Source organism: Helicoverpa zea, chromosome 6, assembly GCF_022581195.2.
Source record: "Helicoverpa zea isolate HzStark_Cry1AcR chromosome 6, ilHelZeax1.1, whole genome shotgun sequence".
In the NCBI taxonomy this organism is placed as follows: Eukaryota; Metazoa; Arthropoda; class Insecta; order Lepidoptera; family Noctuidae; genus Helicoverpa; species Helicoverpa zea.
In genome coordinates, this window is record NC_061457.1 from 9179994 (window position 1) to 9316867 (window position 136874).

Below are 136874 nucleotides of genomic sequence, written 5' to 3' on the forward strand. Positions count from 1 at the left end.
GATTCACGTAAAACCTACGAATTCAATGCAGACAATGCTTATATAAAAAAATTCTACGTAACTTGGGGTATTACTTAGTTTTTGTTTCATCGAAATCGATTCACTCTATCAAAAGATATGATTAATTTTGTGAATTCAAGATGTAAATTATTACGACACGCAATCTGTTTGTCAAAACTGTACATTTGAATGTTGTACTTATATTAGTTGATCGGCCTATTATTAACCTTTACACAGAAAATCACACCTTCATAAGTAACTTCGGAAGAAAAAAAAAATTAAAATTGTGTTTAGCCAAGGTTAAAGTAGCTCCATCTGTGGTAATCTGTGTTAAATAAAATACATAAAATTTGTCAAAGGAGCGAGGTGGTAAATGACAATAAATTACCATACATTCTTTATAGAGGATTATTATTTCAACAGATGGAGTTGTGTATTTTCCGTAATTCACCATATTTTAACACGTAGTGTAATTTTTCGATAGACATTTCAATAGTGTTTGTCAGTTTGCCGTGCCACATCAAAATCCAATTATAATTATCACCTTGATGAAAGGAAAATAATAGTTCTCAGCCAAATATAAAACGGTGCCATCTAAATTATTTTTTGAATATTATGTCAAAAATGATGACTTTAGTATAACAATTAATTATCATTTAAAGTTACAGATGGAGTTTATATCAGGATGTTTTCATAAACATAGTTTAGCTTCTCTTCCACTATATAATGTGGTGGCCTTAAAACAAATTACTTTGAGTGAATAGTATTAAGTAGACCTTCATTATTTTTTTTGATGCAAAGTATGTAAACTTAATCCTAGAAGAAAGGAGGATCTGTCTCTCGCAAGTGCTGCTAAGCGTGAGGTAGGTAGGTAATGTAGGATTCTGTAGCTTTAAGAACAAGCCCAGATACAAAGTGCAGATAAGAAATGGGAGCTTTCTCGATTTAATACCATACACACGTAAAATGCTTTATGCGTCTGAAAACGTACAAATTGCGCGTCGCATACCAGACACATGCTTACTTTCAACTTCTGATCGCAAATGCACTGGTCACGATTACGAACAGTCTCAGTAAGACCCGAGCCAAGTCTAAAAAAACACCTTTTATATAAAACTACGTTTGATGTCATTCAATCACAAAGACAGAATTGTTTTCTGTTGCAAATCCTATCCACCTGTATCCTATCCTAATCCAGCATGCGTTGCAGGTGTGCATTGCACAAAAACCAATGGTATCCTATTCGAGAAGTCAAAAGAGTCGACCTGCCAACGTCAGCTTCTGCGCTAAGCAAGTGTTCTTAATAGTACCATCAGAATTACATTCATCGTTGAATGAGGTGAATAAATTTTCAGAAACCACAATAACAGTAGGAGCCAAAGCATATGATCGCTTCATAGAGCTCTGATTGGCCTCAGTTGACCAAGTCAGGTCTGATTTGTTCGTTCATCAGATCTTTGAAAGTTTTTCGGTGGACTTTTTTTACTTACTGTCGTCCTGTTTACGTGTGACACAAAATATGGTATATAAACGCAAGAGCGAAATTTTCCTGGTGTGCGGTAGTGACTCCCAGTATACAACACTTTTGTTTCTTTTGATTTGCTGGCTCCACCAAGAAATGACAAATTGAGAGCGTACATTTTGAAAATCTTGGCAAAACTGCAGGTTTCAAGTACGAACACATGAAGTGGACTCTCACAGATACGTACATTTTGCCTATTCGTGAACTAATGCAAACATTTCGGTGGAGTCCCGGCTTAGGCCTCCCCCACATTAGGCGTGCGCGATCCTCGGGCGTGTGAGTAGCGCGGGCGTCGCGAGCACGCTTCATGAACGTCGCGTTTTGCTGCCCTGCGGCATTTACCTACAGCGAGGTCGCGGCGCGCACGCGCCGCTCTCCTTGACGTTTAACTGCTAAGGCGTTTAGCGGGTGGCGGGGATAGCAGGCGAAGGGGTAAGAACGCAACTCGAGCGCCGCGTCGCTTGCACTCTTCACACATGCCGCAGGGCAGCAAAACGCGACGTTCATGCAGCGTGCTCGCGACGCCCGCGCTACTCACACGCCCGAGGATCGCGCACGCCTAATGTGGGGTCAGCCTTACCATAGTGAGTAAGTGCACAGAAAATCCCCGTCATACAAGTGTTTCTCCCCAGTAGTGAAACTATCCTACCCTATGCGCCTGCTGATGATGATGACTCATTTTATCATCCATCCGGCTATTCCCCAACTATGTTGGTGTTGGCTTCCAGTCACCGAATCTGTTTGAGTACCAATATTTTGCTTGGAGCGACTACCTATCTACCTATCTTCAATCCAGTCAACTACACAAGCCGATATCCATGGTAAGACTGACAGACTTTCTGGCTTCTGATTAGTCGCAGCAGCTGCAGAAAATGTACAAATGACAGCTTTGTCAGACTCAAAGCATATCATCATCATCATCAGCCTATCGCAGTCCACTGCTGGACATAGGCCTCTCTAAGTGCATGCCACTGAGATCAAAGCATATAGACATAGATTATAACTGTTTCCTGTGAAAATTACTTACGCACCATACGTAATAATTTTCCAAATTGGCTGACTAGATCCAGAGATATTCACAACGTCACAAACTTTACTTCTTTTGTTTAGATAAATGGTCACATCCACAACACAACCTTGATCAATGAATCTATGCGACTGCTAAGTGCTAATCCTAATTATACTGTCACGTGAAAGAATGCACCTACGGGATAAGTAGTATTTTGACTATTCTATATTGCCCACGCAGACGAAGTTGCGGGCAACAGCTAGTATATCAATAAAACTATAGACTTAATTAAACAGAACGAATGCTTGTGCCCCGTATAAGAATGGGGACCCGATGATTTAGTCCAGTTGTATAAATAATCACTATTTATTTATTCTAAAGTAGATTAGCTTCCTAATTACGTAATACGTGTAACTGAGCAAATATTACTTAAATATTGTGCATAAAAGAGCATCGGATTAGAAAGTCATAGATTTATTTCATTTAACAAGGAACTAAATTTAATGTGATTTCACATGTCTCAAATAGCGTATTTTTATGTTGTAGTCAGGGAAACAGTGTGCCCTAAGTGGCAAAGCTAGATTTGATATCGTTGACGTGATTCAAAACATGGCGAAAATAATCAAGAAACGTATATCTCTTAATAGCAGATGAAAAAAATATTTACAAATATTACTATACGAGAAATATTTAACTAAGTACAGCAACTGGTATTATTTTCAATTTCTCCATGTCCCAGTTTAGTCGAAGAAAGATTCACCAACAGGTTTATTGAGATGAGAAATGAAAGTTAAAAGGGTGTATAGGTACTAAAGGGAAATCGTATGTCCACATACGTAAACGTGAACTGGAAACGTTAACTAAAGGTTTTGGTTTTCGACACAAAAGACCGTATGCGAGAGAGAAATGACGTCATTTAAGCTCTTTCCATTCCAGTATTAAGATATCTGCGTCTGAGGATCACTTTCACACATAAACATACACTCAGGGAGTTTGAATATTATACCGCAGATTGACTGGACAGCATATATTTATAAATAAAACATCGTATATTATAACGCTTTACGCCCTTTGCCAATTTATGTGATATTGATTTCCGTTTAATTTACTGCTATTCGTTCTTCAGGTTTTTCAACGGTGTTTCATTTATAATATTCCTAGTGGCATAAAAACGCACCTTTTCATAAAAATACACAATAAATTAAGTGAATGTCTGCAAATGTACAATTTAGCTGGTCTCCTTGAAGTTCACTGTCAGACCTTGGCCAACCCGTCAGCAGTTTTGTTTAATAAAATGGAAAATTTATAAAAAAAACACTTACAACTATATCAAGAAACAAAGTTAAGGAAGTATTTCAGGTTTGTTCAGAAGATACAATCTTGCCTGTTAAATGAGTGTGAAATATAAAAATATCAACCGTAACTCGTAAACCAAAATAGCAAATGATCAGAAATATGTAGTATACATTCAAGATATAGGTACCAATGGGTACACACTTCATCGCTTCAGAGAAATCCCACTTAGATTGCTTAAATCCTCGTGGTTGGTTACCATTTTTTCATGCGATATGTTATGAGGATATAGACACGCATACGTCGGCAGTAGGTATATATGTAATTAATTGGCCAAAACATGTGCAGGTAATTATAATAATACCCATTTAAGTACACTTATTTCAACTCTCAACTAAATGTCTACCATCCCAATAAAACGCGATAAATTACAAAGATTAACAAAATAGCGGTGTTTTGTGGAGAGTGGTAACTTGTAGAATTATGTCTATTAGTTATTATGAAACATACTCAGTTAATAATAATCATAGTCTTGAGCAACATCTTAATATTTTGCCAGCGTAAAATAATTTAAAATCGCGTAAGATATTGGAAAAATGAATTATAAGCACTTTGAAGATAACCATAACGTGACGTAGGTACAGAAAACGTCGGTCCATACTTTGGTGTGTCATTGAAAATCCTGTAAAATTACCAAATACCGATAAATTAGAGCATTTTCTTAATCATTTCATGTTTCCATATTCGAAAGGTACATTATCGATACACTTGTGAGTAAATATAGCCAATTATTATCCCAAACTGTACCTAATTATGTATTAAAAATATTGTGAGTAAAGTCAAGTATTCTTTAAACTTCATCAAACAACGATTCTTCACAAAGTTTATCATTAGGATATGTCGAAACCGACGTTTACTTGCAAAATATCCGCTTCCAACAAGGTTTTACTAACTACAAAATTATACCATTTTTCAAAACGCTCATAATGATACATTAACCGAAAATTATTACCAAGGAAACATGGGTACCTGTGATTAGGTAACTTTTTAGTAACACACAAAACATTTTACCAACTCGGTATACCCGGTATACCCGGTATACCTCGGTATACCTATAATGTAGTTTTAAATAAAATATGTTTTAAATAACCACCTTGATTGGTAAATATAGACCTTAATTCACATGATTGAAATCTTTAATTAGATTCCATAGTAGAAATCGCGCTGGTAATAATTCGATCGCGGCGAGTAGGTTGGGCAACCCTGCAATGCGCAATGGCAGTCGTACCTACGATGGATAATGAGTACGTTTGTACGGTTATCGCTTTACTTCTAAACTTTGTATCGTTTACTTATGATAAAGGCATGAGTAAGCTTTTTTGTTTGTTTAATAATGTTTGCGTTTGTATTTGTACTATTGTATTGTTGTATCTGTACTTAAATGCGTGTTAGAATATTGCATTAAGTAGGTATTGTTTGGAAATGCAATTTTTGGGTTAGTACCCTTTCTTCTTTGAACTTTCACTAAAAGCATACGAAAAGTCACTCTGTCTCTTCATTACAATGAAAAATACGTAATTACTAATACTTTTTGAATAATGATTTGAACTTGCTATTTGACAATTTTGCACAGAAATGTTTAGGAAAAGTTTTTCAACCTTCCTGTTGGTAAATTCTTAACTACGAACGATAAAAAATAAATAAATTACAAGACTCTGTTTAAACCCATACTTAACTCACACGCACGTTCATACAATTATTACATAAACCTAACAAGGCTTATTTAATTCTCATTTCAGCCTAAAACCCACAGAATTACGTACAGCCTCGCAAGTGGCGTAATAACTGTTATTATTTATAATAATATGTGCGTCGGCACGTAATTTATATATATCCGGACATCTCAGTAATTATAGGTTTATGAGTAATTAGGTACTACATAGGTAATATTAGAAATAATTATCATTTATTTTGACTAAGTATTTAGTTTGCGCGTCGCGTTTGCTGAGGATGTTAGGAACTGAAACTGGAAGTCTTTGATCAATTGGTTTTTCACTAGACACCTACTATACGTACTTATTACCTCTGTTCTTATAGTATGTTATATATGGCATGCTATTGGTTTCAAGTTTTAAAAGAACTTATGCGACAACCCTGAATGGTTGTCTAATGAATAGAAATGCACTCATTATTATTTCTAAAAAGCCTGTCTTCTAATGGTTTAACTCATTTACTTGATAGACTTCTAGCGAAGACAATCTAACTTACCTTTTACTAAATGATTTACCTTTAAAAACACTTACTGTTACTAATAGTCTGAATCATCGTTGTCTAGTAGTTTTATAGATGACCTCCTTTAAATATACAAACAGCATATAAAGAATATATGGTTCGTTCATTGACCGCAGATAAACAGTTAGTTACCTACATTTGAATATAGCTTGCAAAATAGTTATTTACAATAACTATTACAGTAACAGCGTGAATTCTATTAAACACCTACATAGAACGGTTTATTATATCTTCGGTGTGCTAGCAAAAAAATAAATCATTAGGTTCTATTCAATCAATCGTTTGGTTTTTTAAATAGTATTGCTATCACTACACACCTCTAAGTGAGTTTTCATAATAACATAGGTAGGTACTTACAGATCAGATTTCGTCTTAATGGAGCATAATCGCATATAATTAATTGAATCAGGCATACCTTATTTCATTTTCAATTTTCGTACGAAATAAAATGTGTTTCTGTAAATAGTTTTAATTTTAAGGCAAACAAGGAACATATGCAAATCATATTGAAATTTTCCGCGCTCCATTGCTCCTAACTCTAAACCGCAACTAATTTCATTTAACACAGGTATGCGCATATAGCTTAAACTGCGCGCTAATACATCCCAAAATGATTGAAGGATTCAAAATAATTCTCTGCACAGCGAGTCACGTGTTTTTAGAGCTATCACGACCTAAAACAGGGTACTACACTTTTTCTCCACACCGATAAACGCCCTATTTACATCTATTTCGATCCATCCTCCTATTGCGATGTTATATTAATATATTTCCAGCCTAGTAGGTAGTTATCGTGCCCACGCTACGCCTGGCCCCGAGGGGGTCCAAATTGGCGATGTCCGCTCTTTCTAATCAAATTGGGCACATGTACTGAAAGACCACGATACTAAGGTCGTAGTTGAAAGTAATAAGCGTAGTGTGGAATGTAATACGCAAATAGCAATTGAGTACCTATTGTGTTTCGATAGATAGCGTGATTGAATCTAGATTAGAGGATATATTTTGTATTTATAGGTGTGTATGTTGTTATCGAATCTTTCAAAACATGCTGTTAAAAAATAAGGATGGAATGATGGAAGGAGGTCGACTATTCGACCGATTTTTTTGCAATGCTCACAAAACCTTACAAAGAGCGTCATAAAATGTGTTTATTAGTTACAAAGTTTAGAATTTCAATGCCACGTGTAACTTAGCAACGCAATAACACTTGATGCTTGCCTTCCATCACGATAGTGATACAAATTCCAACATTAAGAAACATGCACGGTTAGCATTCTCATAACTGCATGTGAACATGCGAATATTATACCAAGGGATTAAATAACAGAAAATATTAATGTAGGAAGCAAATACACTCAACATAACTATGTAAATAAATGTGTTGCGATAAAAAACTTAAAAATACCGAACCCGAGAATGCTGGTATTAAAATCGTTGCCATTTCGTTACAAACTCGCAAGTAGGTTAAACTACTAAAATGAACAAAAATACCCTATGTTGCACCGACTCGTCAAATAAGTTATGTATAACCGAATATATTTCGCTAAAAATCGAATAAGTAGTGAAAGAATCGATATAATAAACGTAAATAAACTATATCAACTCGATTTCTACCGCAGCATATTTGGCGTGACAGTATGCAGTGGTGGCACGTCAATCAGAGTCAAACGGTTTCACTTATGACGGATTTACAGTGACAAAGACATGTTAAAGAAAAAGTTAACATATCAAAGAAAGCAAAAATAAAGGAAAAATATGACTGCACTGATTAAGTAAGTAGAAAAGTTTTACATACATTTTTTTTTCATTGAATAAAAGTTAATTTTCTCAAGAAAAATAATATTTTCATTTTTATATTTGACTAATCAGCTGACATTGGTGTCGATATGAAACAGATGGCCGAAATGACGCAAGCGCATCGAGTTCACGCACCAATGAGAATTCGGGCCAGTCAGTGCATCCACCGAACGAACTTGCGGTTACTTCAACTTCAACAAATCTTTATTTTAATATTCTGTGATATTGATGATACGGAAAAAGGAATTTAGACTATAGCATACAATTGCGATGTTAGTATTAAAAATTAATTTGATATTCATACATATAAGAGCATATCTTAAAATAGCTAAAAACATACCTACAGCTTTATTTAAACACGCAAAACCAAAGGGAAGATATCTACTTTGTGACCCCATAACTACTTGTAGATTTATTTTTGTCCATCTTGCCGTATATAATTCTTCATCCTATAACCTTAGTAACCGACTTCAAAAAAGGAGGAGGACCTCAACTTATCAGAATTTCTTTTTCTCGACTGGAGACAATTGGGGTCGACCCAGCATGTCTTATTTCATACCTTCCTATCTCATTCATTTCCCAAGACACTCTTTGCAGCCATATCGTCTCTCTCAAATTTTTACGCAGTTCATATTTGTAAATAATAATGACGTAACATTAAACCAGTAACCCCGATAGCGGAATATTTGTTAATCTCGTATAATACATGTAAACATTTCACCATTATTTCATAAGCTGTGTTTGTTATTTTCATCTTCCGCCCGGTTCCTATAAACAAAATGGTTTTAAGACAGCGCTTGACCCATCTAATTTCATAAAGCAAGTAAATGACAAATCTATATTTTTATGTATCTGAGTTCTTTCTGGTATTTTTACCTGTTGTTTTTCACTTATATCGAAAGTCAAAATAAGAGCTTACTTGCAATGTAATAAAGTAATCTCTAAAATATCAGCAAATACATGTCGTATAACGTAAAATCGATTGCTCTTCGCAATATCGATACATTTTTTGTGCAATTGGCAGCTAATGTCGGTTCTTTGCACACATATTGAGCTAACGAGATCATAATCTACGTGTATATTATCATCACAACAGACCATTAAAATAAAGTGTGCATACTGTTTTATGATAAGAAAAACTGGAATATATCGACGGTTCGCGCATGCGCGTGAATGCACTTGCAATCGAGACGCGTGCGCAACGGCGCGTGCTACTACCATTTCTCTACTCCAATTCCTATTCGTTTACTTTACAAATAACGTTTCATTTTTTATGTGTATTAAAACACTCTTATTAAATTGTTCATGTAAAGAAATAGTATAAAATTTTATATAGCAAATTAGTGTAATAAACCATTCTATTTGATGAGACCACAACACAGAATTAACTTACTTACTAACCACAAGAACGGAGTAGGTATTAACCGTCCTTAATCAAATTATTTTCAATGCAATAACTAATTGTATTATCAAACCACAATTCTCCATTAATTAAAAAACGTTAATTGCATGTTAGTTCCACATTATTCCAAGGAAGATTATTTTTACACGTTTCAGGACGCAATAACTTCTACAGTGGGTACAAGTAACTTGTCTCGCAATTTTCCGAGTATCATTTCCCATATAAACATTATCATTTTCCATTTACCCACACAAAACAGCATATAGCAACACTGCATCAAATACAGCCATCAAGCAATTCCGCTTCCTGAAGTGTCTTCACACATATTGCCAACTATAGTTCGGCCATTCAGAGAATGCGTTCCTGACACGTCGCGATTGAACTGACGACGTAACTTTGCAATGGCGTTGCAGTTACGATAAAAATATTTTTGCTGGTTGTTTACCGTTTTAACAATTGAGGAGCATTAAAACAACATTATTATATCAATAATCAATGAATGTTATAATTTTGTGCCAAACTGAATGTCAAATAACTTGGTAAACAATATTTTTCTAAATCTATACTGCGCTATTACAAGGTTATGTCAGCGGTTTATATTTTGTAGTGCTGTGCTAAAAATAACAGGCAAGTATCGTAATCTGTTCTTATACAGTTATAATATAAAATAATACGTTTTGATTTTCTTTTTAAGAATTGGAAAATAATGGACTATAAGACTTAATTATAACTTTTATGAAAAATAAAAATAAAACTATGACCAAACCGCATTTTTATACTTAGATTAAAAATGGTAACCCCAAATGGCGTTATGGGCCGCCATTTTGTGACGCTAAAACAGTCGTCCGTTGTCGTTTCGTGCGCATAGACCACGTTTTTCAAGTGTTTTCGATCTGTTTTTATTTGATTACCCGGCTTTTGTTAGACCGAGATATCAGGATTGATTCTGTTATTGATAATAATATAATTATACATGTAGGCGAAGATGATGATGAAGACACCACCTCCTCCAGCAACTCGGAGTCTGATTAATATTCTGTTCGCACATTCAATTCAATGTACTTGTAACAAAGAATAAATAAAACAATTTTATTATATGAATATTACCTTTTTTTGGTTTCCACTTAAATAACTAAAATATAAAACAAATGATTCCGCCAATTTAAAACGAAAATAATCTTAAAATAATGCGGCGGTTCATTTTGAAGGAACGGTAACGAACTCAGTGTTATGTTGTGCCCATCACTAGTCGTGACTAACTGATAGGTGTCAGGAACGCATTCTCTGAACGGTCGAAGTATAACCACCTTAATAATACCTATTTAACGTTTTGCAATACACAGTAGTGTCCCAAGCAAAGTGACCATGTTATTCTGACAGCTAAATGAACAAGTTCCATCGGTGCGTACACCAGGATTTTCCTCGATCACTTTCACTGTGCGCGTGTGTGCGTACGCGCAGGTTGCAACAGAATCCGCTGTATCTCGGTTGATCGCCGATGGTTGTCATATCAAACGGCTGGGAATGGCTTGTAATATCCGTTTGCTATATGTAATCTTTGGTGTTTGTTGGGGAAAAGCTGTGTTATGAGTGTAAGTGTCCGTTGTGTAAGATGGGTAAAGTTGTATGGCATTTCAAAAGAAGAAATGGTCTAGAAAATATAGTTATAATATAAGCTTGAGGAAAGTAGATTCTAAGTAATAGGTAAAAAGTAGTTTCTAAGGAATTTTCCCCTTAGTTATACTTATAGAACATAACGATTATACATATTTTGCATAATTTGAAGATAGTAACGCTAAACGAAAAGTTAAGATCATAAAACAACATCAATGTTGAAAAATATGTACATAGATAACTCTAACTATCCTTGATCATCTAAAAAAGTTCCACAAGCGAACTATTCAACAGCAAATCGCTCTAACATTGCTCCTCCTTTTAAGTCGCCAATTTAAACGACCGTCTCCAAAAAGATTAGGTGGCAACTAGTGCATCGTTCTAGAAAACACCACGTTGCATGCCCGTGCGCAATGCGACCGTCTAGAAACTTCGATGCAGTTTGTCATTAGAGTGAGCACTGACTGAATGATTTAGTTCGTAACACCCGTCTTGGTCTGTGATATGGACGATGGTTTGGTTCCTTGTAGCGAAAATAAGTGTAAAAGTGAAGGGAAATTGTGGAAAAGAAAATTATAGTTTAGATTGGATAGTTTTAAAAAAGGTCAGAATGATGGTAATCATCCGTTATAGTGAAAACGTCACTTAATCAAGATTAATTGTAGGTATATGCACCAGAATTAAGAGTTCCGAGTACCGCAATTTTATTAAACCTACACAGTGAAACTCTTATTTTGCCTTTCAAGGAAGTACAAACTGTCAATTCAACATGGGGTATTTTAATAACCTTCCTTTAACGGTGATTTTTGATATTATTGGTTCAATAAGAGTTTTCCCCCCTGTTGCAGAAGTCGTCGACGTAACTCTTTCCACATTGCATAGAAAAGTCCCGGGTAATACCGTTAGCTCCATTCCAACAGTCAACTGCTGGATTAATGCTGAAGAAAACTAGGCCTCAAAAAGAAAGAAATTAACAATCGGCCTTGAACAAGCGCACTGACCAATACCTTCTCCAAATTATATAACATTTGACAGCAGGCCGATGTCGTCAACAGTACACAGTTGTTGTTTGTTTTGTCGCCAAGAATAATGTCGGTCACCTGTGATTATGACCTTGAGACTAGCACCGAACTGCACTAACAAACCACCAATTACTTTCATAACTCTTCATGCAATAAATGGCGCCCAAAATGGGACGAACATTTCTCCATAATGACCGTTGGTTGTACACTAATGAATCAGCCTCGATAGGCTATCGTTCGCGCCATTTTCGTAATCCTATTACATAAAGCCCGCGGTAGTGTGCTGACAAAATATGCTGACATAACGTCGTCCAATATGAACTTCATAATTACACAAAATATATTGAAGTGGAGAACAATCGCTTAATAAATCTTCCCAAAAAGTCTATATTTCGGCATAAATGTAAAGAGAATGGGTGAAAAAAGGTTTGAACAAGGTACAAGGATTTGTGTACAGTGCAATGACCTGCGGTCAATGGTCATTATAATAAACATTAGAGTAAGGTAAACTAGGGTCATAGTCGTAAACAGCAGGTAATTCTAGTATGATGAAATAAGAAACACTACAATATAGTAGCATTATGGCCACAATTTACAAAAAGAATTAAATAATTTTAGAAATATATTTTTTCTGTTTTTTGCCTAGATACACAAGGTTACGCAAATCATCCATACCCAAAAAAGTCCACAAGCCCAGTACGTAATTTTTACATAGAGAAAAATACTCTTCAAGAGCAATGGGTTTAAAAGATACCTACACCCTTTTAAGATTTGTGTGCAACGAAACTTGTAATCAATAAATTAAAGAAGCAAAATAAAAATAAAAGTCGTTTAATCAGTCGTTGACCTACAGATTTTGGCTCCGGAGCAACATTAAGCAAAAAAATTCTGAGAACTAAGGGTCTTGAGTACCGTTATTGAGCTTCGATTGCAAAGATGCATATCGAACAAAGCATAAAGAATTAACCAGGAAGTTTATTTTTAATTTTATTTCAACGATAATTTCGCTACTCGTCTTAACATTTACAATTTAACAGCAACATAACAAGACTTTTGCCCAGTTGTGGCACAACTTTTTTTACGTTTTTTTTTTCTATTACGCGAAACTTTTCAATGTAACTCGCCTAATGCCTCCAGGAAAACAATGTCTACTTATTTAAAGCACTTCCTAGAATTTATTCGTCTCTACGACCACTTTTATTCTTATCGTGTTTTCAGCTGTCCAAAGTGTATGCCACTAATTTAGATCGTAAAAGAACTGTAGTGCTAAATAACCTTGCTTTCTTGCCAGTCTAATGACTTAATTTAAATGTCCATCAGATTCTCTAACAAGCTAAGATAAAATATCTTGTCTGTTTTTTGCTCAGAGCTAGAAAAAATACTCAGTCTATTTTAAGGCGATTTTTAAAATATTCTTAGAATATATGAGACATCTTTGCTCGACCGAAGCAAGGATTAATCTCTAGTGTTACATATTATTTGTTGCACAGACTATCTAAAGTGAAGGCAAGAGCATCGCAATATCTTGTGCAATTCTTTATTAGATGTTACAATATTTCAAATAACTGCATCAATAAATAACTAATTTTGCAGTTGCCAAATACGAAGTTTATGACCTGCATGCATTTATAAGCAGCGGTTATAATAAGTATGCATTATTTTTACAGTTATATTTTAAGGAAAATATAAAATCCAATCCACGCGAATGAAACAGTATGTAGAAATCTGTCGCTAAAATACAGATTGACCTAACTTGTTCAATCTTTCGATTGGAACAAATTGGGTAGGTTTTAGTGGTTTTTGAGTATCAACATTGAATTTTCGAGGGAGTGGTTCCTATAGTATGACATTTCAACCAAGGATGAGGGCCCATCAAACAAATGGACTATGATATAGAGGTTGTATTATGACGTCTTTGCAGGTCGGACATATCCAAGAGTTCGTACGGTCACTCAGACTATTGTAATAGTAAGAGCACGTAGGATGATGTAACACAACAATGCGCGGTCACCGCCCGGAAGCTGGTCATAAGCAGATAACTAAATAATCGAGACTTCGATCATGATACCAGGATTCCTAGTGACCACAGACCTAGGAATCTAGTCTCTACCAAGAAAATTACTAAGCATAACTTGTATATTTTCATGTTATTTTTTATTAAATCTGCGGTCTAGACATGAATTGGAGCATCCGGCGAAATGTTGTGCAAATGTGATAAGTAAGATTTTTTTAGGAAGAAACAAATTTCACAATTTAATAAAAAGGATATCCTTCTAAATTACGCCATACTGCTGACTGTGCAGTGAGTTTATGAAAAGCCATAGACACTGCGCGTCCGAAAAAGAGCCTTACCTGCTCTCATCAATTCATACAACTTCTTGCAGAGACACTAACCTACATTTAAAAGCCTTTGGAACTATGTAGTTCCCACTTACCTACATAAAAATAAATAAAAGCATTCATATATTATTTTATATGTGGACAAAGCTAAGAAATTAAATATTAACGGGACAAGGTTACGCCCCGATTACCCGCCATGTTACTTGACCACTTGACTGTGCATAGTTTATATTTAAATATAAGAAACGTGAATGACCCACTTTTGTACGACTGTGTTTATAAATAAAGTGATTCACAAGCCAGATTTCATTTTAATGAGAATGACTAATGGTCACTATATAAATAATCCGGTAGGTACCGCAAATTCCTTTTCTTTCAACAAAAGTAGCAAGCAGCAAAAGCATTAAGAAAGGGTTAAGAATCCACCTAGTACAGAAAACAACTTTGCGTAATGATAAATAATCTCAAACCTACAAATAATCGTATGAGGTACCTACATAATTACAATTGAACAAAAACATACTATGACTTTCTATATACAATTTTCAACAATAGAGTACTTGTAATTTTTCACAACTAAGTAAAGAAAGGGAGACAATGCGTACAATCAGACAATAGCTTAAAAGATAACAAAGTAGAATCAACTGAAGTTTAATCTTTTGTTATCTTTTGACGTGGTGGAACCTCTAAGCTTCCATACTCTGTGGCACAAGTTTACGACCACGCCGACTCTACTCGGAATTAAGATAATAGTATAATAGAAGTCCAAAACGATGTGTTAAGGGCTGTGTACAATGTACATGTAAACTATTTGCTGAAGAGAAATAGAAAAAAACATAATTAGATTTTCGAACTGAAACGGTTTATAATTTTCAAGTTATATAAGCAATGGAAAAATGTCTCCTATATGGTACGTGTGTTTTTTTAATTAAAAAAATATTACACATATGTATAATTCCTATGCATGTAATAAAATATTAAATACACCATCAAAACTACCTATGCAGGTTTATGAGATCAAAGGTCTTATTTGTTATCGCATGTATTCGTGCATATAGTTACCTAATCTACTTTTATTGGCCTTATATGCAATAGCATAAAGTTAAAAAACTGTTATTTGTAAAGGTGACATTTTTATGAATTTCGAATGAAACAAATCTCTTTGGCTTTTAATTTATTTCGAACTAGCTTTCGCCCGCGGTTTCACCCACGGCCCGTAGCCGGATGGTGACAAAAACTCTCCTAAAACCTTCTCCCGGGTCTAAGTTACCTCCCCTCTAATTTTCAGCCAAATCGGTCAAGCCGTTTTCATGTTATGTCGTGACAACGGAAAGCGGGTTTCATTTTTATTTATACCACATGTAACGTAATTAACGCACACCCTCAAACACCCTAATTAGAATATTATGTTATAATCATAATGCATACACTGAATTTTTAATTTAACATGTATATGCATTGTTATTTACTAAATTAGTTATACCAATTCTTGGAGAACTTTTTGGTCATACTACTACGCACGCAAATATCGCGCCTCGCGCCGCTCGACTCGACACAACATAACGAAACTACGGAAATAGCCGACAAAACACGAAGTCTTATTACTTTGAGTTAAGGTCTATTTGAATTTGTTTTGACTGTACAGGGTTAATATGACAATAATTTCCGTAGTTTTAATTATTTTTGGGATAAAAAATTACCTATATTAAAAATGATATAAATCGATTCAGTAAACGATTCTGAACAAACTAATTTCAGGATGTGCGTTAATTAAGTTACATGTTGTATAAGTACCTAGATAGAGCTGTTTTTGTTAATTTTCTCAAACAATAAAATTTGAAAGTTGAATTTATCCTTGTTGGAACATTTTATATCATACCTATTCTTTATTGGGTTTATAAGGTTAAGGATAAACCACAATTACTTAAAATAAAAACCTTTTTTCTCGCCGTTTGAACACCCATCTTAAGACCCCACGTGGGTGTCGCGACCCTGTGCACAAAATATTAAATATGATTCAACGATTACAATAAACATTATGACAGTGTCAGTCAAGGCCAGATCCTAGTCTCCTGGCAATTCCACCAAGTAGGAAGGTCAAACTTCATTCAATTCGCAATAACCGTTGCCTAGTGCATTTGACGAATGCCGGGAGGAAGCATTACGTTGATAATCTGTGCCTACCTTGCATTTTTAATTAATTTATGAGTACTCTCATATGCGCAGTTTGTATCAGTTTTGGTCCTGATTTAGGCTGGTTGAAGCTAGAGGGATTTTATTAGCCATATAATGATGAGATGATAAAAATATCAATTTGGCTCTGCCCTGTGGTTATACTTGCGTCGGTATTTAAATTTTCACACTTTTTCATTCTAAAACTATTTGCTATTTTCATTTCTTGTAAATAAATGAACAGATCATTTAAATGTAAAGTGAAGTTTTGGTGAACTTCCTGAAGGTAACATCTTCATCCCACACACGCGTCTACAATGGTGTTTTAATTAAATATTTTGATTGGGAGAATATAAGAGCGGCAAAATTATTTGACGAAACTGCTTTACATTTAAAGGAACCGAAAAAATGATTTACGTTTAACCTCCTTTTAAAAAACGGCACTGCAATATTAGGACATACACAATAGCCGCAGACAGTATAATCCGTTAGTCTTAACAAGCTGTCATAAGTTTTATCGTAGTTCAATCTCCGAAGTTGCTGACACGGATAACCACACTTTTTTACCTGTTTTTGTCCTAGAAAAAATGTTCGTTCGAAGAACTCATGATGAAATGAAGCGATTACTTCGAGCCTATACTAGTTTACCTTGTTTGAGCGCAAGTACGTTACGACTCCACCGTGGATCAGTGGGCATTTAGAGCGATATGGGTCACATAGTCAGTAACGAGACTTCGACGTAATCGATTTCACGTAACCACATTTAATAGGAGTCAACAAGACACGATTCGACCATTTGTTTTTATTCGAACATTTAAGTAAGTAAAACTTAGATTCCATAACTTAACTCGTTGAAGCCACTTCAATTCATTTCCATTTTTATGACCCTTAAAGTGGATTTGAAGGGATTAATACTGTTTTTATTTAAATCACGGAGTATTAATCTCGTATCTCATTAGCATAGCATAATAATCCCATAAAAATAAGGGCTACACTTGAAAGCCCGTATGACAACACTAAAGGAAACAAGCCACAAAGGGTAAGTATCCAGTTTCCATTAAACGAGCTCTTGATCACGTTCCGCGTTTTCAAGCATATCTTTATTAGACTCGATTTCCCAACTCAATTCTATGATATCCCTTTGTCATAAAGTGGGATATGTCAATAGAAAGCATGTAAAGAACTTTTTGACCAAGTTTTCGACTCCCACAATCTTAGCCACTTTAGTAAATCGTCACAATACTAGGCCAGGTAAAGTCGTAATGCATTTCGAAAGATTGAAGGAGAATACGTAGAATTCCACCGACAATGATACGACAAAAAATAGTGTGACAAAGTTCATAGACTCCTCTCCCGTCTCATAAAGGATTAGGGCCCTCGCAGCGGGAAGCGGTAAGTGGAGGTGGTCCTTATCTGAGTCTGTTTCAACAGCGCAGTCGACGGCGTAGTGGGGTCCTCGCGCGCCACCACTTCGCGCTCCAACGCGACTCACGCAAGCCGCGCCCGCGCAACACGACCGCTACACACAAACGAGCCTTTTTCGATATTCAAATTTTAAAAATGTATTCGAATGAAGTGAGGTGAATCGATGAAAACTGTTCAGTGAATTGATAATAAGGTGAAAAAAAAAATATACAAGTGTTTTGGAACATATTTTAGTGAAGGATTTATTTTTGTTAAGGAGCAACCCTCTACAAATCCAAGGTAATTTTCGTTGTTTTATTATTTTAGTTGTTTATCCGTTCGTGTGTTGCGGCAACAGCAACGGTGTCGAGGCGACTTATTGCATATTGCAGTTTCGTTACGGCTACCTATTTACAACATACGTCGTCGGAATGTCCGGTTGTAGACAAACTTTCTCGCGGGTGTTTCGCGAACCGTTTTCATATCATAACAAACATTCCTATGGTAGCATATAGGACACTTTAAAACCACCCAATTAATACCGAGAGAGTGTTTTAAAGCTTATATAGTGATTAATGAGTAATAAAACAGTCTTGAAAAACGATTAATGAAAACCTTGCAAAATAAAATTAATCGAATGTATTAAGGATTATTGCAACTGCGTTTAATGAATTTCTTAGCCTTTACATATGCTTGATTATATTCAAAGAATTATGTCGATAAATTACTTAAATACGCTTAAATAATTGTCAATTTGTTACGTGTGCTGACACGCTTTCTTGAAAGTATAATAAGATTTTTACAACAAATAAGTTATATGGACTGTTGAACAAGTAAATTGAGTCCCTTTGTGTAGTGTCACCTACTCTAGGGTAAAGGCGGGATAGATGCCGCAGTGGGATAGATGCCCCATTTTTAAAAAACCTAACTTCCCATGCTCGCGATTAAGAAACAACCGTTTAACTAGAAGCCACAAGCACCCCGCACCTAAATTAGCCACGCGCCATCGAGGGATGAGGTCGCGTTTCGCTCGTGTGTGAATTCATCTCCGCGGCGAACTTACAGCGAGCGTAAAATTTTTAAAGGTGAGTATTTGCTGTTGTATAACTTTATAAGTAGATATTAATTCCATCAATTTTTTTATTACGTATGTATATTGTTTCATGAAGTATACATTTTGATGTAAATAGTTGCTCTATTGTATTTATTTATTTAAAAAAATACTAGGGTATCTAACCCTGTCAAAAAGGATAGTTGCCCTGATTTTTTACGGTATAGGTGCCCCTAGGGGCATCTATCCCTCCATACACCACGTGTACCCTGAATGTATTATAAGTGCTTTGAATATATATTTTTCATGTGTTTATGTATAGGTATTTACACTTTTTATTGATTACGAATGATTTACAGTTCAAACAGTGAAGATGAAGACAATTCACTTAAGAACAAAGTTAAGGAATAGAAAACTAAAGGTTTGCCGGTGAAGAAGACTAAAAGAGATGGGCAGGATGAGCCTAAAGATACAAATAAAAATAACTGCATATAATGCTTTGAAAACTATGAATAAACAAAGTCTAAATCCGACTGGATTCAATGTGTAATGTGTCAGTGCTCGTTACATGAAACCTCTATACTTTTCAGAAATTTTTGCTCGAGATGTAGAAAACTTAAAGCACTGTCCGGTTAAATATTATGATGCTAAGTATATTGTGTTATTTTAGTTTTTAAGAAAGAATGATTTTTATGATTTTGCATGTTGAAACTAAATAATTAATATTTTATAATAAGTGTTTCAAATATAAAATACATTATTTTTGTTGAAAAAATACTTTTAGAATATTATTGTGTTAATTTTAATTAATCTGATAATGAATATAAAAAGATTTTAAAAACTGCAAAATACTTTTCATTTCAAATAAATTAAAGTCAAAAAATATATAAATATTATTAATTTAATATACTTAAACAGTATGAAGGGCATCTATCCCGCACCGTAGGCATCTATCCTCGCTAGTATTTTCAAGGTGGGGCAACTATCCATAGGGGTAGGCATCTATCCCCAAAAATTGAGGTCTACAAAAAGCTAAAATCTGCAAAACGTGTAGTATATAGGTCCAAAAAGACAAATCACAAATAAACATAAAGGATTAAACTAGTTACATTCATAGGTGTTATTAATGTAGAACCAATATTTATTAAATTATAAGCATATTTCAAAAAGTGGGGCATCTATCCCGCCTTTACCCTACGCTTATTTCATAAGTAGGGTGCTTCTGTGCAATTTTATTTTCTCATAAGTGTTTATTCCATCTTTTATGTAAGTAACTAGTTCAATGTGGTATTTTTTAAATTTGTCCCTAATTTAGAATAATTCAATAAGTAGTCAAGTAAGTTTTATAAAAACCTAAATAATGAAAATCACTGCTACACGCTACAGAATTTTCATCCTTATATCTACATACCGGCCGCATACCTAGAGATTAGCATAGAAAGCTATAGAAAAAAAAAAACAATTAATTGTTCTCTTTTTTAATTTAATCACACAATGAAGGTGAGTAATGTGTGGGAGAAAAGAAACTATATTGGTTTCATAAATCATCTCATAATGACGTTCTATTACCGACATTTTCTCAGGTTTTCCATAATAGACGGCTAGGAAAAGTTTCACTGATTTTCTAACGCGCATCCTTATGAGACAGAAATATACCTCTAGATATTTCCACTATAAGTGAAGTGAGATTTCAATAACTTTTTACGTAAGTTATTCAAATCTTAGAGCTGTAGAAAAAATAATGTGCCTGTCTCCACGAGCGGCCATACTTGAAATGAAGCTAATGCACTCTGCCAAAAAACCAACTACATAATCTTATTTTTAATGCTATTTAAACAAGTGCAGAAAAAGTGCAGAATCTAGGATTTTAAAAAACTTTACTTACGCTCTACTGATTTCAGCAAAAACTTTGCAATAATGTTTTTGAAGATTTCTTTTTAAAATATTTTATTTTCTTTACATTTTTATTCCGACTTTTTAAACCGACTTCCCAAAAAAAGTTCGCATATATATTTTTTGAAACACTAAAAAAAAAAGTTTTCGCTAAATTCAACTTCATATAGAGCAACTTCTAGACTGTTTTTATTCCTTTAGAAGATTCCAGTCTATTTCAACATACCGACTACATGCATACCTACGTAATAGACACTTGATATGAAACCTGAGATCTCAATACGTGGTTCTATCCCATCAGTTAGATAATAAAGAAAGTAGGTGATATCAAGTCTGATCCGTGAGAACCAATGGTAACAAAAACAATTGAAGAAGGCACTGTTCCACATTTGAAAGTCTTGTTTTTTTTTTATTATAATATTCTTCATTTACATTTTACATCGAAAATATTATATTATTTATGATCACAGGGAATCTAAATAAACTTGTAAAGCATGCTGTGTGCTTCGTGATTGACTACGACACTTTTTACAACTTTTTAATGTATGTATCATGTTATAAAGTTTACATTATAATAAAGATTTATTTATATTAAAAAAAATACAATATAATTTGGTAACACTCATAACTAAATTGAAACTTTCTCTTAGCCTAAAATGTTAAGAACAGCTTTTAACCGAAGATATTTTAGTCAAGGCAAGGTCATGAAAACTATGACATAGTTAAAAACAATGCTAAATGACCGTAAACTGAGACTGTTAAGGACACTAAAAGCCGAGTTAATAGAATGACTCAAACTGAAAACTACGACATATTATTTTGTTAATTTTAGCAGTCCTCATTAATCGCTAATTTTCATCGCTAATTGCCGATTTGCGGATGCCCAAATTTTAATTACCAACTTTTAATTCACAATATTACAATTACTAAAGGCAATTATGCAAAGCATACAATAATTACGAGGCCTTAATGCTTGATAAGTTAGTGACATACTGCTTCTATTCCTAGAATTATATTAATTTCTTTAATTATTCAAAAAACCCCGTTGTATAATAATGAAAGTCGCTAATTTAACCTGAAGTACTCATTTATTAAAGAAGTATGACTTTATTTAAAAGTGTTTAGTTATTTTCATAAGTTGCAAGAAAGTCGATTAAATTAAGTAGCAATATTAATAACAATATCAATAAATAGGGGTCCATATCGAATCTAGAATTTACACGAGGGAAGTCCGTATCTTGAGCCATAAAAATAATCATCCCTTGGACATCTATTCTTATTTGACAGGTACCTGTTGAACAAAAGATTTTTTTGTAAAACATTTAAGGGTAAGATAGCACGTGTTTACCTGCAAAGTCAAAAAAGGCCACTATAAGGAGTATTTTTTTGCTAACCCATCGATGCCTTTTCCCTGTGCACAAAGGAGTCCAAAGTCCGAAAAGTTTTGACTTTGCGTTATAAACATTTGTAGCTCTTTGTGCGTATTTCACGTTGGAAAGATTTACATAAGAATAGTACAAAATATGGGTGACTGATTAGCAAGGCGTGCTAAAACTGAATATGCAGGGTGCCAAAAGCAAATACTTAAAAATATATATATGTCATAGCCACTAGACATAGTCACTTACCTACAGTCTCTTTCGAACGTTCCCGTTTCAATTATGAATTAATAGTGACGTCTGCTTGTCCATACTTGTCTATGGAATCCGTAGAATTTTGAACTCTATTTCATAGTGCAGTTATTTTGGTGGTAAAGCACCTTGAATTAAATAGTTTAACTTGGGTAATTTTTGTCCATTGTCTTTATTCCGGAATACATGTCATCATGACGTTAGCTGACGTCTATTTTTTATGGATCCTAAAATTGAATGGAAACTGCATGTTTCAGCCTCATTTTGTCTGGGATTTAGCACTATCAAACTGCGGTAAGACTACAAAATTTTGTATTTTAGTAAGAGTAAGATTCAGCCTCTACAGTATTTTGATACGAATGATGGTGGTTATTATATGTAATGTCGTAATACTTTTTCAAATATTTAATGTATTTCGTTAAAAAAAAAACATGTTTTTTGTTACATCCTTTTTCACGTTACTAATGGCTTAAAAGCTTAACAAAATGACATTTAATGACATTCGTGACTATTTCATTAGCAAGAGTCTATGTTCCGAAGCCTATAGCAATGTTTTTGTTCCACCTGACCGACTCATGGTAATTTTGGCTGGTGTTGATGAAGCATGAAATTCGGCATCTAAAACATCTTGTGTGACTTGTTGAAACGAATTGTGTACACCGTACACTCCTTTAGGTGAACAGAGAATACAGCCGTCACGTGGTTTCTTTAAACTTTACTCTGTTTGAAAAGAGACGGTGCAATACGGACAGAGTTTGATAGATCGTAACTTCTGATAAAGAGTTTCCTAGCGAAATCAAACCATCGAACCTACTACACATTTTTATCAGCGAAATATTATATATAACATATAACAACTAAACGCAACCAAATATGATGCAATTTTAAGTAAATTCACATAAAGCAAGGTCAGGGTCAACAGAACATAAATTTCTGTTTTCTTTAATCTTACTAAGGAAGCAGAATCATCACAAACATCTTTTAAATAGAAACTACAATCAAAACAAGATCAGAAATGCTAAACAATTGCTAGACACTGGAAAACAAAATGTCAACCGATACCGACCAGTTCTTAATTTTAATAGCTATAACGTAACAATACGAATACGTAGAGATACCATAAAGGTTTGTAATGTCCCATACAATTAATGGAACAATACATCAACATCGGTGCCCGGGTCACGTAGTCTTGCATAAATTCTGATTGGTTAGTTAAGAACACGCACACCTGTTTCGAAAACGTTAACTTCGCGAATCAAGGTTGGTGTTGTGAATTCAGAGAGATCGCCTCCGATTCTTACCGAATGTTTGGAGCATCTGTAGAGAGAATAAAAACTCCTTTTTAGGTAAAGACGGCTCCAATTTTTTTGCTCTGTCCAGTGTGTCCACTGTCCATCCCGCTTTTTTTTTAGCTGAGATTTTTTTGCCTAAAGAATAACCTACACAACTTTGTAAAGAAGCAAGTTTTATCTGCAGTTTGAAATTATAAGACAAGTGTGATTGTTCTTATACCATTTGAAACACCTACTTTGACAACTTAACAGCTGAATAATTTTACGGTTCTGCAAACTACAAAGTTGACGAAATGTAATCAAATAACTCTAAAACTCGATAGGGTTTACTTAGAGAAAAGAAGGTGCAACGGTGGCTCAGATTTTGATATTTGAGTATCATGTAATAGAATGAGCCTGTCAACCAGGAAGACATGGTGGTCGAACGTCTATAATTGCCATACTTACGAAAAGAATCAATTACTGAATATCTCGATTGCCTGTTAATTAATACCCAATACATATTTTATTTAATATTCTGATTAAAAAAATGATAAATCTTACATTAATTACTGCAAATGAAATAAAATTCACAGACGTGTATTTAAAATGCAGTTTACTTTGTCCATCGTTATGCAATTTCGTAAAAGTGAATGAACTTTGCAACGGCCTTTGCAGTGGGCGTCAAGTAACTTCGATCTTTGCATACCTACATGTAAAATAAGCTGCAAGTTTGTGTGCATAACAAGTAAAAGTATTATAACACAGCATTTAAATCTTTAAACCAATCAGATTGATTCTCTTTGACCTCGCATTTCTCTTTCGCTAAAATGATTGTAGCATAACATTTGTATAATATCTGTTAAATACTTAAGTTAACTCTTCTGTTACTTCATAAAAGCAAAATTTTGAATACTACGTAAGAATGACCTAGATTACAGTACCTATCATGTTGCCAGATATTAAAGGAAAAGATGACTTTCTTCCTTACAAACACTAAGGATAAGTAAGTTATAGATAGTTCAACTCAGATTTGCGCGCGGCCCTATGTGTGCGTCGGCTTGTAAATATACAACTTTCATTCGTGTGACAGTGACGTCGTCCGAGCATGACGTGTTCTTATCGCTTTTTGTTATGGGTACAGTCGTTTACGAAAATGTCTAGTTCTTCACGGAGAAAATGTTTAAGGAGTCAGGTAGCGTTTCAAAAAATGAAACAACATTCAAAGCTTTTTATTATTACATTTTACAGTTTTTCATTATTTTCTCATAAGTTTTTTCAAATTGACGTTGACAGTATCTAAGAAATAAATGAGGTGAAATATCTAAGATGAATTAAATACTCCTTACATATTTTCTAGATCTCGGGGTACGCGGACAATAAATAAAAGTGTGGACTAAGAATGTAAAAAGACGTATAATCTAGTATAATAAAGTAAACAAAATGTGTGGGGAATTTTAAAAAATAATATTGCTTCGCATAATGTCGACCAAAATAAGACGGAAATAATGAAACTCATAAATGAACGTTTAAGTCATATTGATGAAGGGATGTTGGGTAATACTTGTCGACATGTACAAAAGAAAAAAGAAAAATACTATAGACATTTTGACATGGAGTCAAAATTTATAATTTACCTCGGTGAGAGTAGCGAATCCGAAAATTCATCATTTGATTTTTCAAGTAGCGATTCAGAATCATTATAAATAAATAAACATTAAATTACGTAATAACTGTTTTTCTTTAAACAGCCGTAACCCCTAAATAACTGTATTTGTACCCGACTGTACCTCTTGTCACGCACACAAAGTCACTGTGTATGTACAAGGGTTACCCACACATAAGGCCGCGCGCAAGACTGAGTTGAACTTACTATAACCTTACGGATTTATGGTACAGTACAAACATTTTGCATACATAGTAAAATTTTCCTGTTATGAAATGTTTACTGCAATGTATGATTAAACTCGAATGAACTTTAAATTCATTGTCACCTCTACCTAAAATTTACATCCATAATTATAAATCTCTTACCTACATGATATTTGGCACATTATCCTTAATTGACCATTCTCTTCATACAAAACTTACATTTCTCTGCTACAACCTCGCAACAAATATCAAGTTATACAAATAAGCAATACCTGGCAGGTAACATTTTAAAAGACTAGTTTATTTGCAACATAGTGAACGTTCAAATTGCTTAATAAATAGCGAAATAAGATCACAATGTCCGTCTGCTCACAGTATTTATTTGATCGTTCGTGCGAAAAGACTGGCAGCCATTAAATAAGACGAATATTTTCTTCTAGATTTTTACTGCGTTTGAACTTCGAACTCCGAAATGAAAACTGGAAAAACCTCATTGGCTTAAAACCTTATTTCTGAACAGCCATTGTCTTTTTTTTCAAGATTTTACTGTCGGAGACGGTTTAGATTTTTTAGATATGGATATATTTGATCACTCCTATTTTTCATTACCTATCTTTAATGATGTTAGAAACGAGCCTAAGCTAGATGAATGGGATTATATGGGAAGGTTTTGTTAATACATAATGTCTAGTTTCCTTATTAAAATTTGCTGCAAAATTTCTAGTTCAAAGTATGTACCAGGCTGAGATATTCCTTAAAGTCTACCATAAAAATCAACCCTAGCCTAGTTTCGGGTTATTGTCTATCTGTTAATAATTTGCTTATTATGAATTTCAACGAATTTTCCTTTAACGGTATCTCCACAAACCTTAATTCTGGTTTTATTGAAAATCATACATGAAGTGAATGTTCTCAGAACCCTTTTATTTGCGAGTAACGGGCTTGTGATTCCGTTTTGTATCAATGTTAATTCAATCAGTACGGTATTTCGGGGAAAAAACTTTTTGCATCGCGAACTTTTTTCCATAACTGCATGACTTGTGTTTATTTCCCATTCATTGGTGGTTCATTATTAAATATATATTTTTCATTCATTTGCCTTGATATTGTGAATTGTTGAAATAGCTCAGCATTTATGTATTATTATTGATTAATTAATTTGACGTTGTAGAATAGGAAATTTTATTCGCCATCATGTCAGGAATAAGAATACAATTATAAAAATAAGAGAGAATGCATAAAAGAAATTATGCATTTAATATCACACGAATTTCAATTCGCACGCGTGCGCAAGGATCCTATTCTTTTCTTAAGATGGCAATCTTCAGTATGTTAAAACACCCTGAAATATCAAAGAATAACTCGCAACGCTTTGACTGAAATGTTTAAAAGGGTATGTTTCTAAACGGGTGGTATTTTATGAAGATTCGCGGGCAAAACCCAAGTAAAATATAACGTTAATACAAATACCTGTGAATACGTAGAGCTGTACGCTCTAATATATAATATATCTATAATAATGCGTACTGTTCCGTTTTGTTAACGTATAAGTGCCGTACTTGCTTCGTCAAAATACGTGTAACTCATACCGTTAGGTAATAACGCAGTAATTATGTAACACTATTGTTTTTGTTTTAAATCCGGATCTGCAGTCGCATCCCAGACTGCATTGTTTGATGTAGTTTTTATTTTAAGCATGTATTGTGTAAGATGTCTCGTTTTATAGGAATTCAAAAATTAAGGTTACATTGTGTGAGATGGCGGCGAAATATTTCCTGAATTTTAAGATACTTACATTATTTTTTTATACATTAGGTATTTATTTTAAAAGGAACCCATGTATTTGAGCTTCGTTGGAAGTAGGTAAAGTACTTTTTTACAATCTTTATTCATCACGTGTGTATACCTTGTTTAGTACCTACGCTTCTGCTTCAAATGTGTATTTCTTCCTTCCTCCTTATCCTTCTCCGTGTGATAGGAGGCCTGTGCCCAGCAGTGGGACGATAAAAAGGCTGTAACAGTAATAGTGTATTTCTTGAACTTATTTTGAAGACTTAAAACTCTGATCAATTTAGTACAAATGTACTTAAATATAACTTATAAAAAGAACACGATATGCGATACGATACATCTATGTATAGGTATAGAAGAGGAGACAAATATGCAGACATTAGATATTAAATATCGATAAAATTCATAAGACACGAGTTCAAGGTCAACCCTTACGTTTATGAATTTTAATGAGACATCAATTTATAAGAAGCTGATTTGCATTTAGGCTTAGTAAAAAAAATACACGAGTCTTTAGTAAGGTACTGTCAATGTAAAGTCCCCGAAAAAACTCGATAAAACTCGAAGTAATAAATTCTTACAAGGTTTACATTATGTTTTATGGAGATGACAGTTTTATATAAAGATTAATAAAATAATAAAACCTCCTTTTTTTATTAATGGCTCTTGTGAACAGAAGTGACACTTAGTCATTTTCGCTGACTTGAAAAATTTGCAATCATTTTATAATGACGCGGAAAGCTTAAGTACCTCCTGTCATATCCGTATAGCACCTGTGTTAATACATATACTGTATTACCTTTAATTCGTTGCCACTTATAAAAAAAAAACTGATAGGTACCTTCTATTAACATCTATAAAATAATTATACATATGGTGAGTTGTTGGATAGCACAGGCTCAAAATCATGAAATTCAAAAGTTCGTAAGTGCCTACTCGTATAGTCATTTACATGACTATGTACATGGAAACATAACATAGATCTATCGTATTTAAAGTAAATGATTTCATCTAATCAAAACAAATAATAATTAACTCCAATAGTAAATTTTAAAAAAGGTTTAAATGTAAATAATCAACATTCAGCAAGGCCATACAATAATCTGCACCGATGTACTTTGTAAACTGAAATAATTCCGGCCAATCGATTTGATCTCGAAAACGTGCCGATTTCGCCTCAACTCGATTGCTCGTATTTATTCGATAAATAAGGACGACTGGTGACATTACTGCGTAATCGATATTTATTGAAGGTAAACAGGACACTGCACTATGGTACCATGAAGTATGATACTATGGTTAACACTACCCATTGATATCCGCACCTACTTCCTTACTATGAATGCGAAAGTGAGTTTGTTAAAGCTCTAACGGCAAAACGGCTGGATTGATTGAAATGACATTTGTTGTGAAGATGGTTGGGGATTGTAGTGATGATTGTCTGCTTTTTACTAGTCGCTGGAAGTTGTGCCAAGATGCAAAGGTGATATCGAAGGAAGCTATATAGCTACAGTAAATACGGAAGCTCAAAACTGTAGGAAGCAATTAATGCGCCTTAAGTTTTCATATAAACTTGTAATTAATTGTCAACAGTCGTTGGTTAGTGCTCCCCGAAGGGCAACGCCTTTCGGTATTTTGACGTCATAATTATAAACAAAAAAGCTTCGTAAAAGTCTCGGAATAAAGTTCGATGCCTAGTTTCCATGACCTTTAGTTAAGACTATTTAATATAATGGAGTCACTTTCACTCTTTTCTATAATTATGTCTTAATGCCATTATTTGCAGAAGGTCGCTCTTTAAGAAATGTTAAAATTGTAATTCATATACATTACATAAACTACAAAGGAAACAACTGAAAGGACAAAATCAATCGTTTCTGGGAAAAAAATCATGAAAGTAATTTCACACATTCTACGTTCGAATTTTTGCATTCAAACGTATTCATTTATTTTGTTCATTTGTCGTTTTGGCATCTACAATAATAACCGCAAAAATACCCCATAGCTATGTACCATTGAGGTAAATATCATGGTACAATTTCACGCTTGCTTACTTTCCGATCGTAGTCGGATAAACATGCGATGTCGATCCGAAACAATGACAGATCTAGATAACCGATCAATGTAGGTTCGAACAATCAGTTTTTTTTCATAAAACACGCCATATTTTACATGCAATCAAAATAAAACTATGAATGTTTCGGCTACGCATATGTTATTGAGAGCAATTGCCATGGCGGATATGTTAGAACGGTTATTTTTACCGATATTGTCGATATCAGACGTAAACTCAAAAATAACATAAGTGTTTGAAGAAAATACATGCTTTTTGGAATATCATTATTGAAAATGATTTCCCAATCAGTCTTGGAAAACCTAAGAAAAAGGTCCGCGATTCAACCTTTACAAACTTTCAGAAATTAGTGTACCACTAACGATTTAGTTTTTTGAATCATTTGTTTTTATTCATTATATATAGATAATACGAATAAGTAGTTTTTTTTATTCAAAAGTATTTGTTTATCTATTAACTTAATACACAACAACATTATTGAAGGCTTTTCCGTTATCAAAAGTCCTTCATCGGTAACGTTAAATTATTCATCTTTTAGAATACTTTGTGGAATAATAATATAACCAGAATTAAGAATAAAGGTGTTGACTGACCTGTATCATTGTACATTGTGTAATATGTTACGTAGTAAACATTCGTAGAGCAAGTACTGCCGTCTACTTATAACATAGGGCATATGCAAGTCAGTGTTTACCTTTATATGGACTTCGACCAAAGGTCCTTGACTTTTACAAAATAAGAGCAGTTTTATTTAAGTTCTTTTTGTTGTTATTTATTTATGTTGTAGCATGAAAATTTTAGATACTCAGGTGTATTGAACAATTCTGAGATTTTATTAAAATTGGTGTACATTGTGTAATATGTTACGTAGTAAACATTCGTAGAGCAAGTACTGCCGTCTACTTATAACATAGGGCATATGCAAGTCAGTGTTTACCTTTATATGGACTTCGACCAAAGGTCCTTGACTTTTACAAAATAAGAGCAGTTTTATTTAAGTTCTTTTTGTTGTTATTTATTTATGTTGTAGCATGAAAATTTTAGATACTCAGGTGTATTGAACAATTCTGAGATTTTATTAAAATTGGTATACTTGCAGAATAAAGCTGTACATATAAAATCGTTGCCTATTCGTATCCTATTTAACGTTTCTTATAATAAGTGTAAATATTAGTTCCAATTAATATAAACGGCGAATGTTCGATTTATTAACAATCCATAAACTTCATGTAAAGTCAAGGTCTCTTAAGCTGTACTTAATAGCTTTATCAGATGGAATTTTAAAACAGTTAACGACTATACCCTACAAATCACATTCAATGATGAATTGGTAATACTCAAGTTAGCCTCCGAGGATAGTAATGTTCATTGAAACGACCCATAAGATGATTATCATTTAAATTCTTGTACTTAAGTGGTATAAATGATGGTTTACAGGTAAATATGATTACTTCAATGATTTATTCAAGTCACATATGAATATTTTCAATAGAACGGAAAATAAAAAAGAACGTTGCTGAGCAAAGGCCACTTCAAGAGAGGGTTTTATTATATTTATTTTCCTTTAGTTCAAACACTTTCTGAAAGACTACTTAAAAGTATTTAATATAGGCTTTGAAAAATAAACAAAGCATTCTGTCTTGAATATTCTTAAAATCTTTGTAGCTTCAATAAAAGAGTACCAGCCAAATTGCATAAAGATTGATGACCTGTGCCAAATTTATAGCCTCCTCTATAAATATTTATCAATATACTAGTAGGCAGAATGTACTCAAAACAATTTGGCATTCAAGTGATGCTTCTATCGTAAATTATGTAATCATTGGCGGCTTCAAATGCAAATAATCCTATATTATAATTATACTGTCTAGTCAGTAACTTAAGTTTCGTAAAAACCTAGTTAACTGTACCTGCTGCCTTGTGTATGTTCATACAACTGAAACAGATGAACTACGAAACGCTATGATTTCAGAATGTCGCTGTCGATGGACTTTTATATTGAGTCCGAACTTAATTGTTATAAGATACACGGTGTATGAGTACAGTCAATTTCAGGTCAGTGGTAGTTTTATAGAAAAACGTACTTATTACTATTGAGTTAAGGTGCATAACCATGACACCACTGATGTGCGGTCTACCGTACCTATAAAATTATTACTTCTTTTGTTTTTAATATCTCAATTAACACGTATGCAGTCGCGGTAGTTCACTAGTATTGTAACAAAGGTCGACGAGTGATCGGCGTAGCATATGATCGATTTCCTGAAAAATTACGCGAATTAATTTGGCGTGTAAATTGCTCAACATTATAGCTAAAGTATAGATGATTCAACTGATTTAGTGAGCAATTATTTCTAGTTTTTCTACATAGATCGAATGTGTGCTAGAACTGAAGCGAATATAATCGATTTGTTTCAAAAATCGTGCAGAATGATGATAGAATAATATTTAGATCATTTGGTACTTCCTAGGCTTCGCACCTGTTGTGATACAACATAGACATAACTTGAGTATTATTTAAAGTAACTACCAGTAACTTATGAGGGAAAACTCTAGATACAATATGCTGAAATCTTTATAGAAGGTACACCTGACTCCTTGACAGACTTTGATATTAAAGGTATATCATTATAAATATTTAAATTACTTATAAACATAACCAATTACAGAAATTGAACGTAAAATATTGAATACTAGGTAATTTATGATCAAAAGCCTGTATTGCATACATGAGATAAGATTAATTAAGAACTTGCTAGAAGTTGGTACTAAATAGCTTATGCCCTTTTCAGTAAAACCTGTCTTCTCAAGAGATCAAGTTATCTTGATCTCCCAAGTTTAAGTTACCACTTGATTGAACCGATTAACTTACAAATTCAGAAACTTGTTTATTTCTATTTCGCAAGCTTGGCAAACGGACATCTAGACGTGACTGTGTGTCAAGCCAAATTCAAGTAAAGATTAGATTATCACATTACAAAGTTTCCAAGAAAAAAAAAGTATGAAATTGGGGTCAGTTACATTAAAATATGTACCTGACAATATTAATGTCATGATGCTACTCAATTTTATATTTATTGAAAATAAAATTTGTAATATCTTATTGCTTCATTAATAATTTCAGTTTCACGCTTAAGCAATTAAAAAAAGATTTTCTGCCAACTTAAAATTAGTAAAAAATCACAAAACTCGTAATTGATTCTGACCCCTTAAAAATGCTGCAGGATTATTCGAAAGAGCATCCGCGGCCTAGCAGGAACATGGTGGGTTTTAGAAAGTAAGAATCTGACACTCCCTTACGGTGCACCCACAGCAAGACTTTGATGATTTTCCACCGCAAAAAGCTCAAATAACAGAACGTGAAACTTTAAGTAATTCTCATTTTAATCACAATTTACTATGTCGGAGAAATAATACATTGTGGTTACCGTGTTTAAAGTGAGCGATTAGCGACCAAGCGGTGTTCAGTTACATCACAATATTGCAGTGTCGGCGACGGTGTCGACCGCGCTTGCGACACCGCTTATTAACCCTCCCGCCGACAATATCTTCCTGGACTACACTAATACAGGGCCGAATCTGGGGCCCTAAGATTATAGGGTCTTGAAAAATTCTATAATCGAAGTGCGATGTGCTCTGTATGCTTTAAGGATTAGGAAAGTAATCGAGACTTAGATGCAAGTACTTAGTTGAAAATTCGAAAAAGTTTTGTGGTATCATTGCCGATAGATTGTTTTATTTAGAAAACGAGAAAATCCAATAATCACACATTATGTATTTGGGGAGCATAAAAGGCTGGATAATGCCTACAATGTAATTTATTTTACCTGAAGTCGTTATTGCCAATTGGGCACCAGACACCTGACAGCGTAGCCAAGACAAATTTCTCACCGCAAGTGACATCGTTGTGTTAATTAGTCACAGAGATATGAACGCTTTTGTAAGACAAAAATACCAGTAAAGTATAACAGAGGAGCGGCTAGCTGTCTCATTGTTTTTGTGTAAACTGTTTGGTAAAATGTCTTGACAAATTTAATGGTACTTTTGAAATATGAAGTTGCAATTTTGAGCATAGTTTTTAAGTCTTGGGGGAAAATGGTTAACATTTCAGGTCAAGATCAACTTTGAGTATTAAATATGCAATTTTGAAAGGCATTTTGTACAGTTCTGTTAATATTCTCAAAATATGGCACTTGTTATGAAGAAAATGAACGGAAATAGAACGTAGTTTGGCGTAGTGGTAAGTAACAAGCGGAAACGCTCGGTGGATCGAATGTGCTGTAACCAGAGTTATCGCAACGCTGCTGTTGCAATCGACGGCACACATAACCGATGGCCGTAAGCTTCACATTCTGCAATGAAAGGCATCTGCCAGATTACACATAAATTATTTATAAATAATACAGCAGCCGATGAAATAGACTGGTATGCAAAAAGGCGATGACTTTCAAAAGATTTTTTTGCGCAACGAAATATACGTTTTAGTAAGACGCACTCCGAGATAACGACGGAACTGCAAATGGTTCAAATCATTATAGTTATTTTATTAACAACAATTGGAACTCGAGTGTGGTATTATTATGGAGACTAGAAAATGCCGCGACAAAACAAAGAAAGGTACAAATAACATACATAACTGAGGTTATCTTACATAACGTATTACGAACAATGGACACAAATTCTCTAAAGTTCGGGTCACCACGTCTTCTTGGAAATCGCGTGCGCCGGTCGTAGGTCAGACAGGACGACTTTCATTGTGGGCGTAGAAATTACAATTTACATGGACAAAGGCTAATAATTGTTAATTGTGTAAACGGTGGACCAAATTATGAATTAAGGAACGTTTGAATACGAACGTAGTTGGTGCATTCACACTACACGCATGACTTAGTCGAAACCCGACGTCTTTGTCCGGTATTTCAATTGAACACGTGCCATTCTAGAACTTTGCTACTTTCATAAAAACATTGATAACATCCAATAAATACTTTCATAACGTGATTAGTTTGTGTGAAGTACATAATAATTTAGACATATTGTACATACATCGAGGATAGAAAGCGACTGCATGCATGCGATGAAGCGCGCGTCGACACGCGACGGCGCGAGCGCATCGCTCTATCGCATCGCGATTAAGAATAATTGCAGCGAAACAAACAAAGCACAATCATCGTATGTCAGATGTAAACTAACGAACATCGCTAGAGACAATAGAGTTTCTAAAGCAACATCGTTATTGACACAAATAATGAGATCTCGTTTGGACATTGTAAACACCTTAAAAATATTAGTCAATATCAATTAAAATGTGAAAGCACGATACTGTTCAATTATTTGCGTTAATTAGAGCTGCTTTTATGAAAGTTAACAGAAAGTAACCACGATTATTAATCCGGTTACCCATTCAAGTACCCTGTAAGTAGGCGCCTATTCAAGATCATTCAAACCAGACGTACTGGATACTGCAACCACTTGGAGAACATGACGTTCATTTTGAATATGAGGAGGAAAGACGTTAAAATTTTGTAAAGGAAATTCGAATAAAAAATAATGACTTCCATATTTAGAAAAGGACATGGCAACGTGGCTAGCGGAGCATAACAATAGTCTACAATTAGTGTTACGGAAGCGTTTGGTGGATGAGGAAAGCCCATCACTGCGGAGCCTCGAGGCAACCTCGTGTGCTCCATTTGCCTCGAGTCAGACACGACCCAGCCTTCGAGGCGGCCTCGTTCCATTGACTGTGCCGTCATTAGAAAATTTAGGTGTCGATGTCGCTGTAAAAGGCACGAAAGTAAATAGTTCAACAAAACGCCGCATGCTAAAAAAGATAATTGCAAAGCGCTCTCGTTGTATAAAAACTGATCAGTTTTAATGAATTTGCTTCTACTAAATAACTTTGGTTTTGCGTTTGCGTAATATAATGAAGTACTCACGTTGAATAATTGGATCACTTTGTATCTATTAAAGCGTGAGATTAAGCAATAAAGAATCAATATTATTGGGTTTTTAGAGCTTTGAGGCTGTGACCTTCCACATAACTATCTCTGTCTAATGGTAGGTAACGACAGTGCAATACTTAACTGCCGCAGATTACCTGTTCAGTGCCCTTGCGCATGCAATATTGTAACTTCTGTCTAAATCCTTCATGATACAAGGCCGAAATTAAAACTTATGCTTGATATAGGATGTGCGTGAGTTGCGTGAAAATTACGGGTATGTTTTTCGTTTATTAACAGTTTTAGCAGTCGTAATTTTTTGACTGAATTGATATTTCTGAGACCACGTAGTGGTAATTAATGTTATTTATCAGTGCCATGTGAACATTATTATTGGAACCCTGACTCTTAATTCCCTCACGTAAAGGATGAACTTTGTAACATGTAAAGTATTATGTAAAATTATAATACATCTTTGCATGAAGAATGTATAAAATGTGGTTTCTTGCGTGTTCTGCGTGGCACCGTTGTGTGACAAGAATCATGTACTTAACAGATTACTTTAAGCAATAATTGAAAATTTAATAATTTTCACATTATGAAACATGCTGTCGAGGGGCGTAACGTGACCCAAAAACAAGACTTTTGATATGACATTATGTGTTCAATAAGTACCTTTTGTATGTAATTTGCTCGTTACCATTTTGAGAAATAACGTTTCATATTTTTAATCTACTTTAAGGTAAGGAATAATTTAGCGTCATAGGCTCTTTAAGATTTGTAAATATATCTTCAAATCCCGACGTGCCAGAGCCAGTCTTTTTTTTAACAACATCAAAAATCATCAAATGACTCCTCCCGCTGTGGGTTAGCAGCGGTAAGGGAGTGTCAGATACTTACTGACTAAAAACTGTCGTGTTCTGTGGTAGGCCTTTTATGTACCAGGGCCGCGGTAATCTTTCGAACAGCCTGCCAGAGCAAGTCTGTGTTCTAGAATTCTAAGAAATTATATGTGTTACCTTGGTGACAAAAAAAATTGTAGACCACTACAATTATCATTCGCAGTTAAACCAAAATTATGATTAAACCGTTAGTTACATCGCAACAGCAAGTTAGTTAATATTGCGTGCGTATAATACGCGTTAAGACAGCCCCGGCCGGTCGGTAGGAACGAGGTAACACCGCAGATGACACTATGACCCTAATCTTACATAATTTAGTTATTAAACCTGTTAGGCATATTATTTTATTACTTAGCTTCTTTGCTGGGCAATCAACTGTGTGGTGCTGAGATTTTTTACATTAACACAAACATTAACCGTCTTACCACAAAAACTTTTTAACGTCAGTTTAAGACTTGTCTAAAAAAATGTCAAATTATGACGTTGACATATGGTTCATTTTGCAGCCAAAATTTTATTAGACAAGCGTAAAACAGGGTTTAAAGTTTTTGTAGTAAGGCCCTATTTGTTTAATGTAAATACAAGAGAATAAATGTTAAAACTAAATTATAACATATTAAATAATGTAGTTAAAAATACAGATGCGAATTTATTAAAATTGCTCGTTTCAGGGGTTTGTTTTCAACTATGCGTCTCTAATCGAATTATTGAGTTTGAAAATGTTCTCTTCATGCAAAATTAAATCTACTAGGTATTTGCTTGACTCCGTAACAATAATTTATGTAAAAGATTACTATGTAGTACTAGCTGTTTACCGCGGTTTCACCCACGTTCCGAGTGAATTTCTTCTGTACCGGATGAAATATAGTCTATGTTACCCGGCAGTAGTCTACCTTCCTAAAAGTGAAAGAATAGTATCAGAGACTTTAAGGGTGGTATCAAATAAATATTTACTGTTTATTATATTCGTTAAAGTACGAGTATAGAGGTATGTATTATCCTGATGCTTATACGATACCTATAAATGGGTTATGAAACATATGTACTAAAAGTTAACATTGTTTATGTAGCTACTGGGTCTGTGTAATGATGTGTCAATATGTTTATTTACTCACGCTAAGATTTGTTTAACCTCAATACTCGAATCAATACCGTTTAGTAATTAACAATAGCATTAAATTATGCACCTACTAAGTGCTAAGTTCTTAATTGTTTGTTGGAAAAATTAACAACTCGTCGAAACATTTGTATTGGATTTTACGATAATGTACTAATATGTACTTGCAATTTTGTAATATATAGGTAGCTTTGTACCTTCATAAGTACGACTAATGGAATAAAAACTAAATGTACAATACTTACAGTGAAAAAAATATTCTTGAAAACAGTAGCCGTGCAGTGTAGTGTGCAGTGCAGTGCAAAAACTAAAATAAATTTCACTGTTTTTATAGTTTAAAATAGGTTAATTATTCTATGATTCTTATTTTATCCTACAACTCAAATGAAACTAGATTACGAATTGTAGGTATTCTATTATTAGCTATTATATTCTAAAAATATTTTATAGCATCAATAAGAATCCAAATATGTACCAATTTACAGTTTATCCTTGATATATGCAAATCGTTATGTCTAGCATTAAATGCTTATACATCCTTTAATTAGGTCAATAACCTCGACAACTTCTACTTTTTATTTACAAGGCCGTTCTCATTTTGCCTTAGTTTTTTGTTAAGTATAGGTAGAAGCTAGAGATAGATAAGATTATAGTACAAAATTATTGGAGCTAATATTAATGATATCTGCCATAATCCATAATGCCTGTGTTGTAAAATTTATTTTTCTTTCGGCCAAACATTTCGCATAACGTTTAATCGGTTAAACATAGTTTAGGTTGTAACTTTACGAAGAAATCTGTTGTAAAGGAAAAACCCGAGAATTTGTAAACTGAGCAAATGAAAATCGTATAACAAAACAAAAGTATGTTATCACACAGTATCGCAATAGAAAAACAAAAATAACTACATTTATGATTTTACAACTGTTTCGCAACTCCGTAAGAAATTCGTAATTGCGAAAGTGTCGCCACCAAGTTTTATAGTCTGCGATTATTTCAACCTGTGTCAAGGTTTAGTGATCTGACAATGACTTCTAACTCGTAATTAATCAAACTTTACGCTGAAAAAATGCTAAAATAATGCCTGAAATCATAAATCCATTTGGAGAGGGGTCAAGATTGCAGAAAATTGGAGACAATATTAAAAGGTCAAGAAGTCCTCACCGGCTATTAGGTTCAATGTCGAAAATGTAGACAAAGGCAGGACTTTATCATGATGTAAGCCTTATAATAATAAAATAATATATTCTACCTTGTATGTGGATAATAGGTGGTATATTTTTCATGTACGTGATCTAATTTTTCTCTCTACACGTGAAGTAATTTGTAGAAAGTCCACAGACTTGAGCGTCACCATGAATCTCGTGTTTCAGAAAGGTATCGAGAGTTTCTTTACATTATTGTTAATTGATTTGAAATGATTATTTAGGGAAAGCAATTCATTTTTACCATTTATTTTTCAGACATACAACTTAATTTTGCTAAACAGAGATTTGTAGGCGTCCAATGAAAACATCCTATTTTATGCCAAGTTCCAACCATAAAAATGGTGGAATAAAACTCATATCCAATTTGAGGAAAAAATAATTGAAATATTGTCAGTTATCTATCAGACAGTAGTGCGTTAAGAAATCAATTTCGACGGATTGAAAATCGTTTTGTAACAGCGCTAGCCGTCAAATTGGCGAATTGTGTAATCGTATCTATGCAGTCTAGAATAATATAGCGTCAAGTGTATTGAGCAGATCAGCAGACCTTAAAAATAAATAATAAAAGAATATCTCTCTATCTTTGACATATTACTATTATCACTCTTAAAATCCTTTTCCTAATCTTCTGTTTTGTAAAATTTGCACTTTATAATCACGGAAAACATACTGAAAACAACTGGCCCCAAATACTTAGAAAAAGAATCGAAACTAATTTAGAAGTAATTGCAAATAGAAACACTAAACATGCATGATAAAACATACATATTATTTTTCTAAGCTTAATAGATGTTTTGATGAAAAGATTTTGCTACCAAGCGCGTGAGCCACATTCGAAGCGCAAATTGCAATGTATTGTATATTCTGTACGTATGTCTTCCAATGTATTTGAATGTTGTACTAAACTACAATGTTTATAGAAGGATAAACAAACAGGACAATCAGTGTGCTGCCAATCAGTGGACACGTGACGTAAAATGCCGTTGACCGCACTTTCACAAACGACGGCAATCTACTTGTATTAGTGCTTGCAAATATGTTTTTACTTAATACTTAGTAATTATTAAAGAGGTGAAAAGTTTTCCGTGATTGCATGTGAGATGTAAGTATTTGTAATATGAAAGAAATTGACAACCTGTAGCTTTGACTGTACGAGTTAGAGTTTGTTGACATTTCAGCATACTTATGTATGAGTGAGTATAGATGACACGAAAAAGCGTGTTACAGACTTACAACAATAACAAGCAAACTGAATTATTTCAGATTCAATAAAATCTAAATAATACACATTAAAAAAGAAGATGCACAGTTTTACGTCATTCATCATCATCAGCCTATCGCTGTCCACTACTGGACGTAGCCAAGTGCACGCCACTGAGATCGATTTTCGGCTTCTCGCATCCAGCTCCTGTCAGCCGTCATTACCTTTTCCTCTATAAGTAAACTATCTTTAAAATGCCATTTCATCGCAGCTTGCACCCTTTCATAACACATCAGTCATTTCTAATTACGGTGCAGCATTCCTATTATGCAAACTGTCTCCATGGTAGGTAGGTATAGGTACCTAAAATATGATAATTTCTATTTCTAATAACTCATTAAAGTGAACTCATTAGTAAAGTATGCCGTGTTATACGTCAGTGAACCGAAGAAATGTTTTTACGAGATACTCGTGTTGCCGTTATATTATCAAAATATTTTCTCATATTGATTCAATATTTATACCTCATTTGGATAAAGTCTGAGAATATAAACTTGGAAGATTATATTCACATGGTAATTACTGTAAACCGTTTAATTGATTCTAGTTTTGTTTAGATACACTAGCTTCTGCCAGCGGTTTCACCCGCATCCCGTGGGAGCTTTTGCGCGAACCCGGATAGAAAAGTAGCCCATGACCTTCCTCAATAATAGGTTATCTAACACTGAAAAAACTTTTCAAATCGTCCTGAGATTAGCCCTTTCAAATAAACAAACTCGTCAGGTTTATAATATTGGTACCTATAGATTGAATGCTGTTCAAATCCTGCTTTTTTAACGGTAGTTGCTCCAGATTTGTAAAAATATCGTCGCTTATAATTCGACAATGTACTTGGTATACGTGAAGCATAGGATATTTATCTTTCAAAATTCAATAGCCAGACGAACGGACACAAATTAGACTAAACAATCGTTCTTAATGAAGACAGATCGACATACATTAAGCTTCATCTGTTCACTTTTATGTTACGACTATATTATTGCCTGTCCGTTTTATTAAGTTTTACGCTATATAAGTGAAAGGTAGGTCCGTACGCTCGGTCAAGGAGGTCCACACGATGTTCTACATACATACTTATCAGATTTATGCTTTTTAATCAGATACAGCGTAATTATCGTTTGGATTCATGTTTGAGGAAAATATTGAAGGAAAATGTATGATTAATTGTAGGTTTTTGCTAATTAATTTATTTAAGATTTTCTTGGATTATTTTGCGATTAACTGACATGATACATTCTAGCGTTGCTTTACGTAGAAGAATTGATATATTTTTATTCAATTGGTTTCAATCTTTTTAAGAACAGACGTTAGCTGAAAAACTAGTAGGCACTTTATTTATAGGATAGGATAACAATTTCAGGTCAAGTTCGTTATATAGAACCTTTAATGCAGTGGTTCTTAACCGGTGGTCCGCGGACCACTGGTGGTCCCTGGAGGCATTCCAAGTGGTCCGCGAAGCTTAGCTTTGACGACGTTGCTATACGTTATCTAACTTAATTTTTATCGACTTGTAATTGCGAGCGGGGGTTTTCGCATGGACGTACATGTATCGGGTGTGTCGTACCTAGTCCCCCCATTCATGAAAATGTATGTTTGGGCTACATTTTACGTAATTTTGGTTTTGAGTCTTAAAAAAGAATTAAAATTTCACGCTCGCTTCGCTCGCGTATTCAGAAACCGTATGCCCTTACCTTTGCATTTGTCAACAAACAAAAAGTTAAGTACGTTTGGGCTAAATTTTACGTAATATTTGGTTGAAGGCCGATAAAAATTTCGCGCTCGCTTCGCTCGCGTATTCAGAAACTATATACATATTTTGCCATTTGTCAACAAACAAAAAGTTAAGTACGTTTGGGCTAAATTTTACGTAATATTTGGTTTAAGTCCGATAAATTTTCGCGCTTGCTTCGCTCGCGTATTCAGAAACTATATGCCCTTATTTTTGCATTTGTCAACAAACAAAAAGTTAAGTACGTTTGGGCTACATTTTACGTAATATTTGGTTTAAGTCCGATAAATTTTGCGCGCTCGCTTCGCTCGCGTATTCAGAAACTATATGCCCTTATTTTTGCATTTGTCAACAAATAAAAAGTTAAGTACGTTTGGGCTACATTTTACGTAATATTTGGTTTAAGTCCAATAAAAATTTCGCGCTCGCTTCGCTCGCGCATTGGAAACTACATAGGCAAGTTTTTCTTTAATTGTATTTGCACACAACTGCCGACATGCGTTTAGCTTTGAGTAGAACTGACCCAAAAATTCAGATATTTTTTTGATACATAATAAAGAAATGAGTGCTACTTTAGGTAAACCGATGAGGTGGTCCCCGGCAAGACAAACTTTAGTAAAGTGGTCCCTCATGTCAAAAAGGTTAAGAACCACTGCTTTAATGAATTGAGAAGAATCTATTACTTCTTAGAGCCTAGCTATTATAAAAATCTAAACTAAGGTAAGGTCGACGGGTAAGGCCGTATCTAATTGCCTAACTACCTCAGTTTATACGATCTAGATTGAAAAGAAGATAAATATTTCAAGATATGTAAATGGGTATTAAGAACATTTATTGATTGACATCTGAAGTAAGATTATGAGAGCGAAAGTAAGTTTATTTAACTTTGTAATTCAGTTACATGTTTAACGAAGAAAAGACATGGCTGCTTGAAATGTTGAACTTATGAGACTATGCTAGACAGAGAAGTATGGAAAAACATGATGTGCCGTCATCAAAGAAAGATGCTAATTCGTGATCAAACTTCAACCAAGTTTGATCACGAATTAGTATTACATGATATATAGAGTAATAATAATGAACCCCTAATGAAAAAAAAGTCGTGGTGGCCTAGTGGGCAAAGAACCACCTCTCGAGTATGAGGGCGCGGGTTCGATTCCAGGTCAGGCAAGTACCAATGCAACTTTTCTAAGTTTGTATACATGTACTTTCTAAGTATATCTTAGACACCAATGACTGTGTTTCGGATGGCGCGTTAAACTGTAGGTCCCGGCTGTCATTGAACATCCTTGGCAGTCGTTACGGGTGGTCAGAAGCCAGTAAGTCTGACACCAGTCTAACCAAGGGGTATCGGGTTGCCCGGGTAACTGGGTTAAGGGGGTCAGATAGGGAGTCGCTCCTTGTAAAACACTGGTACTCAGCTACATTCGGTTAGACTGGAAACCGACCCCAACATAGTTTGGGAAAAAGGCTCGGAAGAAGAAGAAGAATAATGAACCCCTATTTTGTCAAACAAAAACAAAAAACTTTTATTATTAACTTAAGATAACCAACTCTACCTATATCTACTATGTTCTATGACAACTGGCTATGAATGGCCGAAGAAAAACCGCAATCATCAGTACCGCTGACTGCAAAATCACTGACCATAAAAGATCATCATTATAAGATACTTCTGATACTGTTTCCATCTCTAGCAAAAAACTTCTTGTACGTTGTTATTTGCCTAAATTGAATTTCTTTACTCAAACTGAGCGCAAATTTTACTCAGGATTTGCAATTGTAAATGTATCTTAACAAATCATGTGTATTTGCCTAGATTGCAATAGATAGAAAAAGAATCTCTATCTAACCATAGAGGAGTCAATAATTTCATGCGTGACCTTTCTGATAGTACCTACCTAGGTACTTGCACAGTTTGACTAGAAATTCTTCGATCATGTATCTCTAATCATTATGCAAAGCCAAATTAACCAAAGGAACGGCACAAAATCTGATGAGTGATATTCAAAAGTTAAATGATATTACAATTTAGCAACGATTACGTCTCAATGTCGCAACAATTCTGCTAAAGAAAGTCAGCGGCCGTGAGATGACCTCCGACAACGGATTAAACACAGTCTTTTGCTATGAATACCCATTTTTTTGTTTATTTTTTTCAATTAGGGTAACTGAAATAGAGGCAGAATTGTAACTGTTGACTTTTATTTCGGTACGTAATTAGAAATACCTAATAATAACTGTTCGTTTTGGTTCCTCTGTCAATGCTTGTAAGCTAGCATAGCTATCGACCACATTTTCATATAATTACTTATTGTACACGTGTATTGTCACCACACTTCTTATGGTGTAAGTATGGTGCTCACCATACTTCGTATGACCATATAATTTATTTTCAAAAATTACAAGAACTGTTTTCCTTCATGACTTGATTTGTGAAGTAAGTATGTGGTCTCACATGCTAAAACCAATTTAGACCATGGAACTTTACGGCTATTAGTTCAATGAGTCCGTAAATAAGTCTTACGGTATAAACGATCGGGTAACATAGCAAGTGCCTTTGTACCCGTTGTGTTGTAAACCACGCCGTAATGAACATCTGTGGTATGACCGCAAGTAATCACAGTTATTGCCGTCTTTAGGACTCGCCGTAAATCATTATACCTACTTACTCTTAAGAAGTACTGCTTAAGACCGTTAAGCTACGGTTAAAGGTCGTCGCTCATAAATGGAGGTGTTGCAAAATTTTTAGTACAATCTCGTTGGTTAAGTTGTATTTATCAAAAGCCTATTTAAGGTAAATATTCAAAAATATTTATCATACTTTCTAAACCAGGTCTATTTTGTTTTAAATCTTTCCATTGCTATGAAACTTTAACAGGGGCATTGATCTCCTGGTACGTCGAAGTTGATAATATAGTGGTAATGCTAACAATGTGCTTAATAAGTACTGTTTGCTGAATGTACCTAATTCCTGAAGATAATTCCAAAGATACCTAGGTACATAAGTGCGTTACCTCTACATATAAGAGAAATGCAAGATTACCGCGCAATATGAAACCGCGATGCGATGCGGTAACAGACAAGTTTCGGTTTGAGAGGGATTACGCACTTCTCCGAGTTTCACACACTTTACAAGTAAATGGTGTAAATGCTCTTTCGCATTATGTCATAAAGCAATTTTTGTTCCTAATTCAACCGTTCCATAAGAAATGTTTGTTCCGAGCAAAATTGTATATTTTTATTTAATTGGTACAGTGTGTACTTACCATCTCAAAGTTACTTTACGAACTAGCGAAGTCCGGTATTTCTTTATAACGCTGTATTTATCCTTACCAATTGTAGGTAAATAGGCCTATGTGAATAAGCTTGTAACTTAAAAGTTAAGTACAAAGTTTTCTGTGACAATAGCATTACCAAGTGAGTCATGTTATCATTAGTAAGTGAATATTAACTTAGAGGTACAATAAGCCCTCAGTGCGTATATTTAAAATAATTTAGTCATTTACAACAATAGTTGCAAAATACGACTCACAATTTAATTATTCATTAAACATTATAATAATGTCTTCATTAATTAGTACTTTTCGAGTCATCGTTGTTTCTATGTATTGAATGCGCATGTCATATCTACGCAATAGCTATACTAATTTCCATTTCATATGCCCAAAGTAAGAAAATATTGAAATTATAATAGTTGTCGTATGGTATCAAGGTATTATTCAGGGGCAGTCAGGGTAGGTAGGTACCTATACAAGCAAGTAATATTATGTATTTATAATTAACTTAAACAGAAGTTTCTAGCCGATAAATGTTTTGTAGAACTCGACTAATCTATTACAAGTTTGTAACCAATACTTATGAGAATGCAAATATGCAACAATTTTAAAATGAGGACAGATTAACGGCTAAGCACCCAACTAGTTACTTATATCGAGAAATATTAAAGAAACGAGTTGTAATTAGTGCAATTATTATGAATCGATTTAATATTTAAATATCGAGTAATTGGGTTTGAATATGTTAGTGCTCGACTGACTCAGTTTAAGTTAATAGATTAAACAGTTTAGTATACTTAAGTTAGTAAGAACTGCGTTACTTTCAGAAGCGTATTTTCTATACTCAACGATTCTCCTAAAAACACAGGTATGTATTTTACACCTCTAACGAGGAATCCTGCACAAAGTATTTGCTCAAAAAAATATTTTTTTTTTTTTTATGAAAAATAAACACCAAACTCGTATAATATTTGCACATGGCCTAAAACGCGTGCTTGACCGGAAAACAGCACTTAAGGTTTTATAGTCACGTGTTACTGGCCACTACGCCCATTCAAAGAAATACCTTCGAATTGTAAACAAAACCAGTATCGGTAAAACACTATTACTATACGATGAAAAACAATCCGATTTTCACTGTCTTCTCTACTCTAAAGTTAGTCTTAACACGGGAAAATTATTGGAAAAGACGGGTAGACAGACACAATATACCTATGCTTTTGTAACCTATGCGTAATCTTTCTTTATTCCTTTCTCCTTGTTGCAGATGGGTTGCAGGCTCACAATCGTGGACGATGTCCTCAACAAATCCTTCTACAAACTCGGTTTAGTCGTCGGCAGACAACCCGGGTACTTCATCATCATCCCCGTTCTCCTCTCACTGCTCATGATCACAGGATACCAAAGAATTCACTATGAAATGGACCCAGAGTACCTTTTTTCCCCCGTCAGTGGACAAGGCAAATATGAAAGGAGAATCGTCGAGGAAAATTTCAAAGTCAACTATTCACACAGATTTAACGTTGGAAGGATTACGCGGGCAGGTTGGTACAATGAAATACATAGATATGTCTTAAGATTAACTCTTTGTCCCGTAAACAACAAAAACTTTACGAAAAACCGGTCACATTAGTCATTTGAATTGACACTCTTTATTGAGGCGTTTTGGCAATTATTTGGCAAAACGTTGAACTCTGCAAAAAAAAACCTGGCATTGTATTCTTCGCACTCAAGGATCTACGCCTTGATTGAGATGGCCGTGTTACGAGAACTTCTAGAAAAGTACGCTAAGTATTGCTTAACGTCTTATTTTCAGGACGATTCGGCAGAGTAATAATCGTAGCGAAAGACAATAACACGAACATGCTGCGAACAGAAGTGTGGAAGGAACTGCGACAGCTGGATGAGCTGGTTCAGAACATGACGGTGACGCTACCGAGCGGAGAGACCTTCACTTATAAGGAAGAGTGCGCGCGCTGGGAAGGACAATGCTTCACCAACGACATTCTCAATTTGGACAAGATTATTGGCGAGGTAAGGACAAACTAATTTCAATGCACCATATCGAGTACCTACCTACACTAATATAGTTTGATGCTTAATTTCGTCGTATTAATCTCAAAACCAATAATCGATTTCAAAATCTAGTTCTTCATGCTTTCACGGGACAAGGCATTATCGTACCTGAGATCATAGCATAAAAAAACATGTACATTATTGTACACTACCTTCTGCCAGCGGTTTCACCCGCATCCCGTGGGAACTACTTCCCGTACCGGGATAAAAAGTGACCTATAGCCTTCCTCGATAAATGGGCTATCTAACATTAAAGAAAATTTGCAAATCGGACCAGTAGTTCCTGAGATTAGCGCGTTCAAACAAACAAACAAACAAACTCTTCAGCTTTATAATATTAGTATAGATGATTGAAAAACAAAATCTCAGTACACAACTACAAAAACGATTTACTAATAGCAGGTACATCTTTTTTACTGATAGACGCCTTTGTGTGGGATAACGATACGGAGCGTCTGGTACACAGCGAGCCTAAACTTACCTCTATAATACGAGCAACGCCGGTCTCATCATAAACAATCTTCTGCGTCATTGGGACTGTTAGTGGCGTCCCCCTACTAGAATTCTAGAAAGTTCTAAAGGCCATTATTGTATTTAAACGGGACATTGATTTAGATTTGTTGCTCATTTGTCCTTGTGTTAACCTGTGAACATCCTTTGTGCCTCACCCAAGTAAACAGATTTGATGTTCATTTTGATGTTTGCAATTGCCTTGCCTTGTAAGTTTTAATTTCTACTAACTTAGTTATTACTAATTACCCCTCCAGAATTACCTTTTGATCTCCTATACACCTTCCTATGTAGAATTTCAAATGCGTTCGTTGCCGCGGACAGCTATCTACCACGGTACCACACCAGTTAAACAAAACACCAGCAAATGTGTCAAGTAAAACTAAGACCGACAAGTGTCCTATTTACATACGAATATCAACAATATGCTTTCGATTTCTTTGGACTTTCTCTTCGAAAACAGGTGTGCGTGCCTTTGCTTCTCAGTACTCATTTTTCAATGAAGGATCGTTTTATGGATATCATTTATTATTACTGATATTTTCTATAAATCTTTTTAAAGTACAATACCTATCTACCTGCTTAATTGAAGCCAGTAAAAAAATGAAATACCTAAGATTATGGTCATTTTTAACTTTTCAAAAAACAAAAAAATATCAGTAAGTGGATAGGTACGATTTAATTATAAACGTTTTCTAATGGAATTTCAATTTACCTACCCATATCTGCAGATGGCAAAACGTATCCACAACTTTATTACAAGCAATCTGGAGTCCTGATTGAACTCACGTGGCTTATCAACAAACTATTTTTCAAATGGGATTAGGACACATAGAAAACTGTCACGATTTAAATTGCTCACAAGATTGCAAATGGAAACTAAAATAGAATTACGCCAACCATGACGTTGAAATAAGAGTTCTCACGAACGCGACAATTTTATTGAAATTCAAATCAACGGAATTGCTTTCGTGTTTCGAATAAGTAATATGGCATCTCAAAAATCTTTTTTGTTTAGAAACAGACATGGGAGTAGCAACAAATTCTTTCTATTTTAATCGCCGAACAATAGAACGCTATCAATGGCTAAGCATGATAATGACCTTGTCGCTATCAGGAAATTCGTGTCAATACCATGGGTTTTTGACACTTGATTTACATTCAATTCGTATAAGTTCTCACACTGACTCAAGGCGGTCGCGGTAAGTCACAGAACGTTCCATGAATCACTACAATTAAACCTTAAACTTGGCTATACAATAGCCTGTTAAACTTTAACAGTCTTGATCACATGCATTATGTGATTTAAACCACAGACCGCACGCTGAGCAGTAACTAATTCATTATTCAAAAGGGAATCGGTGTCATCTTGATAATGCGCACTCCTCCATAATATGACTCCTCGAATTTCTTTAACCGCATGCCATTTCCATAATACTTCGGTGCAATAAAAGGCACATTTTCGTTACTATACACCAACAAAAGTACTCTTCCAAAACGTTCACTGCCCTTGTCAGCTCTTTTATTGCAAAATCATGATTGTGGTAAGTAGGTAGGTACCTCATAAATAAAATTATGGTCAAATTCACACGCCATTGCAAAATACTTTTGGGCAAATATTCCAATTCACGATTGTTTTCGTCGTCTATGAAATTACAAGTTCATGTCATATATGAAGTACATAACTATGCACACGGTAATCCATTGGGTTTACATCATACCATCATGTCTTTCCTAAAACAGAACAATGACAAGTAGTACCATACGCAATGTTACGGTATAATTTTCAGTTACTGCAATATTAGGCAAATATAGCTACGCTCTACACACATACTTTTGTGGTAACCTTTCTATTGTTATTAAAATTACAATAAAACAGCACAACATAAAGTACATACAATTAGTTTGTAACAAGGCACAACAATGTGTCATCCGTCATTTATATTCTAAGCATCCTTCTTGAGAGATCTTGTACCCACAAGGATTCGTCATGTACCTTCCTCAGTAATGGAAATTCTTTGTATGTGTGATTACACTAATGTCACACCTCCACTAAACAAGCCTGCCCTTTGAGCCGCTTGAAGAACCTTTACCTTTGCATTGGGAAGTACTAAAGGCTTGGAGAGCCTCTCATGCCTTTGTAAACAATCATTCTACTTCCTAGCGCATTTCCGGCGTACTTTGAAGGTTAGCAAGGTATCGGTAGGAATTGCTTACCTGCTAGTTTACATTTAAGTACACTTTCCAAATGTTATAATAACATGAGCTTTGTGCATACAATTTTAATAATTCTATATCGAATCCTTACTTTATCCTCTAATCCGACAGGTGGAGCGAGGCGAACTAAACCTGACGTTCCCCATAATGTTCAACCCTGTGACATGGGAGGCCCACGCGTTCCCGGTGTTCTTCGGGGGCTCCAAGGTCGTGGACGATATCATAGTGTCTGTGCCAGCGGTTCAGCTCGTCTGGTTCGTGAGGACGGACACGAAAGCACAGCTAGACGGGAGGTAAGATATTTTTCCCCTCAATTTGTATAATTGTATCCAGATATTTACCCATTCCATGCACAGAGATAATTTTGATCGTATCTAGTAAAGTCTAGAACGACGGACCGAAAAAAATAATCGTGGATTTAATAAATCATTCAATCGTTTATCAGCATAGTAAACATAAGCCGTCTTACCACAAAAACTTTTTAACGTCAGTTTAAGACTTGTCTAAAAAAATGTCAAATTATGACGTTGACATAAGGTTCATTTTGGAGACACATTTTTTTTAGACAAGTGTAAAACAGTTGTTAAAGTTTTTGTAGTAAGGCCAAAGTAGTTTACAGTCAAGCAGATCGTGCGTAGATCAATATTATCTTACACGTAATGGAGGATATCCTTTAAAATAACTGTGCGTATGTACTCAAAATAGGCAAGCATGCAATACAAGGAAGAGATGATTGTAGCGGTCATTATGTTTTGAAGGAAACAATGAGCGTTTCTATAGTTTCTGATTAGTACTTATTACGTTTACTCTGCTTCATTTAGCTTTTAATGACTTGTTTTGAATTTCAATAGCATTGCACTTTGTGTAAATACACAACGCTGTAACTTAGATAATAGGACTTCGATCTTGACACGGTTTAAGAAATCGTTTCGAATACTAAACACTGCGTAATATTCGACAAGAATACGAATGGAAAGGCGAGTGGAGAGTTTCAGATTGTCGGTCAATATTTCGAAAGGTATTAATTTCCTGCTCAGTGTATTATGAAGAAATATGTTTATCGCACTATCCGGATAAAATAATATGTTACTTGACGCCGCTGGTTAACTACTACCTATAACAAATCTTCTCAATAAATTTCAGAGGTGCGGCATGGGAAGACGCATTTTTGGACACAGTAGGAATAGCAGAAGACACAGGCCGATTCAAGCACATCTCCGTCGCACGATTTGCCTCCCGAACCCTCGACCACGAACTTGAAAAGAACACGAGAACAGTCATACCATTCTTCAGTTCCACTTTTATTCTCATGGGGATATTCTCCATCGTGACTTGTATGATGGGCGACTGGGTTCGTTCCAAACCATGGCTGGGTTTGCTGGGCAACATATCGGCTGTGATGGCCACGGCAGCAGCGTTCGGATGCGCTATATATTTAGGCATTTCCTTCATTGGAATCAATTTAGCTGCACCCTTCTTAATGATTGGTAAGTTTTGCATTTGATTACTAAACCATTATTTTTATTGCTTGACTCTGACAATCTTCACAGCACACATTTCCAGTTCACCTAGATCAAATTCTTACAGAATGACCATCTACAAAATTACTCAGAAAGTTAACCCATTCGTTTTATTACAAACGTGCAATTTGTTGCTGTCACGTGTTTCCATTATGAATACACCTAGTCACCTACCTCTACATTGTGTCGCCCATTGAAAGACCACGTGTTTAGAAATGTTTGTAAGTTTTTATCCCTACGTTTCAGGTATTGGTATTGACGATACGTTCGTGATGTTGGCGGCGTGGAGGCGGGCGTCTCCCAAGCTCCCTGTGCCAGAGCGAATGGCCATCATGTTGTCTGAAGCAGCGGTGTCTATCACAATTACCTCGGTCACAGACATGCTCTCATTCTTCATCGGTATTTTCTCTCCATTCCCGTCGGTACAAATATTCTGCATGTACTCGGGTAAGTTCAAATCAATTTTAATTTTTATCCACTCCCTAAGAAAAAAGTGCTACCCCCTTACTCTTCATTCACTTCTATTCAAGCAGACTTCTAATTATTTCTTCTTGCTTTTATGTAAAAAAAATATCTCCATCGACATTCCAGGACTCGCCGTTTGCTTCACATTTGTATGGCATCTGACATTCTTCGCTGGATGTGTCGCCATATCAGGTTACCGTGAAAAACAAAATAGACATACGATAACATGGATGAAGGTTTTGCCAGAATCCAGGGCCAGGAAAGGTGAGCCTTATATCACAAATTCATACGCCGATAGTGTTTTCCACTTTGTTTGAGGAATAATTTTCCTTTTACCATGATGGCTCAATTGACAATTTTTTTTTTTCAGAAGAAAAATCATGGATGTACAGAATATTCTGCAGTGGAGGCATAGACGCAGCCGATCCTGATAACCCCATCGACAACAAGGAGCATTGCATCATGGCTTTCTTCAGAACCACCATGGCAGATTTGCTGAACAACGGCTACGTGAAAGCCCTAGTTATCGTGGTGTTTATAGCGTACCTGGCGGGAGCAGGGTACGGAGTGACCAATCTCAAGGAAGGGTTAGAAAGAAGGAAGTTATCCAAAGTGGATTCATACTCTGTTGAGTTCTTTGACCGTGAAGATCTGTATTACAGAGAATTCCCATATAGAATTCAGGTAATTGATTTTGGGTACTTGCACGATATTTGAGTAGATTTAGCTTTTATGAATACCAAATTCTGCTTAACCTTTTGAACGCCAATGTCGGCTATAGCCGACATGAGCAAGCGTGCCCTGTGCGCCAACGACGGCTATACTCGACAAAAAACAGGTCGCAGAAAAATACAAAATAAACCTATTAAATCATTACTTTTATGTATTTTTTAGTAGATATTTAATTAAGATTTTCGGGCTTGGCGTACAGGGCATAGGAATACCGATATGGCGTGGCGGTGAAAAGGTTAATATTGCAAACACTTCGAGATACTGATGTTAACCGCAACTGATGATAGAATTAAAAACATAGGTAATTCATTGAATGTTACGACTTATTTAAATGTTCTATTCAGTAATAAAGGAGCATACACTCATAAAACGTGTCGACCAATAAATAATGTAGGTACGTCTATTCAAATAATAACTAAATAGCTTAATTCTTTCTAGGTGGTTATAAGTGGAGAATACAATTATTCGGATCCAAAAGTTCAAGATGAAGTAGAAGCTTTGACCAAGAGCTTGGAGAACACTTCGTACATATCAAACTCGCTGTACACAGAGTCTTGGCTTCGAACCTTCGTCGACTACGTATCGAGAAATAACGACTACTTGAACGTGACTATCGATAATGAGGATGACTTCATTCAGAATCTTAAAGAAGTGAGTAGAAAACAAATAAATTCATTTGTAAAAGCCGTAAGTAACCGATATCTCAGAACTGATCTTCATTTTGTTTTTTTTTTACAGTTGTGGCTGTTCCCAGCAAACCCATTCTCTCTAGACGTGAAGTTTAACGATGAAGGAAATCGAATTGTAGCTTCAAGATTTCTAGTTCAAGCAGTCAACATCAGCGGAACAAACCATGAGAAAGAAATGGTTCGAGCACTAAGAGACGTTGTTGCTAAGTCTCCTCTGAATGCCTCTGTATTTCATCCTTATTTCGTCTTTTTCGATCAGGTGAGTTCAAAAACTTAACTTACGTAAGATTCAGACAGGTATATTGAAAAAATGATAACCAACATACTGTTATTTCTGTTTCAGTTCGAACTTGTGAGGCCGACTTCACTTCAGAATTTATGCTACGGTGCTCTTATGATGATGATCACGTCATTTGTATTCATCCCTAACATCCTGTGCTCTCTGTGGGTGGCTTTCAGTATAATATCCATTGAAATTGGAGTAGTAGGTTACATGGCCCTTTGGGATATCAATCTTGACTCAATATCCATGATTAACTTGATTATGTGTATCGGCTTCTCCGTTGATTTCACTGCGCATATCTGTTACGCGTACATGGCTTCCAAAGCAAAGTCCCCTGACGATAAAGTCAGCGAATGTCTCTACTCCCTCGGGTTGCCCATAGTTCAAGGATCGTTCAGTACTATTCTCGGTGTCATAGCTTTGCTCCTGGCTGACAGTTACATTTTCTCCGTGTTTTTCAAAATGGTTTTCATGGTCATATTCTTTGGAGCAATGCACGGCCTCTTCTTACTTCCAGTACTTTTGTCTCTGTTTGGTCCTGGTTCTTGCACCAGAAGGACCGACGATGTCAAAATGGCTAAATTAGAGAAATGTTTCCCCAATCCTTACTGTATGCCTCACCCACAGCTAGTTCTCAATGATCAAATATACAACGGTAAGAATTTGAACCCGAATGGTATTTACAAGATTTATGGCGATGACAAAGATCTAGGAATAGGCACGTCAGGCGAGGACACTAGCGAAAGTAGTTCCAACCAGTCGCAACGCCGGCAATTAGGCGACGATGAGAATGGCCGGAAAAAATATGACGACGGGTGGAAGCGATCTGCTTATTGCCAGAACTCTGCTAGCCAGTTTCAACCGTCCGGTGAATTAGATCTTTACGGTCACGATATGGATCGTAATTGGCAACGACAACGCTATGAAGACAATCGCCGGGTTTTCGACAATTACCGGAAACCTCCGGCAGCAGGGCGGACGCGCGATGACGAGTGGGTGTCGGCGCGGAAGACGAGCGACGGCGGGCCGCGGCGCGAGGGCACGTACCGCGTGACGCGCGCGCACTCGCACCACAACATCCACCGCTCGCGCGCTCCCCGCCGCTCCAACTCGCATCAGAACTTAGAACATTTAGACTACGTCGCAGAAATGCGTTTTCCCTGACAGTGACCACTTCTGTCTAAATAATATTTAAAATTAAATCGAGTGCTCAATTTATGGACCAAAGTATTATGCTACTTTCGTAAAAACGAAATCAGTAGTCTAATTTCCTAGAAAGTGAAGAATAATGAGTTGATAGATGAACACTTTTTCTTGAAGGTGTCAAGTGTTACATGGAGTGATACAAACTGTTTATCTTCAACATGTAGTTAGAACGATAAATGGAGCTTTGTATAAAAGCCTTATGCCAAAATCAAAATAAGTAGTCCTTTATCAGCTTTCTTACCGGTGTAGTTGTGGTGGTCGTGTGAAGATTTTTATATTTCCAGCTATTGTTTCCCATAAAACTTTACAAATGACATTTTATAAAACAACTGCATGTAAGATAGCCTGGGCTTTACGTTTTTGTCTCTATTTAATATAAATTTTGATATGTATAAAAATAAAAAGCTCAGTAGTACACCAAAGTACGATCGGTTCAATAACGCTATTGTTATGTAAGTAAGTTATTGATGCGGGAGGAAAAATATGTAATTATACTCTAGTAAATAACCCGTAATTTAATGAGTATTTCGAGATTTTGGTACAAGGCTGTATTATGAGTGGTTATGATTGTTTATCGCAAATTGCCTAGAATACTGTGTTAGCCGCCGTAAAGTAATACATATGTAATTGTTATACGTGATTGAACTGTAATATACTGTAGCATACAAAACGTCCCAAAAATCCTGATATTGCAATTAAGGCTGCTTTCTTTAATGTGAACTAATAAACAAATATCGTTTTCTCTACAATGAGGGAAAAAAAACATTTTGAGAAGGATTTGTAATCGATAACATCGTTTCTAAATACGTTTGTTATTCAAAAAAATTAAAAACGATACAGCCCACAAATGGGAAAGTAGCTTGAAATCTATGAAAATCTTAACAAAATAGGGACGTATATTTTAAAGAAGCAAGTGAAAAATGTGTATTGTTTTTACAAAATAATTTATTAAACATACTTAACTAGTTCCTACAACTTAACAATTGAAACTACTGATTCAGTCAGTGCACTTGCTTTCGGCAATCATACAAATTTTGGCTTCCATAGGGTCTGTAGTCTAAGACATCTATTTTTAGTGTGATAAAAAGGGAAGGGTGATATATAAGAGGTGTGTAAATAAGTGTCTAAGGTTTAGGCGCGATAGAAACTTTTCCTTCCATGACAAAATCTCACAATCAATTTAGGTACTCTGAACAACCAATATAAAATGCAAGTTAAGTCGTTAAATTGAAATAAGGACAAATTAGTCCAAAACCCCAAAGTTTTGTCAAAAAAGTTTCTATTGTGCCAACATCTGAAACATTTTAAGTCTTCATGTTATACAAATAAAGCTTTAACCATTACCTGTCTAGATATGGGTTGCTGTAAATATTAGTTGTGATATTGTTATCTCGATGCCATGTTCCATCCCTGTCTTACGTTTATGTTTACTGCTACTCTACAACTAATATTTAACTCTTTGTCATACAAATACAATTTATGTTCTGTCTGACAAGACGTGCTTGTCATTGCATTTTGTGGTAGGTATAACAGCAAGTGACTCTAGTGTTTGTTCCGTGTGTTATGTAAGAATATATTTTTGTGATCGCTAGCGGTCGCTCATCATGACTGAATAATGTAAATATTATCTGTTTTACATTAAATAAAAATTAGTTTTATTAACTCTTGTTTATTATTTACTTCTCTTTGAAATCAGATAGTTCTATCACAATAAGGTACCTATGTGGATTGACTACAACTAAGTTTAAACATAACACGCATTCAACGAAAACTTCTTGATTAAAGGCACAATACAAAGTACATACAAACATATCATCGCAATACTACGCTACTGGATGTACAATATAAAATAAACGTAAAAACATAATGACAAATATTAAATGTAATGTACTATCGTCGCCTGATATATAATCACGCATTTTAATGAGATAATATGATATGAAAAGTATGTGATCAGTCTGAAACAATAACATTGTAACCAAGTATGGACTGGGTGACTGCGTTTGCTCTACATTTTGACACAATAAGTCAAACGAACTACACAGCCACGTACTTAGGTATCTAACTGAGTCCATAACCGGGCAAAATACAAACAACTCTACGGTATTGTAAAGTAGCTTTAACGAGGCGAGCGCGTATCATACACAGACTTTAGGACTTCACTACAGAACAAAATCAAATCTTTGGGGTCAAACCTGTCACACATGTATTCTCGGATGAATGATAATTCTTTACTACTGCGATTATCATTTCCCTGGTCCTTATTCCACTGCTTCTCTAGTACTCTGTTTAAGAGAGTTTTAGCGTCAGAAGGTGTGACCTTCTTCATTAACACGTCAGTTATAGCACTGATAGGCAACCTTTCACTAATCTGCCGGATAGATGACTCTTCTAATTGTATGCCAACTTGATCCACGAAGTCTGGTCTCTGCAATAAATACATAACGTATTTATGAAACGTTAATAATTATAGCCTGGAAATAAAATTTGTTTTCTTTCTCAAAAATAAATTATGTTGACTTACCTCTGCTAAACCTAATTTAACAATATCAGCAGTAGATTTACTGCCAGATTCTTCGGTCTGCGCAACTGTATCCACAGTTGAAGTAGTCTCAGTCTGTACAAATGTAACAGCAGTCGGTGTTACCATGGTTTGCATTTCCATCTCGACGGAAGCATTCGTGACGGTTTGCATTTCACTATCAACACACTCAACGCCTTTAAGCTGGGGCTCCGGCATAGGCTCGTCAAATATAGCCTCATCAATCGTCACCATAATATCACAAGATGGTTTTTCCACCCTCTTTGAAGCGTAATCTGACAATACTTTCTTTGCCACTTTGACTTTAGGAGCTTTAATACACAACCTGTTTACTTCAAGTTCTGTCATCTTTGCCAAATCACCAACTGTTTCTACCTTACCAACTAATTCTTTAACAAGCAATGACTTCATTGCTGACGAAGATAATTCGCTGGCTATGTTGTCTATAGGATCCTTACATTCTACTAAGTCTGGGCATATGGGATCACTGTCATTTAATTCACTGGCTCTAATAATTTCAACAACAGGCGTCTCATCGAGAGAGAAGGCTTGAGTGTCATCTGGAGTGGGAACAGGACCAGTTTCTGAGAAACTTTCTATGGCTTTATTCAATACTGTGTCCAGTTTGAAAACATGGTCTAAACGTTTAGGAGACTTGATGGGCGTATGCTGTCGCAGTTGCCTTTCCAGACGTTTATGTGCAGAGTTTTGTGGAGATCGAACGCCGCCCGGTTCAATGTACTTATGAACTGATACTGTAGTAGACACTGGTGGGTCATGGAAGCTTACTCTTTTTCTCTGAAAAAAATATAACCGTGTTAGTAAGTAGAATTGTTACAAATCATTATTGATATTAAGTAAATAATAATACTCACTTTACTGGCTGGTGATATCGTAGCATCATCAGCAATCTCTACAAGCTTTCTCTTGAGTATGGGACCTGCTGGACTGCTATCGACTGCAGGCAGTGATCGCCTGAATTTTAGGAAATGTTCACTGTCTTCATTTTCAGTTGGCGGTTCAATATTTTCACTTACAGAATTGTATAAGATTCGTAAGTTTCTTCTAGCGGGTGTACTTGTAGTGCTAGTCTTTTTGATCTCTTCTGTTTCAAGTTTTTCTTGATTTATTATAGCTTGCACTTTATCAGGGACGCAGCATAGACCTAACATTTGCGCTGCTCGACCTACAGAGCGCACTTGAGGTCTGTTTTTCTTGAGAGATAGAGAAGAACTGGGGCTAGTATTGGTCACAGTAACTTCAACTCTCGGCGGAGAGAGATCCCTTTTATCAGGAGACACTTTGTCTTCTGTAAACACTTCAGGAGACCCACCTTTTTCATAAGGTTCGCCATTACTGTGCACAGGAGATGACAAAGTGATGACCACGAAATCACTACTAGTCTCAGGTGACGGTGACTTTGTACTTCTTTCGGGGCTCATATTCTTAATCGGTGATATCTCTAACGTATTATTTAAGAAATCTTGTTTTCGCTTAGCCTCATCTCCAATTGCTGAAGGTGATGAAGAGCCACTCTCTTTTTCCAACTCTGCACAGACTGACTCAGATAAGGTCAGTGTTCTATTATCAGAAGGATTTACTACATTCTCGTCTATTTGATCTTTAGTCAAAGATTCTTCTTTGTCTGTGTTATTGCAATGGTCATTGGTGATATTTATAACTGTCACATTAGATGTATCTTTCTGTACATTGTCCACCTCCATTAAGGAAGTAGGATCTGTTGGTTGGGTGTCGGCTTCAGCTAGTTCCTGAGTTTCAGGGCCCACTTCGGTTTCATCACTGCTGATCGTCACCGGCGTTGGAATATCATCGTTTATAATAATCACAGAGAGCGCTTTGTCATCAATTGGTTCTGTATCCATATTTTCTGTAAGATTAGCTTCAATTTTATCTTCTGCAACAGTTTTGTTCAGGGAAAACTCGATATCTTTACTGTCATCTTTATTCCCTTGATTGCCTTTGGTTGATTCTTGTACTCCAATAACTGCACAGTCTAAAATGCTCTGAGATTCAACTGTATATTTCTGTACATCCTGAAACAGATTCATTTTCTCTATTGTTACAACAGGAATCTTCTTTGACGACTTTTTCGTAGATTTCACTGATATCGTCGTTATTGTGGAATCTTGTGAACTTTCAATAACATCTTCGGAGTCTGGGAGTTCGTCTGAAAATGAAGTCTGATCTTTCATTTCAGCATCTTTGTCCTCACTATCTTCAACAGTTACTGAGGAGTTTGCGGAACTATCACTGTCTTTGGTTTTCTCTTTACTTTTCTTATCACTTTTGCCAGAACTAACTTCCGATTTTGACTTATTTAGCTTCTCAAACAAACTCTTTCGTCGTCCGCCAGTGGATTCAAGAGCTTTCCTGGTGAGCCTTGTCTGAGATTGCATTTTTAAAAATGGATGTCCTTCAACCATGTCTATTGCTAGTTCCTTCTCAATTCTCGATTTTCTAATGCTTTTCTTTTTGGTAGTTGACTTTTGCTCTTCATTCTCCGTAGTCTTCGTTACTTTTAGAGGTGTTGACAATTGTTTAGCATCTTTTGTGCTCGGACTTGTTTTCCTACTAGTGTTTTCATCGTTTTTCTCATTTACTAATTCATCATCTATTTGTTCTGACTGTTCATCTATGTTTTGAGAATTTTCACTATTCTCAACAATGCAAATTTGTTCCTGGACTACCCGAGGCTTTCTACCCCTTTTGGCAGGTTTTTTGTCTTTATTGTCATCACATGTGTTTGTTTTACTGACGCTAGAAACCTTATTTTCGATTACTACTCTTTCAACGTTCGTGGCTTTAGAAGTTGGCGTTTGATCATTTGCCGCTATATCCATACTATTATCTACGGTCAAGGTTGTAGTGTTTTTTCCTGTTTCTTCAACGTCAGTCGCTTTTTTGACAGTCTCTTTTCCTGCTTCTTTAACGTCAGTCGGTTTTTTGACAGATTCTTTTCCTGTTTCTTCAACGTCAGTCGCTTTTTTGACACTCTCTTTTCCTGCTTCTTTAACGTCAGTCGCTTTTTTAACAGTCTTTTTTCCTGCTTCTTCAACGTCAGTCGCTTTTTTGACAGTCTCTTTTCCTGATTCTTCAACGTCAGTCGATTCTTTGACAGTCTCTTTTCCTGCTTCTTCAACGTCAGTCGTTTTTCTGACAGTCTCGTCACTGACTTTAGACATTTCTTTCTGTGGGTTTTCATCAATTTGCACTACACCAGGAGAGGTTGACTTAGAAATAGTTTGAATTTCTGGCACTTGTAAAACATCAGGTTTCTTTCCATCTTTTTCAGACTCGGGTGGACTGAGTTCCTTGTCATTATTCTCAGTTCTATGAGATTTGTCTGTTGTAGACGTGGTAGAATTAAACTGCACTGATTGATCTTTCGATTTCAGGACTGGTAAAGACTGGCGACTTTTTTTCGAATTTAATAACAGCAACTCTTCAAACTTCTTTGGCTTTCTTTTCACTCGTGACGGTCTATCAGCCGATAACATTGGAGGTGCTGAATTAACAACACTTGCTGTTTCATCTCTTTTAGATTGTGTCGGAGACTTGGCAATGCATTCAGTTTTATTAAGTACCATAGGTGTATCTTTATTTCCTTTTTGGTCTCCCGACTTTTCTATTAGATTTCTTACATTGCGAAAGACGCGGTCTTTTAAAGCCATGCGCGGTGATTTAGTAGTTTTAGGAGTAACAGGTGGTTCAACTTTATTAACAATCTTATCTGAAGAGACTGTTACTTTAGCATCATCCCTCTTCATATTTTCAGAAAAGAAGTTTTCTAGTATTTTATTACTACACACATCATTAGAACTGGGTAAGTTTGTGAGAATATCGGTTGTAGTTTCATTATCTCCTGTTTTTGATTTACTTTCTGATTTACTGCTGTTGGATGTGTCTTGTGAGTCTGTCTTCCAGGAGACCAGTTTAAATTCATCTTGAGATTGAGATAGATCTTGATACAAGGCTGGAATGTCATCTCTTTTCCTTTGTAATTTCTCTTTTTGATTTTCAGTTAGTTTTCTTGGATTGAATTTCCAGTTTGATTTCACCACTTCATATATTTCACCGTTGTCGACAACCTTACTAACTATGCTTGGCTCTATTTTCTTGGCCTTCTTTGGAACTTCTTTTGTTTTAGGTGTTGTGAATTTATTTTTGTCCAAGCATGCAGTTTCGTTCTCAATAGCAGCTACTAATAATTTAATTTTTTTATAGCTTATGTGAGTTTCATCAATTTTCGATACTATTGTTTTCATGACAATAAGACTTGAGGCTTTAGTTAAAGGCTGATTTGATAGATATGAACATGAATCACATAAATCATCAGCTATAACTGGAATTATTCCGTCATATACAATACTGTCATTTTCAACTTGTAATAAATCAATTAAAAACTTCAACAAACTTTCAACAAGGGGCAGTATGAGGGAGGCCTGCAAAAATAATGTATTGTTAGCTTAAAACATACAGATTCAAAAAAGGAAAAATCTTTATGTATATATTTTTTGACATACCATGGTCTTCATCTTCTTGCAAGCATGAGTCATCACTTTCAATGTTTTCATCATAATGAGTAATATAAACCGAGCAGCAGTTTCATTCAAACTTGATTTGATAGATTTTATTGTAGAAAAAATTCTATCAATAAGCATAAAACATAGAGCTTCATAATTTTGGTAGTTATCAATGCGACTTGTCAAAGCATATAGTACTTCCAATTCCTTTTCAGATGCTTTACCTACACAAATATACATTTTATTATAATAAAATAAAAACAAAAATATTATTTTATAATGCTTTTTGGAGCAACATCATATTACTAAAGAATCATCAAACACCCATCAAAGTAACAAGCTGAACCCAAGTAGCCACTTTTTATAGAATATTGTACAACAGAATTAGGTAAATCTAATTAGCCTTCACATTAGACTTGCAAGTTAATAATTGCTTGTTGCTACAGAAACAAAACTATTGCATTTTATACAGAATGCTACATATTAAAAAAAAAAACTTAGGTACTTAATTACATTATCAGAAACAATTAACTAAATAATAATTTTAAAGTAATGCAATAATTTTATTTTCACTAAGGTATTTCTGTCTCACTGACTTTACAATGATCAATAGATTGAAGCTACAGTCACCAAGATTACAGTGAGCGGGTCTTGGGACGAGTCTGAGCTTAGTTAGCACTTAATGGGACTTTATGAATGCCTTTTCTAATCATCTGTTGCTCATACATTAATCAAAAATGTTATTTAAAAACAAGATGTGTTCTTACCAACTGCCAATTGCTGCTTTATTACAGCGATTGTGACACACAGTTTAAAATATATCGCAGGTTTATTATCTTCAGTGTCAGCAAAAATTAATTTTGATATTGCCTCTTCTAATACCTCATTCTGCTTGACTTTTGAATAAACTGCATCATACATTGTATACCATGTCATGGCCAGAGGTTTTAGCTGAAAATAAGCATTTTTGGTTGAATAATTTAAAGGTATTTATGTATTTGTAAGTCTTTATAAAATAAAATGTACTATGGTAACACATACTTGGGTAAATGAGTTAATCAATGGCAGTGGCCACAGCAACATATTGGACAAACTTTTTGCACTGAGCATGCTATGTGGCAACTCACTGACTGACTCTGCAAGAGCAGTCCATACAATGCAAGATATGTTGCTTGTAGTTAAGTTCTTCAGCAGGAAATGTATGGCAAATGTCGGTGAACCAAACCCTGAATCTAATATCACCTTCACCACTGGTCTCAGAGTTGTTACCATCTCTTTGAAATCACAACTGAAATTATCATAATTATAGTAATATATGACTGCAGATTATTACAAATATAATAATTTAAAATAGTAATTCAATTACCTTTGACGAGCAACATGCAATCTAGGATCTAATATACAAGTTATAACTTTGCATAGAGACTCATTTGAATCATTCCTGATCATTAAGAGTTGTTTCATTCTCATATCTTCATCAAATAAAGACAGTAACAACACATCGAACACTAAAACAGCCAGTTTACTGTTGTGTTCACTTTGCTAAAAAACAAATATTGATTAAAAAGACACCCTTGTAGAAAATTAAAAAAGAAAACATTTTGATGATCAATAATACCTTCACAAGATGTTCTAATATGGACAGCATTTCATTAAAAAGATCCTTTCTTATATTATTTTCAGGCAATTCACCAATAGTGAAAAGGTATGACTTCCACAAACATGTCATTTGTTGTTTATTTAAGCCATGATCAGTATTTGACATCATAATGGTTGAAGTTAGAGAGAAGATCCAATGATTCCAATTGTCCACTAGATTTTTTGTGTTGATCAATTTGCCTTTTAGTTTAGGTAAGTTTGTGCAACCATTACAACTGACATGGCCTACCATATCCACCATTGCTTGTATACATTGTTTTTTCAATGTCACAGTCATTTGTCCAGGTATTAAAACTGATTTATCTATGGCATTGTGTTTTCCAAAGCAGAAATGCAAAAATGAAACAAGAATAGTGTCAATAAACTTGTCTACTTTGCTCTGGAATTTCTGAATTAAATGCCACCAACATTTAAACTTAGCTAGAGCCGTAACTTCCGCTTTAGCATTGTTTGACTTGAGTGGTATTATGAGCAGTTTAATTCTTTTGTTTATGTTGCTTTCATTTGTTTCAGTGGAGAAACTGTCAATGAGTACATTCCAACACTCGAATGCTTTACATCTGTTGGCCACATCTACTTTGAATGCTGCCTCAACTACTGGCAGCATGGAATTTATGGGAGTTCCTACGCTCCCCTGTGGTTCAGTCACTTGATGCTTAAGTAGTCTTATAAAAACTATCCATAGTCTATGCCATAAAATACTTCCTTTTTGTAAAAGACCTTTCATCACACTTGGGTACCTAGAAATGGAATGTTTATGAAATGTGGTAGATGAATGCTGTTTTGTTTCAATAGTAACTTTTGGAAATTATTAAGCAGATAAAATAATTACCACTGTTGTAAACTCAATTTGAATAAAATTGGAGTATAATTCGGTAAATTAGTTAATGTTATACAAACAACTAAAACAATTATTTTGTTAATTTTGCAATATTTTGTACTTACTTTTGTCCATTACAAATACACTCCAGAACACTTTTCCACTGGGGATTGCCAGTGTAGTCTATAGTGATGAGTTCTTCAGTCAAATGTTCAAGTGTCTCTACAAGCAATTCATGATCTGTAGACACTGTAGTCAGATGAGTCATTATTGTAGGAATTACTTTTGAGAACCAAACAGATACTCCTTTATCAATAAATTGCCTTTTTTTCTCTGGTGGCAGGATTTTCATGTACTTGTGAAGAATCAAACATGCCTGCAATATGCATAGTAAATGACATTAAACCTGCTGGAAATGGTTGCCTGGTTGGTTGGAAATACATTAAAAAAATATATTACTTTACAATGTTTTACAATGCTGTTACAGTAAACTATAATCCAATACTTACCTTGTTTACACATAGGTTATGCACAAAATCTTAAAACATCCAACTCCTTAGTATGAAATGATGTGTAATGCTGTAGCAGTTAAACTATAACCCAATACTTTGTTTACACATACTTAGGTTATGCTTTGTCAGTAAGTTAGTACCTACTCATAACATGTTCTATAAGGGTGATCTGACATTACTATGTACCTAGGTTGAGTTAGCAACATTTCTCTTATTCTCATTTCAAATGTGTACTTATAAATGCTCATACAATTTAAGCTACTTGAGACAGCGTCAATAGTTTCAAAAACTCAAAATTACAAGCTGTAACTTTTTGAAATGTTATTTTACAAAAACAGCATACCTGCAATCTTAGTGCAGGAGGTATCCTCATATGGCAGTACAGGTTGAATATCACCATGTTCTCTTCATGATGCTCTGCTGCAGCAATGAGTGTGTCAGTAGGGTACGACAGATATGTCTCAAAGCACAACAGCTTCACGGCTTCCACTTTACTCATCAAAGCTGTTGTGTTTATCACAGACATCACTGCTAAAGCCGAAGGCAGCAAGTCTGGACGCTGTACATATTTACCCACCTGAAAATTGTTTACAAACATTACAATGACATTTCAATTGATGCACAAATGAACAAAAGTATATAAAGTAAGTAAATTACCAAGACTCTGGACAAAATAACAGATACTATGTTCATGATGGTAGTTATGTATCTCATGTCCTCTTTCAAGTCGTGTACACATACTGCCAGTAACCTCTCAGTTTCTTCCAAACCCAATTCATCTCCAGCATCAAGAGCACTTTGTATCAAGCCGTAATTCTTGCTTCTAGACAAATGGTTCTCTAAACTATAGTGTTCTAAACCTTCCAACGCCGATACTATGGCTGTATTCATGTTTTCTTCCGGCATTTCTGAAAAAGTATTAAAAATTGCTTGATAACACCTATATGAACGCAATTCAGTTGCAACAATCGAGCTAGAGTATATATTTGCAAAAGGATAAACTCGTTGACATCAAAGCTACTATACAATCGTACACAGCGTTCTAAAAAAAAGATACGGCAGGCGGCCGCAGATAAGTAGGAAACAAAACCACGCCAATGTTCACACAAATATATATAGTAAAATCGTAATATATGAAGTATAACAGTTTGTACTTTTAAAAACAAGTTTATCAACGTACTTGGTCGATTATATTTTACGTTAAACTAAGTTATCAGAATATTTCAAAATCGAAATAAAACCAACACATTTTGACATTTAACGCATTTCTGGCGCGAAGTACGACAGCAAAATTGTTGCTACTCTACAAATGGTAGAAATTCATTAAATGTGGTAATTTATTTTGTTGCCATGAGTAAATAAAAAAACTCGTAAAATTGTATGTGTAGTGTGTAGGTAACTACTTAACCCCTCTGCTCGACAAGATTTTGACATATGACTTTACCGTTGATTCGGCGGGATATTTTGAATCGCGACATGGAAGTCAAAAATTTGTACTAACTTTCAACACATGAATTCTAAGTCCGTAATGCCTGATCAGAAGTATTTTAACTATAACTTTAGAGCTCACTTATTTGACAACAACGTGCAAAGGTCAAATGGGGTCAGTTAATTCAGAAAAAGATAATAATTACGGTGTTTTTAAGTCTATCGAAAAGTTAGGCATTTCAAATTTGGTGAAAACTTACCAATAAGTAATCGCATCACTTTCTCAAACACAACACAAACGTCATATTTATAACATTTTCAATCCGTTGCAATACATTTCGTGCACTTATTTATGTTCAATAACTAAAAAATCAGCACATAAAATACACAATAAAAATGAACAATTTACAAGATCAGTCAAGTCACAGACAAGTAGAGTTTGGAATGGAGTATTTTTTTTTTTCAATCAGCGGTGTGCATTCGATACCTAAATCGGAAATTTATTATAAATAATCGAATACCAATTTTATATATACCTATTTTTTAATAGCAACTTATTTCAATTTTATTTATTAATTTTAAATTATAGGTTCAATTTGTTTTTGTTGTTAAGAAAAAAGATATTTAAGTTTTTAGCATTAAATTTTTATATGTATTATTTATTTTGGTGTTGCGTCATTCGTAATAATTTTTAACTTTAATTGAATTTTTATTACCTATTACGGAATTTTAATTTATTCTTATATTATTTCTCAACAATTCTAACATTTTTGTTTCGGCGGAGGGTATGCGGGTGTTCTGAAATATAATGCAATTTGTAACTACCAAAGGTATGTACTTATTTGATGATGAGAAACAATAATAATAATTGATTGATTTGCCCCGCAGGGCATCTGAGGCGGATGACGGGGAGTAGCGACCCCGCGGGGCTATATATCCGAGTGCTCCAGGGAGAGTATACTGTCCCCCATCTCCGGCTTGCCGGAGTGAAGCATGACGGGGGAGAGGTCTCCCGCCTCTTGGCTTGCCTTCACCGGCCGGTCAGAGTGGAGTCGCTAGAGTAGGGTTAGCAGCCCGCTCGGAGGGTAGGTGCTTCGTGGTAAGTGGCGAGTGGGCCGGTGATGCTGGACCCACAGGGAGCGCGTGATCTGCGTTTAAAGTCCGCCGAGGTATCCTCACCCTTCAGCCGCTCATGTACCTGTTGCCCTCTTGTTGCGATTTAGCGACTGATTCCCGGGGGCCCAGTAAGTGAGTTGGCGAGTCTCCACCTGCCATTTTTACGTGTATTTATTACATTGTTATCGGCAGGTGCCATAGTTCCCGTAGTTTCCCCATTCCTAGTCCACTAGCATCCCATCACAATAGCCCAAGTAGTTTTCATCCATAGTTAGCAATAGTTTAGCACAGAACCGGGCATTGTCCTTGGGTACATTTCTATAGTGTATACAGGGATAATCGTCGGTTTTGTGTCACCATTTCATTAAAGTTGTCTCAAAAGGGCTTCAGCGTGTTGGCTTCGGCCCCACGTTCGCCTTCCAAAAATCCGGGACTCTGTAGTCCCGTGGTCGGTTAAAGACATAATAATTGATTGATTTTAAAGTCACCAAATATTTTTAACCGAATCCCAAAAAGGAGGTGGTTCTCAATTTGGATGTTTGTTATTGGTCGAAAGGGTATATTCCCCATATTTGTTATTAGGTCCAGGATCTGATGATGGAAACCTTGAGAAATCGAGGGCAGCTCTCGAAAATTGTAAGCATAGATAAGGTTATAACTTGACACTCAGATGTATATCTGATAACACTATGAGACAGTAAAGGTTTGGAGCTGACCTGATGATGGAGACCAGAGAAGGTCGAGGGAACTCGACAACCGTACTTCTCTCGTCTCCATCTCCTTCACTGTTGCAGAGGCCTCGTAAATACGAATAATATAAGCACAAACACGAGAAAGTTTAAATATTCAGTTGTCGAGTTCCCTCGACCTTCACTGGTCTCCACCATCAGGTCAGCTCAAAGCCTTCACTGTTGAATAGTGCTACCAGGCAAACACCTGAGTGATAAGATTTCAACCTATGTATTTCTGCAACTTTCGAAAGTCGCCCTCGATTTCTCAAGGTTCCATCATCAGATCCTGACCTAATGATAATGGGACCACCTCGGAAGTACACGCTATCAAACAAAAAAAGAATCATCAAAATCGATAAATAAATGGCTGAGTAATCGCGTAACAAACATACAAAAAAAAACGGTCGAATTGAGAACCTCCGCTTTTTGGGAAGTCGGTTAAAAATAAGTCGGCGGCGGCCATCTTTCCATCTTGGACCAGCTTTCGATGAACAGCGAACTATTTGCCCCTTCAAACAATAAAATCATCATAAAATTTTGCGATAACTACACCTAACTACGGCTCTCGTCAAATAGCTTTGCCGCTCAGTTAAAAAGTTGGAAGTAACGAATCGCCATTAAGTTTGGCAGATCTACAGGAATCCTGCACATAAAACACCCGAAGAATAAGTCTTCATTTGCCGTCTTCAGAAACCCTAAAAACCGAAGATTTTTTTTATTCCGGCTACAACGTATTTTCTACCACTGATTTGCTAGCATTTTTTTCAAAATAAATTAAGTCATTTTACTTTTCCTAATTTATTTTCAGATTATGGTAAGTATACAAAAGTGCAATTTAGTAATATTATAATATCAAATAATATAAAATTATTAAATCGATTCTTTATTTTAACGAATCGGATCATTCGATGCAAAACTTCTATCACCGTCGCCATCTTGTCTATGCGTCTTCAAATTTAAAAAAACAACTAATGTAAACAAACATGGCGAGTTCGATCAGAATTCCCGGTAATTACGATTGGATTTTAAAAAGGTATATTTCTAACGGGATGCTAAATATGAAAAGTTTGAATGCGTAATAATAATTTAAATTTATTTAGTTATTTTATTTAGTACTCACAAATGTGGTTTGATTGGAAAGAAAATAAATATGAGCGTAAATAATTAGGAAAGTGTATGACTGATTCGCAGACCCCAATTGGGGTCTAAACCGAGCTTACGGTGACATTGATGTTCAGACCCCGATTGGGGTCCGCTACGGATTTGACGGTTAAATATGTTCTTTGATGATGAATGAAACGCTTACGCGTACGCTCTGCAGTCTTTGCTCATTTACAGCCCTATCTCATAGCCAGATGGATATGTAGGCAATTCGCCTCGAACAGAAGGAGTGACAGAAAGTGCAAGACCAACATTTACGTGCCCTTCAATGCACGGGTATTGGTAGGTACATATCAAACACCAACTTCCAGACCTCGAGCTGCTTTGTGAAACCCACAAAGCGATTTCGATCCGACCCGGGAATCGAACCCGGGAGCCCGCGAACAGCAATCGCGCTGTACGACTACAAGATATTAGTATCATCAGATAATTTATTTATTAATATGAACATGATTTAAAATAGGTAGGTAGTACAGTAGGCATCTATGTTCAATCATTGTTTGGATTACCCGCCCACTAAGATTTTAATGTCTCATAACTTTGCGTAATAGTCGTCATTCCCTGGTATTTATGCATTCAATGCTTTAACACCAATAAAATAACTACCTACCTACTTACATTATAATCATGGTACCTACCTAATCATTATTCGCTTTTAAGTACCTGGGATGGCTACTGAAAACAAGCATAGGAAGCAATGTTATATCACTACCTACACCCTGCTATCCCGTAATAATTGTTTTGGTAACTACCTATCAAAATAGACTACTATGTTAAATAGCTTTCAAAGTTTGCGTGTGAACCTCAGTTCGTTTACATTTCTAATATCTATTGCATCTTCTCTAGCACTCGTTGCGGTGTCTCGCACACGCCTCGCCATTTGAAGACAAGTGCCGCGGCGTGCGCCCGCGCATATGTGCCTCGTAACTCTCCCGCCGATTGCATCGTTCGTTTGTCGAATGTCCACGCGATTCGTGCTGAGCATAACAATCAGTTATTTCAAGCAAAGCATATAAATTACACACATAACCATATCTGGATGGAACGCGCGAACGTGTGGTGATAGTTATGTGTCCAAATGACTGGTGCTTCAGTGTGCAAAACATCCTAGAATCGTTGTGACGGCTCAAAATACAGTGCCAGTGATAACTTTGTTGTAAACAATGCCAGGACACGCGGGCAGCCCCTACTGGGCTGCTGTAGACTTTGACAGCGAAGGGGAAGAGGCGCAAACGCCTCCGAGTAATCACCGGGTGTATCTGGATCCCTGGGATAACGAGGCTTACGGGATGATGCAAGCGGAGACAGCGGAGTCCAGCCAAGGAGATAACTTCAATTCGTTTGCCGGCGAGCCAGTCAGTGCTAGTTTTTATTACGTCCCTACAAAAAACTATGATTCTGGAGAAGAGCCGCCGCTGCCGCCGCCTAGGTGGAAAAGATCTCCACCTGAAGAAATAATTGCGCCGGAGTACGCGATGTATGGACGAAAAGCATCACGAACTATTGTACCAGAGTTTCCTCCCGATGCTGCAATATACGGAGAGAGACCTATAAGTAAGCACTTACCTGTTTAATTATTATCAGCACCTAAATACATAAGTACTTAAGTGTCAAACGTTAAATAGCTGCTAAAATTAATGAATGCCGGATTGAAAATTACGAATTGAATTGATTTCTCAATAAAATTATGTAGTTTTTAAATCTCACTTTCGTTTAAATGAAGGTTCATTAAAATATTTCTTAATTTACAGTGAGTCTAATTATACTATTTCTGTTAATTAATTATTAATTAATGTAAATATAATTATTTTGTTCGTTAGCAGTCTAAAAAATGCAACATGCGTAAAAATGGGTAAAAAATTTTGAAGTTAAAACTTAACAATAAAATAAATTTTAAATTCGTTGCGCTATTAGATCCATAATCCTGTATTTGGTATCACCTAATATTTTATGCATCCGTTATATTCAAAGTTATTAAGGCGCGGATGACATCAATTTATTATTCCATATAAAATTAACAATCCATACAATGCAAAAGAATACGAACTACGTTATGTTCCTTCACTGTTACGGGGTTACCGTAACCTGCCTGAGCTTTTGGCCTGATTTTTGTTTTTTAATGAAGGTGGATTTTGATTCATAAGCTATCTATTAACGTGTGTGTTTATACACCACTTAAACACTTTCATACCAATTTGTTTTATCATTCATAAATTGTAGGTACCTAAACATTCATCTAATAACTATCTAAACTTATGTATGCTTTATTTTGGAACTCCTCAGAAGCAAATCAAGTCAAGACTCACATTATTATCGCTTGAAAAACTTATCGTGTTCTTACTTCTGTATCTTCACGCTTATTTTCATTTAGATCCATATCGCACTGCGTCTATAACCTTCAGATACCTACATAAATTACTGAAATATTTCAGCGATTCATTCTAAAATAATATTAAATCCGAAATCAGCTTTAGGAATGTAATCTTGGTAATTGCAGGTAGGTATTCATACATTCGTAGACTTAGTCATATTTTTTGCTTTTCAGGAGACCGAAGAAGGTCAATGTTCGTGGACGAGCCGACGTACGTCCCCCACCCGATGCTTTACGAGCCACTGTACGGTGGTGTGGTACCGCCAGGATACATGCCTCCGCCCCCCAGAACACGCATGTCCCTCTCACATCCTCCCGAGTATGTGATGGCAGGACTTGGATACCCCAATAGTAGGAGACACTCCAGGTAGGCATTTATTTTCTTTGACGAAAAATAAGGGACGAAAGTCGGACGATAGCTTTCTGTTACAGTGTCTAATGAATGAGCAGCATTTAAAGTATGGGCAGCACAAATCGTAAAAATCAGTAGGTAGACCTATAAAAAGCAAAACTACCTAGTCTGAGATAATAAAAAACATTAATGAATCTGCATGGAAATTATACCTTGCCACTAAACAAAACGAAATGGGGTGCATGTCTATTTATAACCTGCCGTCTTTGAAAGCACGTTCAAGGTGGCTGATTACTTCATTAATGCGTATGTAATTATTGCTCTCCGAACTCGAAAGTGCAGTAAAAAAGGTAAAAACGTGGATACGTAATCTATTCAATGAGAACTTTAATGTCTATTTACATAACCTTTAGCAAAAGCGAAGTTTCACGATACTGGCATTTACCAACGGTGAGCGAAAATATCAGATCAGGCTTGATGATTTAACCTTTGGTTTTTCGAAAAAGAACCTTTAGTTCAGCACTAGACCACAATAATACTGCATGTAGTGTAGATAGGTATGGTAGGTAGGTATAAGAAACAGCAGCCTATTTGTCGAAAAAAACACATCCTAATTCTAAAACTTAGGTGTCGTTTCCTCCATAACCTTATGGCAGTATTGATGACAGCAGAAAAATATGTATTTTTAAGTACCTAAGTATGTAATTACTCAAAAAAAATACAGGTCTAGCCGTCAAGAAAAATACTAATGCGTTGAGCATACTCAATAAACATGCGCTGCAGTCGTAGATCAGGGAGATAACGATGTGTAAAAATATTGTAAACAGCACAGTATCGAAGAGTAACGCTTTGTGGTCACGACATCGCGTCACTATAGACAACAACCACGGACTAAGCACGAAGATGTTTTCACACTAATGAGATAAATAATAGACATGCACGGGCCGGGTAACATCTGCGGATTTCTACACTTGTACTGCTCGTAATTACTATCTGCTATACAGCCAACGGCGCGGTGTGTGTAATCATAGTTAATGCTCACACTCTTGATAGTGAAACTGGCTAATAGGTGCTACTTGAGCACCCAGTTAGTCGAGATACTCGATACAACATATTAAGTGCTTAATAATCACCGCCTTTTAGCGGTCATTAGGTACGGAGGAATTTGATGAATCGATATGGCATTCGATTTTTAAATAGGATCCAACCATTACCTATCTATAGTAAAACAAAATGGCATAACGAATAAAACAGGAGAAGGTCTGAGTTGAATAATCGTGGTAAAGTTTTCCCACCACTATGTGTCGTGTATAATTAGGATGACCATAGTGCAATACATAAATGGGTAAAATAAAGTTGAGTCGTGTTTGCCACTTGCCATTTCAAACTGCATATCTGTGAATGGGAAGTTCGCGTTCCCAGCACTAAGGCGAGACTTTAGCTTCCACGGAAAGTTCAACGGCAAAAACGGCAATCGTTGGTAAAGGCAGTGTGAGGCGAGCGATTCTGTATTATAATAACAAGCATTGTACATCCGTCGTGTGAACGCGCACCAGTTTTTTGTTTCCTACAAATGAAAGTTGCACTTGTGAGAATGTAGCATGGCTCATGTATGTATGTAGGGAAACTTGTTCATAACATTGACCTTAGTAGTGGGCGTTCTTCGTAGTAATCACTCATGGTGTGTCCCTACACCCACAACATCAAGCATAACAATAAGGAGCCGGTAACCTTGCATGATTGCAGTCACAATTAACCACTTGATTATTAATTTTTGTTATAGTTGACACCTTGACAGTTAGGTACACACACTTGCATGTCGGGGGCAATGCTGTTGCTAATTATGTAAACGTCGCTCATATCGTACAAGGTTTCTTTTGTTTTTAAGAGTTAAGTTTGCTTACTTAGTTTTAATTTTGGCAGCCCGTGCAATTTTACTTTCCATTCCGGTATTTGCCAACAGTTATTTTGTATGCACTGGGCCACAAACTGATATTAATGACGATGTATGTATGCGCTAGGTGTGCGTTTCCTTATGCGTCCAACAATTAGATTCCAATAGCAATTACGAAATGACTTCTGATAGGTATCGACTACCGAATAAAGTTGTACAGACTGGATAAACCGGTGAAGGAATTCGTAAGACAACATAGTTTACCTTTTAAACAACAGGCATTAGAGCAATTATTCGGGTAGCACACCACTTTCTAGTCACGGATTACGTGAACACAAGCTTTGTGAGGTAAATTTAGCGGATAGGTAGAAAGTCAGTCATGCCACTCATGATGGGCGTATTCTTCATAATCGTCATAACGCGAAATAGTGCGAAGTGACGACTCTAGGAAATAGTCCGGTTATCTAATCCGCCTTGCAATCATAACACTCGTATTGACTTGACACTGATGAGAGATTGCGTGCGTGTGTAACATTTATGGTGATTTTAACATTAATCTGTCAGGCTCATGAATATTTGGTGATCTCTCTGTTACGCACGATTTTGTAATATCCACCTACCTACTTGCAATTAATTTTACGGTATAGTTGCCAAAACCAATCAATATCGAGGAATTTCATGAAGATAATTTATATGTTTATGTTAACAGAATGACCGATGCATACGAGCAGTTTGCGTACGAAAGCCTGTCTCCGGAATACGAAGATTGGGCGCGACCGTTCCCAAAAACTGCCCCGGACAACTTCCATCTGTCCAGATACGGACACCTCCAAATTGACTACTCCTGCAGTTGGAACTCCCTCGACAGGCTCATTCGTAGCCAGCACCGAGGATAAAGCAAGGAAACTGTAACAAACTTGACTGAAACCTGGGGACTGAATACAAAGTTACTTTTGCAACTATGCACGCGTTAATTTTGCGCATGCATGCCTTCTATGTGTGTAGATGCTTAATTATAGTTAATTGTGGTATTCAAAGCATGTTTATATGTTTCGGTAGCGGCAAGATCGTGCACATTTTTGTAATTCATAGTTACGATGAAACTCGTGTGCTGTGCTGTCAGACGCATGGAACGGATCGAAAGTTGGTTCCGGATTCTCTAAAAACTGAACGAACGCATCCCTGCGCAAGCATATGATAGTCTTGAACGCACATTTCCGGATGCAATTGTGTGGAAACCCGTTATGTGTAAGAGTATATCTGCAAATGTCTTCCGCACTTACTTAGAGGTAATCGTACTCATGTATTCGGCCCCTCCAAAGTTATTTCAATGGTCAATTTACCTAGTTATGGTTATAAACATTCATTCGTAATTTGCTATTATGCTTTAGGAATCTAACTTCCGCAATTTTCGCTCTGTTTATAATCAAGATCAATATTAATCTGTCTGTTTACTTAAGGTATTTTAAATATAGTGAGAGGCTTTTACGTAAGTGAAGTACAAGACGAATTGTTTAATTATTAAGGTGCTAAATATTACCTATCTATATTATTTTTTAATCAATTAAAGAAACTAAGTGCTAGCCAAAGAAAATACATTATTATGCTTAAGTAAAATGTTTATTTCATTAGGTACCTAAATAATAATTATGAGGCTGAAACCAAGAAACACCAATGTTGGTGTGCAACTATGTAAAGTAGGCTACATAAGTTTTCTGTGCTAAAGGTGTTATTAAGTTTTTTTTTTTTATATATAAAAAATGCATTGGAATGAATATAAATAATTGAGAAACTAAAACTATTTTCATTGCATATCACGGAACGAACTTTTTCCTATAAAATGGTTAAACGAGTAGGAAAGTCTTAAGAAAATGTTCTTCTCATTACATGCTTACCGGACTCATTATAATGGAGCTAATATCGCGCTTTCTTACGGCACGAGCTGTCGTTTATGTTGTATTGACAGCAATTTGTGTTTATTATCCTATGGTGTGGTTAACTTTCAACATTTTCATTAGATCGAGAGCCTAGACCAGATAAGCTTTGCTATACCTACTTACATCCATCTCTCTACACTTTCACTGTTAGACAGCATGGTATTATGCCTATTTGAACTGTATGTCTGTATTTGTATAACTTTCCCATTCGTTTTACCCAGATCTACCTGTTTTATAACATCTGTTGTAAATGCTTGCATACGTACGGTCTGCAACATAATAAGTACCTAATGCAGATCAATACTCCAGGTTTCTACTCATTTGCAGGAGATAATTATGTAGGTATTATACGGCTTAGGTTACTGCAACTGTATATCTTAGATATAATTGCATATTATCAGTTTCCCTAAATTACTGTAGTTTGTTTGTTAAAGTCAATGAAACTATTGAAACTACTATTATTATTAACCACAAATCGCATGACCAAACAGTTTAGATGGCACAAATATTTCGTGCACATTTGTAATTACAGGGCATAAATTATTTCCAACCAAATAATGTGGTTAATAAAGCAATTCACGCTTCAGGGGAAGTAGGTAGGATTTAAACGACGATATGTGGGTCATCTCGTGATGTAACTTATGAATATTTACCCAGTATGTAGTCATGTAGTTATTTTCATAATCGCATTCTTATTTGTTGTAACAGGTACTATCAGATAAAGCAACTAAATTAGAAAGAGCCACCGTAGCCAACATAATTGCTGTTTCGTTATGAATAGTTATTGTGGCGAGGCTATGTGTAATGAAATAATTTCTGGTCATTTTGCTCTTATATAATGGTTTGTTATTTAATGTCGGAAGGTTTATTAAAAATATCGGTCTAATTGTTTTGATAACTTAAGATCAATATCTGCTGCATCATGCCGCTGTCTTCGTAACTTCTTCTGACTTAATTCTTTAGCTGACAATGCAGATTGGATGCTGAATCACCAAGTTTTACTTAATATACGCTCAAGTATTGAATAAGTCTAGCGAAGGTAGGTAAGTAGGTAACTCAGGTCTTGTAGGTGACAATTCAACAGAAACAGAAGAATAAAAACAATTGGACAAAACGTGCAATTTATTACCAACAAATTATAACTTAAACAATTACACAAAAATTAAATTAAAACTCTTGGAAGTCTTTGTCGTTGTAGAGTTTCCTTTTCTTAGTAATATGAAAAAGACCTTTTTTCTCGGAACTTTTCGCTTTAGGAGCTCGGTCATTTTTGTTATCGTAGTAAATTACTTGCAAACTGTTTGCAGTCTTCTGTGCTTTATTTTGGGAAGTTGGCAAAGGATATTTATTTACGTCTTGTACTGGGTTTGTGTCGACATTATGACAATCTATATAAGGTTCCCTGTTAGCAGAATAGGGTCTCTCAACGTGATTTTCGTACTGAGATGGATAACTGCTTTGTAAGTATTGCTTGAACTGACTTTGTTTTAGTTTCTCTTCTAGTTCCTCCAATCGCTACAAAACGAATGAATTTATAACCATAAAATGTAGCCCAAACGTACCTACATAACTCTTTGTTGGTGGTGGCGCCTATGTATTAAAATTTTGGGACTTAAAGTAGTGCGGTAAATAAGAAAGTTCATATGGAAACTAGAAGTTACTTTCTTATTAATAAAATAACTTAAAAACGACGCTACCTTTTTGCTAGGGTAGACTGAAAAAAAATTGAAAAATAAAAACAACTGTAAAGTGAAGCAAGCTCGAAAATTTTTAAGTTTTGGATCACTAAAAGTCCTAAACGTATATAATGAAAAGCAACTGTTAAGTTAAGAAACCGCGAGCGAAGCGAGCGCGAAAATGTTTGAGTTTTGGGACATAAAAGTAGTGTTTGTTCGAGAATTTCTCAAATTTAACGCGGAATTAAACACAAATTCGCTTCGGCGCCCCTGAGCCCGCGGCGCCCGGGTTATTCGCACACGCTGCACCATAGGTTAAGACGGCCCTGATGCTATTTATACATTTGGATATAGTTCTTGTAAGTTGCGAACTTTGATGAAATTTAAAACCAAAATAGGAGGAACATTCTGATCAAGGATTGGTTGGGGGCGCCTGCGGCACCCCTTATATCCGGCGCCCTGGGCCGTCACCCAACCGCGCCCTACCGTAAAACCGCTACTAGCCGTAACATTAAATTAGTGAAAGGAAGCGTTTCATAATCTTATGTTATAGCTGTCATTAAGCACCTCTCCACAATGATGTCATGTTTAAGTGCAGTTTTAATGGCCAATGTCGGGACACAAATGCGTAATTATATTATATCGCTACGAGCTAAAACTATAGTTTATTACGCAGAGGTAAGTAGTAATAAATGTCTGTCAGTCTGTGTTACTTAAGTGTAGGGAACGCCGGAAGTGGATGTAGCCAGTTAAAGAAATTGTTGGCCTGTCTGTTTTTCTTGACAGCAAATCCAGCAAAGGCAGGATTACTTACACATTATGAAAACTAGTGCTGGCAGGTATACTAGAAAATCAAAATATCTTCCAACACAGAATACTGAATCATCTTACAACGTTAAAACCATAACACGATCTCGGCTTCTTTCCCACTGGTTCCTTTCAATTTAGAATATGAGGCCCATACCACGGTAACATATATTTAAACTGTGCCCCCAAAATCAAACTCCGTTCTTTGGGCTTCGTTAACTGAGAAATTGTACCTAGGTACAGTAAATTGAGATTGTTCTTTCATAAAGGCATCTTATTGAAAATGTATAGGAAGATAAATGAAGATAAAATTTTTCGATACAAATCCATAAGGTGAACATAACCCACCCGTCTATAAGCATCGATATTGAGGTCTGTGCGGGCAGTCTCTCTGGCGAGTTCCTCTTGTAGTTGGGTCGCACGCGCAGCCTCGCGTTGTACCTTCTCCTCATATTCTAGCACTACCACGTTGATCTGTTGTAGTTGGTGAAATAAAGAAAAACAAGATTTACTGACTTTTGTCCCATAATTCATATTGGTTAGGTATACCTACCTAAGTAGGTAAGTAGGTACCTATATGAAAGTTTTTTTTTTTAATAATTTATTTAATTCGTAATATGAAAGTTCACTATGTAGCTAATGTAGTTCTGACTGAAAAGGACAGGTAAAGATAAGCGCTGTCCTAAACCTCAACCTCATATTATGGGAATCGGATCTCGATCCTTCTTTCGATTATTATTTAGAATACCACAGACGACCCTCATACCTACTTAATTTTTTTAAACAAACCTTATCCCTATGCTCAGCTTCCATTTCCCGCATCTTAGCTCGAAGTTCCTCGATGACACACGTGAACTGTGCCACCTGAGCGTCACATTCCTGCTGCATCTGTTGAACTTCATACCAAATTCTTATTTATAAAGTAAGTATTTTTAATGGTAAGTACCTAAGTACAGAATATTCCTGAATGACCTGAATCCATCTATTCAGGTCATTCAGGAATATTCTGTATGGAAGATTTTAGGTAAACATATTACCTATGTGGGAGCGAGGTGGATATGGAGCAAGGGGGCTAACAAAGAATATAATCAAAAGTGTCAAAGGCGATATGGCTGCAAATAAAATTACGTACAAGGACAGAAGTATCAAACTATGGTGACGGAGATTTGCATAAAGATTTTTGAAAACTCCATCTAAATGGATGACCAGTAGGTAATGAACTAGTGGTTCTGATTCTAAGTCTATTCAAATGTTGGTTCTAGAAGAGGCACCGTAAATAAAGACTTACTTTCCCTTTTACTGTCTGTTTTTAACTCTTCAATCTGTGTCTCATAAGCACTCCTTAACTTCATTATAATTTCGTTTTGTTTTTGAAACGCATTTTCTTTGTCCTATAAAATGTGCCAAAATGTTACTATCATTAACTATTCTACCTACCATACACCTTGCTATCTCTATATTTAAAATAAAAATACATACAGATTTATTGAAAAGTATACAAAAAAATATATAAAAGCGGTAAGTGCCAACTTATTTCTACACTTTATAAACCAAAATGAAGTTAAGGAATTTTGAGATTTTACCTTTTCTATATCCGCAATGTTATTATCTTTCAAAGATATCTGCTCCTTTAATCTTTTTACGTCTCTTTTGAGATAAACCAGCTGTGACACGGTCTCCTGAAGGTTGCCTATCATCTCTCGTGATGTCAGTAGATGGTAACGATGGCACTTTTCCATTTCTCGAACTTCTTTCAATTCGAGCTCTAACTTCGAATTAGCTTCTCGTAATTTTTTGCATTCTTCATTTTCGTTAGCAAAGTCCTATTTTGTACATGGAGTGATTAATAAAAGTAGGAATGAATTATAATAGGTACATAGGTATTTAGCTATGTGTAAAAATATCTGAGGTAAACATATTTTTTTATGCTTACAATTTTACACCTTGACCAAATATTCAGGATATTTTGAAGACGACCGTCCAGAACAGTCTTCTGTTCATCTTCTTCTTGCTTCGTTTCCATTCCAATTAACTATTTTATCAATTCAATTCTAAATTTAATAGACATCTTTGTTAAATTTTTAAATCCCGCTTAATTGTCTTTTTTTATTCAAGCAAGTGATGTCATAGCAAAGGCATTAAGCTAATTGCACTTATTATTTTTCCAAATAAAAAAAACTGATGCATAAAAATACTACCTATTAATTTTGTTTAATTAATTTTCAATATCGACTGTCCGCACAATATTTATGTAATTTACCTGTTATTATATTATACTATTCGTTCCATATTAACTGGCTGATTAATGTAAAAAAATCCGCTCTACAGCCATAATCTTTTTTTAAAAAGAAAATCTTTTTACTTTTAAAATACTTTTTATGGCAGATAACCAGCCAGCCAGCCAAGTTGTCTACGCTAGCAGTATAATTTTATATTTGAAGTTTATTTCTTGAATGTAAATATTATTTAAATTATATCAATTTTTTCGTATTGCGTAATTAAAGTTTTTGGATTGTGGCATTTTTACTTTGGTGTTTTTAATCTACAATATTCCATGACATTAGCGACTGAAAGGAAATGTTAAATGTCAAACGATACGTCAAAGTCAAAAATTAAAATGTGTTTGGGCCTGAGATTGTGTCTATGTAGGTTATATTATGTTTAAAATTTGAGTTATTTCTGTGATTTATTGAAACAAAGGATTCGTCACACTGTGATAAAATAACATTATTTCAAATAAATTATTTTTAATACATAAAATCCACAACTTACGAGTAAAATGGCTGCAGCATACGGAATACATTTGGGAAACAGCTCGGCTTCTTTGGCTTCATATTCTAATGGAGCGCCGTTAATCATTGCTAATGATGCTGGAGATCGAGTGACGCCTGCTATTGTAGCGCTCAATGGCACAGAATGGGAGATTGGACTACCCGCCAAATCTGGACAGCCCTCAACCAAATCTATCATAAAACATAACAAGCGCCTCATGAACACCGACTTCAACGCGGATGACCTCACATACGTCGAGACCTCCTCATCGTGCCGCATCCAGAATGACGACAAAGTGGTATATGAGTTCGAAACAAGTGAAACTACACTCTATTCTAACCCTGACAACATTGCTACTAAAATATATGCAAAATTGTTTACCATTGCCAGTCATGCTATGAGCAATGAAGGTGACTTGAAGCTAGTACTGGCTGCACCACTGCATTGGTCCACTGCAAGTACAGAAAGGCTCACAAAGTGTGCTGAACTGGCTGGTTTTGATGTATTACAAGTTATCAGTGAGCCTGCAGCTGCACTCCTTGCCTACAACATTGAAGAGACTGCAGAGGATGTTAACGTATTAGTCTACAGGCTTGGAGGTTCCTCATGTGATGTTTCTGTGGTAAAGGTTTCAGGTGGATTCATGACTGTTGAGAAGAATATCTATCGATCAGACTTAGGTGGCCAGTGCTTGACTAAAGACTTGGCTGACTATATTGCACAGGAGTTTAGACAAAAATGGAAATTAGACCCTCAAGAAAGTAGACGGGCTATGGCAAAATTACTGATACATGCAGACAATTGTAAACATGTTCTCTCAACACTCAACTCAGCTCATGTATTTATTGAATCACTGTTAGATGGTGTTGACTGGAGCCAAAATGTGTCTCGTGCAAGATTTGAAAATGTGATTTCAGCAAAGATAAACAAATACATGGAGCCTGCACAGCAAGTCATTGAAAGCTTTGGTGGTCCAATTCATAAAATAGTTATCTGTGGTGGTAGTATGAAGATACCCAAGCTGCAATCAGCAATTGCAAACTTGCTACCTGAAGCTGAAGTACTTTCTGGAATCAGTCCAGATGAAGTAATCGCAGTGGGATGTGCCAGAGAAGCAGGATTGTTGTTGGATATTCCAGAATTCTCACTTAATGACTTGAACACAGAAGTTGAATTTTTGGGAAAAGATATTTATCTAAAGTATTTAGATCAAACAGTTCAACTTTTTAAGGAAGGAACTGCTCCTTATGCACAAAATATTCAGAGTATTGATGCAGGAGGCGATGTGACCGACATAAGTTTTACATTGCATGAAAATCCAGACAGTAAAGAGTTTGCGACTGAAACATTCAATGTTGAAAGTTTAAATAAACCACTCACTTTGAAAGCAACATTACAACAATCAAATGTATTGTTACAAGTAGAATAACATTTCTGTAACTTATGAAATTAAATATATTTGTCTAACAATTTCTTGTTGGTTTTATTTGTTTTTTTCCCCTGAGCTTAGTTTGGGATCTAGATGGACAACTAATATTTAAAAAATGGAGACAACTTCAGGTCTAGGTCCTGCACCCAGTTATTTTTTCAATATAGTGAAATTATATATTTTTTTTTGTGACTTGACCAGGTCTGTGTGACCTTCCTAACCACCAAAGCCAGATCTGCCTGATCTGGACTGTAGTGGTTTACAATTTAAGAGGTGGATAATCATTCTGAATTTTGAAGCCAGTGTCCGGAACTGAGTTTATTCAGAAAGCTATTCTGGCTTTATGATGAGGCCTCCCTTATTTTTGAAAACTGGTAAACGTAAACATTTGTGAACGGATCAATGTCATTGCCAAAACTGACATCTGTCAGGCGTCAAGGCACAACAATACACACATCAAAACAATTCTCATTTTTATTTATTTTAAAAAAATCCGAGTCAATAAAAAACATTACACAAAATTGAAAGTTCTATAAACCAAGATTACAAAATTTAAAAATAAATTATGAATGTATTTATCACAGCTTTTCTTTTAGCCTTAACATACAATACGATCGAAGTAGGATCTGTAATTGAAGAAGGTTCAAAAACAAGTTATATTAGAAATCATCTGGGTTCACGCACGCCTTACAGATTTAGGTCTAACAAGAATGATTCAAGAATAAAGTATCCAAGTAAGTATGAAACCAATAACAACCTACTACTTTCGAAGGCTACCTATGATCCTACTATCTGTATAAAACATTTCGAAATCAACTTTTTAGAAAATGGATGGTATACACATTTTTGGAATGTACCTTAATTTCTCGTTATGTCGCCTGTTTATGCTATTTCATTCTGCTAAATAATACTGTTTGATCGAAAAATACTTTGTCTGAACTTTAAGTGTTAAAGAAGATGCCTAAGTATGATTTCATGTATTTCAGATTGTAAAGATACAAAAATATGGATGGTGATTCGTCACGGCACGAGGTTACCAGGTCGCAAAGATATAACAGCAGCGTCAGCTCTTGTTGATTTAAAGTATGAAGTTCTGAGGCAACATGAAAGGGGTAAAGGTAAATCTGACCTTTGATTGTGCTATATTTTAGGTAATTAGACAATCAAAATCATCTTAAAGTTTAACAGCCTTCCTTATAAAAATCATCTAATCATCTTCTAAGCATCATTGTAACTAATTACTACTGAAAGCCTTAAGTAGTGATTAAATACTTGGGTTCATTCGTATGTGCTTAAGCAACGTTTATAAGTAAGATTTTTTCTTAAACAGCCCTTAAGTATTACTTATTATTTAATTCACATTTATAAGTAAGGCTGTAAATCTTTATAAAACTTTCAGGTCAATTAACAAATCAACAATTAAATGATTTACAAGACTGGGATTTTGATATCGATCCGGAAGAAGAGAGTCATTTAACATTAGAAGGCAAAGATGAAATGATATTGATGGCCGAGAGAATGCAGAAAAGATTTCCCAATGCTATCAAACAAAAATATAATAATAAAACATTTTTGGTAAGAAAGCTTTTAATTATGATCAAAATAATTTGTACCATGAATTTGATATTATTTAAGTACCTACTGAAGATTTTATACAATATACAATAAGAAGTAAGTAGAAGTAGAAGAAGTAAGTAGATTTTATACAATGTATATACATTGTATAAAATCTTCAGTAGGTACTTAAATGATATCAGATATAAATCTATAAAGAAGTTCAAAAAGTGATTAATGTGAGAAGTATTATTCCAAAGAGTATTTAAATGCTTAGTTCTTTTTTAAAATTTATTTCAGTTCCGCTATACAGCAACACAAAGGGCACAGCAGAGCGCTCGTCACTTCACAAATGGTTTGTTTGAACGAAGGGAGGCTAAAGACATAATATTCCAGCCAGCCACAAGAGTTGATCCAGTATTACGAGTAAATTACATTTCTAATTTAATTAAAATAAGAAATAAAACACAAAACTCAGTTTACTTAACTCTTAGCTTCTCTCTTCACTCAGTTGCAATTTTTCAGTTTTACAAACACTGTGACAGGTGGCAAAAGCAAGTTAAGAAAAATCCAGAGACTTACAAGGAGGCTAAGTTGTTTACTCATAGTCATGAAATGAACAAGACATTGGAGTTTGTGTCCAATAGACTGGGTCTTAATAGAGTACTGAACTGGGGTTTGTAAGAATATAAGTGTTGTGCTATCACTACAGCTTGCTTTGCTTTGCTACATTGTCACAGTTTCCATTCTTCACTGTATTGGTGTTTGTAATTTTTCTGTACACCCTCTAGTTGTGGCGTTGTCTGTTATAGTTATAAATAAATTGTTTAGCATTATGCCTATAATAGCTAAACATGACGCAAGTGGCTCCAAAAAACGTAATACCTGATTTATAGCACTGATAAGTTTTCCAAAATTAATGATGATTGTATTGGCTTGTGTAAACTTTTCGGTAATTATTGTAAGCGCTTATTGTGCCGACATGTGCATATTTGCATATTTTGAATTACCTACTTTCTCAATGACGCGCCCCAACCATGTTATGGTAATTATTTATCTGTTTAAAACACACTGCTTTACTTATACATACATAGATGTGTTATAAGTTTATACACCCTGCATTAATTATGTACGCTGTATTTCCATGCTTATTTAAATAGTGTACTATAAATGTCTATAGGTTCATTTATGAATTCCATAACAATTTGCAGAAACTGTGGAAACAATGTACAAGTTCTGTGGATATGAAACTTCGTGGGACAAACATCACATATCGCCATGGTGTTATGCATTTGATTCAGAGAGTATACAGGTAACTTCTTCTCTACATATTAAACTAACTCCGTAAGGCAAGAGGAGGTTATCTATCTATATCTGGCACTATTTGATGCTCGCGATAAAATTTAACTTGGTAATAAATAATAAAGCTTATACGTTCGATTAACATGTAGGGTACATTTTAACAGGTTATAAAGTTATATAACAGTTATAAAGTTACTACATAAAAAGTAATTTAAGATTAATTTTTCAGGTGCTTGAATATTACCACGACTTGAAAGCGTACTGGGTAGACGGCTATGGACACGAGTTATCATATCGCCAAGCTTGCATGGCCATTAAGAATATGTTTGAAAACTTCAGGTAAGAAATTATGTAACTGCTTATTTTGTTTTTCGAATTTAAAAGTTTTTAGAATAAGTATCAAAGTTGTTGTTACTCCTTTTAAGGATCATCATCTGCCACTAATTTTTCCCAACGAAGTTGGGGTAAGTTTCCAGTCTAACTGGATGCACCTGAGTACCAGTGTTTTAACAGCCTAGCTGACCTCAACCCAGTTACCCGAGAACTCAGTACCCCTTTACAATACTGGTTGTCAGACATTTCGGCTTCTGACTATCCGTCACGACCTGCCAAAGATCTTCGAATGACAGCTGGGATCCACCAATTGTACGTGCCTTCCAAAATACGCAGGAATCTGAAAGACTTCCAAACGACAACTTCTTTTAACGATATTAATCAAATATTACTTTTCAGCAAAGAGAATGGTTTACGTTCAATATTCCTGTTCACTCATTCGGGCACTATCCTTAAAATCCTGACTCATATGCAGTTGTATCAGCCGCCGGCGCCGCTTCGAGGAGACGCCATTGTTAAGGACAGGGAATGGAACTTATCCAAAATAGACTGTTTCGCTGCTAACTTGGCGTTTGTGCTGTTCAAGTGAGTGATATACATTTATTCTTTTAATAGTAATAAATTAAATATATGGGAAATATTTGAATGGTATTTTATGAGTTATAAACTAAACATAGGCAACAAAACTTTACTACTTGCCTACTGTGATGTCATCATCATCAGCCTATCGCAGTCCACTGCTGGACACAGTGCCTAAAGACAAAAGTCTTCAATCAGTGCGTCCTACCTGTCATGACTTACGGAGCCGAAACGTGGACACTGACGGTACGGCTGGTCCACAAGTTCAAAGTCGCTCAGCGGGCTATGGAAAGAGCTATGCTCGGCGTTTCTCTGAGGGATCGCATCAGAAATGAGGTAATCCGTCAGAGAACCAAGGTCGTCGATATAGCCTACCGAATCAGCAAGCTGAAGTGGCAGTGGGCTGGCCATATTAGCCGAAGAACTGATAACCGTTGGGGTAAACGAGTTCTAGAGTGGAGACCACGCCTCGGCAAACGTAGTGTAGGACGTCCTCAGGCACGGTGGAGTGATGACTTGCGCAAGACGGCTGGCAGGAGCTGGATGCGAGAAGCCGAAAATAGATCTCAGTGGCGTGCACTTGGAGAGGCCTACTGTGATGTATAGTTATTTAATTAGCGCGAATGGTAAAGTTACGACCAATACCTGATGAATTTTCAGTTTCTAGTCGTCGCGGCAACCCTAACACCAATTGCAAGAGTTATTTAAAGCCAATCTACCTTTAATTATGCATAAGTAATGAAAAACTGTATTTGGCCTTACAATTTCATTATCTATAATATAAAAATGAATCGCAAAATGTGTTGGTAAGCGCATAACTCAACAACGGCTGGACCAATTTGGCTAATTCTTTTTTTGTTGTGTTTGTTATTGTCAGGAGAAGGTTCTTATGAAAAAAAAATAGGGTAAAGTAGAGAAGTCAGTTGACGGGACCGAAGCCGCGGGCAAAAGCTAGTTTTTCATAAAAGTTTTGTGATCATTTCTAAATCATTTGATTGGTTAATTTTAAGTATGTAAGTTTGATTCTTGACTCATGTTCTGCTAGATTCGGCCCAACTACGAAATCTAAAGAGCAATGGTTACAAATAAAATCTCAACATCATTATACAGTGTGAGTAGTTAGTCCAGATTTTCAAGTGTTAAAACGAAATACAGATTAATTACCACTTCAACGCGCTAATGTTAGCAGAAAGTCATAATATAAATCTCGGCCGAACAAAATGGGACCAGAGTTTTATTGTTGAATGGTTTGTATCAATGTTGTGTACCAAATAAACTGTGGTTACGAAGAAATAGGTTAATATTTTGTTTTGATGGCTTTTGTAATTCAGAGAAACAGGCCGGTGATGTTGGTACTCATGTATTTGTTTCGTATTGGGTTTCTAAACCGCTTTTGCAAATCCAAACCCACCAGGCCCGCCGTAAGCGGGCGTGCAAGGCGTGCACCGCACGCGGGTGGCACGTCCTAGGGGGCGGCAAATCAGAGTGACTTATCACGTAATATTAAAAAAATACAATATCTTTTTACCAATTATTTGATTTCAATATTTCCGAACACAGCAATAGCCGCCCTCGCTTTGGTCGTCCCCTATAAATTTTGACGGGTTCACCCTTTGCATCCCCAAAAAAATTCGCGCTCGCTGCGCTCGCGCCTCCATGTCAGATATCGCAGTTAGTAGCGGTAGGGCGCGGTTGGGCGACGGCCCAGGGCGCCGGATATAAGGGGCACCGCAGGCGCCCCCACCAATCCTTGATCAGAATGTTACTCCTATTTTTGTTTTAAATTTCATCAAAGATTGCAACTTACAAGAACTGTATCCAAATGAATGGATAGCATCAGGGCCATCTTAACTTATGGTGCAGCGTATGCGAATAACCCGGGCGCCGCGGGCTCAGGGGCGCCGAAGCGAATTTGTGTTTAATTCCGCGTTAAATTTGAGAAATTCTCGAACAAACACTACTTTTATGTCCCAAAACTCAAAAATTTTCGCGCTCGCTCCGCTCGCGGTTTCCTTACTTTACGCTTCAATTTTTTATCACATATAGCTACTTTTAATGTCCCAATACTCAAAAAAAATCACGCTCCCTACGCTCGCGGCTTCTTCACTTCACAGTCGTTTTTTATTATATATGTTTAGGACTTTTAGTGATCCAAAACTCAAAAATTTTCGGGCTTGCTTCACTTTACAGTTGTTTTATTTTTCAACAATATTTTAGTCTACCCTAGCAAAAAGGTAGCGTCGTTTTTGAGTTCTTTTATTAATAAGAAAGTAACTTCTAGTTTCCATATGAACTTTCTTATTTACGGTACTACTTTAAGTCCCAAAAATATAATACATAGGCGCCAACACCAACAAAGAGTTATGTACGTTTGGGCAAAATTTTAAGTAATTTTTGTTTTGAGTTCTAAAATATAACAAAAAAATTCGCGCTCGCTTCGCTCGCGCAATCAGAGTGCTTAGTGCGAGTTTTCGTGAATTTTTTTACGGACTCACATGAGAGCGCGTATACTAAGATTTGTATGGAACAAAAACAGCTCCACCTAGTGTCAAAAATTGGAACCTGTTTTTGTTCCATACAAACAGTGTTGCCAACAGTTGTAGAAGCTTACCACCAGAGTCAACTTTTAAAACCACCAGAAAACCACTAACAAAAATTTATCCCACACTTAAAATCACCAAATTCACCACTAAAAAATATTGTTTATATTTTATTGTAACCTAAAACAATTTAATCATCCAAAGATGTAACTCGGCAACGATAGAAAATTAAAACAGACAAAGCATTACATCTGTTTAGCAATTCATCCGACCCGATCCGAATCCTTCACAAATTATAATCGGCGTAGTAGTTTCACAAATTGTTTAGTTACGCATTTGACCAATGAATGAGTACTTAATATAATTATATAGTAGTCGTTCACCTTTTTGTTTTGTAGATGCTTTTTTGACATTCCGTGAGACTTCAAATCTCCATAGTAACTCCTTAAAGTTGTACCACAAAACTTACATTTCGCTACTTGACCCGCAGTACTTTCAACATTTCGCCACTAAATAGGGGACTTAAACCACCAGTATTAGTGGAAAATCCACTAAGTTGGCAACACTGCATACAAATCTTAGTATACGCGCTCTCATGTGAGTCCGTAAAAAAATTCACGAAAACTCGCACTAAGCACTCAGAAGACATGTTCCGGTGTTTTTGCATTCACCAACCAGCAATAACTTATGTACGATTGGGCTACATTTTACGTAATTTTTGCTTCGACTTGTTAACTATAAAAAAAATATATTCGCGCTCGCTTCGCTCGCGCAATCGGTAACTACACACACCTCTGTTTTTCGTATGGGTTTGAATTGCAGTTGAAGGGCGCCGTAGAAATCTCGCCCAGGGCGCTGGTAGAGTTAAAACCGGCACTGATCGCAATTTAGCTTTGTTTAATTGTTGAGGCATTCTATTCCGAAAAATCATTTTTCGCGCACGTCCGTTATAGCTTTTTGTTCACTTTGGCTTTTTATGATATGTTTACTTCATGAAAACTCTAAGGAAAAAATCGCGCTCGCTTCGCTCGCGGCTTCATGTACATTAGCACTTCATTTCTGTGCATATCTTACTTTTTGACTTTGCTTTGTTAATTTACAGTGGTTTTTATTTGTTTTGTGTCCTTAGATTAAAAAAATTTCGCGCTCGCTTCGCTCGCGTTTCCTTACATATGACATGTGTCTCATGCGTCGACTTTTTAAACGGAAAACCCACCAAAAACCATTACATAATAACATATTTTACTGAAATTAAACATTGCTATAGATATTTAATTTCGTTAGTTTAAGTTACCCATAATCTGTTCTAAGCACTTTGATATACATTATGTTGGTACCTACCCATTAATCACAATCTTTCAATACATAGGGGCCACTTGGGTAATGATTGCACTGTATTGATGCCCTAAGCAATTGCTTAGTCTGCTTATGGGCTAACCCAGGACTTCTTAGGTTACTCTAAGACTTAGAGCATTTCAAGTAAATAAAAAGTTATGTGTAATATGTTATGTACCTATTGCAATATTTATGTATCCAAAAGGAAGTGCGTTTTTTGCAATCAGAGCGGTGCATGTACATATTTTTTTCTGTTGGACAAGTAAAATGGATATGAATGGGCGGGGGGGTCCGGTCCCCCTGGACCCCACCCCTTATATATTTTTTGACAAAACCCAGTATAATATGTAGTCGTAGGGCGGCATAATCGGTTTTGCACGCGGGCGAACAAACAGCTAGCGGCGGGCCTGAAACCCACGTGTTCTATGAAGCGATAGCTTTATGTTTTTTTTGACCAAATTTCGTTTTGAAACCCACGAGTTATGGGAAATCTGAAAGGTCAGTGTCGCCATGTTTTCCTTTAAGAAACATTTTTAAATTTATTTCTTTTGATGGAATTTTCATAAAAATAAAGTTTGTCACGTAGGCTGTTTATTGCGCACGTTTTATGGAACGCGCAGAAAACACGTATTTGCTAAATAAAAAATGTCCGGCAATTACTACTCCCGAAGCTTGTTTTCATGAACACGGTACAACGGGTTTTCCTTAGCTTTCGTCGTCAGTTCAGAATTTCAATTCTGGTTATATTATACCCTACTTATCACTTACTACTTACTTTTATCACGTTTTCGAGTAAGGCCCATTTACATTGACAACATAAACACCCATTTTTCTTAAAACAACTTTTTACTATAATAAAACTGACGTTTATGTTGTCGGTGGACTTGGGCCTCGTATAGTTAAGTTCAGAAAAAAAATCATACTAATCAAAGACCGGGAATTGGGGTAAAGATTCCAAGATTTTCTTAAATATATAGTTAGTTAGTTACAAGTCAATCTAATAAAAGCGTGTTAAAAATCATTGGAATTATGATACGTTTTTATCCTCAGATGCAAGGATGGAGACCACGTACTAACCCTACACCAAGAGAAGATCATCAAACTCCCGATGTGCGAACACGAACTATGTCCACTGAAACATTTGAAGGAATACTTCTACGAAACCATATACAATTGTGACTATAACGATATGTGTAAACTTGATAGAAATGTTACTGCTAAACATGAGAGCGATTAGTTGCTTATGAATAACCTATTTTTATGTGTAGGCAAGCTTCATAAAAAAGTGATACTAATTAGTCCATCTTTTATATGTAGGTACCTACATAAAATACTCACACATTTTTTTTTCTTAAATAAGTAAACGTACAGTAACGCCTTAAACGAGAGTAAAAAAATAAACTTACCGGTTTTTAAGTTTATTTTATTAGGTTGTCAAAGTAGAGGTTTTTCTTGTCTAAAAGTTGGATTAATGAGCATCACTTTTTTTTACAATATGTCAACAGGCTTCAAAAGCTTCATATGATTAATGGCTTTAATACTTAGAAGTTTATACCAGTTTTTACCATTTTGGTCAATTATTCCATTTGCCCTGCATATATGTATAACTCGTAGTTTTATATCTGTCATAGCTCTGCTATGCTTAAATCAGTCAGATCAACTGGTCTTTCTATGTTTTTTTAGTACCTAGATACTATCAACGGGCTGGGCCTGATTGTTATTTTATAGGCATACTACTAATCTGTGTATGTGTGCGTAACCAATTTTATTTATTTAAACTGTATGACATTCCATAAGACATGCGCGATGGAGATTTTTAAGTATTTACCGACTGATTCTACCAACATGAGATAAAGCAAATGTCTGAGTTTGTTTATTAATATAGCGGTAATCCTTAGAGTAAAGCTTTGGTTTCCTAGGAAAGCGGTGCCGTCATATAGCGGCCGTAATACAGCGGTGAAAGACGTCACCAGAACGTTGTCTATGTAAACAAAATGGGGCGGTTTCCTAGAGAGCGGTAACTGACACCGTAACTTCAAAAAGCGGTGCCGCCATTTGCATGACGGCCGTCTTGACGGTGTCAGATAGTTTGGTGAACGTTTTATTGAAAGCGGTGAAGCTTTTTTAATACGTATTTGTGTTTTTTTTTTTCGGAACAACGTCAAAAATTAGTTACAACTCTTAGAGCAGCGAGGACGACGAAATTTTAATAGATTTCGTTCGTAACCACGAAGCAATATATAATATAAAAAATAAAGATTATAGAAAAAGTCAACTAAAACAGAATTGGTGTCGTGAAATTTGAGAAATATTAAACAAAACAGGTTAGTAAGTATGATACAACTAACAAAAAGTTTATGACGGTGTGTTAAAACGGCCGTGGAACTTTCCGCATGTCATCACCGTAAAGACGATCGTCTATTTGCGTCCGTAATATGACGGCCGCTATATGACGGCACCGCTTTCCTAGGAAACCCAAGCTTAAGAAAGTTTTATGTGTTTAAAATTGTTTCGAAGGCTTTACAAGCTAGCGCACAAACAATTGCACGCGATGCTTAATTCTGCTACTAAATGTAGTAAGTATGTAGCATATGACTTAACATACTAACCTCAGTACATACTTTTAAGTATTTTATAACCAAGGTTATGAAATTATTATCCAGTTAATACGAGTAGGCTAATAAGTACCAGTGATATTTTATTAGGTACATGACATCGTTTTTTACTAATGAATGAGCAGTATTGCAGAAAGGCCCACCAGTTAAAAAAATCGCAAAAGGAAATTGTAGCGTCGAATCGCAGTTATGAAAAAAATCGTAAAACACGCACTTATGAACTTGTTATACGCGAATGAAAAGCTTGAAGTTGGTGTATTTTAATAGTTTTAGAATGTTTACACTGTTACATTGAAATGTACAAATAATATTGTTGAATTGATCATAATAAATGCTACACACGCTTTGAGTAAAATGTCGTGATTTATTCTCATGAAAGACTCCTTAGCTTAGAACCCTTACGTAATATAGGTAAATGTAATGTATAGTGTAACAAAAAAGTTCTCATTTACGACACAACCAAATTAAAAATCATATTGTGGCTGTACCTACCTATAATTGATGTGGTCGAGAGTTCTTGGCTATAAACAAACCTTAAGTTCCGCCGCTAGATGTCGCTATTGATATTGCCGAAGGTTCTATCACCTTGGCAAGAAGGTGAAATACACGTGAACCAGTGAATATGCCTAGAAGCTAGCATGTTACTGGGTTTAGTAAGTATGTGCCAATTCGAGATGTGGAATTTCTAACAGCTGATGCCTATCACGTCCCGACGGTATTACGCGTTCGTGTGATTTATGAAAGTCTTAAAATTGGTTTCCAACTATAAACTATTTAAAATTACGTCTTCATCAGAATGCGGCTTCAGCTCCTCTGCTAAAAAGTATTGAATACTCAAATGAAAGAACGAAACATTGAAATGACTTTCACTCTATTCTGCCACACATTAACGGATTTCGTTTTAAAATTAATCAGAATTAGCTGAATTCCACCTGATGACATGACAGGTGTGAAACTACAGAGCAGTAGAGTGGAAAACATTAAATGTTATGTAAAATTAATGAATATTGTTACTCATATAATTGAAGAAAAAAAATCCTATGAGTTTGCTCCTAGGTTTGACGCTTATTATTTAAGGCACTGGCCTTCTCGCTTAATCAAAATATTATAGATATTTAGATACTTTATATAAAATTTAAATAACTTCAATTAAAGTCAACGGGTGTAAGATTTCAGCTAAGTATCTATCAAGTAAGTATATCTACGTAGTGTTATAGCGTTGTTTATGTAAGTAGTACAAGAGACGGAGTGATAACGGCTCGGTAACTCGACGCCGAACTTCAATCAAACTTATGACGCTGTAGTTGAAAGCTTTTGATGGACTCCCTTATTCTCCAGTTTATTGCTTCGAATTTCACTCAATCTTGATCGCACCACGGATCATTGGTTTTGTGACAATTGGCTTATTAATAGACCTTGTAGACTGTAGTAAGTACCTACCTATCGCCTGCGGGGTTGGCTGGTTCGCCGAAAATAAATCATGATTTCGTTCAAATTGTAAATTGTATGCTGATTGAGTGCGGTTTGTGGGCGTTTGTTGTGATACCCTCGGCCCACTGCTACACTTTTGGTTAATGTCAGCCGAATATAGAACTTTGTCCTGGCTTCTTTGTATAGGGTGCATTGATGGACATTCGTATACCTACCTAAGACATTATTTACCTATGCGTCGAAACATACATATGTATGAATAGACATGAACGAAGTACTTAGTAAGTAGGTACATAGTCCAAAGATTTGAAAAGTTATACAGGTACCTATAATTAATTCCATATTTGTTGCCACCGCAAAATACGAATGTTTCAGTTTAAATAGAAAATGTTGGACCGACTATAAAGTTGCATTTTATACGTGACCCCATCTCTTCTCACGAGATCAGCACATCACACATCGTCTGAGCAGGCTGGTATGTTAACGGCCTTTTCGCCATCGCCATAAAGTACATCGTTGCTACAACAAGACACACAACATTGTTCACTGTACGGAGACGGGATTAAACGCGGAGGTTTTACAACCCACTTTGTATATATATCGTTTTCAAATTCTACATAAAACATAATGTCCGAACTTTTGTGAAAGCTTTATGACTCATTGCTGAGTAGCTTTAAAGCAAGCTATTATGGCACGAAATACTTCGTTCCTACGAAATATAATGTTCGCTCTCTAAGCAATATTAAATGTGGAAATGTTGCTGCTTTAGCGCCGGACAGCTGCTGTGGTGCCGCTAAAGTTTCAGTAAAGCAAAACAATTGTACACCCACAATTTACGTAGGTATCTAAGCTCCTATAATGCTTATGCTTTGTGCTCATTCGTGACTTTGTACTTAGTTAGCTAGCTAGTTATTTTGATGGTCTTTACCTAATGTTTGTGGTAGATATAAACTCATTATAGTTATTTTTCAGCCCGGGATCCTTTAGGTACTAATGTAGGGTAGGGTATGTTTCTTATATAGGTAATTACATAATAATGTACCTACTTACAATGTCTGAAACTTATGTTATAAATACTTTCTCAAACGTAGTTACATGCTTTACTTTCTCAAATGTGGGCTTGTTATTAGTTCTATCTATTGTTACAAATGAACCCGAAAAATAAAACAGGGGGTCTACTCTAATTCAACGAAACAAAACTTCGATATCGAACGAAATTCAAACGAAGTTTCGTTAATGACCCTACTCTATTTCATTTTCGGATGCGCATACGAAGTTCGGAACCATAGACAATTTTCGTGAACGAATGGAATCTATAATATTGTGTGGGGCTTTTATGATGTCGACTAAACTAAGTTACGGTTTTTACTTTAACTTGAAATTATTAAACTTTTCAGCTTTACTTATTCATGTAACATTATAAATGTGATTCATTACATATTTCTTGTAATATTCATGCAAACAATCTTAACTTTCCGGCAAAAAATATTTTTTCAACTACATTCGACTCGACACTATAAAAAACCCTTTGACAGTCATTGCTAACCAACTAATTTGAAGAGTACTATTTCATGCCAAAAATGGGTAATCACGTATGACAACCAAAAATAGCTGCTTATTACAATCTTATCAAAACATGTCAACTTACAATTCTTTGTTTGAATACTTTGATAAGTTTTCTGAAGTGTGTTTCTCAAGTGTCGTATTAAATAAATCATGTTTCCAAGTGCTTTTATACCAAGGTACGCGTTCCCTAAGGAAGTATTATGTCGTACTTTACTACAGTCCGACTTCTACGTAGGTACGTCTGCTGTATTTTGGTTCGCAACAAGTTTGTTTTGGATTTAAAAACTTCGTGAGTAGATATCATATTATACAAATGCAATATTTGGTTTCGCTCTAACGCCATTGCCTTTTCTAATACTAATCATTTATATTTTCAGTTTAAAATGGCTCCACATAAGGGGTTCGGCAACTCCTCAACAAATCGAAACCGTTCTCAATTTCCTGGACGAACATAGAGATTAAGCTAGTGGTAGATTGAATAGTTGAATCCAGCCAGGAAGATAACCTGAGAGTCCAGCTGTAATAGCTGCCTATGTACCACCACCATTGACGCAAGAATGTCTGACTTTCACACCTTGTAAGTATTTTACTGTGGTATATTGAGTAATGCTATTGTAAATAAATTGTACACAATATATTTACAAGCGAGCGAATAAAGATTAACTTTACTATTGAACAATGATTGCATCTTTTTTATTATGTTTGCATATGGTATTAAATGGGTCAAGTGGTGAGTTGAGAACTTTTTGTTGTTACTTAACCCATTCAAGTGTCTTAGCCATATTTTGTTTACACTGTTGTTCTGAGCTATTGACTGAAATTGGAATGTTGTTTTGCAGCCTCTCGACATACACACTCAACAAGGAGACGATCTGCCAGCACAGTGTAAGAAGCAGATTGTTTCAATATGAAGAGGAGGGTGCACAGAGAGAGACGGTGAAAAACGCAGAGCTTGCAGGCATCAGGGGCGAATTGGCAGGCATCAGTGCTACCCTGTTGCAGCTGCATAACACAATAAAGGAATATGTGGATAGGAATTAAGATTCTGTTAATGTATTGTTAGTCATTAATTGTGTTTAGTATTTCTTTGTTATTAATTTGTTATGTTTAAACAGGGTAATAGTAAATAAAACTTTAAGTAGGTATATAATTTATTCTTTTATTTAACTCTAAAAGAAAGAAATAACATCATGTCAAATTCTTAAAATCAATAAACATAGTTCTTCTGGAGCATGTTATGATGTGCTTGAGTAGAACTTTGTTCTACCTATTCCTTTCTAAAATTTGCACTAACAAAGCTCTGCAAAGTTGTATCTGCCTTCAAGAGAATCTTCAACAGCTTTATGTATAGGTATCATCATATGCCCCTTAGAGCATACCCAGAGTCACCTAAAATATACATGTATATGAAAATATGTGAATAACACTACTACACAATATAAACTTGTAAGTTTGGGGTACCGTTTTTGTCCCAACTTGTACAAATATATTCAAAATGCAATAAAGTCAAACATACCTAACAGATAAACTGTTTCATTCTGGAGACCTTCCAAGTGGCTTCTAATCTCTCCAAATATAAGCATCATGTGTGTTGCTCCACCAAATGACACATCCACATTTGTTATATAGTAATCACTGTCACATATCTGAAAAATAATAAAGGATAGGTGATCAGCATCATAATAAACAACAGTCAATGCCTCAATTAAATAATTGATGTTTAGTTCTTATACTTACAACGTGGGTGTTAAGAGAATGAAAATATTTTCGATTAAAATATTGTTCCTCATGCTCCAGAAGGTATAGCAATTGAAATATGCATTGTTTGGAGGTAATAAAGGCATGAATTCCTGGCACAACTCTTCGAAAAATTGCCGACTGAGTCTGTGATTTCCTACAAACTCTACGTCGGGAATTTCGCTAATATTTAATTGATTGCGCAAGCACTGCCGGTTCCTTCTTCGCTCTACACGATCTTCACGTAAAGCTGCTTTAATTAAAAGCATTTTTATAGCCTTTGCCAATAATTTTCACACAAAATTCACAAAACGAAAAGTAACACGAAAATCAAACGATAACTCTTTTGGTTTCGTTGAATTTGAGGTTAAAATTCCGAAGTTTCGTCTGTCAAACTCAAATATTCGTTCGTATCATTTCGAATTAGAGTAGGTTTATAGACAATAAACGTCAAACAATCTTCGTTCGTACGAAATTTCGGAACGAAATGGAACCGTGGTAAGAAGTTCGCGAAATTTCGTACGAAAGTTCGTTTTTCGGTGAATTAGAGTAGACCCCCAGTTTTGAGCCAGCCTACAAAAGTTCTGTTCACTTTATGGTACAGGCGTTTCACTCCAATCCACGCAGATTTCAGAGGCTTTTTAGTGTTCGAGAACATGAAATTGGTACGAACAAAACACTGGGCATTTTTTCGTGCGCAACACTCAGATGCAGGCATGAAGCCCAAACCTTTTCGGACATGCTTTGAGCTTTGTACCGGCGAAAATATTTTGTTTGTTTTTCAGCACGTAGCTACTGTCGAACGATACAATTTATTGCTATTTCCTTTACACATTCTACTAGTAATTAATTCTTTCTTCTTCGTAATGCTGATTCATCGCGTTAATGACGAAATTCTCCGTATTCATTGTGGAAACAGCTCGTGATACGTAACGGGTAATGGAGTGAAATGTGAGTGTGCATCTTGTACAGCGTATTGTGCAAATTGTACATTTTGTCATTGTTTCTCGAGTAAGATAAGTATCTTAAACTGTAATTTTAGGAATAAAACCATATTAAATTGTACGAATATTATGTAAGTGTACGACACAGGACAGACCGTCCTGGCGAAGATTGACCAGAAGGGTTGCCCCCAAATAAATGGGATAAAGGCCAGGCAGAAGAAGATTAAGTAAGTGTACGAATTGCGCTCTTCTTTCTTCTTTTTATGTACTCTCCCTATACATCCTTGCGGACTCCCCGTGTAGGTGGATATTGAGTAGGTATTATCAACTTTGTAATCCTTTGAAGCCATTTCATTTTGATGGCATGTTACTATAATAACAATACATAAGTACCTACATACGCTTTATTCGGGTCATGAACGCAAGTATTTAAATCTTTTCTGTTTCGTGACGCTACATGAACAATGCGCGTTATTTTATGGATCATTAAATTAACACTGTACAAAATTGAGTAATAACTTTGAATATTTCAAAGGACATATTTTTAGATCTTCGTACCTACTTACAACAACACAACTTTGTTTTGAAACAATAAATTGTGTGAATTTTGCAGAGTAGCAGTCGCTGAATAATCTTTTGTCGCAATTATCATTAAGCATTCAACATAAAACGGAATTTTACTTGGCTATTTTTTCATCTAAAGTTAGTATAAATTACATTGACAGATGCAAAAATTGATGCTTGTTGACTGTATAGTAAATTAGTAAACGCATATCGATAATCACGGTCGTCGACCAATTCGACTTACGAACACATGACGAGTATCCTACGACTTATCCTACATCTTACATGTTCGCCTGGAGAGCGGAAAAATCTACGCGAACCTCTCTAATCCGCTTATTAGAAGTAGTGTGGTAATCCGCAATCGGCTCAAGCCAATTTCACGATAAAATGAAAAAGATCCTTATCCTTATCTGTGATCTACTCAAGTCACTCATGTTCTTGGAATGTCATCAATTAGGCGTTAATTCGATTAGAAATGGAATATCAAATATCTAGCGCAAATTGTTTCAATTCAGACACTAATTAAACATGAATGTTATTATGCAAACGTTAATTAAGGTCTCGCAGGTGCCTCGTTTAGATGTAATGCATGCCGCTCCTATCTCTATGTTGCTAGATAGGTATCATTTAGATAAGTAGATACCTACCTTAGGAAGGCTACCTAAGTAGTTCCATCTTTGATATGTAATTAGTTGTAGTAGGGTCTAGTTTTTCATCTAGATATTTACACAATTTCCTGAAACAAAAGAAAAAGGTGTAGGTCTCAAACTAAGAATTGTTATACCGTTAACTTAACTAGGGCTTAAGTATTTTATTAGACAGCTACCTAGCTAGATATTGTAAAACCCATCTGAAGTAGGTACTTACATATCTATTTTTTTTTTAATATTCACTGAAACGGACACATATGACCCTGTAGTTGTATTGTTATAACCTACTTTCGTAGTGCATATTATAATAATTAATCCAGTTAGCTATGCAGATTTTCTAGGCCTATCCACTGGTAGAACCGCTCAGTCCACGATGTCACCGCCCGATGACTGTATTTGGTTCGTTAGCCATTTATCGGCTACAATTTGGATCCCGACTCGAGTGTTCACCGAAACAGGCTTAATTGCTTTACCACCATTTCCATTTTCATGCCTACCATGTTCCAGATAAGCTCCATTATCGCAATATGCATTAAACTAGACGGAACAGAAGCCAAATGCATATTGTTTTGGAAAAGAAAGTATGAGTTCCATCTGCTATGCAGAACAGAGAGGATTAGGCGATATTGCACGTTCTGTTTTTAAACAAACACGCACCGAAATGAAACTTCTGGGTAAAATACTGTTGGAATATCCGGAACGAAAGCGATTTGGGTGGACACTCGTTGCGATCCTAAAATGACTATGTAGTATGAATGGCGGTCGTTCGGTTCGAACAATAGTGTGTGCAGTTGGCACGCTCGCAGCGCAGTTATGGTGCCACGGCGTTGGCAGCGTCCCGCAGCGCCATGGGCACCGTGCCACAGTTCAACGGCACCGCACTAGCACAGTTACTTTGAACGAACGATCAGCAATTGATTAAAACTTCCGAGACAAGATTTATTACACATACTTACCTATTTTTGCTACTGAGATGTTATCTGAATTTAAAATTAACTAGTTAGTCATCGGTATACGTCTACTAGTTGTGTACTAGTTTGGATAGGTCATTTGTAATATGGAACATATCGCTATCTTTAACTGAAATAAATCAGGTTTCGACTCAGTTTCTTAGTCATCAGAAGTAAACAACTAAATTACAACATTGTATCAAAAAGCATTTTCCGATCTGTTCTGTTCTAACTTAGATTATGGCTTTAGCTTGAAGAATAGATATGGCACATAAACGACTGATAGTTATCAGGAAATATCAATGATAGATTTTTATAGGACGGACGGGGCGCGGTGTTAGAATTCGCAGACGGAATGCCAGACGTGCAGGGCCATAAAGTCTAGTTATAGATTGGGTTGCATTGTGCACGTCTGCGAGAACTCGTATCTGATATGACAGGTGGGATAACCTATGCAGTAACACGGATTAGTTGACTGTTATTTGCCAACAACAAATGCGTTTGATGACTGCCAACGAGGATGCAATCATTTTATACTGTTAGCGGTCCACAACCCCGTGATAAGTTGTATAATTGTAAGCTGATAATTAAATGTTACCATGATATGAAACTAAAATTATAGTTTACATTTTCTTTTCAATAAATTGAATTTTAAAAATTAAGCTTTTCCTATCATCGCGAACACAAAACTAATATTTGTGCTAAACGTTTTCTCTCCAATTAAATTACCACCCCGACTGGAAGCCGCGCTGGCTAGTAAGATGATGGCTATTATTCACAAAGGAAACCTCGTAACAATACCTTACAATTAGTTTTTAAATTATGTTATGCATTTCTGAAACTTATCTTTTCTTTGCGTGCAACTGACGCAAAGAAAATATCATGTAATATAGAAATTGGAACCGCACCAAGTTTTACATGGATGGAATGGATTTTGAATAGTTTTTGGCTAAAAGTTCTTACATTGTTTTTTGATAGCTGCCATTTATTACGGTAGTGATAAAATGTCTTGTATTTCCCATAAACTTAATAAATATTTGTTACAGAATAAATCTGTAAGGCGTGACTTGTATTCACTAATCGATGGGTATATACATATGTATACATATTCAGTAGTCTTAGCTATAAGTCAATTGTTAGAAATGTTTCCATTGTTTGGAAGCTCACGCTGCTTGCTGAAATGTAATCCATCAACTTAGTGGCTACCTCCTGGACACAATTGTTTCTGTATTTAGTAATTGTTATTTTCTTATAAGCAAATTTGTAAACGTGTTATTATTCTTTTGGTCCCTATAAATAATTATAACAAAAATCATTATCCATGATTCTGACTTAACAACAATTTTAACAACTTCCTATAGTTCGTTACTCCACTAAAACAGCCAGTTTCTTCATCAAAAGTTAAAGCCAAAGTAAAAGTCCAAGTAATGTCTTATGTAAAAGTAACGGTCAAATTCAATTTTTCTATTAGTTTTGCTGTCACTTTAGCCTTGAAAAAACGTATTTGACCGTTACTTTTACTTTAGACATTACTTTAACTTTAACTTTTGATGAAGAAACTGGCCGTAAGACCCAACCAGCTAAGTTTCTCAGAGTGGAGGTTCAGTTTATTTTGATTGAGGTGTGAGTGCAGTGAATTGGATATGTAGATACGGGTACTTCCACGTGCCTGCATTTTGTGTGACTCAACACTTTATGTCACCTTTATATACCTATCTAGTGAAGCGTAGTTTTAGAGGTTCTTGCACGAATGCTGATCTGCTTTTAGTTGAATGCTTTTTATTATATACTTGTGAGATCTTTATGTGCCTATATTTCTGCTGAGCTGAGTTCATGAATGGGTTCTTCAGAATCAGACAGCAGAGAGCACGTTAATACCTGAAGTTATTTTTTATGGAAAGAATGTCATTCATAACTTCCAGGATAGTAGTTCCTAGTTGTTTCCTAATACTATCGTTGTAGTTTAAATTTGAGCTAGTTTTAAACAGGATCGCTAGGTATATTAAAGCGTTGGAATCTCAGTCGGTGTAGACGAGTTAAGTTTTCATTGCCTGAACTCCTTTGAGTTAATTCCTGCCTTGCGATGACACCGATCTTAAATGAAATTCTACTGTAATGGGATCGGGGTGTAACGGGTTTATCATTTGATTTCAAAGGCGCTTTAAAACATCGTAAAACTAAAGAAATAAAACCAGAAACTGGAATGAATGCCATTGATAGAAACATGTTACGACTTTTTTGGATTTGATGTTTATTGTACGTAGGTACATCTGTACTATCTACATACATATATGTATAACTTTACTAATAGAAGTAATGAAGAGGATTTTTTTGTTTGAACCCTAAAGGCTTCGGATACTATTGAACCGATAAAAAAAAATCTCTCATTGTTGGAAAGCTACGCTATTCGCGAGTACCACAGGCTATATTTTATCCGGGCACAAAAGTAGTTTATCCCGAATGCGGGTGAAACCAATGGAATACAGATATTAATACATATATTTTTGTTTGAATAATATAACAGTAGACTTAGTACCCTAGATTCTTTTAGTACATACATTTGATTAGAAGAAAATGTTTTTTTGTATTGCTACAAAGGAATAGGTAAAATACCCTTTGACTTGCTTCTTAGTAAACGTTATTATCTCTCAGGATTTACGTAGACTTTACCTCGTGTGGTTCACTATCTTTATAATGATTCCTACTTGATCTTGTACCTAACAAGCTTAGAAGATTATCCTTTAAGTATTTCACTAGCTTCCGACACCGGCTGCACCCACGTTTCAAATAAAAAGTATCTCATAGCCTTAACTCTCAGTTCTTCTCTTCGTGAGAGGAGAACTGTTCCCAGCATTGGGACGATAAGAAGGCTGATGATATTGCTAGCCTTCTTTAATAAGTGGGATATCTAGCACTGAAAGAATTTTTCAAGTTGACACAATAGTTGCCGAGATAAGCACTTTCAGGAAAACCATATCTTCAGCTTCATAATATTAGCCTAGATATATGTAGATTAAAATAAAAATAGAAAAACTTAAAACATAAACTTCGACTTTTTATTTTTAATTAAAAATTAACTTTTCAAAGCTTTGCTTTAAGTTAAGCTGTATACTCGTACTAATTCGCAAAGCTAAGCTAAGCTGTTTAGCGCGTTTGAGTAAGTCCACCGAAACGCATCGGTGACTTTAGCAACTGGTAACACATAAGTAGATAACTTTCAGCGTAAATTAAGCTTCAGTTTTGTCAATATTTGTATGAGATTGCTTCATTTTGAATATGTATTATGAAAAATTATTTTTTATTTTTCGGCGAAACTTTACTTTTTTCTTTTAGTGTTTAAGATAAAACTTATTATCGGAGTTTTAAGTTCTTGTATCATATGTGTACCTATGTACATATTTACTTCTACGTAAGAATATAAAAACACATTTTGGTTAAAATTGTTGTTTTACATCGACCTTCCACAACGGAAACTAAGGTGAGGTCTTAATAGAGTCGTCACAAACTATAAAGTATTTATGCGATTTATGAATCCACTTACAAAATATTTACTTGTCATTTTATAAAAAATAATGTAATAGGGTTATTTGTAAATCATATTTAATTGACTGTATCCTAAAATCGTATGATTGGACCTACATGGAAATCTGTTTAGTATCCATAATGCAAGAGTAAAACATTAAAATTCATTCAAACAAACTTCTAGTGGGAGGGATTGTTTATGATAAAAAGTTGTGTTCCCTAAGCCTAGCTGTTGTTAATGGAAAACTTCGGGACGCGTTTAACTGCGTGTTGCTGTTTCACGTCATTGACTTTAACGACACGCTCAGACATCAGACATTTCATTAGTATTACACGTACGTTATATCAACTCCGCTGTTAGTAATTATACTCACTAAACAGAGCTTCGGCCTTTTATTATATACTTGTGTCTACACCTACTCGTTGTGTTCTCATCGTGCGTATTTGTGAACATTTTGAGACCATTGTCGTTCGTTGTTCTACACACTTGTAGGGAAATTACTACTTCTCAAGTAGCTGTGTGTACAGGGAAATGTAATGACATTAGCTTTTGTTATCTGTGACAAATCCCGACGCTACAAAGCTACTACGAAATTGAGGAATAAAGTAGGTAGGTGTAGGTACAGATGCCTGTGGAAGGTTTAATGACTTTTAATCTCCTAATATTTTAAGCAAGTAGCTACCTAATATGATAAGATGCCATTTATATCGGTTTACAAGTCCATTAAAGATATTAATAGGCTCGATACATCAAAGGCATTCCCTCGGCATAATAATTAATCAACTAAGTGCTTCCCACAACGCATTGATGATAACATTCAACAGTAGGAACATTTTTCAACCGTAAATTCGACCCACTGAGTGATTTAATCTAACACCTCGGATATTAAAATCGACGGGAAACCGTCTTGCAAATTTTTCGTTTTTAGCGAAATTCTTTTATAGTCAGCATGTGGTTAGAACAACTATAAAATTGAGATCTGGAAAGCATCACCTGCTGATATTTACGCAGCAGTGATTAATAGCATCATTGTTTCGGTGTCTGGTGTATAAGGAACTATAGTTAGTGTAGCTATCGGGGTGATAGACTGCTTATAGGGATTTACTCGTTTTTTTAACGAGCGAAGCAAGCAAGGCGTGAATGATTATGCAGTGGCGTTAATCCCGTCTGCAGTGTAGTCGTGCCGGCGTGTCGGTAATACGCGCACACGCACCCCGCGATCCCTGTGTCGTCGCGCTCGCTGCGACATCGCTACTACCGAACAGTTCGTGTTTATGAGTGACAGGTGTGTTGCTATAGCAACGTACTCCATATTCAAACATTTCCCGCGTGTTTTATCGTTTTTAATACTCGGACTTTTTCTAATGAATGTTTTGTGTTTTAGAACCGAAACAATGAATCTTAAGCTGAACAACGACATCAAAGGATCGGTCACTACGGAGAAATCGTCTGATTCTCTTGTAAAGGTAATCATCATCAGCCTTTTTATTGTCCTAATGCAGGGCTCAGGTGCAGACCTCTTCCCATACAGCCATGGATCACACGCTTGCTAAAGGTGGATTGGCATTTCTTTAGTACAGCTTTCAAGATGTTTAAATAAAAGGTTAATTTTACACAATATTCAGTCTAAAGTAAGTGCACCTATGTTATTTAATAAATGATGATTTTGTCTGCAGTTAATTCACAAAAGAAGGAGTAAGTAGGAAACATAATTAATCTGACCCATGTTTGTTGTTTCTTTACATGCACATTATAACACATGCTTTATGATACTATATCGAGAATCTACATTTGATTTTGCCAATTAAGTACAAAAAACATACAATTAATAGGTAGGTATGTAATCGATTATTTGTTTCAATAGTATGAAAGAGCTATGAAAAGAAGCTTTATGGTGAATTTTTTGATGATTTTTTTACAGTGTGTTATTTCTGTTTCTAAACCCAGTACGTACTCATTATTTACAATGCTTAGTAAATTCTAATAAAATTAACTGATTCTTTGTCTTTGTCTTTGTTTTGTACATTTAAAGCTTTTTTATTTTACCGCTCTAGTGCCTCGGAGCTTTCTTTCTAATTGTATTATTCCCACGCCGATGTTTTAACTTGACTTTTGATCTTTAACTTTAAGGTATTTAAATACTTACATATGTATACATACTTATAAATATATGTCTTAAGTAAGTACATTAAATATAAAGGCAGCATTCCCAAGGGACTATTTAATCTAAGTGTTTACTATCAGTAATAAGAACTAGGTTTTCTACATTATTTATCACAAAACCTTTGCTTATAAATAGGTATATATTCATTATAACAAAATCGATAAAATTCCGATCTTGTTCTCTGATACCCAGAATAGTTTCAGGTTCTTCACAAGAAAACTCGTTTGGGCTTCTGAAAACTTCGCAACCATTGTAAACCGTAATGTTTTGTTACTACGGGAACTGCTTGAAGTGACTTTCATGTTTCTTTTTGTATAGTACCTTTATATAGATCCTTAGTTTGTTTTAATTTCGTAAAAAAATACAAGTGTTATAATTAATTAAAGGGTACCACCATATGCACACTTTGTTGTTATTCATTTAGTTACATACTTATGTATATTGTAACTCTTTAATTATTAAGTTAAAAAAGGTCTACAATAACAATTTATATAACAAAAAAAAATTACATCAAACTTGTAAAGAGTAGTATTAACATTCAACAGTGAACACACTGAAAACAATACCAACATAATATTATACTAATACTATAATACCGTGACAAATGTAGAAGTATTGAAAAAATATATCCGCCTAAAATCCCCAACAATTTCATTGCAAATCGCTTCGCACTTATCAAAAAGAAACACGTTTCAATAATAAAATATACTAAATAATAGCCCATTTTCCGCCGCAAATAATAGCATAGTGAGTCAAAAACGTTTCAGGGGTCGCATAAATATGGCGTGAGAAATATGAGGGTCTGTTTCTCACAAAAACAGAAACAAGAAAGTAAGTAATATAGGGTAAGTTCCCAGGGTCCAACACTAACCTTTTAGTCTCAAGGGAAGCCGTTAAGCTGTCTCTTCACGTCGGTTTAGGTTCTGACTCGAGGGCACTTTCAAAACCAGATAATTTTGAATAATATCTGACAGGCGTTTCGCGTTTAAAACATTTATAAACAGGACAGACCTTTGAATTAAATTAGGTTTTATTTTCAGTATAAATATTATATTTGCGCTAATTTAAAAGGGCAAAGTTTCTGGGTCTTCGTTATAAAAATATTTTTCACTAGGTTTTTTTTATCCTGACCGATGAATGGTTTTCTTATATAATTCGTGAAACTGGACACAAGACAACAAAGTAAACTTGAATACATCGCTTTGTTCTTCTTTTGCAGGATGAGCAGGAAGCCAAGCGGTCTCAGCGAGAGGTACGTCAGTACCACATGCTAACTCACACGATCTAACTGTGACAAAGTACTCTTGTAGTGTAATATTATGCTAATAACAATTTAATTACGTATGCCTCAAAGGCTATGGTTTAAAGTTCATAACATTGCTTGATTCTAAATTTTTCACTTCTGTGATTTGGTTCACATACAAAATTAACCCCTGTTTGGCTATTAAACATTTGATTACACTACCAAAGATTAAGCAATATACGGCTACCGTGACTGACATACTGCCAACCTGACCAATGAGAAACAAGGCGTGAGAATTACAGCCTTTTCACACTGCCAGATTTTCAAAGCGGAAAACCGAGTGACATCACTCGATTCGTAGATACTCGGTTTTCGAGCATCCGCTCGGAAAATCTGCCAGTGTGAAAAGCCTGTTACGGCGGCGCGTTGTCGCAAATCACTGAATCTCAGATTAGCCATTAGCAGCCATCAAAATACTTATGCTTCCGAATTCTGGATAAGCTTTTCAGCGTGTCGTTTTAGTTTTAGTATTAGTGAACTGTGTGTTGCTGAGAAAGATTGACACAATTTGGACCAAATATCGAACTCGACAGCTATGTGGTTACTTTATCGATATTTTTTTGGATTTACGCTCTGTGACGGGAAAAAGTGCATACTCTGGCTACCCTTTTGAGCAAAGCAGGCGTGATCTAGACACACGGCAGTGTGTCCGCCAAGTTCGAGCAAAAAAAGCGACACACCGGCCGTGGGTTATATTTCACGAACCATTTCGGGCCAAATTCGACCCCCCTATAACTCAAAATCTATTTTATTTACACATTTCAAATTTCTAGTATCTGTTGAGACCCCCTCACTTATCTAATATACAAAATTTCATTAATATACCTATTGTAGGTCTTGAGATATTGACGTCAGAAAATCGCTATTTTTTTACTATACACTCACTGACTGACTCACTGATTCACTGACTCACTCATCAAAAACCTAGACCACTTCCAATGGTCGTATTGACTTGAAATTTGGCATGGAGGTAGGTCTTTATGTCAAGGTAAAGGGAAAAATCTGAAAATGGCCAAGTGTGAGTCGGTTTCAAAATAATGAAGGTGTAAAATACCCAGTGTAAATTTATACCCCTAAGGAACTAAAACGAACTAAATTTATCTATATTTATATAATATATCTTCGAATGGTCGTACCGATCTGAAATTCGTTACAAAGGTTTGTATTTAGTCAAAGTAAAAATCTGAAAACGGCCAAGTGTGAGTCACTTTCGAAAATAACGAATGTGTAACTTTGATCCACGAACATAATATATGATAACATGTCATGTCAGTCAGTTGGTAAATCTAGTCCATTTAGTTAATCTAGTTCATTTCTTTGTAAGAAGCATAGTGCATATTCAAAAATCTGAAAGATAGTATAAGTGAGACATTTCCTTAACTAACTTAATCATAAGAAAAAAATAAAATAAACAACCTTACAAAAATAAATGAAATCCCACTAAAAACAAAAATGTGAAAGACTGCCAAGTTCGATAATATGGAAATCCTTCGCCTATAAAAGAAGTGAGATCTGAATAAGTACCAAGTTCCATACACATACCTCAGTTAAAAATAGTTACTTTTTAATAATGTTACTTGGCAAGTTTTAATAGAAAATTAAATACTTGATTCATTGCGTTTAGTAGGTTTATAAGAAGGTGTGTGAAAACTTGCCAAGTAACATCATTAAAAAGTCACTATTTTTAACTGAGGTATGTGTATGGAACTTGGTACTTATTCAGATCTCACTTCTTTTATAGGCGAAGGATTTCCATATTATCGAACTTGGCAGCCTTTCACATTTTTGTTTTGGGTGTATGTAGGTGAATAGAAGACAAAAACATATTTATAAGTATATTAAAACTAACTTCTATTCAATGTCTGGTTTTCGTAGTTTGTAGATAGATGAGTAGGAGACTGAGTTTCATAATAAAGATAAATGTTTCATTGTTGGAGTGGGCTAAGGCGATCCGTCATGAGCAGCTGTAGCACAATACACTCTGTTACTTAACTCATTATGTAATTAAAGTTTTGTTTACGTCAAGTAGCATTATTTGAAAATTATACGATGGTTTTCCAAAACGATCTATATCTACAAAGATATGTAAATGTTTTTGATTCTTTACACAAAGTTCACCATTCGAAAGCTACATTATCCACGAGTAACATAGGCTATATTTTATCCCGGTATGGGCAGTAGTTACCACGGGACGCGGGTAAAACCGCGGGAAAACGGCTAGTGTTTTATAAAACATGTCTAATATGTCTCATACAGTAGACATAATAAGGTGAATAATTGTAAAAATACTTGCGCTTGAGTACAAACATTAGTTGGAAACAAAGCGAAAGTCAACGGACCTCATCTTCGCTTTTCTAAGAAAAACAACCAATTCCGAAGTTGCATTATGCGTCCCGCGGTCCCTCAATCTTGGGCTGATTGAATCAGGGTTACTGATTGATAGCTGATGCGGTTCACGCGGGGCCCACGGGGGCCTGGGCCGGTCGCAATCTAATCACAGCCCTAACATTGTTACAGGCTATATCGGCCTCGTAGATTATAAAGGGGTTAGGGCCAACTCTAAAAATAGATGACGAGCTTCGTGTCGCGGTGAATGAATGAATTAATTTATTAAGCAGCGGGAGGCTATGGTGTCAAACAATATGATTTCACGCTGCTTTCAGAGTGTTTGGAGGTGGAAATTGAGCACAGCGCAAAATATTGTTTCAAGTATTTTTGCTTACCAATTTTAGCGATATCTGAGAGTATTTTTTTATTTCCATTTGTCCTATACTTACTGATTGTTGAAGTTAAGATTAGTTTTTATTTAGATTCGCAGTAACGTTTAATATCTCACACAGTAAACATGAATTGCACAGTTTATAGCTTCTAAAATTATAAACATCGTTTATAGCCGTGTCAGGTATGCAGTACTTTAGATTTCCTCAATTTCAGTGTCTATAATCGGCGTCGACTAATCATAAATCCATCAGAGAATCACTCTTGTTGATGTTTCGGTCATTTCTGTTTGATCAAGAATTCAACGAAGTTAAAATGTTTTCCACTATTTTAAAAGCAATTTTCCACATATGACGTAAAAAGGGATAAAGAAAAACATCCGGTAGCACTCAGCTCTAATACACGGTATCATTTCGCATTTCATTTCTATCCTGAGTTTAAAATTCCTTTCAATTTGTCTACTTCGTGTTGTAAAGGAATCAGCCGAGCACGTAAATAAGCGAGCGAAAACTTTGGAAATTGCAAAGGAGAAAATGTTAAGTTTCACATTATGTATTTATAGTTTATATAAAATATGAAGTCTTTGATATCGTCCCATACCGTCAGGTATCATTTAGTTTTCTTTTATGAATAGTATTTATACGATCTTTGTATTATGATCTTTTATTAGAATGTACTTTTTCTTATAACATGACTAACAATACCAAGTTAGAGTGTGGGAGTTTTTCCTAATTTAAATGTAAAAACTGTACAAGATGGTAAAGTCGCGTGGACTCATTTGACCTTTGAAAGAAGTTAAAACTGCTCGTTGAATATTAAAAACTTGTGTTTTTTTCATTTTACTTAAAACCTAACTGATATTGATGGAATGGAAGATACGGTCTGCGACTTTTTAGCCGCAGGTGAAACTTATGTTCATCTTATTGCTTGCCTACAACAACAACGCTACTGCAGGTTTTACACTGCAGAGACTGTCATTGATAACTTAGCGCACAATTACCTATCTTTATTTTTCAGTTACATTTATAACACAGCAATTTTTTGTCGCTCATGTATCCCTGTCGATACCAACCACCACCACCACTTCTTTAATTAGCTACACCGACATCTGCATGTCATTCTTCAAGACACAAAAGACCAAAACACATAGAGGTCATATGTTAAAAAAAGTCTTTTATATTTTACAGGAGGAGCGGCGTCGTACTGGCCGGTACATGGCCATACTTGTAGGCATCTCACTCTTCATCCTCGCCCTCTACCACGCGTGGGTCCGTCGCATCCCCATAGTGGCCAGTCTCGTGGTGCCAGCCCTCATAATGTTTGTGTACGTCGCGTGGATACTCTACACCGCCTCCAGGGAAAAACACAGGGTAATTATTTATGGTTTCTGCCGTCTTATGTTTATATTACCTGGTCACTTGATATCACCGTTGCTAGGAGATATGGAAAGTTACATTTTGTTTATAGCTTGGTGCATATAGTGTTCTGTTAGGATGTTGCTACATTTTAATTGTTTAAAAATGTCCTAGTACATACGGACTTTGAAAAAAAGACATCTAGTTTTTTCTTGCCTCTAAATTCAGATTTTTTTAACGTTTATAAAATCGTTTGTATTTAACGTGTTAATAACGAAATCAACAATGAAATTGAAAATGGAAACGTAAAATAAAAATTTTGTAAAAGACTTACATCCGTTGTTTTGACTGTAAAATGCTGGAGCAATCATTAACACACTGAAATATACGAAACAGAAATGCATTCAACTTTCGTAATTATATTCTTTATTGTTTTCAGAGGTTAATAACATGCTCATACTGAGATCAAACTTTTAAGACAACTCTAATAAATTGGGAAAATGCTTAAAGCCAGTTTGTGATGTAATTACGAACATAAATGTAAATATTAAGTGACACATAGTGCATCCACGAGTCTTAAGTTATCTAAAGTATTCATTTGTCATTTACAATAATCTAGCAGCTACGTATTACATAAGATTTTTAAAGCAAACATGTACGCAGAGAATATAATGTAATATTACGTTCAGATTTTCAGCTTCAGCCGGATGCAGCTGCATTTGATATTCTATACAAAACGAATGCGCTCTCACCGCAACCTAATTACTGGATATGAATACCGATATGCTAAGTGTAGTTATCAGAAATACAGACAGACGGCTTTTACAACATCATAATCTATTATTACCTGCGCCCTTGCGTTCTGCTTAATTTAATGCTGGTTATAATTATCGCGATGGTGAACTTGATTCTCCTAATTTAAGATTGCATTGACCTATTAAAGAGGGACAGATAACGCAAGTACATAATTACAATGTCTAGGTTACATTAAGTATTTTTGTAAACACATACTATGTACTTTATTTTTATAACTAAGGAAATTAGACTACCAACTTTTCCTGGCCTAGAAGAAAAGATAAAAATGCTACAGAAAATTCCAAGACATTCAAAATTAACGGACTTTCTTTTCTGTAACAACTTGGAGTTGGAGAAACTTGAAAACATTTTGGACCACAACAAAATTAATGGTCGAGTTGAAAGGATCCTTCCAGTTTTATAAAGCTGACATGTTTACGCAACTGAGTAATACAGGCGCGTGGGTCACTACTCGGGACATTACTCGACTTGTTTCCAACAGTGACGTCGCATATTATCCCAGTGGACACGAACAGTTAGTCAAACCACAACTTTTGTGGTTCGCCTCATTTTTATTACGATTCATCATTTTAGTGGTCTCGTGGTCCCTCTTGTTGGGCGAGGCGAAGTTTTGATGTCTTTTTTGTAAATGTCTCGTCAACTTCCGCGGCCCGGATGCGGAATTGTGTTTATGTGGAGCGGTTTTACATTTTTTTTGTATAGCCTTTTCATTTCGCCTGGCTGTAGAATTATTAGATAAGTATGTGGTAATAGGTATTCATATGTATATTGAACTCATGCATTGTAATTTTAAACGGTACTAATCCTTTGCAAGGTTTGAATACAACCAAAAATATCTACGCATCTTTATCAAGAGCTTTACGTAATCGGTTAAAGTAAAGTATCGGTAATTCACGTGAGCACGGTTCCGTAATGAAATGGCTATTTAGAATTCATGACGTCATTAAAAATCCACCAAAAAAAAAAACAAAACAACATCAAAGTATGTAGTACCCGAGGGCGAGATAACGCGCGATGGGCCGCAATAAACGTTGGCTGAATCACCCGGAGCTCGCCGTAACGCAAACATCTGCGTTAGCGATTGATGCCACTTTGACAGCATGTTTACAATATGAGCTACGAACTATTAAATTGTGAACCAGTCAAAGTCAAGAACGTAGTTGATGCCTCATACATCGAAAGTAAATAAATTACGTGATTATCACAAAACTAGACATTACCAGGTACACAACACCACCGACTTCTAGTCTATTCTGAGCTTGCCAATTACTCGTTTGAAGCAAGACTGATTATTTTTTCAGAAATGTTGCAATTAGTTCGTGATTGATTTCTTTCAGGAGATTTACGTCAGTGCATTCTAGAAGCTCGGTTCTATTGAAAAGGTTTTCCTTGTTAAAAATTCAAGTGAATTTCATGATTCACTAGACACATGGTCATTCTATTTTTGAACTGGCGTAGTACCTGAGGTTTGAATATTATATCAGGAAATAAAGTTTATGAACCGACTCGATAGCAACTCAGCGGCATTCTCAATACCTGAAGATACTCCATAAATAAAGTACATCTTATGGTCTATCCAAGCAGCAGTAGGTTATAAAATAGATTTTATGTGCAGTGTTTTGTCAAGCGTTGAGCAATAAACTATTATCCCCTGGTGCAGCAGAAAACACTATTAAATTGAGTGGGATCAATACGTACTGAAAAGATAATAGCATCATAAACTTTATTAGAAAGCTGTACAAACTGTACAGCTTTCTAATGCTGAAATGGACTCTTAAATTAAAAACTCGTGTTTGTACAGTACTCAAATTATTTCAACGAAGTACTCATGAATAGGAAAAAAAATAGTAGAGTAAGTATACTGCGCTATGAATTCGTTATTTTTCTTCTAAATGGACCTCATAATTTATGCAACTGCGTCACCATTTGTAACAATCATGTACCTCTTTATCCAGTACTATGGAAAATCATAACATGAATGCACCGAATCTAAAGATTGCAACAGTTAACCGCATTTAGAACATCTGTAGGTCAATTAGTGTTGAAACCAACCCAAATCTGTTCTCCAAACATTCCCGTGACACAACAAACGGCTATACAATCGAAACAATAACATTGGAATGGTCTGAAGGCTCTGAAACTTGCAGTGTTTAGTCTGCGGCTATAAATACGAACATCATAACTTGCAACGTCTTCAACGTATTGACAGTTAGAAGCCGCATATCCTCCAAACATAGGTACTTCAATCAGAGAAAATATTTAGAAGAAAGTTTCAAATGCTCTAATTAACATACTTTTTATACATCCGCCGAATACTGGCTGTTAAACAAGCGGAATGCGCGGTTTATTTTAAAATTTCGTAATGCATGCACGTAAAATGTACATGATTTATGTGTATTGTATGAAAAGTACGAAATCACTTTTTTTCTAAACTAACCGGAGATTGTTTATAAGAAACGTGTTGAAGTACTGCAAAATATTGTTGGTATCGATGGATGGTATACGTCAAAAAGCTCAAGGCTTCACAATTATAATTGTTTCGTACATCAACGCTCAATATCGGATCTGCGAACATTTTGACAGCGATAGTAAAGTTTCGCAGACTCCATTGATGAGCTGAAAGACGTTGTTTATTTACCTTCGCAATGCGGTGTTTTTAAAACTTAAATTATAATAACTCGCCAAGGTTACGTCAACAAAGTCAAGAGCGCCGTTAAATTGGGTTGCTTTATATTTAATGTCAATAAATTATGAATAAAACATTTGTAAATAAATTATGAATACAAAAATGATTTGTTTTTCATAAATCTAGTGGTATTGAAAATAAATAGAATGCTGTAATAAACAAAGTTTTAGACGTTCTACGCAATAGCTTGCGTATTTATAAAAGCTGAAAGTTTGTGGTATCAATATTTTCAGAGATGGTAAACAATGGAACAAAAGAAAATATCTTATTTGTTTGAAAGCTTACTTGTTTTCGTGTTTAAGCAAAATACCTACAGATACCGCTTTTAAGTGCTTAGGTTTATTCATATTTCAGATTTTATAAACCTCCTTAACCTTTTAAAAAGTAGAATAAACAAGACACAGGACTACATATTCTTTGTCAGGTAGGTACGTGTATCAGAAGTTGATTTATTCTAAATTGACCTAATATTTGATCAACCAAATTCTATATCCAATCAACCAAAAGCTTGGGTATTTCACCATTTCATTAGGTATATTAATTTATAGTTAATTCATGCTGCTGGTGAAATTGTGATGCATACCTACGAAATGCGAAAAGTTTTTCAGCAGCTAGCACAAAAACGCATTTGCAGTGAACATTATTCCAAAACTAATTAATCTCTTTACGAAGCATTTATTATTGTACGTCTATTTACTTTGTTTTTAATGTGCATACCTGTTTGAGTCAAAGAAATGTTTTTCTGAACTGTAATGTAATATGTTCAAAGTAGATTACATTATAAACTGTTATTTATTTATCTATTCTCTTTTTGTGTTTTGTTAAATAAACACTCATTTGTTAATTTGGCGTTATTACAACATGAAACAAAATACAAGCGAATTGATCTAGTAGATACGTGCATCTGCATAGTTATGCTAAGCAGACTAGTAATAATTCTACAGTTCTGTTATATGCATGGGATTGCGTTTAAATGGTAAACCGTAAGACTGGACAGAAGACTCTCAAATAATCTGTCTAATTTGGAATATCTTGTTTTCTAATTTCATCTAATATTTTTTTCAAACTACGTAACCTTTAAATATTAATATATCTGATTCCGCATCCTACGAGTATCTTCAAACAATTTTCATAACTGCATATCTTTCAACGAAAATGAAATATGATTTCAACTATTTATTCGTTATAACAGCTACATATGGCGAAAGAAATTGTCGGCAATCAGTTTCGATTAGGGCATGCAATACCGGTTTACCGTTTCGGTTTTTACCGGTAAACCGCCCATTTTCGCTATTTTTAAATTACCGGTAAAAATAATATGTTACCGGTAAATTACCGGTTTTTACGTTTTTCTGATAAAATATAGCAATTATTCACATTTAACGTCAAATCTTCATTATGTAGCTTGAAAATAATGTAATTTTGCATACAATATGTATATTGTTAAAGTTGCTGTTTTATGGGAAAGTAAACTCATGTGGCTCCCTAGCTATCTCTATACACAAATCAATGGATACAAATCTTCTTTCTTCTTAATTTACAATATCTAAACAAATTTTATTCATTCGGTTATTCTGATTTTCCTCATAGCTGTCAGCTCATATAAGCTAAAATGTAGCTTATGCTTATTTTACCTACTCTATGACCTTGCTGAGCAAGGGCTTTTACTTCACCACCATGCGTACAGCTCTGAGGACACGGTGGAGCAGACAGTCCAGGTGTGCACTGCCTGGGAAGGGTACCGCAGTGTCGTCGTCGAGGCAATAGGCAGCGGCGACCTCTCGCGTCCGACCCTGGTTCAAGCCATAGTCCGGAGCGAGAAGGAATGGGAAGCCGTGCGAAGCAATCATGCTCAAAAACGAGACGGCGGAGCGACTGCGAGCTCGCACCTCTCATCCCAGCCGCTGTAGTGGACCAGGAAGACAACACGGGCGCCGAGTGTCGAGAGACGACTCCTGGTCACCGTAGGCGTCGGTCTGTGGGTGGTGAGTTAGAGTGGCTCATCGTTCTTCAGTCTGCATAGACAACAGATCCGTGTCGGCGGCGCGCGAACCCAGTGGGGCCCAGCAGGGCCAAGGCCTACCTGGGCTGCGGGATTGTTCGAAAGTTACCGCGACCCTGGTCCATAAAATGCCCACGAAGGAACATGGGTTTTATACCGAAAGAGTCTGTCATTTGATGATTTACCATAATAAAAGGCTTCAATGAAAAAAATGTTTTTTTTTTTTTTTCACTTTAATTTTTAGTCTTGTGACGGGGTCCGCTTTCCGTATCTTCTTCTTCCACTTCGCTTTATCCAGGACATCTTCCTTTTCGAGTTCACAGATTTTCATGTCATTCATTACGACACAACCACCGCAGTTTCGGCCTGCTTCTGCGCCTTTGACCGGGTATATCGAGATTGAGTACATCGCATTGCCGATCTACTCAGGTGGTCGCCTTTTTACATGACCGTACTATCGCAGCCGTTTCTCTTGCATTTTGTCGGCGACATCGTGTACGGATGGTACTGATATGTTTTTTGTTACGACCCACGTCACAAAAAATGTTTAACACCTTATACCTTGTATATTTATTTATTTTTTGCTTCAAGACTACCCAATATTATTGTTATCTATCACATTTAAAAAAAATACAAAAATTACCGTTTTACCGGTTTACCGGTAAAAATATTTTTATTACCGAATTTTTACCGGTAATTTTTATTTTACCGAAATTGCATGCCCTAGTTTCGATGTAACAAAGTGTTATAAATCTGCGCTAACCGAAGTTTATTATAAACGTGAGGGGAAATTCAAGTTCCAAAAACTACGGACGGGACGGTTGGTAGTAAGTCACGGATCACAAGTTGGCTAGAAGCCAGGGCTGACCGTTACTAATCGTTTCCGCTCATTTGTAACCGGTGACCAGCAGTTAATGGTTGGTGAATATCTTTTTGAAAGGTTTTGAGCTTTATATTCGAAGTATTAGCGGTAGGTTTATGTGTTGGGGTACTAAGATATTTACGTATTTTTAATTGTTTGTAAGTTAGTAAGTATAGGGAGTAGATAAGATTTGAAAGTAATATAATATGCCTTTCGCACTATATATAGTATAGATTGCATAATGCTGTTTTGGTACACAATGAATAGTGTTGATGAAATTGATAACTGTAAATATTTTTTTGAAAAAGGCTATGTAGTTGACGTTTCAAACAATTTTATTTTTGTGTAGGTTAAATACATACGTATATGTATATTCCTGTACAAAACAAACGATTGAGCGGAACATTTCTGTCAATCTATTACACAATGTAAGAGAACATAATTAGTTATTAGAATGCATGAACGGCCTCATTGTACCCGACCCGAAGCTGCCAATTACATCATGGCAATTCTAAGAATTAGACAATGAAATATGTATGTCACTCTTTGTGTCACGGACACTGTAATAATGAAGGCCTATTTGTGTACCTAATTAGAAAATACTCTACTGTAAATTTTATTGATAAGGTATTTGTAGAGTCGATTATATGCTCTCATAACATGGTTACAGTGAAAATAATCTTTTGGGAAAATAGGGGCGTTTTAAATGTGAAATTAAACAAGTTCTGACAGATGCATTTTACGGGTGCGAACTAAATCCTATATAATTGAACTAAAAAAAAAACTGCAATGATACAATAAGAAAATTACTAATGAATCCACTTCAAATTAGTTGGGTTGATTTCAGTATTTAATAGTCGACGTTAATCGCACCTCGTATCACGGTCCTCTTGGGATATGTTACGAATAGCCGCTTTACGCCACCATTGTGGTGTCTGATATGTCAATATATTACAGCTATCGTATAAGTATTGCCCACAGTTTCTTGGGATTTTCAAAGAATGCTTGCTTAGTGCTCATTGGCACGAACATGTCAGTCAGTCTTTTAAGCAAACAGTGTAGAAATGGTGCAAAAAATACCAATTTTACCTAGTAGGTGTTAGTAAGTTTTGAAAAGTACAAATCTGAAGCTTAAATGCGGTCTCTCTCAGCCTTCGTAATGACTTTGATGTGTAAAACAATTACGTTATGGCATTGGTATGTAAGTAGGTACGTCTTGATTATATTCAAACATTACACTTACTTGTATGTATGAGAGTATTTGTATGTTTGGATGTGTGTAAAACGAAGTTGTACTCCAGTTGTTTGCATACAGTTCGACAACAGAATTCGCTGCTCAGCAATTATTGCCACAGTGTTACTCCTTGTGCTCTAAATATAATCCGTAATGAATTTTCATTACAATTTACACAACCCGTGCTCTGGTTGCCACTTAAAATTATTTCACAGTAAATGTTGTTTGTTCTCAATCTACATGAAGTTATTTTAAGCAATGTGTTATTAATTTTACCTGTTCAAGATTTTATGTAATGGAGTTTAAATATTATTCTGGGCCTGTAAATATCTTGAAAATATTTATTCATCCTTAGGGCTCTATTTGCGTCTGTATTTTAATTAGCAAGCGGCAGTATTTATGTTAGCAAAATATAGGTAATAAAATATTTAGTTATCAGTTGATTTGCCCTTATATCTCCAGACAGTATAGGTTAATTATTATTACCATTTGCATTATATACATTATGTAAACAGTTATCATTTCATTTAATTTCTACTTTGTAATTCCAGTTTCGTCTATTCGACGTGGAAGTGGGTCAGACAGCGCCAGAGGAAGGCGGCGGCGACATCGCCATTACAGAGCTGACACAAAACAATGCCGACACATCTGTCGCGTCTAACAAGGAGAACGAGACCAACTGTACAGAAGACATCACCAACTGGACAAACATCTCCACAGCTCTCATGAAAGGAGATAAAAACATTCACGCAGATATCGAACATAATCGACTCCCTATAATCCTAGTTAACGACAAACCACCAGAAGATTTAGACCAAAAATGGCTGAACATTGTAGAATTATCAAACAATGATAAACTCAGAGTATTTCACACTAGAAGAAAGTATAAACGAAGGTTTTGTAGAAGCAGACGCCATGCTGCGTTCAAAAGATCTTACTCAATCGGCTGAATTTAACTATAACATTTTATATATCTCGTAGTTATGTACTGTGATTGTATATCTTTTAAGTAAGCTAATGAACTGCCTATTGTTATGTCTAGTATTAACGCTAACTACGTGTAATTTTAGAACGATGAGACTTTTATATAAAGTTATAACAGAAAACACTACCCGTTGCCATGGTAACAACCACATAGAGAAGGTGTATTACAAACGAATGATTGTGTAAAGCACCTCGAAAATAATTTTGAATGTAAAATATTGGATTATGAACTTGGGGTATTTAATCAACACGTTATATGCATATTTATCGATTTTGGAAACATATTTTTATGTAGGTAGTTTTCGCCAGTCATAATTGTAATCCCTCCTAATAATAATTAATTGCCATATTTATTTCCGAATCTTTATTACAAATATCCCGCGTGTGTAAACATTCCTACTTTGTGTTGTTATGTACATCTGATAGAAGAATATTAAATTACGGAAATTAATAACATTAATGAATAGTTTCCTTTCAATTTTCCTGAAGCGTGAGGACAAGGAAAAATCTTGAAACCTAATAATGATTTGAAAGTGCCTTAGATCTATGTAGAGAGTGTAATGAGAAAATGTTGAGGTTATACCTGAATTTGTAAATAAATTAAATGTACTATAATAATGAAAAAATAAACTTGCAACAATTCGCCTTCAGCTCGTCCTTTAAACTCTTACTCCACCTGCAATTGCCTACCTATATCCCGCAATTACCCCCTTCGAAATTTTGTACTATTATATCTATGTCTAGATTTGTGTGGATTCTTAATTATTATTAATTATAATATTAAAAGTATCAAAAAATGCCCTAAAAGTACTTAACATGATATAATAACATTACTTATTACATTCTGTCGTTTAAAGGCAATGAAAATTACTTAAGTAGTGTCGACGAAATGTTTAGAATTTTTTTGGTTTAACTGCCCTTTGTGTTCACAAAGAAAGGGTATAGTGTAGTTTAAATCTGTTAAAAACTATAAATTCTTCTTGAACTAAACTAGTTTCTAAAACATTTTAAAGGCGAGCTTCGTAATTATAAAATATTTACTACAATGGAGGCTGGAATATTTGCTCTTCAAATATTTTAATGAAGAACAACAGAAACATGATTTAATGTACCTATTTATTCTTTATTCTGAAGTTAAATTAAAGCATTAATTTTAAAATACTATGTGTTTTCGGTTTATAATAAGCATCAATTTATTTCGTAACTGAAAACCTACTGCATTGCGCGACTACAGGTAATATAATATTTCAGATATTTTTTTTATACTGTGTACAGTGTGTACAGAGAAAAACTTTACCTAATGTTTAACTATACTATATATTTTTGATAACTAAAACAATCCATTGTGCAGAATTTGAAATTCAAAGAGTTCGATAAAAGTTATTCAAAAAGTCATCATCAGAATCAGTTGATATTCTATTTACGCGTCTGTAGTTTTCAGGAAAAAATCATGGAAATGTGTATCCCAAGAGTCGGTAAGTTCGAGTACATTATTTACAAGACACAACACTATGATCTAGTTTACTTAGTTTCTATTTAAAAAAAGAAATTCTTTTTGTTCTAAAACAAAACTAATTACAATAATTAGGCAATCACGTTAACAGACTGGATAAAGGTCACGTAAAACAGACGTGTCTAATTTGCGGCACAATTGTTCATGGCTTCATATCTTAGTGTTCGTAATCTCTAATAGAATAGTTTCATTGACTTTGCCCTTGGCTAGATTACAATCAATTTGCGAGAGTACAGCTTGTACCGGAGAGAGGCGTGGTCGTTAGAGCGCGCCAATTAAACCCAGTGTACGTCCCAGCCCCACGAGAGACGCTTTGAACCCGTTAACCCACGCAGTAAATACACAAGCACCGCATTGTATCTTCTAGAGCATAATGACAGGTAATAGCTCCGCCGTTTAGAGGCCACTCCAAGTATTTTTATTACCCCTGCGCCAACGATTACCGACAGAACGTTCCAATCGTAAACAAGTGCATAATATCAATTGGGTTTGTTACCTCTGAACTTTGCCGGATTTTATGCCGATTCCGGTGATTGCGGATAATTTAATAAAGCTCGGATTCATGTTGTTTTGATCAGTGCGTGGAATAAATCTACGTGTATTTGGTATTCAGGTGTAAAGTATGTGTTAACGTATGTTATCTGATAGCGTTGCTGGTCGACGTAAAAGGTATAATTTGTCTCATGCGGCTCGACACACTATCGGTTAGAGCACAAGGCGCGGTTGTGATTTGGCCAATAAGATCGAGCGAAGCGTCGATGCTTTCGATCTGTTTGATCCGCAAATATCAGACACCGCCGATATTTTGTTTCTTATTTGAATTCCGAACATACTCCGGCGTGATTTGGCATCATGATCGTGATCGTTCACTCAGAACCGCAGGGCGGTACCACGAATATCAATGTTTTTTTATCATCTCGATTCAGACTAGGCCCTGAGTTAAATTGAAAGCCGCTTTATAAAAATAACACGTTGCGCGTCGCCTCTATTTATCAGGAACGGAGACCGCGTTTTTCATTCAAATAGCCATAAATGAAATGTTCAAACGGATTCTTCGAATTTAAATTGGCGTGGGCGTTGGAGGTTTTTCAATTCTATTCCCACGTATACCGATATTTTTATTTACACACCCAATTAGTTTAATCTGTTTGAAATATCAAAGAGCTTAAAAGCTTGAGCAGGGTTGACTTTTTCAAATGTCGGAATATTTTGATTTGATTGGTCCCATCTGAATAAAAGGTAAGTTGACCATTAGGACCTTCTGGCAGAGCTATAAACCGTTCTCGATTATGCATTCACCTCACAAAACGGTTGTCAAATAACTTGGCTTCGTCCAATTTGCTTGAAATTGTTTCCAATATTATTACTTTATGTCATAACGGCTGGCTGGTAGTTTGATGTAATAATGAAATAATTATCGGATTATTAATTTAGCTGACCAATCTTTGTAGCAAGTGGGCTGAGAGGAAAATAATTGAAATATCCATTTTAATAAGGAAACGTATTTGGTAAACACTTGTATTTCGTATAAGATTATACAAGCTGTTGATTTGCATCCGTGCCATATTCAAGGAGGTAATTATGCTAATGATTCTCGACCCAAATCAATAAAAAAATTGGTACGTATTTTTTTTTCTTTAATTTTTTTTCGGAATTCCGTAAATGTCATCTAGCCTTATTTAAACTTGGCGCGTGTGTTAATGGCCTTAAAACCGTGCTGCGCCCTCACACAAACGCAAACACAAAGCATACGCAACGATCACTCATAAATTTCATTCATAAAATTGGATTACTTCTGAAATACCACGACATTACAATGACAAAAAAGCAGTGCATATTAGTTATTTCCCATCTACTATAATTCCAATCGATTATATACGTATTGTATGTCCTCCTCCTGAACTATGGCACAAATGCAAATCAACAGCTTGTATAATGAATTAGAATGGAAGTTTTCAAAAATCCCGAAAAGCTAATTGTCGTAAGTACACTAAAAATATGTTTGTAAGTACATCTCAAGAGCTTTTGAATGTAAAGTTGAAGGCCATTATTTGTCACAAAAACTAAACTAATTAATTTTAGTTTAATATGATGTATGTATGACCTTTGTAAAGCAAACGAAATGAGATTTTATTTATTGTAGTTTCAGGCAGTTATAATGAAAAGCAGTAAATATATTATTGAAATATTAATTTTCACAGTAATGATATTTATTTAATGCCCTGCATTGAGCTGCTTGCTGAAATGAACGTGATTTTCCGCCAGTAAATGGAATGAATTTCAAAAAAATAATTATTTATTATTCGAAAAGTAATTTTAACTGAGCCTTTATGTGAATCATTTTTAACTACAATATATCTAGTATGAATGGTTTATAAAAAATAACATCACATAACAAAGTTACACTTAGCAAAATGCATTCTGAGAAGTACATAATATTGATAATTGCTTTAAGATAACTTTAACAAATAATCTAAAGTAACGAAAAGCTGATTAATTAAGTTCGTACCTAATTCCGCAGTGTAGCATTAGCAAGTAAAGTAAATATCAAGCCTCGTGCCTCGTGGAGCGATTTATACGAGATCTGTCGAGGTGTTAGCTTGCGACTGAATATTCACCTAATCCTCAAATGCGTAAGTCGTAATTAACCTACGCAGATTATATACTCCCACTTACTAAGAACCAAGACTCTCATATAAAATTATATCACAGGAATCTGTACACATACATTATAATTTGAAATTATAATCTCATTAAAGAGGATGTGGTAGGAATATACGCTCTGTTTATTTTTAATATTGCGTGTTCCCTTGTGTGTATAAACTACATAAGAAAAGCTCAGCGTCTAGTGTAATATTAATTTGTTATTCAGATGGGCGAAACTGTGCATTCATGTGTGTGTACTGTAATTGTTTTTGCAAGTTATCCGGATGCAAAACTAGCAGTTCATAAAACTATTCACAACATTGCAAGTTTCTAGCACACCAGCCCCGGACATGTCTCCAACATTTCCGACAGCCTACGACTTGTGAAAAGAGGAACGAAGACGACTAAGTAATTATTACTTTGAAAGGGCCCCGAGTTAACTGCTACAGGCCCATCATTAGTGAATTTTCTTCGAAGGGCCCCTACTCGACAAATACGTTTGTCATTGTCACTGCTACGAAAAATGCTACGGCGTAGCATAAAACGTAAAAAAACAAAATTATCAGAGTTAAATGATATTAATTTAGTACCCAATTAAGAATGCTTTCCGTTTTATATAAAAGAGCCTCTCCAAAAAGGTAATTAAATTATGAAGTTTGGAGTTTCAAAAATAAAGCGAGTACAAATTATGTTATATTTGTTCCTGGCGAAGTGGATATTATTATAACCACATTTTTTTATTAAGAAAGAAGTTTAGATTTTCTAAAGAAATATAATATAACTTTATGAAGATATATATAACTTTGAAATATGAAGTTAGTAACAATCTACAAGATTGCATAGAAAATAAATAATTTAGGAGCGCAGCGCAAACTCGGTAGGTAATTTAGTTTGCAGTTGGCTGGTGAAATATCACCGAGCTAAATAATTGTGTTGCTGCCGAGGACCGGCGCAGGTCCTCAGTTAAACGCAAATATATTACGAGTCTGTCGGTGCACGCAAAGAGCGCATCAGATTTCTGACTGACATGTTCATTAAGTCCCGCCCCGCCCATCCTCTACAACACTCATTACGGAGCACCCTCTATAAAGGAACTGCGAGGAAAATCCCCATCTGAATATTTGGGTCAACAGTTATATACAACTTTATGCACAGTAATGTTGGCGAAAAAGAATTACTCATTTTAGCAAATCCCTTCTTTGGTCCAGGAAATTATACTCACAGATCTGTGTTCAGTCAAGAAAATGTACTGCAAAGTTCCGGGATTGTAAACAGATGCCAACTTCAGTTTGAAGTCCATTCAGACTGCCTGAGAACTGTGTCTCTTTCAGAGTGTGTCAACGCGTGAAATAAGCTTTTAACCTAATCTAGGTTGTGTGTGCATGCTTACTCTACGAGCTGTAGAATTGCGAGCAAACCCGAACGGGCTCTCGCTCAAACCACTTTATTTATAATTCAGGCAGTTAAATTGTCTGGTTAAGCGAATTTATGAATCTCCAAAAGGTTCGGACTCTTAATCTATTTGACTACGCACAGAAAATCACCGTCCAGCGGTTTTATGATACTTATATATATTTAAAACCCTCAGGACTTTAATTTGCGGTACTTTAATGGGCAGAGGAGCGTAACGAACGTGGATTATGTTTCAATCAGGCAAATGCTTACTATCGTTTTTTATTTAATCGTGCTGCCAGAATTAGTTTGTCTCGACAGTGGTAAGGTGATCCCGCACCGATTGCCGTATGTAATATATGTATATGTGTTCCAATATATGCAATCCAATCGTACTTCAAATATTCCTTGCCCAGGACATGTTGCTTGAGAGTGTGTGATCCGCCCAACTAGTACCATATTGGCAGTCGTTAATGAAGTCCTCAAATACAAAACGTGCCGAAACAACGATGCCACGGACTTCTAAATTGTTCGACGTTAATGAATTCAAACTCTGATTGCATGGTAAATCAGAACAAGCCATTGTATGTTTATGGAGATATTTTGCATCAGGCTTTTATGGTTTATTATACAGAAGATTAGGTACATTATAAAGAATTGTTAGTGTGGTAACACTGTGTAGGCATTCAATTCGACAGTATAACTTCTGATGAAATGATAGATAGGAGTTAATCTATATTTTTTTTTGCATCTTGATTCAACCAAGTCTCTAGTAGACTTGATCGAAAGTACTCAATGAATATAATGTATCATTAGAATAACTCATAGCGTCAATCCTAAATAAATAGTAGTAAAGTAAATATCAAAGTCTAGTCTAGTCAATAGTGAAGCATCCACTGACTACAGAAAGTCAAAGACCTCAAAATCGCCATTGTAATAATTTAATTTATACTGACATAAAAGTTCGTATTTCTCATTAAGATATTGCGCAGTTGTTGTTAGGATTCCTCGAACGAGATTCACAAGTAATATTATTTCATTAAACTGTGGAGGGACACCGAGATTAACTTATTAGGGAGGCGGAGTTTGCGGAGACTACGAAACCGAGATGTTTATGCTCTGCGGCCAACGGACGCCGCTAATAATTATGTTATTTCAATTTTAAATGTCCAATGTATTTCTACGAACTTACAGCTTTAGTAAAGTAGCTCTAAAGTTTCTGAATACTGTAATTCATTTAAAGTAAAGACTCTAGTTGCCAAGCAAACGACGTCGTTTACATAAACTTTTTAAACAATTGTAGCACAATATTGCGAAAATTTTACTAATTTGTACAAAAAGTTCTAAATGTTTATACATGTCATATCTAGATATAAAGGGCCTTGGCCATCATAAAAGGCAATAATAAACGAGTGAGCATTAATATTATTAATTGCCTCGCAGCCGGCCATTCGTAAATGTCTAGTAATTCGTACGTCATTTCACAAAAAGCTGACATAAAATATTCGCGGATAACGGTTGTGAATTTCACATAGTAATCTTTTCAGCTGTAGCGCCCGACACCCAGTTACAGAATGATGAATACTTGCGTGCTGAGTACGTCGACGGACGGTGCGAGTTATCTCTTTTAACAGAGGGATTGAGCGAGCTATAATACACCTTAGTACTATGCCATACAGTACATATTGCAGTGCGCTAAACTGGTGATATAAATGCTGAAAAGTTGACGTATGTAGACATTAGCCTGGGAGCGTAAACTGGCTCAACACCACTAATGTACATTGTACTAGCTTGTAGCACCTTCATCAAAACTAACAATACATCATCTGGTGTGACAGTCCTTAGTGAGTGCTGAAAATATTTATTATTTCAATAAGATGATCCGTTTGAACTCCAAATGATTTTAACGCCTTTTCATGAAATCGAATTAGGCAGTCGTGGCAAGAATTTCCAATTGCCGAAGACTCCTGCAAATTAATTAAGCAATCTTGATTTTCAAATAAACGAATTACGAGTCGTAGATTAAATTAGCTCGTTTCTATATAATGTTATTTAAGAAAATTTATTAAGAACGCAGGGCCCTCTGAAGTTTGTTGATTTCGTTATTTCAACGTTACAACTTGTTAAATGTCAGGTGACGGTAATTGAGTTATTAAGTGATGTATACTCTATTTAAATATTAGATAGAATTTCTTATCATTCTCGCAATTTCGATCATTTTAAATTAAATAGACATAGCGAAATTTTAATTAAAAATACCTACATGATTTTTACAGACCAGTGTTACCCTCTGTCCTACATTTAAACAACATTGGCCAAATAATAATAAAAATCACACAAAAATCAAAACACGCAATATATACAAAGAAAAGTAATTTAAATATTCCGTTTAAGCGAAAAAGTCGTGTTCAAATTGCCGCAGGTCTGAGGAAATCAGGTCGGGATTACTTTTTGTATGGGTTTTTTTCGCAACGAGTCATGTAGAAATGTTGAGTGCTTATACGCGTTATCTGAGGGCTAAAGCGTCTATTGTTCACGAAGGGTAGCTCTGAGATACTCGTGCGGTTAAGTTGGCGAGCTAATTTGGTAATGTGAGGGTAAGTCGTAGCCCGTAGTCCGTAGCGCGTAGCTCGTAAGCGGTTGTAGTGAACTGCTAGCTCGTAGCCTTTGGGAGAAGGCGAACTACATTATTGATTTAATTGTGTACTTTCAAATGAGTTTCAACCGAAAATACTATATTTTGTAATACATAACCATTTTATAATAAGTATCGTCAGATGGTATAAAACACGCCTCACAATCCTCACATACTAAGTTGGGAGAAGCAACTTGTTATGAGATGTTCAGATTAAAGTAAACTAACCCGACAGCTGGATAGGTATACAGATACAGACAACAATTTTAAGTAAGCTAAAGCTGCTAGAAACGTTCGTACGATAACGGATCAAATATTTAACTTAACCGTTAGGCTTGTTAAAGTTAAATTGAACGATTTAATGCTATTACTAAATTATGCCTAACTTGTTAACTATCCGCTTGCATAAATAATGCCGCAGTTTAAAGTTTCTAATTGGTATCTTAATTACATAATCTGTCTTGAGTTGGCAACTTTGGGCGAGTTGATCCCAGAATTACCGCGTGGGGGCGCTGACCTCTCAGATTCGGCCAACTTCTGCGCCTTATTATAATAAAGTTGTTTATATTAATATTTATATAAAGATTTTGTGTAATTTTATTCATGTATAAAATTTCTTAAGGCTTTTTTAATAACTTTGAATAATAATTAAAAAAAAAATACATAAAAGTATTTAGCGGTGAATGCTTTTAGTGTTTGTAGTTCGCTATTTTGATATGAATTCACTTAGTGTGGGTTAAGAGATTTCGCTTGCTTACGTGAACTGTGTGTACTTAGCCTTAACTTGACCCCCGTCGAGTAACATTACAGTACTTAGTGGCCATTCTTATAAGAGTCTAAGAAAGTGTACTGTAATAATCCAATTATATTATTAACCTAGATTTATTGAAAGGTCCTAATGTTATCGTGTTGTTATTTAGCTTTAATTGTTACGCTAATAACATTGTTACTGTGAGCTGGTCATTAAATATAGATGTATTGTGTTACAAGTTTTTGTACGATTATCGAGATATAAAAAAGCATGTGTTCGGCCAAACAAAGATTGATCGAAATCTCGGGAAAATTCCGATTCTGCTCAAAACTATGATATTCATGACATTTCAAACTGCCAAAAGTAGTCAAGATGATTTAATTTACCTTTTCATCAATAGAATTTTCGCAACTTTTCCTAGTAAACAAGACTTTGATACACTTTGATGTTACATAAGTCACCATTAATTAAAAACTATACAAGGCTATCCGTTACACTAACAAAAAATAACTCAGCTCATAATGAGGCTGAAAGCCAGGGAACAGCTCTATAATGCATTGTCCCTTCACGCTATTAAGTTTCATTCCCTTCGACCGGCCATTAACCAGTAGACAGCCAGCTATTTATTGCTCGGACAAACATTACGGCCGCACCGTGTACTTAACAAACTATTATAACCACGGAGGAATAAACAGTGGAGATGCTATGAGGAAGGTAGGTCAGGCGCCTTTTCTAGGTCAAAGTAACGTAGGTGGCCAGTTACTAGAACTAAAGAGGGTTCAACTTTTAGGTTTTTTGTCAAATAAATACCTATCTGACAAGTGTGTCTTAATTGATTGGTGATTTTTTTAAAAAATAATGAGCGGGTCCCATAGAATGCGTGTAAGAAGCTATATAGTAACGTTACTCATCCCCCGGACACCGGCGTTTTGGCACGTTACTTTCTTAAGAGATTTTGCATATAACTTCTCCCCTAGTCATTTTGTTCTCTATGTTACCTCTTACACCGTTGATGTACCAGTCTGTCAAAGAACAAAGTCTATACCATTATCTACTGCAGTGAAGTACGGTGTTTTGCGTAGGTTTTGTTTACTAAGGCTCATGTTACTGAGGCTAGGTGTTTAGGGTTTATAAAAAAATAATGGGAGTCTTATAGTCTGATTAACAAATAGTTCTATCTAACTAACCATATGCGATAGGAGTTGGACTTGCGCACGAAGCCATCAAATACTCATTTTTTATTTAAGCGGCAATACATAATCTGTGAAAATTTATGCTGTCTATCATGGTGCTTGAGATAGAGAGCTTGGTGATGAAGGACAGACGGACAGTGAAAGCCTTGATGGTCCTGTATCACCCTTTAGGCACGGAACAAAGGAAGGTACCAAAATGTTGCAGTTAGGTCTGGTTTTTCCTATAAATATATTTAGGTGTAGAGAGTATATTGCGAAAAAATGCTAAATTCAAGTGGAAGTGGGCGTCGCACATTGCGCACAGTACAGATAGTAGGGTAGCTCGATAATTCTTGTGAAGTCACCGTACAGATTTATAAGCGTTTTTATTTCACAAATGCTTCGTTTACGACTTTGAACTTATCCATAAAACAAGTGAAATAATTTGGTTATATTATTGTAGTAGTAACAAAATTGTGATAGGTACATCGGAGACGAATGCTAATCAACATGTTCAGTCACACTCTCTTTCCCGCTTTTTCGTGGCTACAGATAAGGGAATAAGGCCAAACTAGAATTCGCAATACTCAATTTAAATGGTCTTTTTCTCGAAAGATCTTTGTTAGATTTGTTTAAGGATTTTATTGTACTCACTAAGAATACTAAACATCTTTGGGATTTAAGTTAAAAGTGCTGTTTTAGGAAAACAAATTTACATTGTATTGCGTTTAAAACGGCGAATGTAATTACTTTTTTAAAGCTCACCGATATAAAGTGCAGGGTCTTAAGAAAAGGACTTTTTGTCTAATAAATCTTTTGATCGGTTTCCAAAGACTTTTTCCAACAAATTGATTAAATCCTGCGGGGCGTTCGATCTCCGGGTCTCGTCGGCCTCACCGCGTGATATCTTAGAAAAAACATTTTATATCCCTTAATACATTTTCCCTATGTCAAGGGGATAGGCCCCGACGGTGGGGTCTGGGCGTTTTTCACAGGATACGATTATAAACCGTTATAGATTGGCTGCTGCTGACAGGTAATAAAAGGGTTGCCAGTATTGTTTAAAGTTAATAAATTTCCTTTATAGGACTTGCTTTCCGAGGAACTAAAATAGGACAATTATCCGAAAAATTATTAACAATTTACTAAAATTGGTACTTATGCCTACGTTGTCATATCACAGCAAATATTTAATATTAATTACTCATCGGTTGGAGTTAAGAAATAAATCTCTTAGTATACCTAAATCCTTGCAAAGCAGATTCACACTACCCATATGAAAAATACAATGCTTTTACCACTTCCGGCTGCTCAAAATATAATCAATACCTTTCGCTCAGCGTGCACAGCTCATCTGTAAAGATTTATGCAGCTCTGGTTTGCGCTAGCGCCATTTCTTCCCATGCATATAAACAGAGAAGAAAATTGTTTATTTCCTGTCTCGTCGGGTTTCGGCTTCACGCTGTCAGCTTCTGAACCACGTTTATATTCGTCAACTGTATATCTTAGCCATTAGTTACTGTACGAGGACATTTGTTTTAGGCTCTATTGTTACAAAATGAGACGTAATTTTTTATTCTTTAGGGCAAACGCGGTATGTGAAATACTTCATTGAATAAGCACCTACAAAAAAAATCCCCATAGGGTGAGAAACGTAATGAATTCCTTAATTTGTCTGCATCGTGTCTCTGCAGCAAGGAAACCTCATAATTCAAACTGAGCAAAATAAATATTGTACCTACCAAAGTAAACCTATAAAGGCAAGGCCTAAGACGAAAATACGTCACACAAAGGAAAGCTATTACTTTCCATAGATATGTAAAGTGAAGCAGTTCCCGATATGCGCATATAGCGGAGGTGATCACGGAGCCAGGCGACGGTCTGACGGCTGTCGACGAGCTGGCGCAGACAACTTGCGTAATTGACTTGTCTTGCCGGCCACCTCACTTCGTTACTCAACTGCCACTGCTGGAGATGCATTAAACGAACATAATAGAAGTACCTACCGAACTAGCAACGTAATCTTTTACCACTGAATAAGTTTCGTTTTGATGCATTTAATGCCGAAATAAATATTGTTTGCTAATTATTTTCTTCACGCTCAATCCTTCTCTGTGTGAGAGACATAAAAAGGCTGATGATGATGATGATGAATTCTATTATATTTCTTTCTTTGTCTTCTTCTTAAAGTGCATCTGCGACTAGCGAGGGTTGGCAGTCAGCTCCGCGCATTTCTTGTGATCAACAAAACAGTTTAAGCGCATTTGAATTCCTATACTTTCTCTGCCTTCCTAGAGCTACCGACAATATTGTGCCAGATATTTCAATGTATGTTTGATAATTACCAGTTGCTGGGGCACTGAGGTGTACACCTGGAGTTCACGATTATTAATCACCGCTGTAAAGCGTTTCATTTTTTTCTCTTAATCCCTGTAAAAACAGAGTATTTAAATGTCAAGGGTACCTATCTTATGTTTTCGCTTTTTATGAAAACATTTTGTAGTGACTTATTATTATACCATATTATTTTTAAAAAGAGTAACCATGGAGTTTCATGCCCGTTCTTCTCCATAGGAACTAGAATCAAACTTAGTTATATTTTTGACGTCCATAAGTGCTTGTAAAGGCCTAAATGAAATAAATGATTTTACTTTGACTTATTTTATTTATTTTATATTCCGTCTATATACGTATACAGTTGTCGTAAAAGAAAGCTGTTAAAACCGCATTTTTTCATAACATTATTGTTAAGTGCTGAAAATGTTCAGTTGCAAAATTTATTATTATTTTAGCGATGCGACATTCGTGGTCATTAATCATTGGCAATTAATCATTGCAGAGAACTTTAGGAATACGCAATTAGTGAAGCGCTCTTGTAATTAAGTGTGTATTTTCTCACTGTCCTAATTACCCAGCGTTTCAAATTGAGGATCAAAACAATATGTTTATCATTGAAGTATTTTTCTGTCACTGAAACTGTCAGGGAAGTATATTTCGCTAGTTCGTTATCTCCCAACAATTTCGTTTCCTGTGTATTGCGGTATCGCGAGACATTATCAAAACACACGGCTTGGTGCTGAGTCATAGTTTATTCCCGTTATAATCATGTTTTATTTGATCATCCTCAACATATGATTTTACCCTGTTTACTCTGATTTTGCTTTGAAAATATTGCCTTTGTATCGTTTTTTGGTCGGAAAACTGTGTAAAATTAACATAGTTACCTTTATTGAGTTGCACCGCAAAGTCTGTAAAACAAAAAAATTGCAAAATGTACGATCAAAACCCATATACATTTTGGTACGTTTTAAGACAAATCAAAAATATATTATCTATGTAAAGTCATTTACAGGTAAGTAGGTACTTATGTTAGTTAAAATTAACATGCTTTAAGATAGAAGTGAAAAAACAAAATGAAAGTATAACTATGGATAGGTAATGAAATGAACCAAAAAAACAGTAGGTATTTTGAAAACAACAATAACAATTTATATATAATGCACATTTTTATTGCAATCGCCAGGATGTCCGATAGTTTTATCTAAACCACAATAAGCTAGATTTTTAAAAAACATTCAATAATTTAGTCAGTTCAAACACCAGTGTGGTCGATGTTACTCGTTTTTGAAAACTTTAAAATGTTAAGGCTTTCCGTTACTCAATTATTTATTATTGGAGCATTTTTTATAGTCGCAGTGCAATCCAGAATATGTAGTAAAGAAGTAATGTAAGTAGTCTTGTTATTCTGATATCAATTGAGAGAAGAGAAAATTTTCTTTAACATTTTTGTATCAGCCGCAAGAATCGATAGACCACAGATGGGTGACCAGCACTTAACAGCAATTGATGAGACTGGAAGCCCATCCAAGCATACGAAGTCGTAGTCCCAGCAATTTCAATCACTATGCATTGAATGTTACAACAACTTCCTCCACAGTTTGGAACCTTCTAATCTTTGTTTTTCCAGTAAAACGCGCCCGGTGGTTGAACCTGTTAGTATATTGTCAAATGGCCGACACTCTATGGACGAGGATGAAGTGACTCCAAAACCATTATCTAAATCGAGGAGGAGGTATGAAAACGTATGTAAAAAAACTTTAATCGATTAGATGTTTAGAACTTTGCTTTCACGAAACCCTGAAACTTAGCGTGGCAATTATACTTATTGCCAATGCCTACAAATTCTTATCGATAAGTCATAATTTAAATCGCAGTAACAAATGATTGTCTGTTTCAGGTAACCGTCACGATCACATATTGTTGTAGAGAAGAAGATGACACAGAAATCAGGTACGCAAATACTAACAAAAATGCATGTAAGATAACAATAAAACTTTGATTAAGTAAAACTATATCGCAGATGTCGCCTCTTTCAATAGTTAATTCATCAGTTCTGCTCAATCCAAGCCTACGATGTTGGCAAGAAACGATTCGTTTGCTCATGGTAATAACATTTTAGACTTTTTCAACATCTATCTACTAATTAGTATCTAGTACTAGATTTTCCAATGGTTTCACCGTGTTCCGATGAATTATAGACTGGAATAATAGCCTATAACCGTCTCCAGCAACATTTCACCTCATCTCAATTATCATTTACTCGTTTAATCTAATTTCCATATCTGTTAATTTTTCAGTTTAAAAGAATGCATAAAAGACTGCAAAGCAAATTGTATGCTTGGCAAGTGCAAGAAAGGAAGTTGTGTATGTAGCTACGGGTTCAAATTAGTCAACAAAAACTGTGTCTCATTCTGTGACCTCTGTATAGAATCAAATGGGACGTGTGAGGGTTTAATATTATGCCGGTGTAAGTCTGGAAGCTATGTGGACCAACCATGTCCATTTCCTGATGAATATCCTAAAACAACTACGGAAAATTTTGGAGATTTCAGAGACACTGATGAAGATGTAGCCTTTATGAGGTATTTGTGGGCGAAATTAAATAACGATTCTATACCATCAGGATCTGAGATTGTTCTGGACGATTATGATCGCTTTGGAGGTTCGAACCACACGAATAATTCAACGGAACCTTCAACGACTATTGTGCCTATGAATACGACGATAGCTCAAAGTAATAATGAAACAACAGAAAGAACAACTACATCATCTCTAAATATTACACGAGATACAAGTGAGCAGTCTACTGCCGCCAAAGATGTTGCGCCTATTTCAACCGAAAACGCTGTCACAGGTCAAAGTAACTCTACCGACTTAAAGCAGGGTTCAGCAACATTCAAGTGCGTATAAAAATGTTCAAGCAAGGATTGAACAATTATTTATATATTAGTTTTATAACTGATTAGATGCTGATAAGACTAGTTTTAACCTTAACAAAAATAAAATGGTTACTACTTATTGTGATCACGAGAATTTGGGATAAGAAAAAATACATATTGCAATGATGAATGAATGATGTTTTTATTTTCAGGTTTCAGCAAAATGGCGTGTCTATATTAATTGCAATAATATTCGGTAATCACACGTGCGGAAATCAAAATAGTTTGTTGGTAAATGCTCCAAGCAGTAATTAACTATTAGATATAGAAATAAAAGGTTGGTATGTTCTTTGTTTAACAAATTGTACGCTCTATCATGTCATACGTAGGAACTGTGATTGTTCTAGCTAGAGTAATTTTCCTAGAACAAACGTTTAGTTTTAAATCAGTTTATATTTTTTAATTCTGTATTTTTATATTTTCGGGTAATTTCCTTGGAATTTTGGAGCCTTTGAGAGGATTTTTTATTTTGTGTATGGTATACCTACATATGTATTTTAAAACATTTTTTTAAAATAAATGTTACATTATTATCCATTCAACATTAATTCCATAACCTTAACGAGACTTGCAATCCTTAATGAAAACGTATAAGATTAAAATTAATCTATATGTTCACATCAGAATCCTACTACTGATATTATAAAAGGAAGCCTGTATGGATGTCTTTTCCCTTTCACACAGAATATCACACTTGGCAGTAATTAAGCTATACATCAGAATAACATACAATAGGAAAGACAGCAGATTGAAACATTTTTTAAAGTGATCCAGTAATTTCTGAAATTTATTTTTATATATTTCTATTTCATCTAGATAAAAAAAGTCGTGTTAGTTACTCATTTTATAACTCAAGAATGTCTGAACCATTTAAGCTAAAAATATATAGAAGAGAAGATAGCTTAGCCACGGGAAAAGGACATAGGGTAGTTTTTGTTACCATCCGGGATGCGGGAGAAACCGCGGGCTGAAGCTAGTAATTTATAGAGGTAGATACCTAGACAATAGTTTTTTTTACTTTTAAACAAAAGCCGCAAGCAGGGCGGCGCGCTTGTCGTGGCCACACACCGTTTCGAGCTGCGACAAGTACATGTCGCGGACGCGTCGATAGACACCTGCGTATTTGAAATTGTTTGTGCAACGGTTCATTTAAATAATAGATTTTTGTTTTTGTGTTGTGTAGTTTATATACCACCTGGGAGTTCTGAAAATTACTATATGATTTTGTTTAGGTTAATAGAAAATATGTGTGATAGGTGTTATAGTTATAGGAGATTTTAATTTACATTCGTGTCCTGTTAATATTACTAATTATTTTGAATATTTTATGTCATATTGCGAGTTCACACAAAGTAATAAGGTTCCAAATACGTTGGGTCGTCAGCTGGATTTGGTTTTGAGTACGG

At 35.5% G+C, this 136874-nt stretch overlaps 8 protein-coding genes and 2 long non-coding RNA genes across 12 annotated transcripts; 7 read left to right on the forward strand and 3 right to left on the reverse strand.

Moving 5' to 3' along the window:
• The first annotated feature begins 17937 nt into the window (after positions 1–17937).
• LOC124630926 (patched domain-containing protein 3) lies at positions 17938–56244 on the forward strand. Its single transcript, XM_047164969.1, has 11 exons — positions 17938–18167; positions 46152–46428; positions 46701–46918; positions 49799–49980; positions 50831–51174; positions 51454–51654; positions 51799–51936; positions 52043–52356; positions 52843–53055; positions 53143–53352; positions 53437–56244. The coding sequence occupies exons 2-11, from the start codon at positions 46152–46154 to the stop codon at positions 54538–54540; spliced, it is 3201 nt and encodes a 1066-aa protein (XP_047020925.1). The 5' UTR covers positions 17938–18167; the 3' UTR covers positions 54541–56244.
• LOC124630925 (telomere-associated protein RIF1) lies at positions 55510–65949 on the reverse strand. The gene is made up of 12 exons (XM_047164968.1): positions 65840–65949; positions 65317–65567; positions 65003–65236; positions 64273–64523; positions 63287–64067; positions 63035–63210; positions 62710–62956; positions 62436–62619; positions 61669–61892; positions 58000–61587; positions 57107–57922; positions 55510–57010 (listed from the first exon to the last, which is right to left on the reverse strand). The coding sequence occupies exons 2-12, from the start codon at positions 65563–65565 to the stop codon at positions 56702–56704; spliced, it is 7059 nt and encodes a 2352-aa protein (XP_047020924.1). The 5' UTR covers positions 65566–65567; positions 65840–65949; the 3' UTR covers positions 55510–56701.
• Positions 65950–69850: 3901 nt separating this feature from the next.
• LOC124631503 lies at positions 69851–75510 on the forward strand. The gene is made up of 3 exons (XM_047165927.1): positions 69851–70649; positions 71641–71833; positions 74422–75510. The coding sequence occupies exons 1-3, from the start codon at positions 70259–70261 to the stop codon at positions 74606–74608; spliced, it is 771 nt and encodes a 256-aa protein (XP_047021883.1). The 5' UTR covers positions 69851–70258; the 3' UTR covers positions 74609–75510.
• Positions 75511–76753: 1243 nt separating this feature from the next.
• On the reverse strand, positions 76754–80155 carry LOC124630915 (caspase recruitment domain-containing protein 11-like). The gene is made up of 6 exons (XM_047164959.1): positions 80066–80155; positions 79716–79955; positions 79421–79523; positions 78922–79028; positions 78481–78606; positions 76754–77164 (listed from the first exon to the last, which is right to left on the reverse strand). Exons 1-6 carry the CDS (start codon positions 80153–80155, stop codon positions 76817–76819), a joined length of 1014 nt encoding a protein of 337 aa, XP_047020915.1. The 3' UTR covers positions 76754–76816.
• A 575-nt stretch (positions 80156–80730) lies between these two features.
• LOC124631389 (heat shock 70 kDa protein 14) lies at positions 80731–82377 on the forward strand. Its single transcript, XM_047165757.1, has one exon. The coding sequence runs from the start codon at positions 80912–80914 to the stop codon at positions 82331–82333; it is 1422 nt and encodes a 473-aa protein (XP_047021713.1). The 5' UTR covers positions 80731–80911; the 3' UTR covers positions 82334–82377.
• A 418-nt stretch (positions 82378–82795) lies between these two features.
• LOC124631478 (multiple inositol polyphosphate phosphatase 1-like) lies at positions 82796–91873 on the forward strand. The gene is made up of 9 exons (XM_047165892.1): positions 82796–83067; positions 83320–83451; positions 83733–83908; positions 84188–84313; positions 84413–84563; positions 85099–85199; positions 85419–85528; positions 85922–86107; positions 91027–91873. Exons 1-9 carry the CDS (start codon positions 82899–82901, stop codon positions 91211–91213), a joined length of 1338 nt encoding a protein of 445 aa, XP_047021848.1. The 5' UTR covers positions 82796–82898; the 3' UTR covers positions 91214–91873.
• Positions 91874–95208: 3335 nt separating this feature from the next.
• LOC124631505 lies at positions 95209–96738 on the forward strand. 2 transcript variants are annotated; one of them, XR_006984514.1, is made up of 3 exons: positions 95246–95877; positions 95966–96165; positions 96428–96738. It is a non-coding gene; the product is annotated as an uncharacterized LOC124631505 (long non-coding RNA). The 2 variants fall into 2 exon arrangements; XR_006984513.1 differs by having other exon boundaries at positions 95209–96165.
• LOC124631504 lies at positions 96728–97871 on the reverse strand. The gene is made up of 3 exons (XR_006984512.1): positions 97326–97871; positions 97105–97234; positions 96728–96977 (listed from the first exon to the last, which is right to left on the reverse strand). It is a non-coding gene; the product is annotated as an uncharacterized LOC124631504 (long non-coding RNA).
• A 7222-nt stretch (positions 97872–105093) lies between these two features.
• Positions 105094–120730, forward strand: LOC124631482. 2 transcript variants are annotated; one of them, XM_047165896.1, is made up of 5 exons: positions 105094–105241; positions 105341–105422; positions 107340–107372; positions 111329–111511; positions 119648–120730. In XM_047165896.1, exons 1-5 carry the CDS (start codon positions 105231–105233, stop codon positions 120044–120046), a joined length of 708 nt encoding a protein of 235 aa, XP_047021852.1. In that variant the 5' UTR covers positions 105094–105230; the 3' UTR covers positions 120047–120730. The 2 variants fall into 2 exon arrangements, with proteins under 2 accessions (XP_047021852.1, XP_047021853.1); XM_047165897.1 differs by lacking the exon at positions 107340–107372.
• Positions 120731–133783: 13053 nt separating this feature from the next.
• Positions 133784–136001, forward strand: LOC124631170. The gene is made up of 6 exons (XM_047165391.1): positions 133784–133916; positions 134157–134271; positions 134427–134479; positions 134827–135429; positions 135621–135745; positions 135894–136001. The coding sequence occupies exons 1-5, from the start codon at positions 133801–133803 to the stop codon at positions 135721–135723; spliced, it is 990 nt and encodes a 329-aa protein (XP_047021347.1). The 5' UTR covers positions 133784–133800; the 3' UTR covers positions 135724–135745; positions 135894–136001.
• Positions 136002–136874: the final 873 nt, after the last annotated feature.

Bases quoted from the DNA above. Each gene is read 5' to 3' on its own strand.
- LOC124630915 (XM_047164959.1), bottom strand. From the start codon at position 80,155: ATGGAAACGAAGCAAGAAGAAGATGAACAGAAGACTGTTCTGGACGGT. The intron at 79,524-79,715 runs GTAAAATCTCAA...CACATTTTATAG, and splicing joins ACATTGCGGATATAGAAAAG to GACAAAGAAAATGCGTTTCA. The intron at 78,607-78,921 runs GTTTGTTTAAAA...CAACTACAACAG, and splicing joins AAGCTGAGCATAGGGATAAG to ATCAACGTGGTAGTGCTAGA.
- LOC124630925 (XM_047164968.1), bottom strand. From the start codon at position 65,565: ATGCCGGAAGAAAACATGAATACAGCCATAGTATCGGCGTTGGAAGGT. The intron at 65,237-65,316 runs GTAATTTACTTA...AACAATTTTCAG, and splicing joins TTATTTTGTCCAGAGTCTTG to GTGGGTAAATATGTACAGCG. The intron at 61,893-62,435 runs GTAAGAACACAT...ATATTTGTGTAG, and splicing joins AAAGCAGCAATTGGCAGTTG to GTAAAGCATCTGAAAAGGAA.
- LOC124631170 (XM_047165391.1), top strand. From the start codon at position 133,801: ATGTTACTCGTTTTTGAAAACTTTAAAATGTTAAGGCTTTCCGTTACT. The intron at 133,917-134,156 runs GTAAGTAGTCTT...TTGTTTTTCCAG, and splicing joins ATATGTAGTAAAGAAGTAAT to TAAAACGCGCCCGGTGGTTG. The intron at 135,430-135,620 runs GTGCGTATAAAA...TTTTATTTTCAG, and splicing joins CAGGGTTCAGCAACATTCAA to GTTTCAGCAAAATGGCGTGT.
- LOC124631478 (XM_047165892.1), top strand. From the start codon at position 82,899: ATGAATGTATTTATCACAGCTTTTCTTTTAGCCTTAACATACAATACG. The intron at 83,452-83,732 runs GTAAATCTGACC...TAAAACTTTCAG, and splicing joins GCAACATGAAAGGGGTAAAG to GTCAATTAACAAATCAACAA. The intron at 84,564-85,098 runs GTTTGTAAGAAT...AACAATTTGCAG, and splicing joins TAATAGAGTACTGAACTGGG to AAACTGTGGAAACAATGTAC.
- LOC124630926 (XM_047164969.1), top strand. From the start codon at position 46,152: ATGGGTTGCAGGCTCACAATCGTGGACGATGTCCTCAACAAATCCTTC. The intron at 51,937-52,042 runs GTGAGCCTTATA...TTTTTTTTTCAG, and splicing joins AGAATCCAGGGCCAGGAAAG to AAGAAAAATCATGGATGTAC. The intron at 52,357-52,842 runs GTAATTGATTTT...AATTCTTTCTAG, and splicing joins AATTCCCATATAGAATTCAG to GTGGTTATAAGTGGAGAATA.
- LOC124631482 (XM_047165896.1), top strand. The intron at 105,423-107,339 runs GTAATCATCATC...CTTCTTTTGCAG, and splicing joins CGTCTGATTCTCTTGTAAAG to GATGAGCAGGAAGCCAAGCG. The intron at 111,512-119,647 runs GTAATTATTTAT...TTGTAATTCCAG, and splicing joins CCTCCAGGGAAAAACACAGG to TTTCGTCTATTCGACGTGGA.
- LOC124631389 (XM_047165757.1), top strand. From the start codon at position 80,912: ATGGCTGCAGCATACGGAATACATTTGGGAAACAGCTCGGCTTCTTTG.
- LOC124631503 (XM_047165927.1), top strand. From the start codon at position 70,259: ATGCCAGGACACGCGGGCAGCCCCTACTGGGCTGCTGTAGACTTTGAC. The intron at 70,650-71,640 runs GTAAGCACTTAC...TTTGCTTTTCAG, and splicing joins ATACGGAGAGAGACCTATAA to GAGACCGAAGAAGGTCAATG. The intron at 71,834-74,421 runs GTAGGCATTTAT...TTATGTTAACAG, and splicing joins AATAGTAGGAGACACTCCAG to AATGACCGATGCATACGAGC.